Source organism: Arachis stenosperma, chromosome 9, assembly GCF_014773155.1.
Source record: "Arachis stenosperma cultivar V10309 chromosome 9, arast.V10309.gnm1.PFL2, whole genome shotgun sequence".
NCBI classification, from domain to species: Eukaryota; Viridiplantae; Streptophyta; class Magnoliopsida; order Fabales; family Fabaceae; genus Arachis; species Arachis stenosperma.
Window position 1 is genome coordinate 4,070,069 of NC_080385.1, and position 144,179 is coordinate 4,214,247.

Consider the following 144,179-nt stretch of genomic DNA (forward strand, 5'->3'; position numbering starts at 1 on the left):
TGCTCCTCTACTATTGAGGCTCGCTCTGGGCCGAGCTTGCGTCTTCTTTGCTGTATAGGTCGGGACCCTGGGTAAACCGAGAGCCTATGGGACATGAGCTCAGGATCAATCCCGGGCATGTCGGAAGCCTTCCAGGCGAAGAGGTCGGAATTAGCTCTTAGGAGTTCGCCCAATCTTTGTTTCAGGGTTTCCCCTAGGTTGGCTCCTATGTGAGTGTTTTTTCCTTCCTCTTCTCCGACTTGTATCTCCTCGGTTTTTCCTCTCGGCTGGGGTCGTAGCTCTTCTCTGGTTCTTGCGCCACCTAACTCTATGGTATTTAGGCTTTCGTTATAGCACTTCCTTGCCAATTTTTGATCTCCCCTTACCGTTGCTATTCCTCCTGGGGTCGGGAATTTCATGCAAAGGTGGGGAGTTGATACCACTGCTCCAAGACGATTAAGGGTAGTTCTGCCGATTAAGGCATTGTAGGCTGACCCTTCATCGATGACTATGAAGTCTATGCTTAGAGTCCTTGATTTTTCCCCTTTTCCAAAGGTGGTGTGAAGGGGTAAAAATCCTAGTGGTTTTATTGGCGTATCCCCTAGTCCGTAGAGGGTGTCGGGGTAGGCTCTCAACTCTTTTTCATCTAACCCTAGCTTGTCGAAGGCGGGCTTGAAAAGGATGTCCGCCGAGCTTCCTTGGTCTACTAGGGTTCTGTGGAGATGGGCGTTGGCTAGGATCATAGTTATCACCACGGGATCGTCATGCCCGGGGATTATCCCTTGCCCATCTTCCTTCGTGAATGATATAGTGGGGAGGTCGGGTGCCTCATCCCCGACCTGATAGACTCTTTGATGTCTTTTGCGAGAAGATTGGTGATTCCACCTCCCGCAAATCCTCCTGAGATCATGTGATGTGTCTCTCAGGGGTCTGTGGTGGAGGATCTCTCCTGTCCATATCATCTCGCTTTCTCTTTCCATGGGTGTCCGACCTCTCTATGAGATATCTGTCAAGCCGACCTTTTCTAGCCAGCTTTTCTATCACTTTTTGAGGTCGTAACAGTCGTTGGTGGAGTGACCATATATTTATGGTACTCGCAATACTCGCTGCAAGTTCCCCTTTTTATTTTTAATAGGTCTTGGGGGTGGCAGCCTTTCAGTGTTGCATCTCTCTGTATACGTCCACTATAGAAGTCTTTAGAGAGTATAGAGTGATACTTCCTGGGCCTCTCGACCGCTCTTCTTCTTTTTGACTTCCCTTTCTCTCCCTAGAGGAGGAAGTGGGTCTAAGTCTCGAACTCAGATCTCTTAGTTTGGCATTCTCTTCCATGTTGATGTACTTTTCGGCCCTTTTTGTACATCGCTTAGAGAAACGGGGGTCTTTTAGATATGGATGTGAGAAGGGACCTTCTCTAAGTCCATTGACTACCCATTATTACTGCCTCCGTGGGCAGGTCTTGGACCTCTAAACATGCCTTATTGAACCTTTCCATATAGGCTCGTAAAGACTCTCCGACCTCCTGTTTTATTCCCAGGAGGCTCGGTGCATGTTTTACTTTATCTTTTGGATTAGAACCTCATCAAAATTTCCTTGAGAGGTCTTCAAAACTAGTGATGGATCTTGGGGGAGGCTATCGAACCACTTCATCGCTGCTTTCGATAAAGTGGTCGGGAATGCCTTGCATCTCGTAGCGTCGGAGGCATCGGCTAGATACATCCGACTTTAAAATTGCTTAGATGATGCTTTGGATCCGTGGTTCCATCATAGAGGTCCATATCAGGGCTTTTGAAGTTCCTTGGAACTTTTGCCCTCATTATGTCCTCGCTGAAGGGATCTTCTCCGCCCGGGAGTTGATCTTCGCCTTCGTCGCGGAGTTCTTGAGGGAGGATTCTAGCTGTAAGAGTTTTCTTTCTAACTCTTTTCGCCGTTCCATCTCCTCTTTAAGGTACCTTTCGGTTTTTTGTTTCTCCCGCTCTTGCTCCAATTGCTCCAGGCGGCTATGGACCAATCCTATTAGTTCAGCTACGTGGGATGGTCCGTCCTTTTCTGATTCACGCCCATCTGAGGAATTTACCTTCGGATTCTTTACTCCGGAGGTACCCTCTCTGTGCTGGTCGTTGTCTTCATTGCCATTTCCCATGTCTAGATTCTCTTGTTCAGAATCTGTTTCGACATGGCCTTCTTCATGGGATCTATCTGCCATCGTGGGATGATCTCGCGGGTCCCCGGCAACGGCGCCAATGTTACGGTAGGTAACCGGAGATTAATACGACAGATGGCATTTGGCGGCCCAAGTGTGTGATAGAGGAGAACTCCGGGTAGGTCCGCAACTCGGGAGGCTCCGTCCGACTTGTGCTCGCGTATGAATGGGGGGTGGTACCTGCAAAGACACTCCGATGCCTAAGTTAGCAAGAGTGTAAGCAGGTCTTAGAGAGTATTGGACTTAGAGATACCTGAGGGGTGTCAGTGTATTTATAATGGTGAGCCAATAACCACCGTTGGTGTAGTGCCGTATCTTTAGGGTGGTAACCGTCCCTATTATCTTGGGGAGGTTAAGATATGGCTTTATGAGGTGGTTAGAGAGATTTTAGGGGCGGTTACTCATTTGAATGAGTGTTTATCTGCCAGCTAATCTCACATCCGACCTCTTCAGACCAAGTCGTGGTTGGCACCGACTTCGTATATGGAGGCCGGCGTTTAGTAAGGCTTAATCTATTGGATTAGGCCTTTAAATTGGACCTGGGCCCTTATCATTGGGCCAGGGTATGAACAATACCAAAATTTTTAAAAGACTATAGGTCAAGAATATTAAAATTCAACTAACAAAATTAGTATAATATAAAAATTTTGGTATATAACATAATTTTTTTTAAGGACTACCTATTTAAAATATTAAAATCCAACTAACAAAAGATCACATCTTTATAACACTAATTCACACAACCAAAAGATATATTTGCAACAAATTTTTTTGTATTATATGCAAAAAAAATTTGTTGAAATAGGATAAAGAAAAAGAAAAGCGTGATGCATACATGCATTAGTTTTTTGTAAGATTTATATCAATTTGATTAGACTTAATTATAAAAATATTTGTATATGTAGTATTATTGTTAAAAATATTACAAATAATATTTTAGTTTTAATAATAAAATAATAATTATACTAAGTGAATGAAAATATAAAATTGAATTGAGAAATAGATTCAAAATGAAAATAAATCTTTTTTTAATTTTTTTAATAATTAAAAGAATAAAATGTAATCTCCAATTTTTTAATTTTTTCATATTTTTTGTTAATCTCACTTATAAAATTAATAATAAGATACTATATTTTACTTTTTAATTATTAAAAAAATTGAGAAAATTCATTCCCGATTCAAAATTGAATCCAATCAATAAAATTTACCAAAAATAAAATTCAGTCTAATTGGTTAGCACAATTTTGGCTGATTTCCAAATTTAGATTTAATCCAATTAGATGAGGTTTTATTTGGATTAATTCGAATTTAAATATCACCGTGGGTTGGGAGTTCATTTTTTTGATATGCTAGGATTGTGTGTGTTATCTCTTTATAAAAAATAAGGATGCTAGACATGGATATAGGACAACCTTTTCTAAAATATGGAAAAAGAAATCGGACCGTCTAATTTTTTTGTTAAAAAATTTGGCCCAACCAATAGGACGGTCCAATTTGTTTTGGAGGGAGAATTTAAATTTTGACAAGCTAATTAGACTATCCGATTTTTATATAGGTTTATTTTTTTTATTTTGCAAAAATCAAATCGAACCGTGCAATTTAATTATTATATATTTTATTTAAATTCGTCAATAGTAATCGATGGGTCCGATTTGTTATATATATATATATAAAAGTGTGTAAAACTCGTATTTGAGTTATGAGATCTCTCGTTGTTGTTGTTGTTCTTCTTCCTCTCTCAACTCCTCTATCTCTATTCTTTCGTATCAAATAAAAAAAATATGATAATAAAGTTCTTATTCCAATGTAAGTGAAAAAGATGGATGATAAAGTCCTACTAAAAGTATATTACTTCGGTCAGATTTTATTACAAATATTTGAAGGAGTAAAATTTATTTGTGAAAATTCCTTAGATATTCTTATTCTATTCACAATCTCATTCGAAGAACTAAAATGTGTGATTTGTGAGAAGATAGATTATGGGTTGTCAAGAAAAATATCATATATTTTATACAGATATTCCATACCGGTATTTGGTGGATTCGTTCAATTTCAAACAACTAATGAAGCGAGCATGCAAGAGATGTTTTCAATGTACATTGAAAGTCCCGCTCAGATATCGTTCATTGAGTTGTATATTGAATTCGAACAATTTGAAGTCGACCGAAATATTGAACGGGAAGATTACAACAGTGACAGTGAGGAAGAGTTTGAAAGCAATTACGAAATTGTTGGTCCAGACGAAGACGAAGATCAAAGTGACGGCACTATGGCACCAAATGTGACGGTCATGGCAAATGCACTCGCAAACGAACATCTGTTTGAGGAGCCATCTTTCATGCGAGTTTTGGATTTGAAAATCATGCATGCTCCGAATTTTTCGGAATATATGAATGCAAGTACGTAATTGCCTATATTTATACGAAGGATTAGAATTTTGTAATAATTTATGTTGATCGATGGACCAAATAGTTACGTGACGTGTGATAATATATCTAATTAGTATTTGTTTATGTATTTATTTAGTTAATAATATTTATATTTTTAGTTAGTCGTTGAATTAGTTAAATATTAATTAGTATTTATTTATGTGTTTATGTTTTGATTTTGTTAAAATTGAGATAATAATATCTTGATGTAAAGTTTATTTATATTAATATTGATGTAGTGAATATTGATTTACTTTTAGTTTCAGTTATTAAATATTTGTGTATTAAATATTTACAGTATGGCTGTCGTCGTGGTAAAAATTTTTATTGTCGCAGATAGTGAATTTGCCGTGGGAATGGAATTTAGTTCTAGGGAAGCTGTTATTATGGCGATGAAAGATTACTATCCTATTTGCCGTGGTGAATTTGCCATGGGAATGAAACCAAACTGTCGCCTAAACCTATCGGTTGTATCCCACTCAATGCATTCAAAATATATCAACAGCATCATAGCGCTCTACACAACTGAGTGCATGTAGACATCTGCAGGAATTATGTCTGGATCAACACGATCAACACCATAAACAACCCACACAAACTGCTATACACATTAAAAGAAACAAATGATTACAATCTAAATAATAATAAAATTAAACCCGAAACAAATACTTCTTTAATAAAAGCACATCTGGCCTTCCTGAAGATTATCCAAGGCCTTTCTAAAATGAGCAAGAGTAAGATATCTATAGCGTCGGTCTCCACGCTCCCAGTTACGCCACCTAATAAGATTTATTTCATTAACACAATTGGATTCTAAATATGAAGATACGATGCAAGTCTATAATGTTACCTATTTGCAAGCGAAAAACTACGGAATTCCCTAGGAACCGGCACAAGATATGGTAGACGGATCCAAGCCCGAGCTAGCAAAAGTGTTAGTGGACCATCGATTTTCTTACAGTCAAAACGAAATGCACTGCATAATGTCCTGTACAGGTGTGCTAGGCAAGCCGATCCCCAACTATACTGTCCGGTACTGCCAAAATCACGAAGCAAAGGCAAAAATTTTCAGTGCACAGATACCCCAGACTTATCTTCAAACAAGATTGTACCAAATAACAACATAGTGTGACACTTCACGTACCTCTACATGTTGTTTTCGCCAATCAACTGTAAATGTTCTTTTAAATCCTGAAGCCATGTCAGTTTTATGCAGCCTCCTCTACAGTCCGACTTTCTCGGTGCAACCCCAAATTGGTGCAAACACTCCACCTCTAAAAGTTTTAAAACTACTCATAGTCATCCCTGTGACTGGAAGACCGTTCGTCGAAAGACTAAGAATAACAGACACATCTTCTAGTATCACAGCACACTCACCAACCGGAAGGTGAAAGGTATGTGTGTTTGGGTGCCACCTTTCGACTAGAGCATTTATCAGTCTTTTCTGACATTAAACTATTCCAATCTGAAAAACATGATAAAAACTAGTAAACCGTAACTACTCTTCCACACTATGATTGTACCAATTTGGAGACAGTGGGTGATTACATATCAAATTCTGTGAACTCTACAAAAACATAACAAAGTATTAGTAAAATCATTAATAATTACTAATTTACTACTAAAAGTTAATAATATTTTAATTAGAATAACTAATTTATTAAACTCATGCTAAACTTTCTATTAATTAGCTAATTTAGTAATTACCATGTATGCATAAATACAATTAACCTACCAAATTAATTAACTATTATTATTAAAAAATTTTCACAATTAACTACTCAAGACATATTAATTAAAACCACACAACTATCATACATAATTTTATTAAATCCAATTTAAACAAATAATTTTACTAAATCCAATTTACTAAACTCCCAAGTAATAATAATTTAACTGCTAAATTTAATTAATAATCCTAAAAATTATTTCGAATACTTTTTAATTTTTAAAAATTACGATATTATTATCATATATATTTTACTCATTCATACTGTTTTAAATTGAGTTCTTACATAATTATTTATTTATTTAATCATAGATAACTCCTATATCACTAACAAAATTGAGTTCTCACATAATTATTTATTTATTTAATCATAAATAACTCCTATATCACTAACAACGAATACTAACCTACTATTAATAATAACTAATAAATAAATCTAATTCTTATTTAACTAATAATGTTCCACTTTATTAAAACCTCAACTACAATAATATATTTTTATCAATTAAAAATCTAACAATAAACAAATAATTATTACTAAAACAAAAATATATTATATTTTACAAAACCTAATAATTAATCAAAATTCCCAAAACTATTACCAAAAGTTATACAACAATTTAACGTAATAATTAATTATAATTTAAAAAATTATTACAAAAAATTCTAAACATATATTTTTACTAATCTATCACATTACTCTATTTTTAATATTATCATTAATTAAAATATTCATTAACTAACTACATTCAAATATATATATATATATATATATATATATATATATATATATATATATATATATATATATATATATATATATTTATTTCTAACTATTATTTAAACATATATTCCTAAATTTTTAACAATAATAATAATTTTGTAATATATATATTCCTAAATTCAATTTCTAACAATAATAATAAAAATTCGGACAATTTTACCTATATAAAATAAATAAAAGAAAAGTTTACTCAATTGCAACAATTGAAAATTGGTTACTTACATGTCCTAAAACATCTTTATATAATCCGTGATAACCTACCACGTTTTATAATTTATAGAGAATTTTGTGCATAATAGCATACCACGGTTTATGAGAGCCTATATATCTATAACAATTTATAAAGAGAATAGAGAAGTTTGTTATCCAATTTTTACTTCCCGTTTTAATCCTATTACTAAAGAGTAACTGATATATCCTTTTATTTTGAAAAAGGTCAAAAAAGTAAATTATTAATTAACTTTTTTTTCATTTATATTGCGGTTATTTTTTTATTCCACGCATAACTTCCAATCACTTCATCTTCTTTCTTATTTCATTCTCTTCTTTCAGCTATTTGTCTACTTTTATTAATTTTTTTTTATCTCTTTGCATCTTTTTCTATTTATTAAATTAATTATGTATTATTTTATTTTTTTTCTCTAAAAAATTGCAAGAAAAAAAACTCATAATTAACCATGCCAAAAATTCCTCCATTTTTATGATAACTATAAGAAAAGTGGTTATTGTTGTAAAATAACTAAATAAATAAGGAATATATAAATATAAAATAAAGAAATATAAATTTGCTCTTATCTCACTATAATATAAATAGTTATCTATTTACCAATATTATAAATATTATAGTTTGAAATCACAGAGAGATAAAAGAGAGAGAGAGTTTATTAACAGTGTATAAAGACAAGAATATTATAGTAAATGAGAGAGAAAAATGTTTTTAATTGTTATTGTATATTCCTTCTGCACCAGGTCATGCCTATTTATAGGCGTACAAAAGCATTGATATTTGGTTTCATTAATTTTATTTTATATTAAGAAACTGAGTTCTCATCCTGGGAAAAATGCACCGCCCATTAAATGGGCATCCACATCACAAGGCTTATCTTAACACTCCTCTTGGATGACCATTTAGGAATATGCCTGTTAAAACCTTACTAAAGAAAAATCTAATGAAAAAAAATCTTAGTGAAGGAAAAAGAGTACAATATCTTTTGTGATGGAGACTGCCTCATTAAAAACCTTGTCAAGAAAAACCTAATGGAAAAAAATCTAACCAAGAAAAAAAGAGTACAGTCTCTCCCTCTTACCGACATCATTTAATGTCTCGAAATCGGCGCATCCCAATCTCATGTATCAATCTTTCAAAGGAGGATTTTGGGAGTGACTTTGTGAATAAATCTACCAGATTGTTAATCGAATGGATCTGTTGGACATCAATTGTCCATTGATTTTGAAGATCGTAAGTGAAGAAGAATTTGGTAGAAATATGCTTTGTTCTATCACCTTTGATGTATCCACCCTTAAGTTGAGCAATGCATGCTATATTATCTTCAAGCAGGACAGTTGGAGCTATCTTATAATCAATCAGTCCACATGATGACAGAATATATTGGATCGAACTCCTGAGCCAAAAATACTCGCGACTTGCTTCATGAATCGCTAGTATTTCGGCATGATTAGAAGATGTTGCAGCAATCGTCTGTTTCGTGGACCTCCAAGATATAGCTGTTCCACCATATGTGAACATGTATCTTGTTTGAGATCTCCCTTTATGTGGATCAGACAAGTATCCGGCATCTGCATAGCCAACTAGTAGTGACTTGGATCCATAGGGATAAAACAATCCCATATCAACCGTTCCATGAAGGTATCGAAAAATTTGTTTGATTCAACTCAAATGTCTTCTGGTTGGAGAGGAACTATATCTTGCTAGTAAATTCACCACGAATGATATGTCAGGTCGCGTATTATTAGCAAGATACATTAGCGCTTCAATGGCACTAAGATATAGTACTTCAGGACCAAGGATATCTTCATTCTCTTCTTTAGGACGGAATTGATCATTTTCCATATCTAAAGATCTTACAATAATTGGGGTACTTAATGGATGTGACTTATCCATATAAATCTCTTTAAGATATTTTCTGTGTACGTTATTTGATGAATAAAGATCATATCTTTTGTATGCTCGATCTACAGGCCGAGACAAAATTTAGTCTTTCCAAGATCTTTCATCTCAAACTCTTCTTTTAGAGTTTTTATAATTGTTGGAATCTCTTCAGGAGTCCTAATGATATTTAAATCATCAACATACACAGCAATTATAATGAATCCAGATGCAGATTTCTTTATGAAAACACATTGACAGATATCATCATTCTTGAATCCATTTTTGGCCAGATACTCAGTAAGACGATTATACCACATTCGTCCAAATTGCTTCAGACCATATAAAGATCTTTGCAATTTGACTGAGTATAACCCTTGTGAATATTCATTGGATGGTTTAGATATCTTTAATCTTTCAGGGACTTTCATATAGATATCCCGATCTAATGAGCCGTATAAATAGGCTGTTACCACATCCATTAAATGCATATGTAGTTTATGATATGCAGATAAACAAACCAAATAACGCAATGTTATCGCATCCACTATAGGGGAATACGTTTTTTCATAATCTATACCGGGCCTTTGTGAAAAATCTTGTGCCAAAAGTCGGGTTTTGTAGCGCACAACTTCATTTTTCTCATTTCGTTTTCTCACAAATACCCATCGGTATCCAACAGGTTTTACATCTGTAGATATACGGACTACAGGTTCAAAGACTTCACGTTTTGCAAGTGAGTCTAATTCAGCCTTCATGGCTTTTTCCCATTTTGGCCAATCATTTCTTTGTCGACATTCTTCGACTCATCTTGGCTCAAGATCCTTATTTTCATGCATGATATTTAATACCACATTATATGCAAATATTTCATTGACAATTGTCTTATTTCGGTCCTATTTCTTTCCTGTAAAGACATAATTTATCGAGATCTTGTCATTTTCACAATTTTCAAGTACCTGAACATCTTCTAGCATTAAAATCATATCAGAATTTTGGACAACTACAGCTGTCTCTATTATGGCTTTTTCAACCAGAATCGTATTTACTTCTTTTCTCTTTCGAGGATTTTTTACTTTGAAACCAATAAGCCTGCCACACTTCTGGTATGTATTTGCTTCGGTGGCAATTTGTCCAACTGGAACATCAATTCGAATTTGGGTATTTTCTGCAGGTATATACAACTTGGTTATCCTCTTTGTATTAGAAAATGCATCAGGCAATTCATTTGCTATTCTTTGCAAATGTATAATCTTTTGAACTTCTAGTTCATATTGCCCTGATCGAGGATCTAAATGGATCAAGGATGATGCATTCCAATTAAGTTCCATTTTAGGAAGCTTCTTCTCTCCCCCTAATGTTAAAAATTTTGATTCATCAAAATGACAATCCGCAAATCGGGCTTTAAATACATCTCCAGTTTGTATCTCAAGATACCTCACTATAGATCAGAGGGAGAATCATATGCAACATATATCCCCAATTTTCTTTGGGGTCCCATTTTGGTGTGATTAGGTGGTGCAACGGGAACATATATCGCACATCCAAATATTCTTAAATGGGAGACATTTGGCTGCTGGTCAAATGCTAATTGGATAGGAGAGAACTGATGGTAACTCGTTGGCCTCAAACGAATAAGTGTTATGGCATGTAAAACAGCATTTCCCAAATTGAGGTTGGGAGATTTGTTCTCATAAGTAAGGGTCTAGCAATTAATTGGAGGCGTTTAATAAGTGATTCTGCTAACCCATTTTGTGTGTGAACATGAGCTACTGGATGTTCAACATTTATTCCATTAGCCATACAATAAACATCAAAAGCTTGAGAAATAAATTCACCAGCATTATCAAGATGAATTGTTTTAATTGGATTTTCTGGAAATTGTGCTTTTAATCAAATAATTTAAGCCAGTAATCTCGCAAATGCCAGGTTGCAAGAAGATAATAAGCACACATGTGACCATCTCGAAGATGCGTCTATTAGAACCATAAAATATCTAAAAGATCCACATGGTGGATGAATAGGTCTACATATATCACCTTGAATCCTTTATAAGAATTCAGGGGACTCAAATCCAATCTTTACTGGTGATGGCCTTAAAATTAACTTTCCCTGAGAACATGCAGCACAACAAAATTCACTAGATTTAAGAATCTTCTGGTTCTTTAGTGAATGTCCATGAGAGTTTTTAATAATTCTCCTCATCATGGTTGTTTCTGGATGACCCAATCGGTCGTGCCAAGTTATGAATTTATTTGGGCTAGTAAACTTCTGGTTTGTAGTGACATGTGATTCAATTGCACTAATCTTGGTATAATATAACCCAGATGAAAGTGAGGGCAACTTTTCTAATATAACCTTTTTATTTAAATCATGAATTATGATACATAAGTACTCATGACTTTCCTCATTCATAGTCTCAATATGATATCCATTTCGGCGAATATCTTTAAAGCTCAACAAGTTTCTCAGACTTGGTAGACAACAGTGCATTATTTATTATGAATTTTGTTCCTCCGGAAAAAAAATTTATAGCTCTTCCGGAGCCTTCAATCACATTGCCTGAGCCAATAATAGTATTAACACATTCTTCTTTTGGCACTAGATGGGTAAAATATATATCACTTTTGAGAATAGTGTGCGAAGTTGCACTATCCGCAAGGCATACATCTTCATTATATATCCTTGCCATTTTTTTCAAAGACAAATAATAATAAAATGAGTAGTATGCACAGTTAAATTGAATACTTGATCGGAATTATTTTTCTAAGAAACACTGTACATAAAAATAATGTCATATACTAAAATTTTATTTTAAAACATGACATATTTAATGATTTCAAAATTTATAAACATTAATATTTCATTATTTATATACATCATATTTGAAATTTAAATACATAGAAAATAAAACTTAACAATAAGTTCTTTACATTATTTATTTACATGAATACTTAACAATCTCACACATTAAACTATTCCATCATTGATCAAATGACCAATATTCCTTCAGAATCCTCAAAGAAATTAGATACATCATAATGAGTGGTGGAATTTTCAGCATCATTTGAAACAAAATTCAAATCTTTTCCCTTGTCGTCATTTTTCAAAGATGTCTGGTAAAGATCGACTAGGTGCCTTGGGGTACGGCAAGTACGTGACCAATGGCCCTTTCCACCACAACGGAAATACTTATCCTCTGTTGATTTATTCTTCCCGATATTTCTTTCTTTATCCCACTTCTGGTGAGATCCTCTCTTTTAAATATAATTCTTTTTCCTTCCATAATTTTTCTTGTTATTAAAACTTTGCCATTTACCTCTTCTGGGGTAATTTGCCACATTTACTTCAACAAATAGGGCGGCGCCAGCTGGGCGCGCTTTATGATTTTTCAAGAGTAACTCATTTTTGCGTTCAGCAACAAGAAGACAAGAAATTAATTCAGAATATTTTTTAAACTATTTTCTCGATACTGTTGCTGCAGGAGCACATTCGAGGCATAGAAGGTTGAGAAAATTTTCTCCACTATATCATGGTCAGTTATCTTTTCCCCACATAATTTCATTCGTGAGGTGATTCGAAACATTGCAAAATTATATTCATTTATGGATTTAAAATCTTGTAAACGCAAGTGCGTCCATTCATATCGGGCTTGAGGAAGTATCACTGTTTTCTAGTAATTATACCTTTCTTCAAGGTCTTTCCAAAGATCTGCAGGATCTTTTAATGTGAGATATTCATTTTCCAATCCTTCCTCAAGATGACGACGAAAAACTTCATGGCTTTGGCTTTATCCTTCTAGGATGCATTATTTTCAACCTTAGTGGTATCTTCAAGATCCATTGAATCAAGATGAATTTTAGCATCTAGTATCCATGATAAATAATTGTTTCCAGATATATCAAGAGCATTGAATTCAAGATGAGAGAGTTTCGATATAATGAAAATTTGTTAACTGAGTCTTCCTTAAAAATTTGATCAAAGTATTGTACTGATAACGTGTTGTAAAACAACTCAATAAACAAGAAAGATGTAAATATAAAATAGAAAAATATAAATTTGCTCTTATCTCACTATAATATAAGTAGTTTATCTATTTACTAATATTAAAATTATTGTAGTTTAAAATTAAAGAGAGATAAGAGAGAGAGTTTTTATTAATAGCGTATAAAGAGAAGAATATTATAGTAAGAGAAAGAGAAAAATGTTTTTTATTATTATTGTATATTCTTTCTGCACGCCATGCCTATTTATAGGAAAATAGGCATACAAAAGTATTGATATTTGGTTTCATTAAATTCATTTTATATTGAGAAACTAAGTTCTCATCCTGGGAATAGTGAACCGCCCATTAAATGGGCATTCACATCACAAGGCTTATCTTAATAGTTATAACCTTTTTTTAACAATTTGTGGTAATATAAAAAATGTTTATTTACACTGGATTAAGGTACAGTAAAAGAAAGATTGAGAGTAAATGGAGTATATATTTTTTTACATTCATATGGTTTACATAAAAAAATTAAGAAGGAAGCGATTTTTAAGAAAAAAAAAGGTATACTTTAGAAGGGATGAAGAGGAAAAAATAGTCTTAACTTATATGTTTTAGTACTCACTACGTATTCTGTGATATACTGTACTGTACTTTGACTTGCAATTCGGTCTCAACTTTTAACAAACATAAATAGAGAACATTATACGCATACATGCATTTTTTTAAAAATGATATTATAAAATAATAAATTAAATTTTTTATTTATAATATTATTTAATTGATATATATTTAATTTTTTCTTCCTTATTCTTTTTACTATTTCAACTCTTAGAATTTACAATTATTTTTTACTCTTTTTATTCTTCGGTAATTACTTATTGACTATCCTGATATTTATATTTATCTTCACATAATATTTTATGTACATGTTGATTCACATAAGATTTTTGAAGTATTATTCATTTTTAAATGTAACTAAAACTAATAATTTAATATAAAATTAATAATTTAATATAAAGTATTATTCATTTACATAAGATTTTTACGGTGTATATATAATTTTCTTCCTCATAAATCGTGGTAAGTTACCAAAGTTTATGTTCATTAAATTCTCTTCATAAATTGTTGTATGTTACCAAAATTTATGTTCATTACGTATTTTTCATAAACCGTGGTAGGTTACCACGGTTTATGTGTATTTTACTAAAACGTGATAGATTACCACAGATTATATAAAACAGTAACAGAACATAAAATAAACGATTATCAATTGTTGTATTTGTATAAATATTTTTTTCATCCATTTTATTTAGATAAATTGCACTAAAAATTCTATAACATATATCATTTACTTCATTTAAATATATATTCTTAAATTTCTAATAATAATAATAATTTTAAAATATAAAAAATTTAAAAAATAAACTTACATAATCAAAATAAAAAAATAATTTATAATATAAAATTTAAGACCATTAATATTTTTACATTTTTGTTATTTTTGGTATTGTAATTTTTTTTATAGAAATAGAAGAAGGAGTTGTTAAGCTGGCCGAAGAAAACGAAGAGAGAAAAGTGCTACTAGAGTACTAGGTGGGTTCAAAGTGAAAGTAATTTCGTAGGGAAGGAATAGGTACAGAAAAAGGCATATTGGTATAAGTGCACCGCTGTGAGGAGAAAGGCATGTACGACACGTGGTAGAAATCACACAACGGTTCAATTTATACCCCCTTCTCCTCTCCGTCTCTCACACAGACACACACAAACAACGGTTCAATTTATACCCCCTTCTCCTCTCAGTCTCTCACACAGACAAACACACAAGTGGCCAGTCCCCTAACCATCTCCGCGACCGGCCTCGACTCCCAAGCAACCACCATGCCACCGCCCAAGATTCCACAGTAAACGGTTAACAGATCCACTCACAACTCAGAAATCATCGTCAGCTCCGAAACCGTTGGTATGCTTAACTACTCATTTTTGTTTGATTTTTGTTTGACGATGATTGACTAGCATTCATTCATTTAAGAATATACAGTTATTTAACCGAATCGTGTTACTCTCATGCTCTGCATGTAAAAGGTTTTTAATAAAAAACAAATCCAGAAGTCATGGTCAGCTCCGAGATCGTTGGTATGCCTAACCACTCATTTTTGTTTGACGATGATCGACTAACATTCATTCATTTGAGAATATACAGTTATTTAACCGAGTCGTGTTACTCTCATGCTCTGCATGTAAAAGGTTTTTAATAAAAAACAAATCTAGAAGTCATCGTCAGCTCCGAAACCGTTAGTATGCTTAACCACTCATTTTTGTTTGACGATGATTGACTAGCATTCATTCATTTGAGAATGAACATTTATTTAACCGAGTCGTGTTACTCTCATGCTCTGCATGTAAAAGGTTTTTAATAAAAAAAGTTCCAGCAGAATCAACACATTCATTCGTTAGTTTTCATTTTGATTTTTCAGTGGTGTCGACAATGGGGAAACGGAAGCCAAAGAAATCAACAAAGACGGCAACCCCAAAAATAGACCTAATCAGTAACTTACCGAATTTCTTGCTTTTCCATATTCTCTCGTTCCTCCCAACAAGATGTGCAATGGCCACCAGCATCCTGGCTCGCCGGTGGCGCCACCTCTGGAAGGATCTTCTAGTCTTGCATTTAGACAATAGTGAAGAGAGTCCTTATTATCTGCCCGGAGGGAGAGATCGATTTGTTGATTTCGTCGACTCTGTTTTCGCTCAGCGCACGGCTCCCCATGTCGAGAAGCTTCGCCTCACTTGTGAAATACCTATAGATAAAAGGAAAAGCTCCAAAACATGGTTTCGTAGTGTTGTTGGTCCCCACCTCAAAGAGCTGTATCTCGATTTAACTCTCCATAACCACAAAGGATATGGAAGAGTCAAATTGCCGGAAAAGGTATTAACCAGTACATCACTCGAGTCCCTTGTTTTGAAAGGTCGTATGTATTTGGTTGTTTACGAAGGATTTGGATGGGTTCGATTGCCATCTGTCAAGAACCTAGAGTTGGATCTGGACTGTGTGGACCCGAACTCTGTTATATGCAGTTGCCGGGCTCTTGAAAATCTCAAGCTCACTTTACGTGAAGCATTCCCAACTAAGTCATGGGAAACTCCTGAACTCCACATGCCTCGTACGTTGAAGCGTTTAACCGTAATACAGGCTGATGAAACTGAAGAAGATCTTAATGATATTGAGGAACTTGTGATAAATACCCCGTTACTCGAATACCTAAGTATCACATTATGGGCAAGATGCTTACAGGTTTCAATTAGCGATTATCCCAACATGGTGGAAGCTCATCTTGATATTGATCAAGACAAAGAGCAGGTTGGTTGGGTGGTTGAGCTTTTCAAGGCACTCCACCAAACAAAACTGTTGGACTTGAAACTTTCCACTATGGAGGTAATATTCTTATCGAAATTACATTGTCCATTCAACGGCTTACTCCATGTCACTTATTCCAATTTTTGGTGAAGTTTAATTGTAGTTATGTGTTGTGTTTATTATATTCTTGTCTTCTACACACAGTGCTTGCTTGTTGCTTCCCGTTTTGAGTTGCCAGAATTTTCCCGTTTAGTTAATCTAGAGCTTGAAATTCCATATTTCGACTCTGGATTTATGATAGAATTGCTTCATAACTGCAATATGCTTCAAGTTCTCACTCTTCATAACCGGGAGGTATGATCTCTTTTCTAGTTTAGCTGTGTGTCTATTTCAATTCATTACTTGCTTTCATATTTTGAAAAGTTTTGTTTATTGTTGCCAGAAAGTTTCCACAATGGAACTTGAGGAACCTAATTGTTGGAAACTGCCAACCAAGGATCCTGATTGTGTTATATCACATCTCAAGATTTTTGAATTTAAAGGATATCAAGACTCTGCAGATGAACATGGATTTGTTGCATATCTTTTAGAGAGAGGACCTATTTTGGAGACAATGAAAATCCATGCTGATCCTAGTCTTGGCCTAAAGTATAAAAAGCGCATCCACAAGGAATTATCTAGGGTACCAAGGAGCTCCAAAACATGCCAATTAAAAGTTACCTGAAGAGCCAACAGTTACTTATGATGCAGTCTCTCACCGTCTCTATTCTCTCTTCTTGATTTGTTTTATTTTCATGCGTCAATGTCACTTGTGTTCTTGAAATATTTGTTTAAGCTTTTGATTTGTCTGATCGGATTATTTGAATGACTCTTCAAAACATTGCTGGGTTTGGTTTGGTAGTTCTGGAATTTGCTTGTACCTTCTCCCTCAATGTCAGTAGAATATCTTTGACTTCTTTGATATCTGTTTCGCCAAACATACAGAAGTTTTGCCCTTTAGAATATGCATAGTTTTCACAATACAACGTTTTTTACTCTTTTGGTGGTTGTTTCACAAAACATACAGGCCGTTTTTTACGAATATATTAGCATAATTTTCACAGAAGTGGTGCTGAAGATTCGTCTTCTTCAAGCTTCCCATCGACCACTATTTTAGCTACGTCAAGTCTCCTAACATCAAACTCAGGAGAAAACAGCATAACTTGACTGACGGCTAAGTCAAAACCAGCGACGAACATCTCCATTCCCTCCTCTTCAATTTCATTGATACAAGAAGTCATCTCACCCTTAGTCTTATCATTCTCTTTTATTTCATTCTGCAGCAACCGAATCTGATCTTGAAGGCGGTAAACCTCCTCCTTCCTCTCCTTCATATTGGAAGTTACATTGATAACTCCAATCCCCCCTCTTTTCACACACTCTCTGATCACTGTCGCAAGGAAGCAACTCAACACCCACATTCAAACCATCCTTAACTAACTTCAAAACCCTAAGCTCACGAAGTGATTCCTCGTCGCAGTAGGAAGAAGAACGAGTCTTCACATCAACGTGTACCCAATGATAAGGGTTTTCACTTTTCACTTCAACCACTTTTTTCTTTTCTTTTTCTTTCTCTCTCTCTTTCTCTCTGTGAAGGTAAAATGGCAAAGAGAAGGACAAAGTTGGATTTTCACTTTTCACTTCAACCACCTTTTTCTTATCTTTATCTTTTTCTCTCTCTTTTATCTTTCTCTTTCTCTTTTTCTTTTTCTTTTTATTTTTCTTTCTCTCCCTCTCCCTCTTTTTCTCTTTCCCTAACCATTGTGAAGGTAAAATGGCAAAGAGAAGGATAAGAAAAAAGGAAAGTTCTATGGTGCTTATCATGAAAATAAGCATGTGATGCTTACACTATGTGTTCATATATTAGTGTGACATGTGTATGGAGACGGTTAGTTCTTGGGACACTGTTTTTAAATTGGCTGTGAATTGCGTTAATATTTAGAAATTGCGTTAATATTTCCGTTATCCGTTTAGAAAAAGCATCATTAATTAACGTTAAATGTGTGGGCTGGTAAAAAAGACTAAATAGTGGAATTTAGGACTTAGGTCCAATACATTAGTTTCATTGTTGGTATGGTATGAATTTTAAGATTAAAAAAAAACAAAAAGAAGGACTTTGAAAAGAAAAAAATGGAATAGTAATATTATACTAATTGTAGTAAACTAGTAATAGTACAGTTAAGAAAATTTCTCAAAAAAAAATAGTACAGTTAGAAAAAAAAGAATAATATTAATTATTTTAATATAATTAGGCTCAAAATATTCATTAGTTAAGAAACTATATTTTTAAATTCTTAAATTCAAATTTATCTATTTGATGTAAATATAAAATCGAATTACATCACTATAAAAATTATTTGTTATACATCTATGTAAAAATTACATGAATATTAATATTAACATTTTTTTTATTTGATAATCATATTGAATATTATTTATTGACCATAAAGTGCGAACAATTTCCACCTCAACAATTGTATATAATAGACAATATAAATATTATAACATGTTTATAATATGATAAATTAAATACAAATTTTGCATATTTTCTTAAATACATTCATAATAAGTAATAAAAACAAAATATTCTCATTTTACTTAATATAAACTACATTAACTTGTATGTGTGTGATATTAAAAAAAAAAAGTATTGACATCAAATAAAATGTGAGTAAAATAAAAATAAATATATATTAATGACATAAAAAAGTGAAAACTATTAATTTTATAGGGTTATAAAGATAATTACCTTTATTATTTATTCTATTTAATTATTTTTTAAACTTAAAATTCTAATGTTTATTTTATTCAATTTTTCTAAAATAAGAATAATAGAACTCTAGAGTATATGTTACTATACTAACCTTAATATTTTATTGTTTCTTGTTAGTAGTTAGATAATTTAATGACTATTCATATTTTATAGTTACAAATATAATTATATAAAATTGGATTTAATTTTTATAAAGGGTTTTATTATTCTGTTAGTTTCTACATTTTTTATTCGATTTTTATATTATTTTTAATTTTATAATGACAATTTTATGTCAAAAATTTTAAAATTTAAAATTATATATCTATATTGACTATCTATATTAGATACAAATTTTTTATTAGGTTCTTCTTAAAATTTTTTTCCTTTTCAATTGTTAATTTTTACATCAAATAGATAAATTTGAATTTAAGAATTAAAAAATATAATTTCTTAACTAATGAATATTTTGAGCCTAATTATATTAAAATAATTAATATTATTCTTTTTTTCTAACTGTTCTATTTTTATTATTTTTTTTGGGAATTTTTCTTAACTGTACTATTATTAGTTTACTACAAGTAGTATAATACTACTATTCCGTTTTTTTTTCTTTTCAAAGTTCTTCTTTTATGTTTTTTTTTAATTTGAAAATTCATGCCATACCAACAATAAAAATTAATGTATTGGGCTTAAGTCCTAAATTCCACTATCTAGTCTCTTTTACCAGCCCACGCACTAAACGTTAATTAATGATGCTTTTTCCAAACGGATAACGGAAATATGAACGCAGTTCACAGCCAATTCAAAAACAGAGTTCCAAGAGCTAACCGTCTCCATACACATGTCACACTAATATGTGAACACATAATGTAAGCATCACATGCTTATTTTCATGATAAGCACCATAAAACTTTCCAAAAAAAAACTAATCTCTAGAAGTCATGTCTTTTTCACTTAAGCAGAAGAACTTTGGGTCAACCTTCGTGTCTTTTTCTAAGAGAAAAACGGTAATAAAGGTAGATTATAACCCACTAATTTAGTGGGTAATTTGAAGCATAACTGTTCAAATGCCCGGGAGGCTTCCAACGCCCAAAACCAATCAGAGAAGTTAAACCATGCATTTATTAGCTGACCCAAAAAAAAAAACCATGCATTTATTATAAACACGGTTCACAAAGTAAAATTTTTATTTTTATTTTGTTATTTTGTTATTATTCTTTCACTTACAACCCAAACTTGAAGAATGCCAACACACGTTGAGTTTGGAGCTAGTATATTTGTTGAGTTTGGGAGCTAGTATATTTACTCATGACAGAGGTATAATTATAACCACATTCTAAAGTTTAACTTACTAAATTGTAAGTTCAGCAAGTCAAGTTTGAGAGTTATGTATCGTATTTTTTATATGTCGGGAAAACCGGTTTATACCTCAATCAAATTAAATTAAACTAAAATCAAATTAAACCCGTCAACGTAACAAATCTCTTTTTAAATATCTTGTTCTGATGTCGACCACGAAGATTTTGACACCAACCGATAAATAATTCAGACTCAATTAAACTATAAATCAGTATGAGGGTCTACGATACGGACAGAACATTCAATATCACTTCATTGATTATACACTCATTTTCTTAAATGATTTCTTACTGATTTGAGCATCAGAGTCTTTTTTGCAAGTACCACACTTGGGTCTGAGTTCATGAAGGTACTCCAATTTTGGATTGAGTTGTCAAACACTTCGGAATAGTGAAAGACCAACATATAGCTCGAAAAGAGTATTCTTTCCAGAACAGAACCAAAACAAAATTGATTATTGTTTTGAATTCAATCAAGTAGCTAATATGTGGTTCGATTCTAATTAATTTTTTTGTTGGTCTTGTAGGTGAATAATATTTTATCGTTAATGGTTTGAATTGAATGTAATGTAATAAATTTGCAGCAAATTTGGGTGTAACACAAAGATATTTGGGTGTATTCTTTAAGGATTTTCACTTTATGCTGATAAATTCTGCATAATTCAAAACTCTTCTTCTCCCTCCTCCTCATCTTCTGCTGCCGCTTCTTCTTCTTTTTCATCATCATCAACATCATCTTCTTTTTTTTCTTATTAATTTTTTTTGTTTTATATTCTCAAGTTTTTTCTTATTTTACTCTTTTAACAAGAATAAAAACAAAAAAATCAAACAAAGAAGAATAAGAAGAAACACATAATGGTACAAAATTATTTGGAAAATAATGTACTTACATTCATTCAACTAAAAGAAAGAAATAAATAAATAAAGAAAAATGAGGAAGGAAATATTTTTTTGTATTTGCAGCAAATTTGGATGTAACACGAAAATATTTGTGTGTAACACGAAAATATTTGGGTGTATTATTTATGAATTTTCGGTGTAACTGTGCTGATAACTTATGTATAATTCAAAACTTTTCCTCTTCCTCTTCTTCATCTTTTACTTCTTCTTCTTCTTTTCATCATCATCACCATCTTCTTCTTCTTTTCTTATTCATCTTTTTCTTTTTCTTTTACCTTCTCAAGTTTTTTCTTATTTTACTCTCTCACCAATACCTCCTCCTCTTCCTCTTCTTCCTCCTTTTTTTTTTATTAGAATTTCTTCTCCTCTTTTCTTTTCCTCCTTCTCCTTCATCATTAATTATCTCGTTGTTGAAAATAATGAATAATTCAAATTCAGATTGTCAATTGAATCAAAACGAAATTGATTATTTTGAATCCAATCAAGTGGCTGAGGTGTGATTCGATTCTAGTTAATATTTTCGTTAGTAATTTATGATTTTGTAGGTGAATAATATTGTTTTTGTTTGTGAAAACTGTTGTTCATCGTTGATGATTTGAATTGAATATAATGTAAACGTTTTGCATTAAAAAAAATATTTTTCTATATTTGAGTGTATTATTTAAGAATTTTCGGTATATGTGTGTTGATAAATTTTGCATAATTCAAAACTCTTTTTCTCCCTTCTTCTCATCTTTTGCTTCTTCTTCTTCTTCTTTTTTTCATCATCATCATCATCATCTTTTTTTCCTACTTATTCAAATTTTGTTCTTATTTTATTTTCTCAAGTTTCTTCTTATTTTACTCTTTTAATAAGAATAAAAAAAAAATCAAACAAAGAAGAATAAGAAGAAACACATAATGGTACAAAATTACTTGAAAGATGATGAATTTACATTCATTCAACTAAAAAAAAGAAAGAAATAAACAAAAAACAAAAAAATGGAGCATTAAAAAAATTTTTTTTCAATATTTGCAGCAAATTTGAGTGTAACACGAAGATATTTTGGTATATTATTTAAGAATTTTTTGTGTATGTGTGCTGATAAGTTCTGCATAATTCAAAACTCTTCTTCTTCCTCCTCCTCATCTTCTACTGCTTCTTCTTCATCTTCTTATTTTATATTCTCATAATTCTTTTTGGGAGGAAAAAATCAAATAAAGAAAAAATTCATAATGTTGCAAAATCAATAGAAAGAGAAGGAGGAAAAAAATGCAACAACAACAACAGTAATAAAAAATGATGATGAAGATGAAACACGCGAAGAAAAAGGAGAAAAAACGCAAAGAAAAAGAAAAAAAAAAGAAGAGGAGGAGGAGAAGGAACGCGAAAAAAAAAAAGACAGTTGTGACTTTGTTCGAGTAAGAAGAAGAAACGTTTTTCATAATGGTGAGTGAGCGCGCTATGAAAACCGTTAAGTAGCGCGTTTGTTAATACACTCGTATAGGTGAGCGATCCTTTTTATTAGGTTTGACCCAACTTGTATGACTTGTAAGTCAAAAATATGTATAACAGATATGTTTTATAAAATATTTATAAATTAATATAATACCTAAATAAGATAAAAATAAAATATGTAATAAGTAAAAAATATAATTTATTATCATCATTGCTATACTCTTCTTCTTTTACTTCTTCTTTTTCTTTATATCATCATTGTGTTTTTTTTTCTTCTATGCGGTTCTTCTTAATAATGTCGACTTTTTTTTATTTTTCTTCTTTTGTTTTATTTTTTTTTTTCATCCTCTTTCATTATCATTATTATATATATATATATATATATATATAACAAAATTATTAAAAAAAATTTTAGTACATAACACAAAAAACCAAAATTTTTAAAAAATCACATGTCAAAAATATTAAAATTCAATTAATAAAATAAGTATAATACAAAAATTTTGATATATAATATAAAAATTTTTTAAGAACTATATTATTTAAAATATTGAAATTCAACTAACAAAAGGATTACACATCTATAACACCACCGAATCACACAACCAAAATATATATTCTTGTTACGGTGGGTAACCGGATATTAATAAGATGGATGACGTTTGACGGCCCAAGTGTATGAAGGAGGAGGACTCCGGATGTATCTGCAATTCGGGAGGCTCCGTCCGACTTGCGCGCATGAGTGAATGGGGGGTGGTACCTGCGAAGACACTCCGATGCCTAAGTTAGCAAGGGTGTGAGCAGGTCTAGAGAGTATTGGACTTAGAGATACCTGAGGCGTGTCAGTGTACTTATAGTGGTGAGCCAATAACCACCGTTGGAGTAGTGCCGTATCTTTAGGATACTAACCGTCCCATTATCTTAGGGAGGTTAAGATATGGCTATATGAAGTGGTTAGAGAGATTTTAGGAGCGGTTACTCATTTGAATGAGTGTTTATCTGCCAGCCAATCTCATAACCGACTTCTTCATACTAAGTCGTGGTTGACACCGACTTCTTAAGTGGAGGTCGGTGCTTTGCTAGGCTTAATCTGTTGGATCAGGCCTTTTGGTTGGACCTGGGCCCTTAACATTGGGCCAGGGTATGAACAGTGCCCCTACTTGAGCCCAAGATCCTTTGAAGGCTTGGGTTCAAGTATTTAACTCGGGTTCGTAGCCGACCTTCACGGGTTTAAAACCGACGTGATTTTCGCGACCTTTTGTTTTTGACAGTTACGTCAATTCAAGCGTCGTGTCCGTTGAGGGATCATTTAGGGATCGAGGGCTTTGGTAACGGTGCAGTCTCATTAATGACTGCCTCGTTTTTACCATTATGCCCCTTAGCCTATTTATAAATACTTTCCCTCTCTTTCGTTTTTCCGTTTCTGCAATCTTTCGAACTTCTTATTTTCTTGCTCGTGCTGTATTCTTGTGTTCGAAGATTTCCGCTCTCTCCAACCTTCATTTCTTGGATAAAGGTTAGTTTTATTTCTTTCATGTCATGCCTTATGTTTGCATGTTTTGCATTGTGAGTGGATAGGTTGGCCTGTAGATTCTAGCTTTGTATCTCTCCGCTTTAGGGGTCGTGTTTTTTGATTTTTCCTTTTCCTTTTCCCTTTTGTAGGTTTCTGCCACTTTTCTTTATATATAAAAAATGGCTTCCGTAGATGTTCTTTCTTTATGGGTTGATGACACTGTCCTTGGGGAGGAACCCCTGGTCGATGCTGAGTTTATCACTCATCTTCGTACTCAACACCGGCTCTGTACTTCAGAGGAGGACGAGCCAAAATATGAACTGATAATCCCGGGTCCTGAAGACCGGGTCTGTTTTGGGAGAGTTAATGAGGCGGCCCCTCATTTTTTCTTCATGTATGAATGTATGATCACCCGTTTGGGTGTTTTTCTTCCTTTCTCTGACTTCGAGATATCCGTTTTGCACCACTGTAGAGTTGCCCCTACTCAACTTCACCCCAATTCTTGGGGTTTTTTGAAGATCTATCAGTTTATTAGCCACGCTCTGGACTTTCCGACCTCTCTGAGGATTTTCTTCTTTCTCTTTCATATGACTAAGCCCTTCAGTGGGCTAAACAACAAACAGCAGTGGGTATCCTTCCGAGCCATACAAGGTCGGAGGATTTTCACCCTTTTCGACGAATCTTTTCATGATTTCAAAAACTATTTTTTCAAAGTACAAGCTGTAGAGGGTCACCATCCCTTCTTCCTTGATGAGCACTTTTCCCCTCGCTTTCCCCTTTATTGGCTGGCGGCCTCCCCTCGTGAAAAGTATGGTCCAGATGATCTGGACGAGGTGGAGGCGGCCATTGTGGGGTTTTTCCGAGAAGCGTGGGGGAGGGCCCCATACTTGGATACCAGAAAAATCCTTCAGGGCACGCCGACTTTTGTTCAATCTCAATTAGGTAGCGCATGCATTCCTAATTTCCGAGTTGTTTCTACCGACTTGAATGTTACCGACTTATAACTGTTGGTTGTTTTTCTTTGTAGATATGGCAAGGAAGAATGCTCAGGAGGCTTACCAAAGGGTCCAGGAGGCTAAAGCGAAGTCCCGAGCTAGGTCCGGTGGTGCCAGGGCGATCACCTCTCCTCCTCCTCCTCCTCCTCCTCCTAAAAATACTGGCACTCCTTCTCAACCCCTTGTCATTTCTTCCTCGAGTTTGTCTCGACCACCCCCTTCTGCCCAAATTCTCTCCGAGCCAGAAAAGAAGAAGCGTAAGGCTCCAGAGTCTGGCTCTTCTTCTTTTGATGGTGGGGTTAAGGCGGATGCTATGGCATTCGTCCGAAAGAACATCTATCCTTTTATCAGTATGGATGATGTTTCTATTCGAAACCACCTCACCACCATGGCTGAGGAGAGTTTTAGGGCAGCGGGTGTTTGTGGCAAACTTTTGGACATTTTTGAGAAGGCTCCCCTCAGCTCTTTGGGGGCATCCTCGAGGGTTGAGGAGTTGGAGGGGAGGCTTCTTATTTATGAAAAACATGAGAAGGAGTTGAAGGATGAGAGAGATAAATTGAGGAAGGAGAGGGATCACCTTAAGGAGGAAGAGGGTAAGCTGCAGGCTTAATGTACCTTGGAGGCGAATTTGAGGAAAACGGCACAAGACAGCTATCACAGTTTATTTCAGGATATTGTGGCCGTGAGGAAGGACTTGTTGAATTCTCGGAACGCATACGCCGAGTTGGAGGACTCTATTGTCGATGGCGCCGAGGAGTCTTGGAGAATCTTCCTGGAGCAAGTCAGAGTTATCGCTCCCGACTTGGATCTTTCTCCTTTGCATCCTGACAAGGTCGTCATCGATGGTGCTATCGTGGATCCTCCTGCTCCCGAGGTTGTTTCCGAGTCAGATTTGAAGACTCGGGGGCAGAGGATTATCGAGTCTCCTCCTCATTCTAAAGAATCTCCGAGTTTTTCCTCCATTCCTCCGACTGGTCCTGGCGGCGCCCCTCCTGAATCTGGCGGTGGTGATTCTACTCCCTTGAAAAGATAACTTTGTTTTTTATGGCTATATGGGGGCTCGGCCTGTGAGTCCCCCCTTTTTTAAACTTTATTTATTGTTGGTGTTTGTGTGAACAATTTCCTTTGGCCTTTTAAGGCCGTTAACAAAATACTTTGGCAAGCGCCCCTTTTTTGAATAAAGGGTTTTGTTTTAACGAAATACCCTTTTTTGGATAAGGGTTTTGAGTTTACCTTGTGCGTGTATGCTTTTTCTAAATTCCCCTTAGCTTTCCTTGAAAACCTTTCTTCTTGTTTTTCGTTTTAAGGATTTTCGGGACATCCTTTAAACTTCCTTCTAGGTTTTGCTATCTCTTTTTGTTATCCCTTAGACTCAACTTGTTTTAGTGAGTTCTTATGACTTAGGTTACTTTTGCGATGCGTTTTTCTTCTACTCGGTTTTATACTCCAATTTGTGAATCGAAGTATTTCCGAGCTTTGGTACTCGGGATTTCGTCTCGACTTGTGAGCCGGATTGGTTTCGAGTTTTTACGATCGACTCATATAACCTCTTTACGCCGACTTGTACCTCGTCGTTTTATCCTGACGACCATCTAGGTCGGTTCATGGGATTTTCACGTTTTGTCGAGTTTAAGTCGGCGCGTTTCGTAGAAGGACTTTGGAAAAATAAAGAAGGATATTTATAAGAGATATTATGAATGAAAAAGATCTTTATTAATCGGGGAGGTACCTTCTTTTGCTACTAAGGGTCCCGATAGCTTATTTTCCCTTAGTCTCTACTATGATGCCTCGTTAAAAACCCTTCTCCAGAAAAAACCCTTTTTTTGGGAAAAAATCATGAAGTTGGGAAAAGAGTACATCAGGGAGTAAAGTTCGCTTTTAACTGTAGTACCTTTTCATGTTACAAGCATGCCACGACCTCGGTAGCTCAGTTCCGCTTAGGTCGGTTACTTTATAATAACCTTTTCCTAAAACTTCTTTGATTTTGTACGGTCCCTTCCAATTTGCGGCGAGCTTTCCTTCTCCCGATTTGTTGACTCCAATGTCGTTTCTTATTAAGATCAAGTCATCGGGGGCGAATGTTCTTCGAATGACTTTTTTGTTGTACCTTGTAGTCATTCTTTGTTTCAGCGCCGCTTCTCTTATCTGGGCATTCTCACGGACTTCGGGGAGCAAGTCGAGCTCCTCTTTGTGTCCTCGTACATTACCGACCTCGTCGTGGAGAATTACCCTTGGGCTTTGCTCATTGATTTCTACTGGAATCATGGCTTCCACGCCATAGACTAGTCGGAAGGGTGTTTCTCCCGTGGCGGATTGGGGTGTTGTCCTATAAGCCCATAACACTTGAGGGAGCTCTTCAGCCCAAGCTCCCTTTGCTTCCTGTAGTCTCTTCTTTAATCCTGCCAGTATGACTTTGTTAGCTGCCTCGGCTTGCCCATTAGCTTGTGGGTGTTCTATCGAGGTGAACTGGTGCTTGATTTTCAAACTAGCCACTAGATTTCTGAAGGTGGCATCGGTGAATTGGGTTCCATTGTCTGTAGTGATGGAATAAGGTATTCCATACCTTGTGATAATATTTTTGTAGAGGAACCTGCGACTTCTTTGAGCGGTGATAGTGGCTAGCGGTTCTACTTCTATCCATTTTGTGAAGTAATCTATTCCCACGATCAAGTATTTAACTTGTCCCGGTGCTTGGGGAAAAGGACCTAACAAATCCATTCCCCATTTTGCAAAAGGCCAGGGAGGAGTGATACTGATGAGCTCTTCTGGTGGAGCTACGTGGAAATTTGCGTGCATCTGACATGGTTGGCATTTTTTCACAAATTCTGTGGCATCTTTCTGCAAGGTTGGCCAGTAGAATCCAGCTCGGATTACTTTTCTGGCTAATGACCATGCTCCGAGATGATTTCCGCAGATCCCGCTATGTACTTCCTCCAACATCTCGGCGGTTCTTGAGGTCGGTACGCATTTTAACAATGGTGTTGATATTCCTCTTCGGTAGAGGACATTTCTTACCAAAGTGTAATGCTGTGCTTCCCTTCGGATTCTTTTGGCCTCCTTTTCCTCCCTAGGGAGGATGTCGAATTTCAAGTATTCGACTAAGGGATCCATCCATCCGAGGTTTAAACCGACTACCTCGAGTGCCTCTTGTCTGTCTTCTGTTTTGGATACCGAGGGCTCTTGGAGGGTTTCTTGGATCAGGCTTCTGTTGTTCCCTCCTGGTTTGGTACTTGCTAACTTGGAGAGGGCATCTGCTCTACTATTTAGATCCCGAGGTATGTGTTTGACCTCGGTTTCCGCAAAGTGCCCGAGGTGCTCCAAGGTTTTTTCTAAGTACCTTTTCATATTTGGGTCCTTTGCCTGATACTCTCCACTTATTTGGGAGGTCACCACTTGCGAGTCGCTGTATATCATCACCTTTGTAGCACCAACTTCTTCTGCTAACTTTAATCCGGCTATCAGGGCTTCATATTCTGCCTGATTGTTTGAAGCCGGGAATTCAAATTTTAAGGAGACCTCTATTTGGGTTACTTTTTCATCTACCAATATTATGCCCGCGCCGCTTCCCGTTTTGTTGGAGGATCCGTCTACATAGAGTTCCCATGTAGTCGGCTTTTCCTCTTGATCTCCTGCGTATTCGGCAATGAAGTCGGCGAGGCATTGGGCTTTAATTGCTGTCCGAGTTTCATATCTCAGATCGAACTCGGAGAGTTCTATTGCCCATTGAACCATTCTCCCTGCAACATCCGTCTTTTGGAGGATTTGCTTCATGGGTTGGTTTGTGCGGACTCTTATTGTATGAGCCTGGAAGTAAGGTCGTAACCTTCGTGAGGCTATTACTAAGGAGTAGACAAACTTTTCTAGTTTGTGGTACCTTAGTTCAGGGCCTTGCAGGACCTTACTGATGAAATAGACCGGGTGTTGTCCGACCTCGTCTTCTCTGATAAGGGCTGACGAGACAGCCTTGTTTGCTACGGATAGGTATAGGACGAGGTCTTTTCCCGGTATTGGTTTGGTTAAGATAGGAGGTTGGCTTAAGAACCTTTTGAACTCTTGGAACGCCTCCTCGCATTCCGGAGTCCATTCGAATTGGCATCCCTTCCTTAATAAGGAAAATAGTGGGAGGGATTTTAGTGCCGATCCTGCCAAAAATCTTGAGAGGGCTGCAAGTCGGCCGTTGAGCTGTTGAACCTCTCTCAAACAAGTCGGGCTTTTCATTTCTAGGATGGCTCTGCATTTATCGGGATTGGCTTCAATCCCCCTCTGTGTTAGCATGAACCCTAGAAACTTTCCTGCCTCAACCGCGAAGGCGCATTTTGCGGGATTTAGTCTCATCCCATGCAACCTTATAGTGTCGAAGACTTGTGAGAGGTCGGTTAAGAGGTCGACTTCTTCCTTGGTCTTTACTAGCATGTCGTCGACGTATACTTCCATCAAGCTCCCTAGGTGGGGGGAAAACACTTTATTCATCAACCGTTGGTATGTGGCTCCTGCATTCTTTAATCCGAATGGCATGACCACATAGCAATAGTTTACCCTTGGTGTGATGAAAGATGTTTTCTCTTGGTCGGGCTCGTACATCGGGATTTGGTTATATCCCGAGTAGGCGTCCATGAATGATAAGTATTGATACCCCGAGCTGGAGTCCACCAGGGTATCAATACTCGGTAGGGGATAAGGGTCCTTAGGACATGCCTTATTCAGGTCGGTATAGTCGACACACATTCTCCATTTACCATTTTGTTTTTTGACTAGCACTACATTGGCTAGCCACGTTGGGTATTTGACCTCTCTAATAAAGCCGGCTTCTAGGAGCGCCTGTACTTGCTCTTCTACTATTAGGGCTCGTTCCGGGCCGAGCTTGCGTCTTCTTTGCTGTATAGGTCGGGACCCTGGATAAACCGAAAGCCTGTGGGACATGAGTTCGGGGTCAATCCCAGGCATGTCGGAGGCCTTCCAGGCGAAGAGGTCGGAATTTTCTCTTAGGAGCTTAGTCAACCCTTGTTTTAGGGTTTCCCCTAGGTTGGCTCCTATGTAAGTGTTTTTTCCTTCCTCTTTACCGACTTGTATCTCCTCGGTTTTTCCTCCCGGTTGTGGTCGCAGCTCTTCTCTGGCCCTTGTGCCGCCGAGCTCTATGGTGTGGACTTCTTTGCCCTTTCCTCTTAGATTTAGGCTTTCATTGTAGCATTTTCTTGCCAATTTTTGGTCTCCCTTCACCGTTGCTATTCCCGCTGGGGTCGGGAATTTCATGCAAAGGTGGGGAGTGGATACCACTGCCCCGAGGCGATTAAGGGTAGTTCTGCCGATTAAGGCATTATAGGCTGACCCTTCATCAATGACTATGAAGTATATGCTCAGAGTCCTTGATTTTTCCCCTTTTCCAAAAGTGGTGTGAAGGGGTAAGAATCCCAGTGGTTTTATTGGCGTATCCCCTAATCCATATAGGGTGTCGGGGTAGGCTCTCAACTCTTTTTCATCTAACCCTAGCTTGTCGAAGATGGGCTTGAAAAGGATGTCCGCCGAGCTTCCTTGGTCTACTAGGGTTCTGTGGAGATGGGCGTTGGCTAGGATCATAGTTATCACCACGGGATCATCATGCCCGGGAATTATCCCTTGCCCATCTTCTTTTGTGAATGAAATAGTGGGGAAGTCGGGTGTCTCTTCCTCGACTTGATAGACTCTTTTGAGATGTCTTTTGCGAGAGGATTTAGTGAGGCCCCCTCCCGCAAATCCTCCCGAGATCATATGAATATGTCTCTCTGGAGTCTGCGGTGGTGGATCTCTTCTATCCATATCATCTCGCTTTCTCTTTCCATGGATGTCCGACCTTTTCATGAGATATCTATCAAGCCGACCTTCTCTAGCCAGCTTTTCTATCACATTTTTGAGGTCGTAACAATCATTGGTGGAGTGACCATATATTTTATGGTACTCGCAGTAGTCGCCGCGGCTTCCCCCTTTTTTGTTTTTAATAGGTCTAGGGGGTGGCAGCTTTTCAGTGTGGCAAATCTCTCTGTATACATCCACTATAGAAGTTTTGAGAGGAGTATAAGAGTGATATTTTCTGGGCCTTTCGAGACCGAGTTCTTCCTTCTTCTTGACTTCCCTTTCCCTTTCCTTGGATGAGGGAGAGGGTCCAGGTCGCCAACTCAGGTCTCTTAATTTTGCATTCTCCTCCATGTTGATGTACTTTTCGGCCCTTTCTTGTACATCACTTAGGGAAACGGGGTGCCTTTTAGATATGGACTGTGAGAAAGGTCCTTCTCTAAGTCCATTGACTAACCCCATTATGACTGCCTCTGTGGGCAGGTCTTGGATCTCCAAACATGCCTTATTGAACCTTTCCATATAGGCTCGTAAAGACTCTCCGGCCTCCTGTTTTATTCCCAGGAGGCTCGGCGCATGTTTTACTTTATCTTTCTGAATTGAAAACCTCATCAAAAACTTCCTTGAGAGGTCTTCAAAGCTGGTGATTGATCTTGGTGGGAGGCTATCGAACCACTTCATTGCCGCTTTCGATAAAGTGGTCGGGAAAGCTTTGCATCTCGTAGCGTCGGAGGCATCGGCTAGATACATCCGACTTTTGAAGTTGCTTAGATGATGCTTTGGGTCTGTGGTCCCATCATAGAGGTCCATATCAGGGCTTTTAAAGTTTCTCGGAACTTTTGCCCTCATGATGTCCTCGCTGAAAGGGTCCTCTCCACCTGGGAATTGATCTTCTTGGTCGTCGCGGGAGTTATGACCCTTGAGGGAGGATTCTAGCTGTAAGAGTTTTCTTTCTAACTCTTTTCGCCGTTCCATCTCCTCTTTGAGGTACCTTTCAGTTTCTTTCTGCTTCTCCCGCTCTTGCTCCAGTTGTTCTAAGCGACTGTGGACTAACCCCATTAGTTCAGTTACGTGGGATGGTCCACCTTTTTCCGATTCTCGCTCGTCTGAGGGATTTGCCTTCGGATTTTTTACCCCGGAGGTACCCTCTCTGTGCTGATCATTAACCTCTTGGTGGAGGGTTACATCCACATTGTCGTTACCTGCGTTCAGATTCTCTTCTTCGGAATCCGTTTCCGCATGGACTTCTTCGTGGGATCTGTCCGCCATCGATGGATGATCTCTCGGGTCCCCGGCAACGGCGCCAATGTTACGGTGGGTAACCGGAGATTAATAAGATGGATGACGTTTGACGGCCCAAGTGTATGAAGGAGGAGGACTCCGGATGTATCTGCAACTCGGGAGGCTCCGTCCAACTTGCGCGCGTGAGTGAATGGGGGGTGGTACCTGCGAAGACACTCCGATGCCTAAGTTAGCAAGGGTGTGAGCAGGTCTATAGAGTATTGGACTTAGAGATACCTGAGGCGTGTCAGTGTACTTATAGTGGTGAGCCAATAACCACCGTTGGAGTAGTGCCGTATCTTTAGGATACTAACCGTCCCATTATCTTAGGGAGGTTAAGATATGGCTTTATGAAGTGGTTAGAGAGATTTTAGGAGCGGTTACTCATTTGAATGAGTGTTTATCTGCCAGCCAATCTCATAACCGACTTCTTCATACTAAGTCATGGTTGACACCGACTTCTTAAGTGGAGGTCGGTGCTTTGCTAGGCTTAATCTGTTGGATCAGGCCTTTTGGTTGGACCTGGGCCCTTAACATTGGGCCAGGGTATGAACAATTCTCAACAAATTTTTTTGTACTATATAGTATATACAAAATTTCTATGCTAAAAAAATAAAGAAACAGAGAAGCATGATGCATATATGTATTAATTTTTTATTAGGTTTATGTTAATTTGATTAGACTTAATTATAAAAATATTTCGAACCTATATCGAGATATTGATGGCGATTTTTAAATATCCAAAATTTCACTTCGAATTTCGAACCTCAACATCCAACTGCTCATGGTGTTTCACTTTCAGTATTGAAGAGATAATATAGTATTATTGTTAAAAATATTATAAATAATATGTTAAATTTAATAATAAAATAATACTTATATTAATTGAATGAAAATATGAAATTAAATTGAAAAATAGATAAAAAGTAGAAATGAAAATGAATTCTTTCACATTTTTTAATAATTAAAAGAGTACAGTGTAATTTCAAATATTTTAATACTTTTTTTTTATATTTTTTTGTCTTATTTCCAATCTAATTGAAATTAATGTAATAGTGGTTGATTTTCAAATTTAGATTTGATCCAATTAGATGAGGTTTTATTTGGATCGATTCAAATTTAAACATCACCGTCGATCACTCGGTTGGGATCATTTGTATTTTTTAGATTACCATCCCCACCCTGTTGAAACCCAGCTTTTAAATTTTAACCCAAGCCACCCCATTCCTTTTACGCACTAACACCGCGCCCTTTCTCCTCTAGTCTCTCACAGACAGGCACACAAGTCCCCAGTCCCCTAACCACCTCTGCGACCGGCCTTCTCGACAGCCAAGCAACCACCACACCACCACCGCTCAAGATTCTGCAGTAAACGGTCTAACTTTAACAGACCTACTCACAACTCAGAAGTCATCATCAGCTCCAAGACAGTTAGTATGCCTAACTACTCATTTTGATTTGATCATAATTGACTAGCATTCATTCATTTGAGAATGTACCGTTATTTAACCGAGTCGTGTTACTCTCATGCTCTGCATGAAAAAGGTTTTTAATAAAAAACAAATCCAGCAGAATTAATTCGTTCGTTCGTTTTCATTTTGATTTTTCAGTAGTGTCGACAATGCCGAAACGGAAGCAAATGAAATTAGGAGAGAAATCAACAAGAACAGGAACCCCAAAAATAGACCTAATCAGTAACTTACCGGATTCCTTGCTTTTCCATATTCTCTCGTTCCTCCCAACAAGATGTGCCATGGCCACCAGCATCCTGGCTCGCCGGTGGCGCCACCTCTGGAAGGATCTTCTGGTCTTGGATTTAGACAATAGTGAAGAGAGTCCTTATTATCTGCCCGGAGGGAGACATCGATTTGTTGCTTTCGTCGACTCTGTTTTCGCTCAGCGCCCGGCTCCCATGTCGAGAAGCTTCGCCTCACTTGCGAAATACCTGAAGATAAAAGGAAAACCCTCAAAAAATGGATTCGTAGTGTTGTTGGTCCCCACCTCAAAGAGCTGTATCTCAATTTATGTCTCCATCGCCACATTGAATGTGGAACGGTCAAATTGCCGGAACAGGTATTAACCAGTAAATCACTCGAGTCCCTTGTTTTGAGAGGTCGTATGTTTTTGATGGTTAAACTTGTTTATGGAGGAAATGGATGTCCTTATTTGCCATCTCTCAAGAACCTAGAGTTGGATCTGGACTATGTGGACCCGAGCTATGTTATATGCGGGTGCTGGGCTCTTGAAAATCTCAAGCTCACTTTACATGAATCATTCCCAATTAGGTCATGGGATACTGCTGAACTCCACATGCCTCGTACGTTGAAGCGTTTAACCCTAATACAGGCTGATGACATTGAAGAAGATCTTAATGATATTCATGAACTTGATATAATCACCCCGTTACTCGAATACCTAAGTATCACATTATGGGCAAGATGCTTACAGGTTTCAATTAGCGATTATCCCAACATGGTGGAAGCTCATCTTGATATTGATCAAGACCAAGAGCAGTTTGGTTGGGTGGTTGAGCTTTTCAAGGCACTCCGCCAAACAAAACTGTTGGACTTGAAACTTTCCACTATGGAGGTAATATTCTAATTGTTATTCCATTGTCCATTCAACGGCTTACTCCATGTCACTTATTCCAATTTTTGGTGAATTTTAATTGTAGTTATGTGTTGTGTTTATTATATTCTTGTCTTCTACACACAGTGCTTGCTTGGTGCTTCCGATTTTGAGTTGCCAGAATTTTCCCGTTTACTTAATCTAGAGCTTGAAATTCCATATTTCGACTCTGAATTTATGATAGAATTGCTTCATAACTGCAATATGCTTCAAGTTCTCACTCTTCATAACCGGGAGGTATGATCTCTTTTCTAGTTTAGCTGTGTGTCTATTTCCATTCATTACTTGCTTTCATATTTTGAAAAGTTTTGTTTATTGTTTCCAGAAAGTTTCCAGATTGGAACTTGAGGAACCTAATTGTTGGACACTGCCAATGAAGGATCCTGATTGTGTTATATCACATCTCAAGATTTTTGAATTTAAAGGATATCAAGACTCTGCAGATGAACATGCATTTGTTGCATATCTTTTAGAGAAAGGACCTATTTTGAAGACAATGAAAATCCATGCTGATCCTAGTCTTGGCCAAAGGTATAAACAGCGCATCCACCAGGAATTATCTACGGTACCAAGGAGCTCCAAAACATGCCAATTAAAAGTTACCTGAAGAGACAACAGTTACATATGAATATATGATAAATCTCTCACCATCTCTATTCTCTCTTCTTGATTTGCCTTAGATTCATGCGTCAATGTCACTTGTGTTGTTCAAATATTTGTTGAAGCTTTTGATTACTTTTTACTTGGATTAATTTGTCTGATCGGATTATTTGGATGACTCTTCAAATCGTTGCTGGGGTTTGGTTTGGTAGTTTTGGAATTTGCTTGTACCTTCTCCCTCGATGTCAGTAGAATATCTTTGACTTCTTTGATGTCTGTTTCGCGAAACATACAGAAGTTTTGCCCTTTAGAATATGCATAATTTTCACAATACAATGTTTTTTACTCTTTTGGTGGTTGTTTCTCAAAACATACCGTTCGTTTTTTTCGAATATATTAGCAATGCAGTAAAGAGTGATGTTAGGTAGCCAAAGATTAATTATAAAATTCTATGGAAAGTTTTGTTTGTTTTATTATTTTATTTACTTTGATTATATACTCTGCTGTTTAATTATTTTATTTACTTTTAGCATGTAGAGCTTTATATATTGTTTGGATGTAAATAGTTTCTTTTTGGTTGAAAGGATGTAAATAGTTATTCAAACTCTAATTGTCATGGTTTGTAATAAATGGTTTCTCTTAACTATGAATTGAATTTAGGTAATTCTTTACGGAAGTATTTTATAGCACAATATTGCAGCCTATGTAATCAACTTGGATTGGTCGAGTGGTCAGCTCACTCGTCCGCTTAAACAAGTGTTGGGAGTTTAAATTTCGCATTATGCATGTAGCAATCCATCGGCCAGCGACTGTCCTTTCTCTATTAATATATAATAAGTAATTAGTGCTAGGCTTTAGCACATGACACGTATATTTAATGTTAAAATGACTTAATTACACTACATATGAAAGCAAAAATAGTGAACAAGAGAGGGTATAATAGTCAAAACATTAGCAGAGAAATATTATTAACACAGTGCTTGTTCGATTTTTTATTTTGAGTTTCTGTAATTTGGAATAATGTTTATAATTATGAGTTTTTTTATTGTTTTATTGTATATTTAATTATTTTTGTATGAAACTGAAATAAATGTCTGTTGAGGAGATAGTCGCATAGTCGCTGAGGAAGAAGAAGGTGACAATAAATCGAGGAGACGCTGCTGTTGTTGCTGACGTTGTTGTCCAGAACCGTCGTGAGCTTCACGTTTCCACTGAATTAGTGTATTTTGTATCTATTCTGTCAGGAAGGACACGAGAACACTAATAAAAGACACAACTTATTTTTTATTATTTTTGTTAATTTTTTATAATTATATTTTTTATTATTATATTTTTTATCTCAAATTTTTTTAATGAAAAAAAATGAGAATAAATTAAATTTTTATAATTTGTTTTAGTTTATCACCAAACATAATACAAGGACACAAAATTTTGTATTTCTGTCTATCAGTGTCTTGTCCTATCCTATTCTCAGTGTCTTGTCATGTCATGTTCTCAAAAACAAATGCAGTATAAAAATTTGAAATTTGGGAAAGAAAAGATAGTGTAGTGGTAGAATAATTTAAAAAAATTATTAAAAAGTTAATAAAAAAAATTAGGGTGTGGATATTTCAGTCACAAGAAAGTCATCTTTCATGGGTGTATGTAATGGTTTTTTTTGTTCTTTTTCGACATTTGCAAGGTTCATAGGTACAAATGGTTATTTTTCATATATATATATATATTTAATTATTTTGTTAGTCCCTATAGTTTTACTAAATTTTCAATTAGGTTTCTATAATTTTTTTTAATTAGGTCTCTATACTATATCAGATTTAACAAAGTCTCTATCGTGATAAAAACGTTAGAATTAATATATAGGATATTCTGTCAAGTGTTAGGTAAGGGTGTTTGCGGTGCAGTTTAGATCGGATTTGAGTCAAAAACTCATTTGATCGAAAACACTAATTTTATTTGCGATGCGGTTTGGATTGGATAGTTTTTTTTAAAAAAAGTCTTATTCGATCTGATCCAATTTCAAGCGGTTTGGATTGGATTGGATTTGCGATTTTGTAAATTAAAAAAAATTAAATATATATAACAAGTCTCAACATCAAATTTTAAATAACTAACAATGACATAATAAGTTTCAACAATATCTTAAAAAATTAATGATAACATAACAATAGAAATATAGATTAATTAAAATAAATAAATTACATTTTAAACATAAAATATTTATTAAATAATAATAATACATGAATAATATAAAAATACAAAACAAATAGAACTTATATTATAAGTAAAATTATAAATATAACAACAATAAATAATGTTATAGCGCATTGTGTGGTTTGAATTGGATTGTATGAGCTGTTTAATTTGATTTAGTTCGAATTTGAATATTTCTAGTGTTAGGTGTATTCATCTTATTTAATAGAATATTTCGTTAATTTTAACATTTTTGTAGACTTAATTATAAAATTTGATATGATATAAGTACTCAATTAAAAAAAATATAAAAATCTAATTAAAAATCGGATAAAATTATAGAGACCGATATAATATATATATATATATATATATATATATATATATATATATATACTTTTGAACTGAAATGTTAAAAAGAATATATATATACTTTTGAACTGAAATGTTAAAAAGAATGATTTTTTTTCTGTTTTAGAATAAATAAATATTAATAATGTTCATTTATTTGAGAATTTTTAAAATTAAATTTTAAATAAAAATGAATTATTTTTTTAATAGAATAATTTTTTTTATGCTAAAAAATTTTCTAAAAACACTTAGAATGTTAAATGTCGCTATTAGGACTGACAACATATATTCTATACGTAAATATCTAACTGTTCGTAGATACAGTAGATTGCGAATTCATGGTATATATTATCCTATTCTACACGTATTTCCTAATTTATTATATTTTTAAAAATTATATATGTAGTAAAAAAAATGAATATTAAACTCACACTTTTTTTTTATAAAAAACTCAAAATAATTACTGAGTTGATATTTTAAATTTTTAATTTATTACGTTTGTTATTTAAAGAATAATGTTATAAAAATTTAAAATTAAAATAAATGATAAAATATTTATTTTTATTTGTGTTATTTTAATTTTATTAAAAATTTAATGATTCTATTATTTATATTTTTATTTTTTTAATTTTTATTTTTTATTTTTTTGATAAAATTTAATTTTTTATTTTATTAATATATATATATATATAATATAAAATAATTGAATTTTATCTTTGTTTCACAAAAATTAATTTTCCTCCATATAAAGTCAAATAGAATAAGGTCGAAAATTTTAGGATGTCAATCGAATTAAAATTGCGAGATTTTCAACCAAAGAATTAAAATAAAATTTAAAAGAAAATTCAATGTACATGGCAGTGGTAGGGATTGAGGAGAGTTCAAATCCTGTTCTACCCTCTTCGTTGCCATCGCCAGCCCTAACCGCTATTCCTTCTTTAGACTTATGCTGTGCATGAAAAGGTTTTCAATCCCAAACAAATCCAGCTCAATCGGTTCATTCATTCCTTCATTTACATTTTCAGTAGTGTCGTCAAAATTGACAATGCCGAAAGGGAAGCAAAGAAAAGTAGAAGAGGAGGAATCAACAAGAACAGGAACCCCCAAAATAGACCTAATCAGTAGCTTACCCGATTCCCTGCTTTGCCACATTCTCTCGTTCCTCCCAACAAGATGTGCCATGGCCACCAGCGTCCTCGCTCGCCGGTGGCGCCACCTCTGGAAGGATCTTCTAGCGTTGGACTTAGACAATAGTAAACATAGTCCTTATTATCTACCTGGAGGGACACACCGTTTCATTGCTTTCGTCAATGCAGTTTTCGCTCAACGCAAGGCTCTCCGTGTCGAGAAGCTTCGCCTCGCTTGTGATATACCTAGAGGTGAAAAGAAAACCATCAAAACATGGATTCGTACTGTTGTTGGACCCCACCTCCAAGAGATGTATCTCGATTTATCGTTTGCTTGCAATGAGTTTGGAGATCGACATATCAAATTGCCTGAAGAGGTATTAACCAGTGCATCACTCGAGTCTCTTGTTTTGAAAGGCCATGTGTTTTTGACTGTTTATGATGGATTTGTTGATTTGCCATCCCTCAAGAACCTAGAGTTGGATCTCAACTATGTGGACCCAGACTTTGTTTTACTTGGTTGCCCGGTTCTTGAAAATCTCAAGCTCACTTTACACGAATCGTTCCCACTTAATGCGAGCCAACCTCCTGAAATCTACATGCCTGATTCCTTGAAGCGTTTAACCTTAATACAGGATGATGACATTGAAGAAGATATTAATGATATTGAGGATCTTGTGATAGACACCCCGTTACTCGAATACCTAAGTATCACATTATGGGCAAGATGCCTGCAGGTTTCAATTAGCGATTATCCCAACATGGTGGAAGCTCATCTTGATATTGATCAAGACCAAGAGCTGGTTGGTTGGGTGCTTGAGCTTCTCAAGGCACTCCGCCAAACAAAACTGTTGGACTTGAAACTTTCCACTATGGAGGTAATATTATTATCCTTATTCCATTGTCCATTCAACGGATTACTCGATGTATTTATTCCAGTTTTTGGTGAATTTTAGTTGTAGTTATGTGTTGTGTTTATTATCTTCTTATCTTCTACACACAGTGCTTGCTTGGTGCTCCTGCTTTTGAGTTGCCAGAATTTCCCCGTTTACTTAATCTAGAGCTTCAAATTCCTTATTTCGACTCGGGATTTCTGATGAAATTGCTTCATAACTGCCATATGCTTCAAGTTCTAACTCTTCATAATCAGGAGGTATGATCATTTTTCTAGTTTTAGCTGTGTGGCTATTTCTATTCATTACTTGCTTGCATATTTTGAAAAGTTTTGTTTACTGTTGCCAGAATGTTTCCACAGTGGAACCTGAGGAACCTAGTTGTTGGACACTGCCAATGTAGGATCCTGATTGTGTTATATCACATCTCAAGATTTTTGAATTTAAAGGATATCAAGACTCTGCAGATGAACATGCATTTGTTGCATATCTTTTAGAGAGAGGACCTATTTTGAAGACAATGAAAATCCATGCTGATCCTAGTCTTGGCCTAACGTATAAACAGCGCATCCACCAGGAATTATCTATGGTACCAATGAGCTCCAAAACATGCCAATTAATAGTTACCTGAGTAGCCAACAGTTACATATGGTACAATCTCTCACCGTCTCTGTTCTCTCTTCTTGATTTGGCTTACAATTTGTATTAAATGAAAGACTGCATCTTTGGTCCAATTCATGCGTCAATGTCACTTGTTTTCTTCAAATATTTGTTGAAGCTTTTGATTACTTTTTACATGGATTAATTTGTCTGATCGGATTATTTGAATGACTCTTCAAATCATTGCTGGGGTTTGGTTTGGTAGTTCTGGAATTTGCTTGTACCTTCTCCCTTAATGTCAATAGAACATCTTTGACTTCTTTGATGTTTGTTTTGCAAAACATACAGAAGTTTTGCCCTTTAGAATATGCATAATTTTCACAATACAATGTTTTCTACTCTTTTGGTGGTTGTTTCACAAGACAAACAGGCCGTTTTTTACGAATATATTAGCAATGCAGTAAAATGGTTTATTGTTTATTAATTGTGAGTATTTTAGCTCCTAAGTTATGTTCCAATGCATAATATTTTTGCCCTTTGATAGATACTCTGCTGTTTATTTATTTTCTTTACTTTTAGCATGTAGAGCTTCATATATTGTTTGGATGTAAATAGTTATTCAAACTCTAAATGTCATGGTTTGTAATAAATGGTTTCTCTAATTGTGAATTGAATTTAGGTAATTTTTTACGGAAGTATTTTATAGCACAATATTGCAGCCTATATTATTATGCATTTGCCCGTTTTCTTTTTAGTCTTCCCTAATTGTTATATATATATATAGCCCGTGTTGCAGTCCTTTTAGCTTTAATAGAAATTTATCTCGGTGCCTGGTTTGCTATGCAACAATTCTATGGTCAAAAGATTGTTGTTTAATGTTTAGTTAATCATATGCTTTTAATCTCAATTGAAATGACATTCAAGAGGCATGAATGATTGTTTAATCTAATTATTTCGTGCTGAGAATATTGAAGATCGGGTACACAAGCTTCCTTCCTCTTGTGGTTCGGGAAGGGTAAATGCAACAACCTTGCCACTGCAATCCTCAAATCACTTTATGTATTTAACACTTTTGAGTAGATGACAGCTTCCTTGCCTTGTAGTAATGTATAACTAACTCTTGCTATGACGGACAATTTGAAATAGATGTAATGGGATTAGAGGAATTCCACCATATATTTTGCTGGACTTGATAGTTGATATATAAGAATGATATGATTTTGAGTGTTACAAATTCTCTTTTCCTTATTAATGCATGATTTTCAAAACTATGATTTCCGTTAACTTTGTGAACTTTGACAAAAATATCCATCAAATAAGGAAACAAACGATATCTATTATCTATTTTAATATATAATAAGTAACTAGTGCTAAATTCTTTGCTTGACAAATGGATTACTTCAGCATCTGAAAATGACATAATTACACGACATATGAAAGAAAAAATAGTGAACAAGAGAAGGTATAATAGTCAAAATATTTGCAGAAAAATATTATTAATACACCACTGTTAATAATATGAATAATTGAGCGGGATATTTCTCTTTTGTGATCAGAATTTGAAAGTGTAAATATGAGCATTTGAAATCGGGACCAGGTGAACAAATGTTACATGATACAAGTGGTCTATAGTAATTGCTATTTATGCTAGCTTGTTAAGTCTGTTACGTTTCCACTTGTCTTTCTTAGTTATCCATAATTAGTTGTGTCAAGTTGTATAGGAATTAGTTAGAATTGTCTAGCTATATATATCAGGCAGTTAGCATTGTAATGTGTGTGACTCATCATTATTGTAAGTTTCATTTTTCATTCTCCTCTCAGTTTTCTCTAGTTCAGTATGCCCCTCACCATGATCATCGCAACTTTTCGCATGGTGCGGTGAGCGTGGAGCGAGGAGCACAAGAATTCTGACTGAGGAGAAAGTAGCTTGTTCTTTGATTCCAATCGTTGTGATCGAAGTAGTGACGGGTCCAGCTTCGAAGTTGAAGCAGATTCATTCTCTAATTCATCAAGTTCTTCGCCGATATTTCTTGATTCTTTCTTTGTTCTTCTCAGAATTCATTTCTTTCTCATCTTGATTCTTCTTCTCCTCTCTTGAACTCACACAACAGAGTTTGATAAGAGCTCGGTCACTTTGCGATCTTAATCGTTTCTCTAGAGTGAAGTGACGAGTTTCCGATCAACGAGATCGACAGGAAGGCTCCGAATCTAATCATCAGGTTTGTCGATTATGGATGCAAATCCAAATTCAAGTCCCGGATCGGGAGGCTTCAACCCTACCATGGACATGCAGCAATTCATAGCGTTCTTCAATCAAGTTGCGCATATTCAAGGCCACATCAACAAGCAGTCACATCCAAGTCAAGATCCTGCTAGCCCTTATTAAATTTCTTCCTTCTGAAAATCCAGGTATACCTATCACTAATGTCACCCTCAATGGTGCAAATTATGGTACATGGAGTAGGGCTATGGAAAGGGCTCTAAAGTCTAAGAACAAACTCAAGTTTATTGATGATAGCATCAAGAAACCTGAGAGCACAGACTCAATTTTTGAGGCATGGGAGAGATGTAATACATATGTAGTGGCTTGGATAAATCTCTCACTTAGTTTGGGCATTTATCAAAGTGTTCTTTGGACCAACATAGCATATGAGTTGTGGAATTATTTAAACCATAGATATTACCAAGGTGATCGTTTTAGAGTTGCTGAACTAAATGAGGAATTGTATGCCCTTAAACAAGGTGACCTTAATGTTACTGCATATTTTGCCAAGCTCAAAACTATATGGGAAGAGCTTGATAATTTTAGACCGATTCCAATGTGTGCATGTGAGATGAAGTGTGATTGTGGACTGGGAATTATCAGAATGCAAAGGGAAGAAGATAGAGTTACAAAGTTTCTTCGGGGACTAGGTGAACAATACTCCAATGTCAAGTCACAAATCATGTTGATGGAAGAACTGCCAAGTATGAACAAGATATTATCCATGATTACTCAACAAGAGAGACAGCTCTTTGGCTTGAACACTACCTCAGACATCAAAATCTTGGCTAGTGTTATCTTTTTCCTCAAACACTGCAGGGCTTTCTCAAGGCAGAGGGAGAGGAAGAGGTAGAGGAGGCAGGTCTCAAGCTGGGAGAGGACAAGGAGGCCGAAGCAAGCTGCATTGTTCCTTTTGCAACAAAATTGGACACATAGCGGATAATTGTTACAAGAAGCATGGCTATCCACCTAATTACAAGCAAAGATTTGATAATCATAGCTACAACAATTCAGCTACATCTGTCCTAAATTGTATGACAGCAATTGATAACACTGAGGGTGAAAATGAGAATCTCAGTGAACAACATCAGATAGTTAGAAGTGACACCACAAGCACTGATTTCACACCAGAGCAGAAAGAAATAATTTTGGCACTACTTAGTAGGCAAGACGTGAATCATGTTCATAGCATTAGCCAGATTTCAATCAAAAATTCTCATTTACCTCATCAAGGTAAAATGGTACATGTTTTGAATTTTAAATCCAACATCAAGGCTCTAAATGTCTGCACTCAAAAACACAAGTCATGAGTTATAGATGCTGGTGCAACAGACCATGTATCATATAACTTGGCAGATTTTTAAAACTATTTTAAAATTGATCCTATAATTGTCAGATTACCAAATGGTACACTTACTACTAGCTGCATAATGGGGACCATTGTATTTTCTGACAATTTATACTTGACAAATGCATTGTTCATTCCATCCTTTAATTTTAAACTTCTCTCAGTCTCAAAACTGACTGCATCATTACATTGTAAAATGAGTTTTACTGATGAAAATTGTGAGATACAGGATCTGCACACTTTGAAGATGATTGGTGCAGCTAGCAATGTTAATGATTTATACATTCTGTTCAAAGAGATCAAACAAGCTAGCATAAATAGCAATTATTGTATCATGTAACAACAAATTTAAACTCATGGTTACTTTTAGAAATCAATTCTTTCTTTGATTTTCTCTTTCTCTCTTGTCTTTTTTTCTCGCACTCTCTCTAATTAAGGCAAATGTAAAGTAAACACAAACACAGTAGTAACGTAAAATACAGATAAATATCACCGTTGAGGACTAGTGATGGAAACTGACAAACAAGATAGAGAGATTAGTGGTAGTCGGGAGAGCGTCTGGTGATAATGAGTGGCGTTGCTGTCATCGGTGAAGAAGAATAGCTGGATCGGATCATATTCACAAAATTTTGGACACCCCAAAAAATGAGGAGTTGTTAACTAATTGTATATTTAGATTATTTTTTAATGAATAAAAGAGAGTGTGGGTTAATTGTTAATTATTAAGAAAATATTTTGGTAAAAATAATGTTTACTATAAACAATCTGAGTAACGGAATTGGGGTAAAAAATGTACGTGGTGCATCAAGATTCAAACTGATCTTACAATCAAACGTCACTCAAGCCCGAATCACTTTTTTTAAGCCAACTCCTTTTGTTTTTTACCATTCTCTCCCAGCTGAAGCCCAATTTTTAACCCAAGTCACGAGTAAATTCTCACAGTGGCTCTCGAGATTGATGCTGTGCACCAAAATCGTCCCTGAGATTCCAATTGCACCAATTATGTCTCTGAGATTGAAAAAATTGTACCATAGTAGTCTCTGATCCGTTTTCCGTTAACGACGTGCTGATGTGGCTTGATGACGCGGACCTTTGGTGACACGTGTCACCTCATGATGACGTGTCGATCAACGACACATGCAATGCTGACATGGATGGGTATGCCACGTGTCACAGTGCTATTTTGCCACGTGTCAAATTATGCCACGTGTCGCACTGCTATTTGTCCACGTGTCATCCACTATGTCATCGTTACATGTGCACTAAATTGGTCCCTTATTTTGCATCAACTGACTCATTTTAGTCTCTGAAATTCAATGCCATGCACCATATTAGTCCTTTCATTAGTTTTTTTCTCATTTTTTTTATAAATTTAAAATTCTCATTATATATTTGAATACACTAATTTTAATTTTATCTTTTCACAAGTTATTTAAATACAAGTGTTTTTATAAAATATTTTTAAAATATTAGTTTTAATTATACAATTTTTCTACAATATTTTATTAAAAGAATTATGTGACATATTGATATTGATTTAATAAAGAGTATAAGTTAAGAGTATAATAATATTCTTTAATACAATTTTTTAATATTTAACACTTTAATAAATATTTTAAGAATACTTGATAAGGCACTTATTAACTAATATAAATTCATTATTCCCATCAATTTTAAGAATGTCCGATTTCCCATATAATTAACTTCTCACTAAATTAATAAGATAGATTTATACTGTCGATTATAATAATTCATTTTATTTATAACTTAGTTAGGTGACTTTTTCATATATTACACTATTAATCAATATAAGTACTTATTGTAACCATGATTTGAACAATATTAAAACAGATACAAATAAACACAAGAGGCAATAATAAAATTTTAGTTTTATTTAACATTTACTCTAATGATACAAGTAAATATTATTAATTAAAAGATTTATTATAAAATATGTATAATAAAAAATATAATTAAAATTAGTGTATAAAAAATATTGAGAATTTTAAATTTATAAAAAAATGAGAAAAAACTGATGAAGGGACTAATTTGGTATACAACATTCAATTTCAAGAACTAAAATGAGTCATTTGATGCAAAATAAGGGACTAATTTAGTGCACATTGTGACAGGTGGCATACCCATCCATGTCAGTATGTCAACGACACGACATCATGAGGTGACACGTGTCACCAAAGGTCCACATCATCAAGCCACGTCAGCGTCGTTAACGAAAAACGGGTTAAAAACTATTATGGTGCAATTTTTCCAATCTCAAAAACGTAATTGGTGCAATTGAAGATGATTTTGGTGCATGGGTCAATCTCGAAACTACCATGGGTATTTACTCCCCAAGTCACCCTATAGTCACTGTCACTCTTTTTACGCACCAACACGGTGCCCCCCTCTGCTCTCTTACTCAAAATCCAAAAAGTCTAACCCTAACCAGTAACCACCGTCTTGGCCGGCCATCTACCACCCACAGCTCAAGATTTCACGGTAACGCACTCACAAGTCATCATCAGCTGCGACACCATTGGTACGCCTCTTCCACTAACTAACTCTTCATTTTATTTCACGTAGTTTGACTAGCATTCACACATTCACATGAGAATGTTTGTAGTTATTTAACTGAGCCATGTACTTATGCTGTGCATGAAATTGTTTTCGATCATCCAGCTCAATCGATTCATTCATTCCTTCATTTTCATTTTCAGTAGTGTCGTCAAAATTGACAATGCCGAAGCGGAAGCAAAGGAAAGTAGAAGAAGAGGACTCAACAAGAACAGGAACCCCCAAAATAGACCTAATCAGTACCTTACCGGATTCCCTGCTTTGCCACATTCTCTCGTTCCTCCCAACAAGATGTGCCATGGCCACCAGCGTCCTCGCTCGCCGGTGGCGCCACCTCTGGAAGGATGTTCTAGTCTTGGACTTGGACAATAGTAAACATAGTCCTTATTATCTGCCTGGTGGGACACATCGATTCATTGCTTTCGTCAATGCAGTTTTAGCTCAACGCAAGGCTCCCCATGTCAAGAAGCTTCGCCTCGCTTGTGATATACCTAGAGGTGAAAAGAAAACCATCAAAACATGGATTCATACTGTTGTTGGACCCCACCTCCAAGAGCTGTATCTCGATTTATCTCTCCCTTGCAATGAGTTTGGAAATCGGGATATCAAATTGCCTGAAGAGGTATTAACCAGTGCATCACTCGAATCCCTTGTTTTGAAAGGTCATATGATTTTGACTGTTTATGATGGATTTGTTGATTTGCCATCCCTCAAGAACCTGGAGTTAGATCTCAATTATGTGGACCCGGAGTTTGTTTTAGATGGTTGCTGGGCTCTTGAAAATCTCAAGCTCACTTTACATGAATCCTTCCCACTTAATGCGAGCGATCCTCCTGTAATCCAAATGCCTGGTTCGTTGAAGCGTTTAACCTTAATACAGGCTGATGACACCGAAGAAGATCTTAATGATATTGAGGATCTTGTGATAGACACCCCATTACTTGAATATCTAAGTATCACATTATGGGCAAGATGTTTACAGGTTTCAATTAGCAATTATCCAAACATGGTGGAAGCTCACCTTGATATTGATCAAGACAAAGAGCAGGTTGGTTGGATGCTTGAGCTTCTCAAGGCACTCCGCCAAACAAAACTGTTGGACTTGAAACTTTCCACTATGGAGGTGATATTCTTATCGTTATTCCATTGTCCATTCTATGGATTACTCGATGTAACTTATTCCAATTTTTGGTGAATTTTAATTGTAGTTATGTGTTGTGTTTATTATCTTCTTATCTTCTACACACAGTGCTTGCTTGTTGCGCCTGCTTTTGAATTGCCAGAATTTTCCCGTTTACTTAATCTAGAGCTTGAAATTCCATACTTCAACTCTGGATTTCTGATAAAGTTGCTTCATAACTGCCACATGCTTCAAGTTCTCACTCTTCATAATCGGGAGGTATGATCACTTTTCTAATTTAGCTGTGTGTCTATTTCTGTTCATTACTTGCTTGCATATTTTGAAAAGTTTTGTTTATTGTTGCCAGAAAGTTTCTACTGTGGAACCTGAGGAACCTAATTGTTGGACACTGCCAATGAAGGATCCTGATTGTGTTATATCACATCTCAAGATTTTTGAATTTAAAGGATATCAAGACTCTGCAGATGAACATGCATTTGTTGCATATCTTTTAGAGAGAGGACCTATTTTGAAGACAATGAAAATCCATGCTCATCGTAGTCTTGGCCTAAAGTATAAACATCGCATCCGCCAGGAATTATCTACCATACCCAGGAGCTCCAAAACATGCAAATTAAAAGTTACCTGAGTAGCCAACATTATGTATGGTACAATCTCTCACCATCTCTATTCTCTCTGTGTTTTTGCCTTAAAAATAGTTTTAAATGAAAGACTGCATCTTTGGTCCAATTTATGTGTCAATATCACTTATTCACTTGTGTTCCTCAAATATTTGTTGAAGCTTTTGATTGCTTTTTATAAGGATTAATTTGTCTGGTCTGATTCCTTGGGCATTGAAAAATGAGCTCTTCAAATGATTGCTGGGGTTTGGTTTGGTGGTTTTGGAATTGGCTTGTACTTTCTTCCTTTATGTCAATAAAAATCTCTGACTTGTTTGATGTTTGTTTCACAAAACATACAGGCCGTTTTATACGAATATATTAGCAATATAGTAAAATCGTTTATTGTTTATTAATTGTGAGTATTTTATCCCCAAAGTTATGTTATCCACTATTCCACTGTATTATATTTTTGCCCTTTGATATATACTCTGCTGTTTAATTAATTTATTTAGTTTTAACACGTAGAGCTTTATATATTGTTTCCATGTAAACAGTTATTCAAACTCTAAATGTCATGGTTAACGGTTTCTCTAACTCGGAATTGACTTTAGGTAACTCTTTATTGAAGAATTTCATAGCACAATATTGCAGCCTATATTATTATGCATTTGCCAGTTTTGTTTTAGTCTTGCCTATATCATCATGTCATCATGCCCATGGTGCAGTCCTTTTTAGCATTACTAGAAATTTATCTCGGTGCCTGGTTTGCAATGCAACAAGTCTATGGTCAAAAGATTATTGTTTAGTTAATCATAAGCTTTTAATTTCAATAGAAATGACATTCAAGAGGCAATATTATTGTTTAATCTAACTATTTCGGTGGTGAGAATATTGAAGATCAGGTACACAAGCTTCCCTCCTCTTTTGGTTCGGGAAGGGTGGATGCATCAACCTTTCCCCTATAATGCTCAAATCATCATATGTATTTAACACTTTTGAGTAGATGACAGCTTCCTTGCCTTGTAGTAATGTGTAACTAACTCTTGCTATAATGGACAATTGGAAATAGATGTAATGGGATTAGAGGAACTTCCACCATATGTTTTGATACATATGAATGATATGATGTATAGTATTAATGCATGCTTTTCAAAACTATGATTATCCATGTCATATAAATTAAAGTCTTAAATCAAAGTTTGTTGGAACTTCGTTTAAATAGTAGTCATATTCATCAATGATATTAGCTTGGTTAACATAAAATCAACTTTGTTTATTTTCTTGCGTGATCTGCACTATCTCTCTTTACTGAGTTTGCTCTCTTATTTTATTCCTTTTATTTTTTTCCCTCGGCGGGTGCTTAATTACATTTTATTTTGACCTCCCTTGTTTTTTTGGGATTAAGAATTTTCTGTTTCCTTTCATTATTTAGCTTTATCTATTCTAATTTATATGTGGATAACTTTGCAAAATTGTTTTGGCTTTTTTTTGCCGAATGAGATTTAACTCTAAGAATTTATACATATTAGTATATTACTCAATTTTTCACTATTAGACTATTTCAAGTGGACTTACAAAATCAAATTTACCACACTCAAATAACGTATCATTAATTACTAATGTTTGTAACGATCAATTGGAGTCAATATTTCACAAGTGGTGTGTGTATTCGGGAGGGAATTAAAAATTGATTTACATGGAATAATGGTTTAATTAATTTGAAGAACTTTGTAATTTTACTCAACTTTTATTCGCATTTCTGTAATATAAAAGTTTTTAATCAGTCTTTTATAGCGTCCAAATTTACTTAAAGTGCGTGCCATTTTTCTTCTGGCATCACAAAACGCCAAGTTAAATGGAAACCAACATACACAATAGTACAATACATATTTTTTGGTGATTATATGCCATACATATTTTAATCATGATACATGTATACTTAAAATTAGTCACTAATTAATTACTGTATATAAAAATATATATCTAACATTTCATAAAAAAAATTTATTATACTATTGTAAACATATTTAGTTATTTTATTATAATAAATTTGATTATTTTAATAGTTGATTATTTAATTAAAAAAATATGTAAATCAATATATATAATATATAAGTATATAATAACTGATTTCATGGTTAATTTATGATGTGTATATAATATTTTTATATATTTTATTTTTTATAGATATTACAAAATAATTATAAAATACAAGCATCATAGATTTATATATATTTATATGTTTTGTTTTAAATATTTTTAATATATATTTTATATTTTAATATTATTTTATATGAATAATTAATTTTTTATGTTAATAAAATATGATAATGCTAGTTTTTTAAGTCTCTTTCTATACATGCACAATAATTCAATATACAATAGATTCCTAAATTAATCAGCCGCAAAGAAGAAATTGAAATTAAAAAAAAAAATTATCTTATCATGAAACGATATGATGTACCCATTTTACCCTTGTTGTTTTCGGTCTTAGCTTGATAGCTTCCCTAGCCATTGCACATTCTCGGTGGAGTTGTCACTGTGGAATGTTGAAGCTACTCTTTGATCTTCACCGAGTCTGAAACACACTCATCAATCATCAAAGGTATACACATATACGAGCTTTGAGCTGAGATGATCCAATCCCAAATTCAGATCCATCACTTCTCCCTCTAAACTCAAACTACCAATTTCGCAAACAAAACCATGCCTCCTCAAAACACAGGTTCCAATTTATTCTCTTTTCCCCATTTTTCTTTCAGTAATTAGTCTATTTTTACTTTTGCACTTGATCGAACTAATAATAGTTATGTATGTAAATAACTCTCTGCTTTCTAAGATTTTTGAGAATTAACACATGATTTATATAAGTTTATGATGAGATTTTGTGGGAATGGAATGTTTTACATATTATAACTTGCTATGACATGTTTAACTTACATAATTAAGCGGATACTAAAGGATACGATGGTTTGATTTCTGCGTCAAACTTTGATTATTGTTATTAATAATAATTATTAAATGCTTTGAATAGTTATTTCTGTTGCTTTTGATATTTATTGCACTAATATTTTTATTATTGATCGGAATTGGCTACCAGAGTGTCGTGTCTAAGTTGCTGGTTATATTGTTTTGGTCATAGTGAAATTTATTCATATAGTTCATTTTTGTTGGAGGTGTAGGTGCTGAATTTGGGAAACCAACAAATGTGGATCAGCAAGACGCTGGGGAAGATGCTTCTAAGCAGAGTTCGAAGGCATCGGTCTTTGTGAACACGGAACCAATGCGGGAGGAGCAAGTTCAGAATGCAGTGAAGTTTCTTTCGCACCCAAAAGTTAGAGGCTCCCCCATCATATACCGTCGAAATTTCCTGGAGAAGAAGGGGCTCACAAAGGAGGAGATAGATGAGGCCTTTCGCCGTGTGCCTGTAAGCTTCTTGTTTGATTGGTTTTTCATTTACTAGATGCTCTATTGCTTGTTCATATTCAGTCAACCAGTTTGTTTGTTGTCACTTTCTTTTGTGTTAATCTGCTTTGATCCTCACCTGCATTTAAAAAACAGGATTCACAGCCGAGCGAGCAGACAGCTGGTGCAAATCAAGGTAAAATATCTAATGTTGAAGTTGCAGTTGTAGTTTGGTGTTATTATATTTCTTTTCACATTTCCACTGAGTTATGGTTGAGTAATTCTCCATTTTTTGTTAGTCTGTTAAAAAAGAACCCAATTTCTTCTTTCAATTTCGTGTATACTTTGGTTACTGTAATAGTATTACTCACCAATATGCAATTGAAGCAAACACACCAGATGTTCAGCGTCCAGCACAATCACAAGCTTTGCAGCCAGGTGTATCTGGTTCCGCTGGTGTTACTACTTTGTCGAGAACTTCCTCACGCTACTCTTTTCACTGGTCCCATGCCCTTGTTGCAGTTGGGTTTCTGGTTGTTTCAGGCGCTGGAACAGCTATCTTAATTAAGGTGTTTTCACTAACCTCTCTGCATGGTCTTATCATAACAAGCATTGTAATGGATGGAAGCGTATTTTCTCTTCTAGTATCTAAATTCATGCTCTTTGCATTTGGTTTGACCTGCACTGAACTCTGAATGCATACCCCATGTTTTAGAAGTCCATCCTTCCGCGTTTAAAATCTTGGATACGGAAGATCGTTTTAGAGGAAGAATACGACCAATTAGAGAGCACAGATTCAAAACCGACCGTGGTGGAAGAAGTTTCACAAGCTGCAAAAGCAGCTGCAGCTGCAGCCGCGGAGTCAGCAAAAGCAAACCAAGAAATTCTGGCTTGTAGAAGTGAAGGTGGCTTAATATAACAAAATTTGATGCCATAAAAATATTGTCTACTTCCACTTTCCTTGGCATCTTACTGTTGCCAAATAATGAATGTATTTGCTTGATCTTCATTGCAGAGAGGAGATACTTTTTGGATGTTGTTAGCCTTTTGGATAAGCAAGTGCAGGAGATGAAGTTTATGAATAATGAAATAAGAAGATTGGAAGGTAATTTGGAAATTTTATATAGTAGGCTTGGAAAAAGAATTTCCAATTCTATGAATTCTGAAGGCATTTGCATATTTTTGTTCAGAATACATGTGGTTGGGTCATTGGTGAAATTGTGTGAATATATTCCCTGCTAGAGTGCAACTTTTCATTTATGATACTGATGATTTGGCTTATGGATGATAAACAAGAGAATTAATGAATCATATGGTACTAGGACATTAGTATTTAAACTGGACTTCGAGCTTCATGGCTGTATCAGGAAGTTCATTTTTTCGCTTCTTGAAAATGATGGTGGCTTTGCATGTCAGAAATTCTATCACAGCTAGAGAAAAGATTTATACTAGTACTCAATTTCTTTCCAAAAGATTTTTGCTAGTACAGTATTTCTAATTGGATACCTTGTGTTTATGCCAAATTGGTGGACTTAAAATAGCATCCAGTGGAGCCTCTTACTCAAGGCAAGAAGATTACCAAGTCAATCAAGCTAGCTCAAAGGTCAGATATAAATATACATGTTAGGGAATCTTCAACTTCTTTAAAGAATTCTGGCATACCTTTTTATCTGATCCCATTTGATTTTTTAGAATATTTTTTTTTTTGACAACTGTAATTTCTGTATTGTGTGCAGCCGGTCATTGTAAATGGGAAGCGGGATTATGGCCTACATTCAGGTTGTTATACATCAATTATGTCTTAAGTAAATCAATGTGGTTTTATAAATGCTTACCTATGACTAGAATGTCAATGTGCAGTGACATCTTCATCCCAACCTGCTTCTGTTGAACCATCTAGTGCTCCCCATCCAAAGTCATATATGGAGGTAAGTCACTGTCTTGTTTTCTTATTATCTCTTTCCTTCTCTTTTCCTTTTGTTGTTTGGAACTTGGAAGTGCTATGGTTGATACTGGATTGGCAAAAATACAGGCTTTGACTGAGGGACCATTATTCTTATGGAGTGATTGTCAATCCACTGTTCTTTAGTATATATTTATTATTATTATTATTATTATTATTATTATTATTATTATTATTATTATTATTATTATTATTATATTTGAAAACATTATTAGAACATGAAAGTTATTATAAAGAGAGGCAAATAGTAAACAAAAACTGATTGGGATGTTATAGGAATATAAGATTTGACACCAAAAAAAGCAGTTACATGTTGAGCCCTTTTTACTAATTGTTAGATTATCATTTGAAATTATAGTTTATTTATGGCCAATTTCTCTGAGTTGTGCTTCTGAAAGTGCCAGAGACAACACATGTGAATTGGTGTTCATGATTGGATTTCCAACTAGTAATGTGAAAATGTGTGCATAGGGATTTTCAACTCGCAAAGCGAAATAGTGATTTTAGTCTGTTATTTCGTTTTTTCCTTAGTTGGTTGTTGGTACTGATAATAACATGCTTGAGTGCCAGATGCAGTGTTCATGCCGCTTATTCATGCCATCCCCTTTCAATATTGAACAAATTGTCTTCTAAAATATGCAATGTGAGATCCTGGAGTATTGTTTATTTTGTTTGGTTCATTCAAACACAGGACATGGATCTCAAGTGAGACTTGTAGAAGACTACTGTTAGGCTATGGGCTCAACCACTAATTCTTTCATTCAGTTACTTTTAGAGTTTTAGTATTCTTATTAATCCTATTAAATGGGTTTTAACTATAAATGGGCTGACACATACGATCTATTGATAGAGCAATATGGTATCATTTGATCCATATATCTGACCCCATCTAGCTGAATAGGCTTTGTTGTAATTTATAATTATAATTATGACGATGATGATGACTATGATTATAATGATTTTTCTTTTCTTTTTTTTTTGGCAGATAATGGCTATGATCCAGAGAGGGGAGAAGCCTTCTAACATCAGGGTAAACCTTTGTTCTTTTTCTTCTTAATAATTGCATTTGCACATCTAACCATAGACTTTTTGTGGACCAATTAGTTTCATAGGATAGACTATTGGTTGAAGTGAAAGGAGTAGTCATTGTTGAGTAAAATATTGTGATGTGCAAATGATATTACTATTTTATATTTTATTTACCAATTTTGTGTGGTTGGTGTTAGTTATATGATACGAGGTTTTGATGCAGGATATCGATGATTCACCCCCCAACCCAAATCAGCAACCTTCAAATCCTCGCTTAGCACCAAGAGCAAAGGTTTTTTAAAATGCCTCTTTTTCTCTGTATTTCCCACTTTATATTATATTGCTCAAGTCTTGTATTTTCTATTAGATTCATTATTGAAGAGTTTTTGTTAGAGTCATCTCCCAAATTATTCCTTCTAGGTTTTTTAAACTCTGATTGTGACCATCTATGTGAGCTTAACATGACATCACTTGACAATTATTGTCTGCTGTGTTTATTTATTTATTTTTTGAGTTAATCATTTGTATGTTAAATTACATGTTAGGACCCAGGTAAATAGGAGTTTATTTTTTTTTAAATGTGAGAGGTATATTGAGCTGATTTTTTACTGAGTTGGCTTCTAAGTAACCAATACAAGTGATACAATACTCACTTTGAACATTTTTGGTAAAAGTGCAATTTATGTAGAAAATGCAATTTTTGGTATTATTGCATATGAATCTGATAATTTTCTTTAACTTCTCCTTGCTAGCCTTGGGAAGTTGGTCAGGTTCAACACAACTCTACCCCAGTATTTCAGTCTCACGTAAATGGCAAGGACTTGAATTCCGGTGTCCTAGATAATAGTGACAATGCTGTACCTCCGTGGCAAGCGAAAAATGCCAGAATCAGAGAGATTGATAATGGAGTTGAGAATAATGGATATAACGCTGCATCCAGTCAGCAGCCAATCAAACGTACGTGGGTTCCCCCTCAGCCACCTCCAGTGGTTATGTCAGAGGCTGCGGAAGCAATCAAACGCCCAAAGCCACTAGTACAGAAGGAACAAATACTGGATGATCAGTCAGTACACCATTCTTCAGATATCTCTGATAAGGTGATGGAATCTTCAGAACTATCCAAATCCGAAAGACAAATGGAAGGTAGTAGTACCAATGCAGTTCTTGGCTCTGCTGAGATATTGGAAGAGTCATGAAGTGGATTAGGTATAAAAAATGAAGGCAAAATTCATAGTTATCTTGGTCCATCTCAACCATTATATGTAGTTGGGAATACAATTTGAACTAAGGTTTAGTCTTGTATGATAGCTACGTAGTCTGTTATTACTCTTGATTTTCAATGAACAGATTCCGAAGCATTTTAGTCATCCAGTGGTATTAATTAGTAATGGGTGATTTTTATATGAAGTTGCTAGTTGAGAATAGTTAGATATTTCGACAGTTCTCCATTAGTTACATGAAGGCAACTAACTGCATATAAGTTTTCACTTTAGTAATTACTAATTAGATAGTGCCTACTGGTTAAAGCCATCACGTTGGATGTTTCCCACATTTCAACATGTACTATAACTCTATTTTAGCAAAATTCTTGGGAGGACTTTCTTAATTTAGGCATGCAAACAAGTTTAATAAGCATATTTTAAAAATGGGGAGTGCTAGGTAAACAATGACTATTTTGAACAACATGAACAATCATCAATCAATAAAAATATACTACATTCTAATTTAATACTACTAATTAAATTTAAGATTAATTTACTCTTTTAATCCTATTAATTTACATTGTTCACATATTATTCAAAAATGTTGTTGGTTACCTATACTCCTTTAAAAGGATTCCATTTTAAAAGTATAATAATAGAAATTTTTTAAACTTTTATATATTCAATTCATTAGAAACTTAAAAACATGATTTTTGCATTAATTTTTAGTAAAAAAAAAAATTATTAGGGTGCTTCTAAAATGTAATCTTTAGGATAGATTAAAATGTATTTTTAAGACATTAATAAGATTTTTATATAAATTATATCGATAGAAAATTGAAGAATGTAAAAATGTCACTAAAAATACAAAGTTAAAGTTAAAGTTTCAAAATTTTAGATGATTTTATGGCAAATTTTAATTTTAATTTTAATTTTAATTTTAATTTTCTTTTAAGTTTTTGTAGTGAAGTTATAAATTGTATTCTAAAATTAAATGGGAAAATATCATTAAAGTTGTCTGATGAAATTATACATATAATTTGACACTAATTTTCAAATCACAACCCCAATTGAATCCTATCCTCCACACTCCACAGTCCACACCTTTTTTTTCCGTTCCGCTATAAATTAAGAAATTTTCATTCAAATAAGAAGTTTTTAATCACTAAGTTAAGACTTTAAATTAAAAATTTAACACTTTTATTTATAAGTCAAATCGATATATACATATTAAATTATAATCCTAAATCTCATCAGAATATCAAATTGTTGAATATTGTTTTTTTTATAAACCGCAGGTAAAATTAAATACGGGCGGGTTAAAAATGAATAGGATTAGAGTTAACATTTTATAAACTCAGGTAAAATATGATTGAATTTTATTAAAAGCTACAGACTAGGCTGGTTCGACCCAAAACCCAGTCGTTAAGCCGAGCCGAGCCACTAATTGGACCATCCAAGTATCCGACCCGGTGAAAAGCGGGTCGAGTGGCGGCTTTTCGCCAAAACCGCCGCCCTTCCCCCCCCCCCCCCCCCCCCCCCCCCCCCCCCCCCGCGGGGCTTCTGGTTGCCATAAACCCTAATCCATCCCACAGGCCTCAAAGTCTCTCTTCTCTGTCAGACTCGCAGTCTCTCGTCACTGTCTCCCTCACCTTCAAGCTCTCTCAGTCTCACCCGTCTTCGCGGCCTGTGTCGTCACCGTCTCGCACTCAGTCGCTGCCTTCGGTGCGCTCGCTTCGCCGGCGGCAGAAGCAGACCGAACCAGCATCTGATCCCTCGGGTGGTGGTGGTCGTCGTCTTTTTATTCGGCCGTCAGTTCAGTTGGTCAGCTTCCTTTACCGTCAATTGGTCCCTGGGCAGGTGAGCTTCCTTCGGCCCTGTTCTTTGTTTTTGAATTTTATCATAGTTGAATTTGTTGAAAATTATGAATGTGCTGAATTTGTTGCTGTAAGTTGAATTTGTTGCTGAATATAATCAATATATCTCTGAACATTGCATTTTGTTGCTGGAAAACATGTTGAATTGATGAAGCATTTTATTGCTTTTAAATTGTTGCTGTAAGTTGAATTGTTGCTGAATATCACTTATCTAAATCTTTTATTGATGTAATTTTGTTTTTCTTTTGTTAGAATTTTAAAAATGTCTTCCTCGCAAACACCATTATCAGAAAATCCACCATCTCAAGAACAATATCATCAACTCCTGATGTTCAACTAAAAGAGAGTTTATAGTAATAGATGAAAGATTGATCCTGCTTAGGGTATCGTAAACAAATTGTTAAAAAATAAGAGAAAATCACTATGATATGCATATACTCTGACAAATCTGTTAGGGAAGGTGGAATTAATTGATTTAAGATAATAATTGACCGAGTAACAATGTTATGGAAGATATAGATCCAAATCAAAATGACGAAAATGTTGTTCAAGCTTTAAATTTGTCTTAAGAAGATATAGAAGAAGATATAGATGCTGACTTTGAGATCACTTCTTGGATTTGATTTACCAATTGTGTTATCTTTCACTCGCTCTTGTTCATTTAAATTGAGAAAGTATTTTGTACCAGTGATTAGTTTATTATCACTTTTTGCATCATTAGTTGTGTCTAGAAATTGATATTTGATTATTATTATGTTTGTGAAAACATGTATTTTAATTTTTGTTTTTAATTTTATTTTTATAATTGTATATTTTTATTTTTATTTAATTATAACCGGATCAACTCGTGACCCACCAGTTAAATCAATGACTCGGTGATCTGGTCGTATGAGACCGGGTTGATTACCAGTTCGTTTTGATAACTATGGGTTTAAGGTTGGGTATAAACCCTAACCTACCCTATCTATTGTCACCCCTACATCAAGGGGAGATTCCTGGTACTACTTACCTTCCCCAATGCCTTGCACTTTTGTTTTCCTTTAACCCTAATAATGTTAGCTTATTACATATTCTCGTTGTTCTTATATATTCCCTAAATTTTATTATTGCGTTGAAGGCTCAATTATTATTACTTTAGGTGGGAACGGTAACATATGAAAATGCTAACAATGCAGTGAATGCACACACAGTATGATCTGTGATGACAAAATTCAGATACCAGTGATTCACTCAGAATAAAAAAATGATAGCAATGCTATCTTTTTCATATTGGTAAACTAAAAACTTGAGGGTAAAGAATCCCTTTCACACCTAAGTATTAACCAGTGGTAGAAAAAGGCAAATTGGGAATAACGCGACACATTGAAAGTTTGAAACACACACTCACTGGCACACTGACCATTTCAGCATGCCTGCAACCAAATTCGGTGTTATAATGTTGTTACTTTCTGCCCCTTGGCTTATTTCCCGGGCTTCTCATTCATAATAATGTTACACATATATAGCTCTTTTTACTTCCATTTGGACAATAATCCTTTTCATATTCCCATTATATATATTATAGATTATAAAAGTACAGAACATGTTAGCTTATTATATACCGTCATTGTTCTTAATTTTTACTCTTGGTATTCTTCACTCATTCTTGTTCTTTGCATATCATTCACCCTCAAGTTGGGAGAAATGGCTGAAACATCAACAGCATCAAAAAGAAGCATGGGCACAGACATTATCAGCAGCCTACCAAACTCGTTGTTGTGCCACATCCTCTCATTCCTCCCAACCTTATATGCGGTGCGCACCAGCATCTTGTCTCGACAATGGCGCCATCTCTGGAAGGATCTCCAAGTCTTTGATTTTGATGATACCGACCACAATTGGAGCAATGAGAGATTCGCGTCGTTTATCGATGCAGTTCTATCCCAGCTCAGGTTTCCCCACATCCGAAATCTCAGCCTCTCATGTCAGAGAGGCTTAGATGACAAGAGAGGCTTAGATGACAACAAAGTGATTGACGATGCCATTGACAATGCCATTGGAAGGTGGATACGTGCTGCTGCGGGGCCCTGCCTTCAAGAAATGATTCTCTATTTTAATTACGAGGAATTCTATCCGGACTATGTTGATGGAATATTCACATGTGCTTCGCTTGTGTCCCTCACCCTGGGGGGTGATCTTTATCTCAATGATATACCTTGGGTTTATTTGCCTCTACTCAAGGATTTAACACTCTTGCTAGGAGTCTCTGTTGAACACGACTTCATATCTGGCTGCCCTGCTCTTGAAAATCTTTACATCGATTATTATGGAAGCCTTTACCCTAAGATACACTTTCTCTCCCCCTCTTTGAAGAGGCTAAGCTTATTCGAGGTAAGAGAGTTTGATGATCCCATAATCAGTGAGATTCAAATGGACACCCCGAATCTTGAATACCTCCGTATATTCCTTACGGGATCATGTGTAACGACTTTGGTTATCAGTGATTTTCCCAAGATAAGGGAAGCTTGTTTGGAGATTGCTCCCTTGGATGAGCATGTTGCTTGGCTACCCAAACTTCTCCAGGCACTCTCCAAGACAAAGATTTTGGATTTTGGATGGTGGACCACCGAGGTAATATGCTTATCAGTGTCACAATCCATTGCTCATATTCCAAGTTTCAAATGGTTTTGTATTATCTTTCATACAGTGCTTGGTTGAAGCTCCGAATTTACACTTACCAGAATTTAGCTGCTTACATGAACTGAGCCTTTGTTATTCAAATTTCAATTCTGGAGTCCTAATAAAACTGCTTTGCTGCTGCCCTAAGCTTCAACTACTCGAAATTGATATCAATGGGGTATAAACATTTACATAGTTCCACCATTTTCTATTTGTTATTAATTGCCTGCATCCTTTGACAATTTTTTCCCGTGTTGTCAGGTACAATATTTTCGTGACCAAACTCCCCAGAGCAGTTGGACACAGCCAGCCAGTGTACCTAGTTGTGTTATGTCACACTTGAACATTTTTGAATTTACAAGCTACTCAGACTCATCAGAGGAGCGCGAATTTTTGGCATATATCTTGCAAAATGCACTTGTTTTAAAGAGACTCAAAATTTACGCTAAAATTGGTTCATTTGAAAAGGAGGAGCATATCCTTAGCGAAATATCTGTCTTACCGAGGGGCTCTAGCATATGCCAAGTTGAAGCACGTATCTTAACTAGGTATGAATTCTCATCTGCTCTGTGGTTGACCATATCAATGCTATGTCGAGTAATATAAATTTGAGTTTTTCTTATGAGGCATGTTTGAAAAATTAGTATGAAAATTGTGAAACGTGAACCAGGGTCAATTTTATTTGCAAAAATTTAGTTAATGTTTTTGGTGAAATTAGAGAAAAGGAACATCTTGTGGAGAGAATCATCTGTTATACTGCTGTTTTATATAAGGTGTACTAGCATATATTTTATTACTGCTTCCTCATTTTGTGTTTGGTGTCTTGTTGAATCACTCATGTTTTCAATTGTGTCTGCACTTTTATCTAATGCGGTAGAATTTTCTTGAATTAGTTATTTTCTGGTATTATATAAAATTGGGATAAGGCCTTATTGTTTTGGAATTTTTTTTTTAATATTGGGTTCAGAATTCAGATGGGTGTTATCTTCCAAAATAACTCATTATGTGTGTTGTACCCAACTGTGAGGGTGCTGCAGCTTTAATTTTTTAAATTCGTTAAAATATCACAATTTTAAAAAAATTTAAAAACAAAAACAGCAATGTCGTTTTCTATTTTAATATTTTTAAAATTTTAAAAAATATATTTTTTAATGAAAACGTCAATGATGTTTTCTTTTAAATTAATTTATAAAATTTTTTAGATTTGTGTCTTCTGAAAAGTGGAAAAAAAAAATTATAGCAGAGGAAAACTTACCTGAAACCAAATAACTTAGTGTAATACTCATCTTTGACCAATATTAAAAAAATTAGTCTAATTATGTACATAAAATCCTAAAAAATACAGTTCTATCTTTTTTAATTAAGTTACCTTTAAAATACCAATAATGCTTTTCCATGTGCTGCTTTTAATCTAAAATCCTAACAAAAAAAATTGATTTAAAATGTTATATTATTATATTGGCACAACACTTTATTTTTGTATGATAAACATACTCAAAATCCAATTTTAACAGAGCTGTACTTGTTAAGATTTTATGGACATAATTACACATTTTTTATATATATATATATATATATATATATATATATATGTGTGTGTGTGTGTTTTTGTGTGATTGTGATAGTGCTGATATTACGTGAGATATATGCAATTCTTGCTTCACATGAATTAAGACATGAATATTTGGTAAAATTTTATTGATAATGCAAATATGTATGAATGGAGAATGGATAATGTAAATTGGAATTATACATGTTGATGACAAAAGTGCTTAACGGAACCTATTTCTTGCTATAGGACTGTTCAACTTGTACCATTTGCATTATGAATCACAAAGATGATATAAATATTATTTTGTAATCGTTTTTCTTTAATCTGTCTTTTTACATTTAAGTTGTTGTTTTGTTCTCTGGCTATAAAGGAGATGATTCCTATTCCTACAGCATGGAAGTGTGAACTTGGAAGGGTGGATTATGTGAAGTACAAAAGACTCGGCATTGTGCTTTTGTCCTATGCAACTTTTAATTTTAATAACATAAATGTTTGTTGATGTTATTTTTAAACCCTTTTCTCCTTCTTCAAAGCATTTTTCGTTTTGAAAGTAGCAGTTTAAACACTCTTTTATGTTCAGATCCATCTTAAATTTGGGATTTGATTTTGTTGTGTTTCTTAGTAACTGTTATTCTAGTCTCTTCTGGTTTGATATTTGCATTGTTGGAGCACTTCTTAAATACGGAAAAAATTATGGGTAGAGAAACTCAGAAATCACAGGGATGAATCACACCCTTATTTGATAGTGGTGGAGTGTCGGTCTCAAGTAAACAAAAAGGATGGATTCAATCGATATGGATATTTGTATAAATTGACCAAGTTAACATTTAATTAGTTACTAATCTAATCGTTTTAAAATAAAGGCATGAAGAAGGGTAAATTGATTAACCTGGACAGAAAGAGATTTAGGCTCTTGATGTTGTCTTTTCTATCTTTGCAATGCCCTTATATACACAACATATCCTTCCACCATCATGCCCATGATGAACCAAATCCCTATCATCAACTGCAATTTTTCTAGGAATCTTTTCCAGTACCACCGGTAAAATTTTCTCGGTCACAGTTTCAGATGCATAGCAATATAGCAAGTTTTTACTTTTTCCAATTTGTTGCTGGTTTAAAAACATATCGAGTAAATATCTAAAATAGTCTCTGAAATTCAAATTGCATTCAATTTAGTCTTCAACTTTTAAATGATCAATTAAATTTCTGAAATTCGAAAAAGTGTATCTCCGTTAATCCCTCGTAGAAGTGTCGTCTAAACAATGATGTGGAGCGTGAACTGCCATGTGGACATTCCAGCTGTATGCTGATGTGTACCAAGCTTGAATTTAATTTAAATTAGTACCTGAAATTGCTTAATAATACTCAAATTAGTCCATTTTCAATTATAAAACCCTAATTCGTAAATTATTCTCTTCTTTTCTTCGATCTCTTTGTTGTCTTATCTTCTTCGACCTCTCCGCTATCTTTCAGTTCATCTTATTTTCTCGTCTGTATGAGTGATGATGGGTGGTGAGAGAGAAGCCAAAGAAGCTCAAGTAGGAACAATTCTACAGGTAAACCTTATGGTAGCAAAGGAATATGCAATAGGGGAGGTAAGAATGCCATTTTCTGTAATTGCGGGTTTCGGATGGTAATGAAGTACTCAACGACGACAGAGAATCTTAGTAGACTATTTTATGGTTGTCTAAATTATGAGGTAAGGTTATGACTCTAAAGAAAATGTTAACATGGTTTCACTTTGAGTTTGAATTCACTTGCGTTCTTGGATTGATGGAAGTGAAGAACCAGTTTGTGCAACACCCATTTCACAAAAAATTTTGCACGAGTTCAATTGAAAGATGACAAACTTAAAAAGTGATGTTAAAACCTTGAAGATAATAATAATGATTACCTTCTTAAAAGTGAAAATATATTTTAGCTTAATAAACGAACATACAAGGATATATATAATTTAAATACATGTTGAACTTAAAATTAATCCAACCACATTAATCATACTATCATGCCCTCTTCCAAATATGCTGACATAGTGGTCCTAGCTTCACCAAATTAATCACATTTGACTCGTAAGCAACTAAAACCAAGTACTTTTTTTTGTCTATTCAATAACATTCCTAGTACCTACACCAAGATACAAGTATGAGAAGCAACAAATTAGATTTGCATCAACTTCAACTCATCCTATTTTCGCAATTTCTCTCCATAATGCCACACTTCTTCCATCCAGTTACGCAGCAACTAAACCAAAAGATTGTGACATCAAAGCATAGCTTTTTCTAAGTATCAAACTTGCAATTAAAATAGTTTTTAGATAGGTGTATTAAGATTGTAGTTCAGAATGAATATGAACAAGAAGATAAAACGAAAAAGTCAAAAAAGAGAAGAAGACAGCAGAGATATAGAAGAAGATAAGACAATAACTTGGAGATTAGAGTTTTATAATTGAAAATTGACTAATTTGGATATTATTAAGTAATTTCATGTATCAATTTGAATCAAATTCAAGTTTGGTACACATTAGCATATAGTTGTAGGCATTCCACGTCCCACATCATCAACGTTTAGACGGCACTTCTGCTAATGGATATACACTTTTTCGAATTTCAGATATTTAATTGGTCATTTTTAAAAGTCGAAGACTAAATTGAATAGCGATTTGAAATTTAGGGACCATTTTAGGTATTTACTCAAAATATATTAGTGAGACGTCTTGATATTTGTAATTGTTAAATGATTCAGTCAAATATATTAAGTCATCTAATGATTTATAATATTATTTTCGCACAAAAATATCTTTATAGAAGTAGCTACCTAAAAACATTAGCAACATTCATAAATAAGTATTGTCATGAAAAATTTTGGAATTGACAATAAGAAATTAAGAATATAAGAGCAAGTGCATTTATTTTTTTGTTAGTAATTAACTAATAATATTTAAAAATGTTGATTAAAAATATAGTGTTTGGCTACTAAATAAAATGCATTAAATTACTAGCTAAAAGTATTAGCCATTATAAATTAAAATTACTATTCTTAAAATGTTTCTTTTTTAGGATATTATAAATTAAAATTTGATGATTTTTTTTAGATGTAAAATTAATTAAACTAGTATAAAGATTTGAACCAATTATTTTATAAATTAATATTTTATACATAAAAATAACTAATTATACATTATTATATTCAAAAAATAATTAATTTTTAAATTTATTAATTAAAAATTTATTTAAAATTTCTGATTAAATAACTACTTAAAACCTTTTATATACTTACAAATTAGATATTAAAAAGAGTAAATGACCATTTTTAACTATAAAAAATATGAACATTGATAAAACTGACTACGAAAGAACTAAATAAATTTTATTCTCATAAGAGATGAATTATGTTTGATAAAAATATTTAATTATTAAATTTTTATTAATTTTATTTAAAAACATATTAAATTCTAAAATTGTTCCTACCACCGATCATCTTTAACTTCCTGCTATGCCGGGTTCTAAGCCAACAAAAATTTATAGAGTAAAGTATCGTTTTTGTCCTCAACGTTTGACGTAAATCCTATTTGTGTCCCTAACGTTTGTAAAAGTGATTCAATGTTATTCTGCCATTAATTACACATCATGAATGCTTTAGTTTGTGTTTTAAAAATTTCTTCTTAAAATTAGAATACAAATGTCTGGGACATAATCGATGATCCACTCAAAAAAATAGCTCATCAAAAGTTGAAACTAATTCCTACAACATTTATATAATTCACTTTTCTAGGGACATAATTGAATCTAAACACAAATAGTGGGTATAATATTAAAATCGAACACATCCAAGTGAGACCTAATTGAGAATAAATACATTCAAGTGAGAATAATTGAAAAATATAATCTGATTTGTTAGTATAATTGATAGTAGGATAACATTGAATCACTTTTATAAACGTTAGGGATACAAATATGACGATTTAAACGTTAGGGACACAAATATGACTTACCCCAAACGTTGAAGACAAAAACGATATTTTATTCCAAATTTATATATGCCATGCTCCAAAACATAAACAAGCTCATCCCAATCATGGTTGGTCATCAAGCCTTCAACAAGAACACTCATATCAACACCAACGGCAAGCTCCGTGTGATCGTACCGACTCAAGCAATCCCCCACCATGAAAATCCAAAAACAAACTGTCATATCTTAAAAACCTCACCTTTCTCACTTCATACGTGTAATCCTAAAGCTCCTTATATCCCAAACCTTAATGCTCTTATTAATCAAAGCAGTTATAATCAGGCACGGATCTAAGGAGGCCAAGTAGTGACTTGACTCCCCAAGATTTAAAAGAAGTATATATATATATATATATATATATATATATATATATATTTGATAAAATAAAAAATATTTGATAATTTTATTTATAATTATTTTTAGTAATGTGGTAGGTTTAAGTTTTAATTATTTTTTTAAATGATATTTTACTTAATCAATTTTATGTTATACACTCAAATCTTTATATTTTTTTAAATTAATTTTTATTTATTTATTTTTATAGATATAATAACTTACATCATTATATTTTAATAATCATATTATCTAATGTAAATATTTTTTTATAAAAATATTAAGTTTTCTTTTAAACTTATATGGTTGAAAAAGAAAACTTTTACCTTACTTTTTCATGATAACTTATTTCGACTAATATTTTATTTTAAAAGTTGTATTTTATATTTTATAAGAATTTCAGTACCTTTAAGATAATTAATTATTTTTAAATTTTTGAAACTCATTATATTTCTTTTATATAATTGTCATGTCAAAAATAAATTATTGAAAAAAATCTATATTATATATATATATTAATAAATAGATATGCCATACATTTAAATTTTATTAGGTGCCTACTACTGTAAAGATGCATCTTTACAGATTTTTGTCTTTTATGGCAAAAAAGCGTGTCACTAAAAAGCGTTGCTTTAAAGAGAAAAGTGTTATCCTTAATCGTTAACTTGGCTCTGATACCAATTTTTATCAATGCAGGTTTTTGAAATATTTTTCTTGGGTTGGATTTGCATTATTAAAATTTTCTATTTCTTTTAACAAATTTTCTATTTCTCTTGATATGCTTTCTATACAATTTTTACAGAATTGTTCCACTTCTTCTCTATTTCTTGTGTAAATGTTACTATTCTGTAATCTTACTTCATAATATCTTTTTTGACTTTTCTGAAAATCTAAATCATTTTTAATTCTTGTATCGTTTGATTTGCTAAACCAGGCATTTTATACTTGTAATTCTTGTTCAGATTCAATTTGTACTTGTTCTAGGGGTTCAACCTGTAGAGGTTGTATTACTTGAATATTTTGAACATGTATTCTTGATTCAAAAGCTTGTAATGCAATCATATTTTGTATGTGAAGATAATGCAATCTTCGAGCACGATAAATTTGTTTATTCTTAATATTTTCTTTTAAATTTTTGATTGATTTTTTAGTTTTAAAACGTTGTATTAATTTTCTTGTTCTAAATATCTTTTTGTTTACCTTCTTGATTTCTGTTTCTAAATCTGAAGATTCAGTTGTCAAATTTCTTATTTTATAGATATAGCCATTATTCTTGTTTTCATATTCCTTTTAATTGTTTTTAAAGAAATAAGACTTTTTTGAAAATCTTTCATATTAGAATTTCTGCATCTTCTGCCATAGCTTCATTGTTATTTTCTAAAGATTCTATTATTTTTTCTAATTCTTCGACTTCTTTTTTCAGATTGTTATAAGATAATACTAAAGTTTTGAAAGCTCTTTGGTTTGTTTCAGAAAACTTTAAATATTTCAAATGATTTTCTCTTTCAAAGAGTTCTTGTTTCTTATCTTGATAAGACACGTATATTTCTTCTTTATTTATCGTCATAATTTATTATTTAAAGTTTCATTCAACTTTTCAATTCTTTTTGTTAATTCCTTTATTTCAGAATCTTTTTCTTCAATTTTTAAATGAGATAGACTTAGAGGGCTGTTAATTTTAGATTCTCTTATTCTAAAACTAGATGATGAAAATGAATTTCTTGACGGTTGTTTTAATAACAAAACTGGGCTTTCAATAGCCTTATTTCTTGGAATTTCTGTTTTTACAAACTTTTGAAATAGTTCATCAACATAAATTCTTTCTTTATCTTTGAAGTCTATACTATGATGACTATTTGTCAGGGCATAATTAATTGCATATGTGATAGAAAATGGTTCATCATTTTGTTCCATTAAATCTATCTTATGGAATTTATAAGCCAGACTTAAGGATCTGCCGAGATTTTCGGTTGATAGAGGAATAGCATATCCAATATGAGCATTGAATTTAACATTTACATTTGCCAAGTTACCATGGATTATTCCAATTATTTGATCTCTAGGATTAGTGATTCTTTTATCACAGATTGCCAGACTTATTGGAGAATTAATTCCTTTCATGTATGTGGATTTAACTAAAACTTGAATGGTACTAATATGAATCCATCCAATTTTAGATCTTTTTTGTTGATCTTTAATTTTTCCAATTTGTTTATTTACATCTTGTTCATTTATCAGAGCTATTTCAAGTTCTCCATTTGCGGATTGTATTTTTATTGGAGTTTCAATCTGAATTTTTCCATAATATATTATATTTTTTCTATTAAAGATTTCTTTTAGAGGATTTTGTTTATTAAAATTATCGTTAGGTTTAAGATCTAATTCCGTTTTTAAAATAGCTTGTTTTTCATTATCAAGTAAAGCAGTTAGCTTATAGTAATCAGATTCTTCAGTTATTTCTATATCTTCTAAATAATTCATAACTTAAAAAGATTGGGATAAAGATGTACCTTTCTGGAGAATAAACTTCTTTATTTATTGCTATTTTACAATATGTGTTTTGTTCTCCAGAGGGGAGATTTTACAAATTAATTCCAGAGGGGAATTTCTTAGATTTATTTTTCTAATGGATCAGACTCCAGAATCGCCTCAGCTACTTCCTCTTCGCCCTCCTGGCCTGTGAGTACTCTAAGCTTCCTGCTTTCTGATTTCTGATGCTCTATCAAATAACTTAGCACTCTATTTATAATGGTTGGGTTTGATGGACAAATCCCATCCTTACCCTTCTTATGACGTCATTGCTTACGTCATTGAGCAATAATTCGCACCAGCTACATTATTGGTGCCTTGTGACGAAAGCTCTTACATCATTCAACAATAATGTTGATGGATGACTCATATGTTTCATCCACTTCTTTTTCCACGTGGGTGAGGTCTTCAGCATTGTTGCTTTCTTCAGACATCTCTGAGGTGCACAGCTGGCACCTATGGTCTTCTTTGTCTTTTAGTAAATGGCATAGATTCCTCCTTATCCCTTCAGGAAGCTTTTCTAGTAATCCAGAAAAATTGTAAAATGCTGATTCAAAATCTACTAGGAGTCTCATTTCTCTTGATTCAATTTGGTTTTTCTTACTAGAAACAATTAGAGTGTTTCTGCTTTTGTAGTTTATTCTTGTTCTGGATTCTTTGTTTATTTTTTGGGCTCTCTCGAAGACCCTTGCTAATGTGCTGGCCAATCTCCCTTCGTTACTATAAATTGATAGATCTTGAACTTGTTCTATTGGTTGAAAATCTCCTGGGAAGACTGACATGAAAACTACTTGAAATGCTGGAATCAAACATTCTCCTTCTTCATTGAAGATTGGCTGACTACTTGTAAATTTTAGAGATATATCCCTTGGTTCTCTTGCATCAATCATATTTTTAAATTTTTTCACTGCATCTATAAAACCTGCAGGAAATTCTTTAATGATATTTAAATTGTCAAAAATTAGGATTGTATCAATTAATCCGTATTGGAAAAACTGATATGTATCAGAGGGTGAAGCCTCTGGGAAGATTACCAGCTTTGTTAGCTGTTCTTTGTTAATGGGATAATATCCCAATATTGCTCTTTTTTCTAGAGTCCAATTTAGAATCAGATTAAGGGTTTCTCTACAGTTTGATCTGCATACCCTTTTCTTGTCATTTATTTCGGCCTTTGTGGGAATATTTTTTAGCATTCCTGTTCGAACTTGGACTGGAGTCCTTTGGGTTTGGACTGGAGCTTTGTCAGCTCTTTTTAGAATTTGCTCTGGGTGGAGCACTTCATATTCTCTGAGGGATTCTTTTGCTTCATCTATTGTCAAGAATCCTCCTTTGTGAATAGTTTTGGGCTGATGGGTGAATGGGGCTGCTTTTGCCCAATCATCATAAACTCCTTTCATTGGGCCATTGTAAATGACATAATATTTTTTGTCCTGAGTCGATTTTTTAATTATTTCTGCCAAAGTTTTATTTTCAGAAATTTTTTCAATTTTTGGTTGGTCCACCACGCTTAGCTGGCTGAACTCTGATGGTGTTGTCAGCATTGGTATTGGAGCAGGTAATGTTGCCTGCTGGGTTACCTTCATGGCTTCCATGGCCTTCTTAATGGATTGAATTTGAGCTCTTAGCTGCTGACAGTGATTACACCTTTCAAGCTCTTGTTCAAGCTTCTGGATTTCTTGATTCATTGTGTTGACAATGAACTCCATTCTCTTGTTAATGTATCTGCAATAATATTTTTATTTCCTTTAATGTACTCGATTTTTATCGGATATTGTAATAAAAACATTTGCCATCTTACCAGACGACCCTGATTATAATCAGATTGTAAATTATATCTAATAAAACCTGTTAAATAACTTGAGTCTGTTCGTAATGTAAATTCCTTTGGAAGTAGATCAATCCTCCATTTCTTAATAGTTTTTATTGCTGCTAGAGTTTCTTTTTCATGGGTAGTATACCTCTGTTCTGTTGGTGTAAATGTTCCAGAAATATATCTGCATAGTAATTCCTTTGAGGAATGTTTAGAATCTAGTGATTCTTTTTCTTTGTTCAAGCTTTTTTCAGCTTTTTTAGCTTTTAGACAGCCTGACCAGGTCTTGTCTGAAGCATCTGTTTCTACTATTAAATAGTCATCTTCTTCCGGAATATAAAGTTCTGGAAGATTTTTACAAAGTTCTTTAATTTTTTGAATCTGCAGGCTATCCTTTTCTTCCCATTTCCAATTCTTTTTTATACTTATTTTTGAAAATAAGTTTTTAGTATAATCTGTTATATTCTTTAAAAATCCTTTATCAGAAATATAATTTATGCATCCTAAAAATCTTTGTAATTGTTTTCTATCTTCCATTTTATCAGGAAATAAATCTACTTTTTCTAATACATTTGGTTGAAGTTTTAACTTCCCTTCAGTAGATAGAATTAATCCAAGAAATTCTATTTCTTGTTTTGCTATCTTAGCTTTCTTTTTACTAAGGACTAAACCTTTTTCCTTACATCTTTCTAAGACAATTAGTAATTTTTGAAGATGATCTTCTTTATCTTGTTTTGTAAAGATTAGTATATCATCAATGTAAACTAGAACAAAATCATTTAAATCTTTTAAATTTTCTTCCATAAATCTCTGATAAATACCTGGAGCTTGTTTTAGTCCAAATGGTAGGACATTCCATTCGTAGAGTAATACTCCTGTTGATTCTTTTGTTGGACAAGTAAAGGCAGTTAATTTCTTTGTTTCTTCGTCTAAACGAAGTTGCCAATATCCTGATTTTGCATCGAGCGATGAAAACCAAGTTGCTCCTTTGATTTTTTCTAGAATGGAATCCTTTCTTGGGAGCTTATGAGCATCTCCTATGGTTGCTTCATTCATTTTTTTATAATTAATAACCATTCTTCGTTTTCCTCTTTTAATTTCGTTATTGTTTTCAACATAGAAAGCTGGGGCCGCATGAGGGCTTTTACTTAGTCTTATAATTCCTTTATCCAAAAGATCCTTACATTCAGATGAAAATTCTTCCTTGTCTCTAGCTGAATAGGGAATTCTATTTGGAACATTTATTTCTCTTGTAGGATCCTTTAATTTAATACTTATTAATTCTTTGTTTGTATTTTTAATATCTAAAGGATTTTCAGCACATACTTCATTTAAAAGTTCTTCTATTTTACTTTCAAGGTCATTTTTTGGAATTTTTATCTGGAAGTATAAGTTCAAATAGCATTCTTCTAAAATTGAAAATATTTAAATTTTAAAATTTCATTTATAGTAGTAGTCGGGATTTTTATTAGTTTTGCCTTTTGATTTAGAGAAGAATCATATGGGGCTTTTAGAACTATATATGTTAATTCTTGGATAAAAGGGTGATATAGTTTTAGGAAATTATTCCCTATAATAAAATCTATTCCAGATTCTAATTTATATATAGATGGAATAATGAATCTGTAATTCTGAATGAAGATTTCAACCATTTCTGCTTTTAAATTGACTTTGTGTATGGATTTATCGGCTATTCTAATTCTTAGTGGATTTTCTAACTTTTTCCAGTTAAGTTTTATATTTGAACTTGCAAAACATTTTGTTGCCCCTGTATCTATGAAGGCATTAATAAACTTTTCTGTAATTTTTACAGTAATAAATGTAGCGCTATTACTCTCTTCCTGAGTTTGTTTCTGAGTCTGTTTCTGAGACATATTCAAAAATATATTTTAGTTCATTATCAGATTCTTCTAAAGGTTCCATAAAACAAGTTTTTGCAACTTCCAGTTGTTTAGTTAGGTCTTTTTTATCCTTCTTTTTTGGACATTCATTTGCATAATGTCCTTCTTCTTGACAATACCAACATTTGCAGTTTTCTTTTTTATTTGGGCAATAGTTCTTTTGTTTTTTATTGATACTTCTTTCCCTAAAATATCTCTTTTTTCTCCAATTTGGATAATATTTTCTTTTTCTAAAGTAATATTTTCTTTTTCTTTGAATATTTTTGTAAGGATGGTATTTTCGGATATTTTTATTAGAACCATATTTTTGAGAAATTTCCTCATTGTCTTGACAACAAATTCTAATTATATTATTAAATCTTTTCTGAGTAGCTTCTTGCATACAGCGTTCTTTTATTTCCTCTCTTATAGCAAAAGTTGCTCCACCGAAATTATTTTCAATTGTTTTATTATTTATTTCTCTTATAAATCTTCCCATAATAATTTCATTAACAGGATATGGAAGTTTTGTAATATACATGCTAAGATAATGTTTTTTATCTTCTTCTTTTAGTTTATAATAATATATTCTGTATTCACAAATATAGGATTCTATATAACAAAGATCGAATATCTGAATATTGGCCAAATGATTTTTTGCTTCTAAATACTCTTTTTCAGAAATTTCATTTCTATGATCTATGACATTTTTTCCAAAGAATTCTCTATATAAAATTCTCATTATGTGTGCTATTTTATCATAAGCTGTTGTCTTTTCATCTAATTCTTCCATTATTTTATTATCTACTGATAACATATAATTTCTTATAGTTTCTTTTGTGTGGAAACCTATGAAATTCCAGATATCTAATCCAGATAATTCATTTAATTTTGGGTTTGTATAAGCTTCTAATAAAAAGGAGTTCATCCAATCTTCGAAAATTTCTTTTTCGTTCCTTTTGCAATCTAGATCAAGCATTCTTTCCCCTTCTAGTTCTTGAATTTTTGGAATATATTTAGATGGTATTTTAGTATATTTTGAATTTTTTCTTATAAACCCTTTTTTGAAAGCATAATTTTCAAAACCTGTTTCCCATTTAAATTGGGTTTGATTATTATTCCCAGATGTTCCAGCTTCATCCTTTACTTGTACTGGATGTACTGGTTCATCATCACTTGAATAGTCTAAAACATATTCTTCTCTTTCAGAGATTTCTGGTTCTTCTTTAATCTGAAAACCTTGTTCCAAAAAGTTGTCTTCTTGAGCCATTTTTAATTGTTTAAAAAGCATTGTAACTTCTTCTAATTTTTCATCAATATTCATAATTTTAGAGGCGGTCTAATCATTAGATTTGTTGTATCGATTTTATTTTGGATTTCTTCTTTCTTAGGAATTTCTTTTTGGAAATGTTTGTCAAGAATTTGTTCAATTTTATTTATTATATTAGGCTCTTCTTTTTCTTTATTTTTCTGAAACTTTAGAGAGACTAATATTTCTTCAAGCATATCTATTATCGAATTTAATTGTGGATTAAAAGTATGATGAAGATGGGGATAATTATCTCCATGATAACATTTTTTAGAAACTCCGTGTGAAATATAAGTTTTTTCTGGTTTTTGAATACCTTCAATAAAACTTAAAGTAAAATTAAGATTTTGGGAAAACTCGTTTTGTATTGATTTTAAAAATTCAGTGTCATTACTATTGACATTAGTTAAGATCATTAGTTTTTGATCTATTAATTTTGATAGATTAATTATTTCTTCTCTTAAATCTTCTAATTTACTAGTTTTTTCCATTAGGTGACGCTTTTCTTTGTAAAGGGCTACGGTTTTAAGTTAAAAGTGTGGTTTTAGAATGTGTGGTTCAAATTTTGCCACATAGCACATCTTTAAAACAACATCTTTACCATATATTTCACCATTTTATTATCATCTAAGTTTAATCAAGCAGATTCAACACCACTGAAAATCATTCTCGTTAAAAAAGCGTGTACATACATTCAAATTTTTTTTTTATTATCTTTTTCTTTTGTTATCATCACCAAATACGAATAACGCCAATGTTTTACTAACACCTTTATTGGTTCTAATTTTTTTGGTGACATCATTAAATAATTTCAATTTATTTCTTAGGTTATTTGAAGTTCATTTGGATCCAGAAATGAATTCGATGTATTTTTGTTAATGATTAAGTCTTTTTGACTGCTTATTTAAATCTGAACTAATTTTGGTTCATTTGTGTGTTAATTTTGATTCACTTGATGCTGATAATAAGTATTAACCAAATTTTTTATTTCTTAAATAATTTCGGTTCATGTTTTAATTTAATTGAGATTCATTTGGATCTAAAAATAAATTTGATATATTTTTTATTGATGATTAAATTTTTTTTTACTGTTTATTCATTATCACTTTATCCTTCCTTCTTCGCTATCTTTTGTTCTCCCTCAATGAACCCATTTTTTAATTGACAGCCCCGGTTGACACCTCTCCTCCACACAGTACGACGAAGCCCTAGCCATCAAGGTGAAAATCCTGGTACCATTTACCTTCCCCAATGCCTTGCATTTTTTGTTTTCCTTTAACCCTAATATTGTTGGCTTATTAGTTATTACACATTCACGTTGTTCTTACATTTTCCCTAATGTTTTCTCGTTACTCTTCACTCATACACTAATATAGACAAGTTTGAACGTTTAAAATAGGCTGTAACATCCTCTGTAAAATTTGATTTTACTTTTAGGGTTATTTATCTCCTTTCTTGATTCTCCGTCTTTCTTGCATTTCTGTTCATCTCCTGATTTTACCTTCAAACAATGTGTTTTTCTTTCTCCCCGCATTTCGATTTGCTGTAATATCATTAACTAACATGAAAAAAAAATGTTATTCATACCGAAATTAGTGTCTGTCTCTATATGCCTATATAAACCTCACTCACTCTGGTATAATTATAAACCCTAAAAAAGTGACAACAAAAGAAAATCATTTTTTTTTTTTCATTTCATAGCTAGGGTCTGAAGCAGAAGTTTTTGTTTTTGTTCTCTTATGGACATAGCCATTGACTTATCTGACTCTTTGCATATGATTCACATTTTGTTTAACCCACTCAAATGGCTGAAACATGTACAGCATAAAAAAGAAGCATGGACACAGACATCATCAGCAGCCTACCAAACTCGTTGTTGTGCCACATCCTCTCATTCCTCCCAACCATAGATGCCGTGGGCACCAGCTTCTTGTCTTGCCGGTGGCGCCACCTCTGGAAGGATCTCCAAGCCTTTGATTTTGATACCCAACGCATTGGGAACAATGAGAGATTCGTGTCTTTTGTGGACACAGTTCTATCCCAGCGCAGGTTTTCCGACATCCGAAAGCTCCGCCTCATATGTGGGGCACACTTAGATAGCGGCAATGCCGTCGGAAGGTGGGTGCGAGCTGCTCTGGGGCCTTGCCTTCAAGAAATGGATCTCCTTTTGTACGGTGATGTTAGTAGCAACTATGTTGATGAAATATTCACATGTGCTTCGCTTGTTTCTCTCACCCTGGTGGCTAATCTTGTTTTGAATAATATATCTTCGGTTCATTTGCCTCTACTCAAGAATTTATCACTGGGCCCAGACGTACCTGTTGACCTCAACCTCATATCTGCCTGCCCTGCTCTTGAATATCTTTACTTCATTTTTGATGCATCGTTTTATCCTAACATTCACTTGCTCTCCCCCTCTTTGAAGAGGCTAAGATTAATAGAGGCAAGAGAAAGAGACTTTGATGATCCCATAATCACTGAGATTCAAATAGACGCCCCGAATCTTGAGTACCTCCGTATATACCTTGAAGAATCGTGTGTAAGGACTTTAGTCATCAGTGATTTTCCCAACATGATGGAAGCTTCTATTGATATTGCTCCCAAGGCTGAGCATGTTGATTGGGTACCCAAACTTCTCCAGGCACTCTCCAAGACAAAGAAGCTGGCTTTGGGGGGATTTACCACCCAGGTAATATGCTTGTCGGTGTCTCATAATCCGTTACTCATTCTAACTTGCTTATTGGAATCTCTAAACGGTTGTGTTATCTTTCACACAGTGCTTGGTCAAAGCTCCAAATTTACACTTCCCAGAATTTCGCTACTTACGTCAACTGAGGATTTGTTTTAGAAGTTTCAACTCTGGAGTCCTAATAAAACTGCTTTGCTGCTGCCCTAAGCTTCAAGTACTCAAAATTGATAACAATGGGGTATAAACATTTGCATAATTCCACCATTTTCTATTTGTTATTAATTGCCTGCATCCTTTGACAATTTTTTTCCCATGTTGTCAGGTACAGTATTTTGGTGACCAAACTCCCCGTACTGAACCTAGCAGTTGGACACAGCCAGCCAGTGTACCTAATTGTGTTAGGTCACACTTGAACATTCTTGAATTTAGAAGATACCCAGACTCATTAGAGGAACGTGAATTTTTGGCTTATATCTTGCAAAATGCACTTGTTTTAAAGACATTTATAATTTACACTAACATTGGTTCATTTGAAAAGGAGAAAGAGCATATCCTTAATGAAATATCTGTCTTACCGAGGGGCTCTAGCATATGCCAAGTTGAAGAATTCACGTATGGAAAATGGTATGAACTCTCCTCCGCTCTGTGGTTTGCCATATCAATACTATCTCGAGTAATATAAATCTGAGTTTTCCTTATGAGGCATGTTTAAAAAATTAGTATGAAAATTGTGAAGAGTGAACCAGGGTCCATTCTATATGTGAAAAATTAGTTATCTTATGGAAAGAATCATCTGTTATACTGCCATTTTGTATAGGGTGTACTGGCATATATTTCATTGCTTCCTCATGTTTGCTGTCTGCACTTTTAACTAATGCTGTAGAATTTTCTTGAATTAGTTCTTTTATGATATTACATGAAATTGAGAAAAGGCTTTGTTGTTTGTCGTTGACTTGTGTATGAAATTGGATTTCATGTATTTATATTATACAAAAATAAAGTGTTGGGTCAATACAATAAGATTATAACATTTTAAATCGATCTTTTCTAGGATTTTAGATTAAAAGCAACACATGGAAAAGCATTATTGGTATTCTAAAGGTAATTTAATTAAAGAAGACATAATTGTATTTGTTAGGATTTTATGTACATGATTACACATTTTTTATTTTATATATATATGATTGTGATATTACGTGAGATATATGTAATCCTTCCTTCACATGAATTATGACATGAATATTTGGTAAAAGTTTATTGATAATGCAAATATGTATGAATCGCGAATCGATAATGTAAACTGTAATTATACATATTGATGATATGCAAAATTAAATTTTAAATCATGGTCAAAAGTGCTTAAAGCCTTAAACAGAGCCTTAATTCTTGCGATAGAACTGTTCAACCTGTCCCATTTGCATTATGAATCACACAGGTGATATAAATATTGTTTTCTAATAGTTTTTTCTTAATCTGTCTTCTTACATTCAAGTGGTTTTTTTCTTTCCTCAGGCGGCTATAAAGGAGATGATTCCTATTGCTTCAGCATGGAACTGTGAACTTGGAAGGGTGGATTATGTGAAGTATAAGAAGACTCGACATCATGCTTTTATTCTATACAACTTTTAATTTAAGCAACATAAACATAAGTTGTTGATGTTATTTTTAAACCTTTTTTTCCTTTTTTTTTTTTCCAACCATCTCTAGCTACCTAGTTGACAGTATTTTCCTTTTTGAAAGTTGCAGTTTAAACACTCTTTTATGTACGGATCTATCTTATATTTGGGATTTGATGTGGCATTTTGGACTTAAAATGAAATGCAAATGAATGCGAGCATTGGACTTGTTCTTAATATTGGCCTTCCAAAAACGCGCTTGTAAATCCCATCAATGTCTGTTGGGAGAACAAAGATAGACTGCTCTAGTTGCTTTAAAAAATTAACTGAAAAAGAAAAAAAAAAACAAAAGAGGTTTATATATGTATATTAGTTGTATTGTATACTCAATTCACAAAGAAAATATACTAAAGAAAAAACTATGAATAAGTACACAAAATTAACACACATTCTTTGTGTTTTGTAGCTGGTATGTCTTAAGACTGGCTAATTTTCATTTTCACTGTGAGAGGAGGAAATGCAGTTTTCCTTTTCATAGTATTTCACTTCAAAATGAAAAGACTATTTTACCCTTAATATATTAAAGAAAAATTTACATAGGACTCTAATCCCTTCTCATGTTGTACCAAGTGCAAATTGAACAACATAAGTAGATTGCTATATTACTAATAATAACACAAGGATCAAGAGAGGTGTACACTCAATTGTTCTCTTATAGAATTAGTTATTAATCTAATCGTTTTAAATTGATTAGAGGAAATTAAATAAAGAAAAATGAAGAGGCATGCAGAAGTGTACATGAATTAACCCAAGTTTCATGACCACCATGATTATAATGGCACCTTTTTCTAGACAGAAAGAGAGACAATTTGTTGTGAAGTATAGGAAGATGTGAAGTATAGGAAGACTTGACGTTGTGTTGTATAAGCTCTATGCAACCTTTAAGCAACATATATATAAGTTGTTGATGTTATTTTGAAACCCTTTTCTCCTTTTTCTCCCAACTATCTCTAGGTACCTAGTTGAGTATTTGACAGTATTTTACTTTCTGAAAGTTGCAGTTTAAACACTTTATGTTCTGATCCATAGGGATTTGATTTTGTTGTGTTTCTTTAGTAACTGTTATTCTAGTCTCTTCTGGTTTGATATTTGTTAGAGCACTTCTTAAATACGAAAATAATGATGGGTGTAGAAATTCAGAAATCACAGGGCATGAACCATGAATCAAACATCCTCTTGTATAAATTGACAAAGTCACATTTAACTAGTTCAAAAATTTGGTTACAAAAATCAGAATATGATACATAATGGTCAAAATTATAGCCAAAATGGCTTGCTGAGCAGGTGAAATAGTTCTTCCACTATTGGTTTGAATATCGTTTTTGACATCGGTAGGATGATAGAGGAAGGCCATTGAAATGCTGTCTTCATTCTTGCCTCTAAATATTGGCCTCCCAATAACGTGCTTGTAATGCCCATCACTCATTCTCTGTTGGGAGAACAGATATAGATTGCTTTAGTTGCTTACAAAATTTAATTATAATAAAAAATAATAAGAAAAAGTCAAGTTAATATATAAGAATATTAGTTTTATTGTACATTCAATTCACAAAAAGAAGAAACAATGAATAATTACACAAAATTAGCACACATTCCTGTGTTTTGTAGCTGGTATGTCTTAGGATTTTTGGCTGATTTTCATTTCCAGTGTTAGCTAAGGAAATGCAGTATTCCTATTCAAAAGAATATTTCACTTCAAAATGAAAAGACTATTTTGCTCCTAGTAGATTAAAGCAAAATTTACATAGAACTTTCCCCTCTAATCCCTTCTCATCTTGTACCAAGTGCAAATTGAACAACACAAGGAGATTGCTATATTACTAATAATAACACAAAAGGGTCAACAAAGGTGTATACTCAATTGTTCTCTTATAAAATTAGTTACTAATATAATCGTTTTAAATCGATGATTAAAAAAATTAAACAAAAGAAAAATGGGGAGGCATAAAATGGAGGCATGCAGAAGTGTAAATTAAATTACCTGAGTTTCATCACCACCGGTGATTATAATGGCACCTTCTTCTGGACAGAAAGAGAGCCAACTTTTCTTAGAGTAAACATGGAACTCTGTAGATCCATCGCATACATGAAAACCCAATGAGTGTGAGTAATCCGTTCCCCTAATCAGCATTCTAATCACATCATATTTTAAGGAGTTAGGCCATTGATCTTCTCTATTATCTCTGCAATGCTTATATATACAACATACTGTTCCAACATCATGCCCATGATGAACCAAATCCATATCATCAACTTCAATTTTTCTTGGAATCTTTTCCAGTATCACCGGTAAAATTTTCTCGGCCACAGTCTCGATGCGTAGCATGAGTTTTTCCATTTTCTTGCTGCAAAAAAGATTTAAAAACGTTGAGCAACAATTCGTGAATAGTTGTCATGGAATATCTTGATATTGACTGTAAGAATATACTTAGAATATTTTCAGATTTTATATTTATTTAGTTTGATATAAAATTAATTTTGTCATTATGTTTAAATAATATTCTTGACCTATAAATAAGTACTTTTTATTATACATTTTCTAAGCACCTGAATGTCAATTTATCTTTAGTTATTCTCATGAATTCATTGATAAGTGACATTACATGCGTGCAATGCATTACTCCTAATTTTGAGACAAATGGTTAATGGATGTGTAAAGTATAGTGCTCACTACTGCATGTGCAGTTTTTTTTTAACAATAAATGATGAAGTGTAAAGATGTTTTGCTCCTAACTCGTGCAATTTCAGTTGATTATAGCCAGCTAGCTTAATTATTATGTTGGATCATAACTAAGCAAGAATAAACCAGTTACCTTTCCTCCACTAGCTTTGCGTGTGACAGAATAATTAGTGTGCTTCTTTTTCTCTTCTTTCTTTTAAACTACAGTGATTGAATGAATTTTATGATCATACTTTCTCACTTACAATAGCTGCTTGGTTATATATAATCCAGTGTTGTTCACATGTGTTCAGTTAAATAGTTATGATTAATATAGGGGTTTAAAGTCTAAAATTAAAAGGTTAGTAACAAAATTTAAAGATGATAAAATCAATAAAATTTAAATTTAAAAATTTAAATTTAAAAATTAAAATAAAAGTTGGCTAAAATTTAATTAGGTGTCATTAAATTTAACATATATGTCACTTTTTAAATAGTGTCAAGTAAAAAGAATATTTATGCCCATTTAAATGTAAGGATATGTGAGCAACCACCATAAAGTAATCCAAATTCATGCTTGAGAATTATTCTCCCTTTCTCTAATTTTTTGTTCTGTCAATATATTCTAAAATCAAAATATTTAAATAAATTCTGTTCATCATTGTTATATTTTATAGAACAACAATAATTATCATCCTTCCATGACCACTAGTAACGTTTCTAAAACATATATATGATATAATTATAAAGAAAAGAAAAAAAAACATGATTTGTTTTTCTTATACTTATGTAAACTCATCATATATTACTAAAAAATAATGCACGACCTTATCTTAAGTGAAAACTACATCAAGATTATGCAAATTTTAGTTCATATCAGAGATTTTGAACATATAAATATTTATCTTATTTACATTTTTTGTTATTGAACATATGAATGTTTATCTATAGCATATATACCATAGAATTCACTTTATAGTTAATAGCAAACAATAATATTCATCTTATCTAGTGTAGTGCCAATGATGCTTTATATCTAGTGGGGAACCAATAGTTGAGAAATCCTATATTTTAGAATAGAATATGATTACTACATGCAAGATTGAAATATTTAATTAATCACAAATCACAATTCTCTCTTGGCATGCAGATATATAATCACAATCTATATACATAATAAGTTCTAGTAGTAGCTAGCTATGTACTAATGATTTGTTAATAAAATGGATGCATTATATTACGTACATAGGGTTATTTATTATCTAATTATCAATTATTAATATTTAATTAACATAACGTTAATTACCTGAAATTTGGATATGCAATAGGCGAAATTCCCTCCATATTCAACTTCAACTCGTCTTCTCTGCACCACACGAACTCTTCACACATCTCACTCACTTCTTCTTCTTCTTCTCCGCCATGATACTCTTCATAACCCCAAGGCTTCTCCGGTGACCTCATCAAAGCCTCTCTCTTCACCGGCGGCACACCGAACACTCCGGCGGCGGCCTCCGCAGCAGACACCACGAGCTCCCTCGGAATCCCGTGGTTCATGAGCTGGAAGCACCCGATTTTCGCCATGGCGTCCAAAACGGCATCGCATTCCGCCTCGTCACGGTGAAAACAGAGAGAAACGAAGTCGACCTTTGGCGGAGTTTCTAGAAGCTTCTGTTTCGGGAAGAACTTATCGGGCAACACGAGATCAGGGACGCGGAGCGAGGATTCTAGAAACTCCGTTAAAACTTCGTCATTAGTTACCGACGATCGCCGTCCTGAGGCAACCGGAGACGGCGGCGGAGCTCGGAAATCGACGACGGCTTCCGGCATCGGTAACGGCGTTATTTAACTCTTAACTGTTAACGGTTTTAGTTATGATATGTGTGTGTGTGGAAACTGGTGTGTGAGCGGTTATTTATTTAAAACGGTTTTTTGTTTTGGAAGCGAGTAAGAGAGAGAGAAAAAGCGCGTGGAACAACGAGGGATTGATGGCGTGTCGCGCGCATTGGAGACATGAGGGGTTTCCGGCGAATAATTACGACGTCGTTTTACTTTTGCTTTCTTTTTCTTATTCTACTTTGTTTTTTTGGTTTCTTCGTTTTGCTTTACAGCAGTGGTACCAGTGGGTGGCTCATCATTTCAAAGGAAAAGGAATATCTGAAGCATCATTTCCGGTCATTTTTGCAATTTCAGGTGGGGGCTGCCCATCTTGTGTTGTACTAGTACTATATTTAAACAAAAACTTATTTTACATCAAAATTAAATTGATATTATTTTATTTTTATATATGTATCTCAATATATATATTTTTAATATATAAAACTAAAAAAAGTTTATATAACCAAGAGACATGATATAACATACATACAGTTCAAAATATTTAAAACTAAAATACACACTAGGATTATGTATTTAACTCGTGATATTTTTTTTGTCCCTATCTCAGTCGTATCAAATATATTTATATTCTACCATATTTGTGTATGTTTTGTCCCATGACACTCTTAATAACTGATCTTAGGAGTTCAACATATCAGGGGGTTTGTTAAAAATGAATTAGTGAATTAAGGATGAGAAATCAAACTTGTTCAATTGGTTATAATCTAGGTTACTGTGATGCGTGAAAAAGAATACGTGTATGACTGCTCCTCTTTTAATGTAGTTTCAACGATAGAAAATGATGCAGTACAAAAAGCCAAAAGCTAGAAGCTCCCCAATGCTAAAAGTAAATACAGTGATATTTAAATTAATTAAATAATAATAAATTTTTAAAAAGACTGAAAGTTAAAAGACAACTAACATTTTTCAAGTAAATATTAGACCAACTTTTTAAATCTAACAAAGATAACATGATGCCCCATTGATCCTGTTCGTACAAGAACCATGACAACCTTTATCAGCCAGAATCGAACCTATATTAGATTTAATGATCCCAATACTTTTCATATCCCTAACCTTAAATTTGGGAAGTCGCTAATATTCACAAGTATTTTGACTAATTCAATCCGATTTAGCTATTTATTTATCGATATTCAAATCCAAGACCAATGATTAAATGATCGAGATGTTTATCACTATGATCAATTCTATATTGGTAAAAGTAGAAAACATATGCCCCAAAAAAAGGCAAACAGAATAACAAATTTGGACTATATAACAATAAATAATTAGGATTAAAAAGATGAGAACTCACTACAGGAGTATATGACCGTTTAGAAACTTGTATAACTTTCTAGCTTTAATTTTGGCCATTCATACAAAACTTAACGGTCTAAATTTTCCTTATATACTAAATTTCTCATGTCAATATATAGACGTGAAATGTTAAGAGTGCCAACACTTTTAGTGTAAAAAAGTAATGAGTTGAGTAATATTAGCTCAAATACAAGGCAAAACAAAAAAGAAGAAAATATATTGGTCACCGAGCAAGTAACAAGAGAAATATGCTAATTTGACAATCCACTTCTTATAACTTCCCTGTAATTCTCCCATAGCTCTCTTAATACAAATTTCTGCATAAAGCGTATAAATTTGCACGGAGAAACATGTTACATGACATCGAAAGAAAACATAGGAGAAAACCCTATTTGCAAATATTTAGTCTCCGAAGTCCACCACTACACAAACTGCCCTATTCTTTGTCAATAATAATAACAACCAACAGCTACATTACAGCAACATTCATAACTTTAAGGGTACATGACCGTGGCAATCTGATTAATTCACATATTTACTACAGCAGGCATTATCTTAGGCGTCTGTCTTGTATAAAATGTCTTGTATAATTGACAATTTGACACAATGACGAGTTCCAATCATTACAGAGCCCAAGGCAAAACAAGGGATAAAAGGGGTACCGTGTCAATGCCACGATCATGCACTGGTCAAGCAATCCTCCCAAGTGCCATACTTAGAACTGAAGCTTCCTCCACCACTCTGTTGAGCATGCTCAGAAATAACTGTGCGAGCGCAGATATCCCAGGTCCTTGCAATCTCCCCAAGAGACATTGGTTGTGATAAACTTCTCAGGGATATGCTAAACCTCGCCTTTGCCTTCAGTGAAAGATCTTCGTTCTCCTTACTGTCAACATCAATTTATTGTTTTCATTATCATTAAAGCCAGAAGACTTGCCAGCAAATATAAGGAAAACTAAGGAAATGGGAATATAGTAGTTGCAATGCTCATTCTCACCTGGATTCAACTGGAAACTTGTCAAGAAGTAAAGGAGAACAATTAGGATAATTTGTAGGAACAAGCAAGCGCAGGGGTTGAATCGGAGACTGCATACAATAAATAAAGAAAAGTTCTTATATATATATATATATGAACAATTACTGAATGTGCAAATGGCTTAAGCATTCTAAAAGCCCACCATCTGTGCAGAAGCATATTGGGATTTTAAGCTCGGACTGAGAGCCACAGCAACAAAGGAACATTTGACAACGGTCCCTTCTGCCCCATCAGCAGCTGCAGCAGCTGAAGTTGGATCAACTTCTTCTTCACTTATATCTACTACTGTGTCAATAAGTCGCTGATTAATCTCCCTGATTTCTTCCAAAAGTGCATGATTAGCCTACCATGTACAAATAAAGTTCTCATCAGCCATCGAACACCAAAACAGCAAATGTTCCCACACATTAAATTTTTCAAGAGATCTCACTAAGCCAACAACATTGAAACAAAGCCCTTTCCCACTAGTTGGAGATGGCTAAAACCCTCAAGTGAGAACAAAAACAATAGATACCAGGTGCCAAGCTCATGTCATCCAAAGGGGCATATAACAGTCATTTGCAAAATATGTTTCTTTCGAAGTCTAGATCTCTAGAATTTGCAATAAAGAAAAACCATGATTAACAAACTTTAAATTTAGAAATAGAGTTTAAATAAATAGAAGGTATATGAGTTATAATCCACGTAGTTAAGTCCATTAGTAGTAACAGGAAGCCCAAAAATGAAGGCAGTAAAAGAAAGCATAAGTACCTCAATCCTTGGCTTCTTGATGCTAGACGTTGCAGTTGACTCCAAATCAGATGCCTCCAAAGTTAATTGCTTAATGCTATCGTTCATGCTACCAGCAGATGATGCAACATTCAAAGGGGTAGCATTAGTATAGCGCTTCATCCTCCTGGTTCCATTGGCACCATCTTGGGTGATGAAATTTCTGGCCTGAAGACGACAGTTAGTCATGGCAACCAAGTCTTCCCCGACAGCAGCTCTGGATCCATTACCTGGAGCCGATCCTGCTATTCTATCATTCATGCTGACAACTGAACCAATATCACTGACTGCGGCAGTTAATGCTTTGGATGACATGGATTTCATCTGAATCACGATTAAGGCATAAATTTGTCATTTATAAATCCAAAATTAAAACAGTAGATAACTGCAGAAACTCTTATCAACAAATCTAAAATACTTGAAGGTCACACACACCCATCAGGCCAGCTTAAGATTAACTGGACTAACCACTTTAATTAGGCGCTCAAGAGGCTGATCAGTTACAGATGACTTTCCAGAAGTGGGTGCCAAGGCATTACCATGAGGACCATCTGGGCCACTAAACTCCGCTAGTAATGGGGAGGCTGATATCCCAGGAGTTCCAATGGCAAGGGATTGAGCAGGTGCTACTGTGCTACTTGTTTGTTGGTGTCCAACATTACCAGCGTTTGACATTGTAGAGAGCCCAGGAATGGGCTTCTCAGAATCTCCTGGCATAGGAGATGGAGCCAAAGGAGGTGAAGGAGTAGGGCCTACAAAAGGTGAGTTGGCAGATTGCAGAGGGGTACCAGCTTTTGTGAGAGACGGAGGATGATTTTGTTGGTCAACCTGAGGAGATGAATGCTGTGGAATCTGAGGAGACGCAGCCTGAAGGAGTTGGGGTGAAGAAGCTGGAAAAGAATTCCCTTGTTTCAGCTGTTGATGAGAAAAAGCTGAACGTTGGTTGGAGTTAAGATTTTGCTGAAAGACACCCGGCTTAACACCAATTGCTTGCCTCACCTTTATATCGGTTACTTCATTCATTTGGTGAAGTTGTTGCATTTGATGTGTCTGCAATTGTGCCGGCAACTGTTGCTTTGCTGACTGGTGTAACTGCTGCTGCTGCTGTTGCTGTTGCTGTTGTTGCTGCTGCTGCTGCTGCTGTTGTAGCATCTGCTGCCTCTGTATCAATTGCCGCTGTTGATATTGCTGTTTGAGCTGTTGACTCTGCAATATCTGCTGTTCGTGCTGTTTTAGTTGCTGCTGTTGAAGCATATTTGAACCTGGCTGGAGGGAATTAAGATTTGATTGGATGATATTTACCCCACCTTGTGAAGACAATGAGTTAACGTTACTTTGCTGAGGAGCACTAACAGGGTTCTGTTGAAGGGAACTCACTGGAACCTGCTGCAGAGAGTTAATAGCATTGCCTTGTCCTGAATCTAAATTGGTACCGGATTGCATTGAATTGATCATATTTTGTTGTGCTGGTGATACACCAGACATCTGCATACTTGTCATACTATTCTGCTGTGTCATCGGTACAGAACCTTGTATATTTGTTGTTTGCAACTGAGAGTTCATTTGATTTTCATGAGACTGGACCTGAGTGACTTGGGATTGTGACTGTGACATTGAGTGTATATGAGTTGGGGGAAGTTGTCCTGGGGCTTTCCTAGGTCTATTTGTATTTATGAAGTTTATAATCTGCTTCTCATATGAACTCATTTTATCCTTGTAATTAGGTAAAATGCTTCCCTTGGACACCTGGAGGAATGCTATAATACGCTCCAACATCAATTTAAATACCTTCAGCTTTTCAAGTTGATCTGACTTTGGTTGGTTGGGTAAATCATGCTGATAGGGAAAAGATACAAGGTTAAACAAATTTATGTTATTCTTAAAGTAAATAAATAAATGAAGGGCTTCATTCAAGATCAGTGAAGAACACTTGAAAGTGCTTAACACACTGCAAACTCCACGGAAAAGAATTCTTTACCCATAGCAGCAATAAAAGAACACAGAACATACCTGCTGAAGTTTAGAGGCAATTTTCTGGTACATTTCAGTCAACTCTGGCAAGTAATTTTCTTTCATGATTTTGATCTGTATGTTCAAATAATCAAGAATCAAATAACTGGCATTAGAAACCTTGAAATATCTCATGCAAGCAATATGCATCATAACAGAATAAATATGTTGGAAAAGCAGCCGCCGCCAGTCTTTTCCTACTTTTAGAAAGGGGGGGGGGGGTGTTGAACATAATGTTTGCACTGAAGCTATACAAATCCAAAACACAATATCAGATTAAACATTATGATGAATCTGCCTTGATAGCTGATGCTACTAAGTGAGGATGAGTAAGGTACTAATAAAAGAGATTCACAGAAGAGGATATTCCTGCTCAGGGTAGAAACCAATAGTTTTCATTAATATAGTCCACACTATTTTAGAAATAATATGAAGAAAAGTTTCACTGTTGCACTAACAGAGAGATCTTAATGATATCACTAAAAAAAACCCTCAAAATAAGTTCCATCAACTTCCATTATTTAACTTAGGGTTCATTTGACTAATTTCTGTTGTTCAATCCAAGAAAAGCAATGAGGAAGTTGCCTATTACCTTCTGATACACTTCTTCTTGCCAATCACCAGCACTTGGCTGTCCAGTTTGTGCAGTTGAATCAACAGAAGCTACAACAGATTGTGACATACAAACATAAGCAGCATACATCAAATGTAGACATTTGAATTTAGAGAGAAAGAAGAAGGAGGGGGGGGGGGGGGGGGGGTATTGAAAATGAACTAAAAAAGACCCTGCAAATTACAACATACATCATTATATAGTAATATACTATGCTCTCACAAAGATGCTTTCAGCAATAGGGGATTCTCCTATGGGCTATTGACCTGTAGACTAATAAGTAAAGGTGTTTTGCAATAGGAATCATAAACTTGAATTGACAAATGTACAATAATGCATCACCACAGTTTCTGAAGCAAGGAAATAAAATTTATCAAGACTAAATATTACAAAATGAAAATTAGAAGGCAATTGTCCCAAATTTAAGAGAGGATTGCACTGGTGGTGTGGGAGAGATCATTATAATAATTTAACGAAAAAAGATAAGCACACAAATCACAAAACCATACAAAAATATGGTAAACTATACTTGTCAATTTTTTTTTTCATTTTCATCCTCTTTCTTTGACATTTTTTGTTAGTGACAGTAGCATAAGAGGCTTATCAAGGATGTCGAAACCACACTCCTAAACGTATAATTATATGCCTGTAGATGTTTGAAAGGCTGAAGTATTCGCAGCAGAAAACAACTCTAATCAAGCAGGAACTTTGATTGTGCAATCTCCACATTCCCAGCAATCGAGGGTTTGGATTTATCTGGTGCAAAAACCTAGCCTAAACCAGGAAACTACCCCAAACGCTAATCCCTCATTCAGTAAAAGCTCACATCTGCTGCAACAATTGTACTGCTTCAGAACTAAAATTGAAGTGTATTGATCTGAAATCCAAAAATTGGTGCAAGTTTTGCTGTTCTTTTCTACTTCGCTACTGTTTTGGCCTGCCCTTGTGATTCTGATCTGAGTGGACGTGCTGCTCTTCCCAAGCTGTTGACATTGTAACCATTGTTCTGCGTCTTCATTTCTTCCGTTCTCCTTACCCCCATTTTAGCTATATTGCAATGCTTTGCAATTCAGTTAAAAGCTATTCGTTTTCAATTAAATGTTAGGATATGTAACTTGTGACCTTTAGTTTATTATAGGGCTTAGACCTACTTACAGTTTTACATCTATTATGTATTTTGAATGAGTTTATTCATATTTTTGTTGCAATTTCATGGTTAGTATGGCCAAAAACAGGATATCACAGTGTACGAGTCCAATCCCTATATGATCCACAGGGTAGGATCAACAAATTTGACAACCGCGGAGACATCAATATATAGAAGATTAAAGACTGAAAAATGCATAGTTGAGCATCTACATACTCGATGAAGTCTCTGGAATGGGTCTCTGCGATTGATATAATTGCTTTTGTTGATCAAGAACACTTTGCTGTTGAAGTAAGGAGCTTGATGCCTGAAGTCTTTGCATATCTCGTTGCAACGGATTTGTCTGCTGCTGCAAGCCCAATTGCTGTTGCAACTGTGCAGGCTGAGATTGAACCTGAGCCATCATTTGCTGCTGTGGAGCCTGTGGTTGTGGCTGCTGTGTTTGGGATGATAACAAATTTGATGCATTTTGTTGTGACTGTTGTTGCAATGGAACCTTCGATTGTTGTAGCATGTGTGCAGAGTGCTGGCTTGTTTGCATGCCTGAGTTGACATTATTTGCCAACTGTTGTTGCATATTTGATAAGTTATTTTGTTGATTTAATAATTGTTGTTGTTGCAGGTTCGAGAGATTATTCTGCTGAGGAACCAACCGCTGTGGTTGTTGCATATCACCAACATTATTTTGTTGTCCAAGCATTGATGCATGTTGCATGTTTGTTGTATTTGCCTGAGATCCCAAAAGCTGCTGTTGTTGCTGCTGCTGCTGCTGCTGCTGCTGTTGTTGTGGAGCCAATATTGACTGTTGAGACATTTGTGTCTGCTGCGGATGAATAATAGATGCCTGTTGTTGCTGCCTCATAACTTGGGGGTGTTGTTGAAGCATGGACTGTGTTGACTGTTGGACATTATTAGATTGTTGATTGTGTTGCATGCTAGGTATAGAGGATGTCTGCATTGTTTGCATCATGGACTGCTGAGAGGATTGCAACTGATTTGGTTGTATAAGGTTCTGCTGTTGCTGCTGCTGCTGCTGTTGTTGCTGCTGCATTTGGATCTTATGCTTCATAATTTGCTGCTGAAGCTGTTGCTGTTGCTGTTGATACATATATTGCTGTGAATTCTGTGACTGCTGCTGTTGCTGGGGAACAACCTGCTGCCTTCCAGGTATTTGTCTCTGGGAACCAGGAAATACATTTTGCATATTGGAGTTCTGCCCAAGAGTGCTCCCGACTGAATTTTGTCCAGGTATAGTCTGCACGCTGGAATTCTGGCCAACATTTTGGATGGGAGTCGGTGCTAGACTAGAAACTGGTGGCAAGTTTGGTTGTGATGCAATGGTATTTTGAATGTTCTGAGATAGAAGCTGCTGGCGTGGCTGGGGTTGGTTAGGCAATGGCATAGGATGTTGCTGCCCTGCATTGTGAACTTGAGGCTGCATAACGAGTCCTAATTGAAACAAATAAATAAAAAATTGCCCAAGTCACTGTGTGAAATCAAAGCCAATATGAATTGCTAACATAAGAATGATTTCAACGTAAAAACATCTGACAAGGATCAACTGCAAGACAAATCAGAGAAAATGCCATTTCAAAGCAATAGGACAGTATGTAGCCCCAGCAGCTCAAGCTGACAAACAAGAAACAACTCAAGAAGTCAGATATTATCAGCATGCTATCACCACACGAACACCCTTAAATGCTAACCTGGATCAGGAGGTTTGTTGCTAGTCCCACCTTGATTTGATGGTAAATTACCAGCCATATTGCCTGGGTTTTTAGTCTCCATAGTAAGCATCTTCAAAGAGATCTTCCTCAGATAGTCAGGCTGAAATAAGGGCCACATCAAATCATCAGTCTTCCTTATCATATATGTTTGCAAAGGTGAACCATAAATGAAAATGGTAATTGTGAAAACCCTAATTAGGGATATACCTGGCTTGTTGCAGCAGTAAAAATCTTCTCCTCAAATCTTTGAGCAATCTTCCGAAGTTCATGCAAGCCCTCTTGACCAGAAACAGGAAGGTGCCTTTTTAATGTGTCCATTCTGCGGAAAAATAAAATAACAATTAAATAATACAAGTGATCAAGATCTTAGACTCAGTATTATATAATCTAACGATGGAACATTATTATCATGTAAAAGTCCTTATTGAAATCATCAATTTACATTATTATTCCCCTACCTACAGAAAAGGAAGGGGAAAGATGTCGTACTACAACTCCGGCAACAAGAACATAAATGTAGAACATCACAGTGAAAGCCAAATACACATACAAAACCGGCATGAGGAGATTTCTACTTGAAGAAACTGGCATCACACTCCATAGATAAGAACCAATGTTTGCAAATATAGTGACCAAAAACAAAACTTTCTTCCTCCTCTCTCAACGTACTGAATTTTCAAAAGACAAACCAATTCTCACTCATCATGCCAAAAGCTTATTCCAGCATACAATGCAATGCAACACCCTGTGATTGAATTATGTTTGGGGTTTATCCACAAGTGTGATTATGCCTGTTTGCCAATCTAAGAAATATGTGTGACACTTGCATGCTAAAATTCATTCACGGAACATGAATATGAAATTGAAAAATCACTATTCAGCCCCGGATAAAAAAAAAAAAAAAAAAAGTAACATTTGGTTGGCAGCAGAATTCAATAAATTAGGACGGATTCTTTACTGATAATCACATAGAAATTTGAGCACCTATTTAATAAAATATACGCACTAGACAATTACACAGTATGCTACTATGCTCATGTTCTTTAACCACACTTTCTTTCTTTTTCTTTTTCTTTTTCTTTTCTAATGGACCATAAATAGGAAGTAAATTTTGTCAACGTATTTAACAAATGTGTTCTTTTGACATGCAACAGTTAAAAAGATATAAATCACATCTGTGGTACAGGCACAACATTAAAACTGAATCTTACATTTTATTAACAATTCTTTGGCGGGACTCAGGCTGCAGTTGACTTCTCCAATCATTATTATCCATAATAGGTTCAGCGCCTTGATTAGGTCTCCAATTATTGGTATCCATCAAATCGACATTAACTGGAACACCAAAAAAGAACATTCTTATCAAATCAGCCTCTGAAAAGAACACATAAAGGGAATTTTTGTATTTACAAGGCATTAAAAAGATCATCAATAGAAATTGTTGATATACCACGTAGTCCTACACTGGACATCCTCAAAATCTCTTTAAATAAGTTTTGTGTGTAATAAGATAGAATGCAACCAAATGAGAGCGTAATCATCTGAATCGTGACCCACTACACAACAAGCTACTATCTTGATTCCCCTCGACAATAATGTAAACTTGATGTAAATGGACAACAGAGTATTAAGGATGACTCAGTTTATACAGGCTTTGTAAAGATACTTCAAGCAATATTAACAGCTGCTTATCTTTAATAAACAAAAGATGTCAAAGACACGTCAACCCACCAATAACTTCAGAATAATCCAAACATGGAAATCAAATCAAGAGCATTATTCGACAAATGATTATCATAAATTAACATTAAATGTTCAACAGACATGCTATATAAAATCAATTAAGGATTTCCAAAAGAATAAACTTAAGATTCCATAAATTGCAGTCAATGCAGTAGGTGAAAACCAAATCTGTTTTTTTTTTCCAGTTAACACGGCATTCAAAGGTTGTATGGGACTAAGAATGATAATTTACTAACTTGAGTCTACTACCGATAAAGACGAAGCAAAGCAAGGTAACTGAATTCACAGACCCAAGGATGCCTCAAGCCTGACAAGCCAGGATCATTCAAGCCAATGTCCCAAGCCAAGGAAGTTAGGAAAAAAAAAAGACCATGATATCCATTATCCAACCTAAATTATTCTGAACCACGAGTTATCATGGTAGGATTATAAAAGGCATGCACTGAAAATATGCCCAACATCTTGACCCATTTAAAAACACACCCATTTAACTCTCCACTGGAGCGACTAGGAAGGGGCATAAGTCAGAACAAAAACAGCATAAGACCTAGGCAACAACCTCAACCCAAAACGTTCATCTATACCAAAAAACCAGCAATATACTAGTTACTAATTCTTTCTTGATTGTAAATGCTTTTGCATACAGTCCACTTGACAGTGCTTGGTGAGTGGTGCATAATCTTTACAGACAACCTCAGAAACAGGCACCAAAACAACTTTATACCCAAGACACAAAAAAAAGTAATAATCCTCTTACAAAGAGAGGAATGATAATTGATGTCTCTCCATGTAGCAAAAATGTTGCACAGCATATAACTTTTTTCTTATGCTAAAAGAATTCCATTTATTTTTCCCCCTACCTGTTCATTTCAATAGATTCTCTTCTTAACCATGTTATGTTTGATTTTCCAGTAACAGAGGGTAAAATTCCCACTGCCGGAGGCATACTTTATGCTCCTTTCCATAAGCTTGTCAAGTTATTAACAATTCTGTGGCATCTCCGGCGCGAATACAGATAAGTTTGAAGGGGTAATCACTAAGCAATTCCCATATTCCAGTTCTGAGTTGTTTAATTTTGGCCAACAATAAGGTAAAGATTTTCTGCCCTAACATGTATCCCTCTACAACTTACTACCATAATTTTCAATCACATAAGATTTTTAAGCTAAATCAAACACAGCTTAAACTATCAAATTCGTTAAACGGATGATATTTCCCCCAATTAGAGATCTCTGAGCTTCTTCCTATCCCCCCCCCCCCCTCTTTTAAAATCCCGATCACTGGAAAACCCGCAATTTCCACTCAGCCTTTCAATGGAACATTACCAATCGTACACCAAAAACAAAGATAACTCATCAATTAAAGTTAATCCAATCATAATACTGGGAAATCAGCGACGAAAATTAAAAACCAAACCACGGGAATAAACGACGAACGGGAATGTTAGAGAGAGAAAGATAAAAAGAAACCTGGAGGAGCTGCGGCGGTTGTTAAATAGAGATTCGGAACGGTGGCGTGTGGAGTGTGAGGGAATCGGAGAATTGAGGGAAATGAAGAAATTGTCAGCTAAACTTTGGGGTTGTTCCTTCTTCACCCACTCATTACATCGCCGACTTTAAATTTAGCTGCTTTTGTCAAACTCTTTTCTTTTTCAACACTAATTTCAGCAGTTACAGTTGTGCAATAAAACCAAATAAAAGTAAGTAATAATAGTATTTTATCATTTTTTTTAAACTTAAAATAATTATAATAAATATAATATAAATGTAATAAAGAGTATAGCTAAATTTAAATATTTATTCAGATATAAATTTACAAAAATATTATATTTATAGTATACTAACACTCAATCATCAAATGAATCATCATATATTTGTTATATTTATATATGCTAATTCACATTTTTTTCTAACTAAATATTCGGCTATTAGAATAATTAAATATGTAATATGCTAATAGTTAAGTTTGTTTAAAGTAATAATAATAGACAATTTTTATGAGATGTCAAATAAATATTTATATATAATAACTGATTTTTTGTGTATATAATTGATAAATTTATATAAAAATTTTTAATTTTAAAAAATATAGGATAATTTTAAAAAAAATAATGCTAGGTAATTAATTTTTCAGCCAAAATTAGTAATTTTTTAAAATTATTTTACTTATCTTAAATTTTAGATTTTAAATTATAAGTTAGTAACTCTACCTTCTAAATTATAAATATAACCTAAATTCTAAATTCAATTAGTTAATATTCACTAACAAAAAAATTAACTCGTTATATTTTAAAAAATAATATATAAGTAATTGTAAAAGAACTTTTAACTTTTAAAAGTCAGATGTAAAAGTATATAAACTTATTTTATGAAACACAAAATATTAACTTATCAATCATATTATTTGCTATTAAAAATCAACCAAATATATAAAATACATATATAATTATATAAATATATAAAACCCCATACAAATATATGTAGCGTTTATTTTTTATAGCGTATATGAACTATGTACTCTTAAAAATTTTAAGTACTCCTCCAATGAGCTCTACAAAACTCACTTTTAAATGTAAAAATAAATAAATTAATTTGACTGAACTTTAGAGAATATGCAGAACTCTCAACTTTTAAATAATGTCAATTAACACTGAATGGTGTTAAAAAATGACGGTCAATATTAATATTTTTTATTTTTCATCTTTCGAACATATTAACACAAGAATAATATTATGATCAGTAAATATTATTATTTTTTACTAACACTTAATCAATAATAATTTATATTCATATATATAAAAAATATATAATTTACACTTATATTTATTAAAATTTTATACACAAATTCATGAATTAATATGATTTGTACTCATATTTTTAAAAATTTGTTTCCATAAATTAATAAAATAATAATTTAATATTTATACTAATTAAATAATAATCAAAATAATAACTAAAATACTAAAAAATTGTTAAAATCCAAGAGTTTTTCTTAACGTAATACTACAATACTACGTTTTTAAATAGATATCTTCTACAGTAATTAGAGTGGCAGCATTTATGATAGATCAAAATCAATCTGTTGTGACGAAGACACAAAATCTAACTTATATTTGGAGTTCTTTTAAGCTTTTCATTGTTATAGAGAACAAAATCTACAAATTGTAATTCGTTACCATAAGTAGCAACCTTTCTGCTAGACCAAAACTTGGTAATTTGATATATTAGTTTACATTTCAGATAAATTGTTTATCCAACTTGATTATTCGGTGAAAGATATGTAACTTTGACCATATAATGTTAAAATAAATTTTTATTAATTCAAATCATCCAAATCACCAAAAATATATATGCTATATTTTTAATTAATTTGGGTTGGTAGAGTGGTCAATTCACTCGAGCTCAGATGCGCGACGGATTAGTCCTTAACCTATCGGGTTTGGAGATACCGTTTGGGTAACAAAAAAAAAATATATGCTATATTTTTAGGATAGTTGAATTATAATTCTTTTGATAAAAAAAGTTGTTGAAATCATATGATAAAAAGTTATTGAAGGGTTTAGGGAGTTTAATAAAGACCAAGCATTAAGGCTGCGTTTGTTTGTGAGAACAGTATATACAAGACACTGAGAATAGGATAGGACAAGACACTAAACGGACAGAGACACAAAATTTTGTGTTCTTATATTCTGTTTAGTGATAAATTAGAACAAACTATGAAAATTTAATTTATTCTCATTTTTTTCATTTAAAAATTTGAGATGATAAACATAATAATAAAAAAATATAATTATGAAAAATTAACAAAAATAATAAAAAAAAGAATGAAAAATAAGTTGTGTCCCTTGTTAGTGTCCATGTATTCTCCCTATCAGGATAGACACAAAATACACTAATTCAGTGTTTCTGAATACACTATCTCTATCCATATCTCCTTTACCAGTCCATATCTCAATGTCAGAAAGTCGGAAACATAAAATTATAGATAAGGATTTTTCTACTAGACTAGACAAATATGTTTTTAGCAACCTAAGCCACCGGAAGAGATTCCTACTAAACTTTTAAAGAACCTGTCATTGAGAATCTAGACCAAAGTGATGAAAATAGAAAGAAACTGGCATATTATCTTAGAGTTGGATCCTTTAATCTTCTTCAACAAGCAAAACAAATCACTCACCTCACTTAATCATACTAAAAAGGAACATGCATAAAACAGTTGAAAATTTTATTCATTCAAGTTGTGTAAATTATCTCAGTGTTTAATTAGACTCCTAACAAACTAGATGAAAGATAAAATAATTAATTTAAATCAGATTTGATCTTATTGGAATAGATCAAATTTGATTTAAATTTTAAAATCCTAAAGATATGATAATTAATTTAAATCAGATTTGATCTCATTAAATTAGATCAGATTTTCTTTAAATTTAAAATTTATAAAAATACTACTAAGCAATTTACAAAGCAAACTAAAATATTGGCTAATAATTTCGAAAATTAAATTAAATTTGTGTCTTCCACTGAACTTGTAAAATACTGTTGGACCTCTTGCTGTCCCGACTTAGCCCAATGGACTTGGGCCTTGTGAGTTGTCTAAAGCTTTTACTTTTTGAAAGTAGCTTATGAAAGCTGTTTTTCGGCACTTGCGTCTAGTAAAATCAAATTAAAAATGAATTTTTAATGAGCACAAACACTACAATTGTATTTGGTAAAACAGCATTTAAAACTAAAAAAATTATAATAAACATATTTATAACGAAGAATAATTTCTTTTTTCAAATTTTTTAAAATTTTATATAATATTTTAAAATAAATCATTTTAAAATAAAAAATTCATAATAAACATAAATATAATAAATAAACTCTTTTATTTGTTAACTTTAAAATTTTATATAAGTATCATAAAAAAAAATTTATCCTAAACATCATCATTAAAAATACTAAATTACCTAAATGAGGTGCTTGTGCTTTTAAAAAGACAAGCACCTCATTTTGCGTTTGGTAAATTAAAAAGTCCAAGTACTTGTACTTGCGGCTTTTAAAAGTTAGGGGTGTTTCAGAAAGCACCTAAACGGGAGCTTTTTAAAGTTGGCTTGTGCTTATCAAATTTTGTTTATTTTTTCGCATATATTTTTCGCTATTATATTGTCATTGAAATCCTCATATATTTCTAACTTCTCATCCTAATCTTTACAAATTCTAACACAGTCTTCATATATTTTTTATTTTTCAACCTAATCTTCACAAATTTCAACACAAATACATCTCTATTACATATTTGGTATGAACTTCTATCAATTTATATTATTTTTTTGTGCATTGTTTTTGTATTTTTTCGGTAGATCTATGATATTTATTTGTTTTTTATCTGTTTTTTGAAATGTGAAGAGGTTGACTTGATTTATGAAAACCAATCATAAAATTTTTCTCGCATGAACATTAATCAAAATTATAATAACAACATGTATATACATATGTAAATATAGATATATAATCATAAGAGTAATTTATTTGAGATATGTGTCCCATTTTTTGTTATTTGTAAAGGTGAGCTAATATATAAAATAATTTTTATTTTAAAATAATATATAAAATTTTAAAGAATTTGAAAAAAGAAATTATTCTTCGTTATAGTCATGTTTATTATAATTTTTTTAAGTTTTAAAAGTTATTTTACCAAACACAATTGTGGTGCTTATACTTATTAAAAGTCATTTTTAATTTGATTTTACCAAACACAAGTGCTGCAGTTTTTAAAAAGCCGTCTTTTAAAATACAGCTTTCATAAGCTACTTTCAAAAAGTAAAAGTTTTACTAAACCAAACCTTAACTTTTAAAAGCCGCAAGCACAAGCACTTAAACTTTTTAATTTACCAAACATAAAAAGCACAAGCACCTCTTAAAAAAATTTTACCAAACCAAGCCGTCGTCATTTCAACACCACTGTTTCTGAGACAGGCTTCTTATGTCCAAGGCTGCTTTGGTATATTAGGAACCAAAACCATAAAATCACTCTTTATATTTAAACATGGCACCTATTAAATCCTAAAGTCTAAATAAAAATAGTATCTAAAACCCAAAAAATAATATCTTATTTTATTCTCATGTAATTCAAAATAAAAAATAATTATGACTTATTCAATTTATCATTTATAACAATAAATAAAATCACGGTTACATAAAAGGAAAAATATTGTTAGAAGTAGGGGTGCTCAACCGATCCAAATTAAACCGCTCGTCCAATCCAATCCAAACCGAAAACCAATTAAAACCGCACTAATTCGGATTTGATTGGATTCTATTTTTTGCAAACTGTTGGATTGGATCGGATTTCAGATCTATTTTTTATAATCGATCCAATCTAATCCAAACTGCACAATGTGCTATAATAATATTATTTTATTATTATATGAGGTAATGACCAAATCAGTACCCGAATCATTGAAATGCTGACATTGCAGTACCTGAATATTGTAATCGATAAAATGGTACCTGGTTAATTTTAAAAAGTGACAAACGTATCCATTAACTTGCCGGACCAAAGCTCCGGTGAGAACAATGCTTACCTGGACACCGGATTTTGCTGACAAAACATGTTTTATTTGAGTTATAATTTTTAATTAATTAATTTGGGTTAATACTCAAATTAGTCCCTGAAAGATCACCCGATCTTCATTTTCGTTCCCAAATATTTTTTTTAATCAAATTAGTCCCCGAAAAATTTAATTTAAACCAACGTTCGTCCTTCCGTTAGGTCAGTGACGTCGCCGTTAGAAACTGCTGACGTGGAATGTGACTTGGCTGCCCACCCTAACACCTGGCATGGTGTGTGTATTGCTGACCAGATATGTTTAGTGTGTTGCATCAATTTGGTCCCCAAGTGTGAGATTAAAAAACCCTAATTTCCAACCTTCGAAGAACACGGTTCGCTTGGTTGAGCGTTGTCGCAGACCCAGGTGTTGTGCTTGCAGGAGGAAGTTGGTCTCGGCGCTATGATGGGAAGCGGAAGTGGAGGGGCCGGTCGTGGGTTTCCATCGCCCTCACAGTGTAGTTATACATCGAGCTCGTCCATGCGAAGAAGAAGACAAAACCATGAGGAAACCTGTTTCTGCGGTTTAAAAACCTTGATTAAGAAATCAGGGACATCAAAGAACCCAGATCGGTTGTTTCATACCTGTGCAAGATATCGGGTGAGTTTAATTTTGTATGAATCATAGCATGATGTTGGCTTTTACTCTTATTCTGGGCTCTACACTGTTGTTCAATTTTTTCAGAAAGGGAACCATTGCAATTTTTTTAAATGGGTAGAAGAAAATGAAGATGTAGCTGTTGCAGAGGGTTCCAGGGGTGTCCCAGAAATGGAAGGAGAACAGGACATTGACTATGAAGATTGGAAGGTTAAGTTAGCATGGAGAATAGGTAGTTTAGAAGCAGAAGTTAGAGCACACAGAATGTTATTGTGCTTCATGTTCACTATTGTGATGCTAGTCATCTTAGTAGGAGTGTTACTTTGCATCTCATATATGTACAAGTAGGGCTGGTTTTGTTGTTTCCAGTACCCTAGCTAAAGTATTGTAATATGAAACTAGTGTTTATCAATGGCAGTTTGGTTTTTGGATAACCTGTGGTGTAAAGATAAAATGTAAAGAAGCAAATGGCAAACCAGACACATAACAAGATAAAAAAGTTCCTTAAATTTCATAATATAAAGTGTCATAACAAAAGGCAGTATAATTCCTAAAAGTGATTCAACAGAAACACTTCCTAAAAGTTTTTAGAATTTGACTTCTTTTGGAGGTTGGTGCCTACTTCCTGGCTTAACAGCAGTGCTAGGATTTGCAGGTTGGGAGAAGCTTCTTGGTTGGAACTTGGGCTGGGGTTTGGGCTTTGGAGTGGGCTGAGAACTACACTTTCTGGTGGGGGCAGAAATGGGCTTCTTAGTGGGCTTTTCCTTGGGCTTTTCTGCTTGCTGGGAAGACCTTGTCTTGGGCTTAGCATAGTCCATGTTCTTATGGTGAGGATTGGGAGTAGCTTTGGCTTTATTTTTGGGAGTGGGATGCAGATGCTTTGTTGACTCCCTCTGTGAGTGGCTCATTGTGGGCTAGGATGCAATTTTTCTTGCTTGCATTGCAGGCTGTGTGATGGGCAGTTTCAACAAGGGTGCATTGGTTGGCAGAATGACATCATCTTCCTCACTCATGCATTCCACCACGTGTGGCTCTGAAACTCTATGTTCAAAGTATATGTTCATCACATTGTGATTCCTCCTACAGGTCTTACACAGTTTCAGCAAGTCTTTATCAGTCTCCAACTTCCTCAGCCCTTTCTCAAGCGACAGCCAAGGAACCTTCCACCAACATAAACCCCCCCAGCATATCCCAGTTCCTTATAGTATCCTTTAACAAAAAACACATCCAACGTATCCCCATCCACCCCCACCAACACTTCTGTATTATCTGGTTCGTAGATTCTACTTCCTTTCTCATCATTTTTAAAGCTTCCACCATGATGAAAAATGAACGTCATCGGAGGACCCTCTATCTTAGAAGTGCAAGGCCTCCAAACCCTATACAAAAATTAAAAAGGAACATGAAAAACACTAAATCATCACCAACACAAACCCTAAACCACTAACCATTACTCCATTAACACAAGCCATACTTAACACTTTTCCTAAGCCAAAAATACAGAGTCTTTCCTAATTTACGCATTCACCCGTTCATAAACCCAACCCTGGAATGAAACCCTAGACCCCATTCACTAACAGATTGTTAACGATCACTCAATCAAATAATGGCACGCAGTTTTACACAGTTTTACCAGAGGGTTTTGGCAACATAAAAAAATGTTTACCTCTTACTTCCAACGCAGAAACAACGCTCTGTTCTTGCCTTCAGGTTTCCCACCAGGCTCCAGAGCAGTCACACCAACAATGCTCCACGCCTACTCCAACGGTTGCGTTCAATGGGGCAGTCTTCTTTGTCTTCCTGTTGCTTGCTTAGGGGGCAGAGAAACAGAGACTCAAGCTTAGTATGAAGAAGAACAACTGAGGTTAGAGACCAAAGACACAGTGAAAAACGTTTCACTGTCCCCTCAAAACGCAAGCGTTTCATTGTGACACGCTGGAGTGACCAAACGGCGTCGTTTGGTTGGGGTGGGCAGCCAAGTCACATTCCACGTCAGCAGTTTCTAACGGCGACGTCACTAACCTAACGGAAGGACGAACGTTGGTTTAAATTAAATCTTTCGGGGACTAATTTGATTAAAAAAAATATTCGGGGACGAAAATGAAGATTGGGTGATCTTTCAGGGACTAATTTGAGTATTAACCCTAATTAATTTGTTAGCCTAGGTGAAAATTAGTTCAATTGAATTTGATTTTTCCCTAATCCCAAATCAGAGGTCTTTGCCCCCTAATCCCCAATACTGCTCTCTCTTCATTTATTCGCAGGAGGAGATCTAAAATTGGAAGATGCATACAGCAAGGGCTCGTGGAAAAGCTGCAACGCTGAGAAGGCAGTCATCGATGCAAGCCTTAGACGTGGATGGTGCTTCGGGTATTGTGAGCAAAACTTACGATGGCTGTTGCTTTTGTCCCCTTCCAGTGGTTTCGTTGAAGTCGAAGACAAGTAGCAACCCTGATAGATGGTTTCTACGCTGCCCTATGTGGAAGGTAAGCTTGGAACTGTGATGAATATCTGAGGAAGTAGAATAATATCTCTTATTGGTTTGTCGTCTGTGCTTATTCGATTGTTTTATGATCTTTGAACTTTTCGTGTTGTGCTAGAACACACAAATGCATTGCGGGTATTTCCAATGGTTGGATGAAATACAAGCGGAATGTGTGGAAGGAAAAGTTTCTTCAGAGAATAGTAATATGATGGGCAAATCAGAACCAAAAAAGAAAGGCAGAATTAATGTCGACTGTGGGGATGGCCAGGAAATTCAAAGGATGATGATGGTACTATCTGTGGTGAATGACATGAAGGAGCATCTGAAGAGGGTTGAGTTGTGCCTAATTTTTATGTGTATTTTGATTGGGTTAAATGTGACTTTGATTATGTTTAGTTTGGCTAAGTAGGTAGACATTGCACAGTATAATAGTATAATAGTGAGACTTTGGAATTTTGTAATCTTGTCATCATTGTAATTGAGATGAATTTATGTATGCTGTGTTCTTCTTGTGCTTTGACTGAGTTAGCTTGTTGTTGTGATGTGAGTAAGATATATAGAGTATATGTAAGCCATGTAAAAAAGTTTTGTGAACAGAATCTGAATAAAACACCAAGAGCATAACATCAAGTTATAACCATTAACTATTCAGAGTAACCAAGTTAAGACCCCAAATAAGACTAGCAAAATGACACATGTTCATAGTAACTGCTATAGACCCAAAATGAAACTAACAAAACACAGAAAGACTAGGTTAGCACTTACATGCCATAATGGCAGTTGGTGCATGTTAACTAAATCATGTCCAAAATGGAAATAACAACAAACTAAAAAATTCAAGAATCTCAGCTCAGTTCTTGTCATTTGTTGATGGCTTTGATGGTGGTGGTCCGGATGGCTTTTTCTTCTTCAAGGATGGGGTGGGCATGAAGCCTGTGAACCTGCTCTGTGTGGCTGGACTTGCTGCTGTCATGGTCTCCCTAGTCACAATTGGTGGCCTAGATGGTGCTGTAGGTTAGGCCTGAATAGTGGGCCTAAATAATGGACCTTAAGGCAATGGCCCAACATCAGTCCTGACAACCCTAGGTTGAGCAGGGGGTGGTGGTACAGCTGCTGCATGTTGTGATGGAGTTGGAGGTGTTGTAGTGGTCGCCAGTCCTCTTCGAGTGGTGCTGCCTCTTCCTCTTGGTGAAACTGGGTTGTCCCTTACAAAAGATGGTTTGCCTCTCCTCTTTGGTGCTGGTGTTGGTTCTGAAGTAGCTGTTGGACCAATCAAGTTGGTTGCTGCTGGTATAGTGGCTGCATTAGGGGGTGAAGCATTGGTTGTAGTGTTGCCATCATTGATGTTATTCTGCATCAAGTTGTCCATTCATGAAAACAAATCTTTAATAGAAACAGATCCAACAGTTTGGAACAACAAGGTAATATAAATCACATTCTTTACCTGATCAGGCTGACTTTGTGGATGGTTTTGAGTGAGGTCTTCCTCATCTGCAACATGTGCAGCGTGTGCAACCTCCATGGTCTCCTCCCAGTTAGCTTCTTGCTCCCTAGCATCTTCCTCATCAAGATCTGGGACTTCAGCTGCTGTTCCAGTTCCTTTCTCAGGACAAGTTCTGCTATTATGTCCAGCCTTACAAAAAGCACATGAGTAAGGAAAATCAGCATTACTCAATGATACATGATTGAAAATAAAATGTAATGTAAATAGTTCTTAATAATGGTTTTTGTTTTACTCACCCTTTTGCAGGTTTGGCATGTTATCTGTCCATATCTTCTCTTGGCATTGTATTGGCTGCCAGAACTTTGCTCAGTGCTATCCTTCCTCCTCTTCTTGGTAGGTCTGCCAATAGGCCTCTTGTATGGAGGGGGAAGACATGGCAGCCCTTCGTGATGCTCCCAGTACTCCTGACTCGGTATGTTGCTAATGTGAAACATGTAAGTCCTATTATATGCCTCAATATAAGTCCTAGAAACATACAAAAAATAAAAAAACATGACCATAGTGCACATCACCTTTTGCTGGTCCGACATAAAAACCCAGCCATTCTCCTTGTAGTCCCCTATATCAGTGTGTAACTCCTCCAGAAAGAATCTCCAAGTTTCCCTTGTTTCTGCATCAACAACCCCATACGCTATTGGAAACAGTTGATTGTTGGCGTCCTGACCAACGGCTGTTAGTAATTGCCCTCTAAAGTAGCCTTTCAAAAACGTCCCATCCAAAACTATAAAGGGTCTACACCCTACTTTAAAGCCATTTTTGCAAGCAGTCAAACAGACATACAAGTTCCTAAACCTAGGCAATCCCTCTGGCTGTGGAGTAGTCCCCATGTTGGCCCTTGAACCAGGGTTAGCCTTCATGATTTCGTTCAGGTGGTCTCTAAGCCTTAGGTATTGATCTTTCTCTCTTCCCTCGATAACTTCTTTGGCCTTGTTCATAGCCCTATACATCATCCTCTCATTGATTGAAATGTCATACTCCACTTTAAACCACTCCTGTGCCTTCCTCTGCAACATGTTGGGATGGATCCTGAGCTTTGGGACCAGTTCCTCAGCAACCCAAGCACATGAAACTGACTTACTCTTGTTGCTTCTGGGGCACGTATGTTCGTCCACAAATGTCTTTATCTAAAAGGATGTTGGGTAGTTGGTCCTGGCACAGTAGCACAACCAAGGGCAGTCTGGGTCATAGCAAATCACCCTACACCTCTTCTTCTCATTCCTAAGATAGAATATCTGTCTCCCAATCTGTATGTTGTACTTCTGCACTGCTGCTTTAAACTGGTCCATGGTCTCAAACTCCATATTCAACTCTAGAGTTATTTTTCCATATGGCGTGTTGGGATTATGTTGAGGAAATACAGGTTCCTCTTCATCGTCAGATGCAAGAGGGCTACAGAGTTCTTCAGATTCATATTGGTACATCTCAAGTTCACTCTCGCCATCTTCTCTATTTGGGTTAGCACCTCTACCCTTGGTGCTTCATCCTCCTTTCCAGGTACAATTCTTTGCCCAGAGGGTTGAGGCCATGGATGATTTTTCCTTGCATTGGTCCTCTCACTTGTTTGTGTTATATTATCTGTTGCAGAGTCATTTGAGATACATGAGAATTGATGCAATTTTTATTCACATATCCTCTAACAAAAAAAAAACAACAAATTTACCTGTTGGATTTTCTTTTACAGGTTCCTCTGGCCCTTGCTCATCCACAAAAGGTTCTCCAAAATCAAAATCTTCATTCAGATCATTAACATCATCAGCATAGGTTTCCTCTATGGGTTCATTCACAGCTTCAGCTTCTCGAGAATTACTCTCAGGAACCTCATTCTCGGCAGCCCTTCTTTCTTGGGTCAAACCACTGGGAGGTGGTCTTGGATGTCTCTTTCTAACCTTCTTAACTCTTTTCTCCGGAGCTGATGCAACTTCAGTGTCTTTCTCCTCATTCCCGTCATTCGCAGCTTCTTCCCCTGCACCACTCTCACATTTGTTCGACTCGTTAACATCAACAATGGCGTCATTTACAACCTCATTCACATTCTCTTTCACAACAACACTCAATGCCATATTCAATTCATTAACCTCACCATTGCTCTCATTCACACCTTCATTTTTCTTCTCATTAGCCTGACCGTCTACCTTACTAGTAACTTCAACCTCATTCACATTATCACCACCTGGATTGACTTCAACCACACTATCACTGCTACCATCAGACACGACTTCTTCATCAATGATTTCAGGGTTGACATCAATGGGGTGATCAAAATATAGGTGGACAGTGTTGTCATTCTTCATCGCACTCTCACACATTCTCATGACTTCAGCATCTGTCCTAAGCACTCTAAGACCCTTACCTAGGTCTAACCCAGGTTTTAGCCAGTACACCTCATTGAATCCAGGGTAACCCAAGTCTAGAAATAACCCCTCAACAAAAAATAAATTACATGTCTCCACATTCACCCTGTGTATCTCAGTTACCAAACCCCCATCGTATATCACATTACTGTCAACACCCTTTTTCAATTCACCCATGTGATGATAAACAAACATAACTAGACGATCCATCTAAAAAATCGTAGAGGAAAGAAACAATGAATAAAACAATCAAAATGATCATAATGCTGTCGACAAAAGCCACTTAAATGAGAGGATGGAATGAAGGCGAACTTACCTCTTCGTAGGTTTCTTCCTAGCGAAGAATGGGGTTGCGATGATGCCAATAGCAAACCCTCAGTCTTGACGCTACGACTTCGACAATGTCTCTCACCTCGTCTTCGTTCTTCTTCGCGCCAAGAGTCCAGAGCAACGTCTCTCCCTCTTTACGTGACCTTTCAGTTTTACTCCTAGTCAAACTCTAATTCACAGTAAGTCACCAAGTAGTAACAGCACTTGTTAATTTGGGATTAGGGCAAAATCAAATTCAATTGAACTAATTTTCACCTAGGCTAACAAATTAATTAATTAAAAATTACAACTCAAATAAAACATGTTTTGTCAGCAAAATCCGGTGTCCAGGTAAGCATTGTCCTCACCGGAGCTTTGGTCCGGCAAGCTAATGGATACGTTTGTCACTTTTTAAAATTAACCAGGTACCATTTTGTCGATTACAATATTTAGGTACCGCAATGTCAGCGTTTCAATCATTCGGGTACTGATTTGGTCATTACCTCTTATTATATTTGGGGATAAGTACTTTTTTCGTCCCCAAGGTCTGGGGTCGAAATCAAAATCGTCCCCGACCTTTTTTTTATTAAAATCATCATCAACGTTTAAAAACACTTTAAAATCATCCTTTCCCAAATTTTTGGACCAAAATACTCACATCATCATCATTCTCCTCTTCACCTTCCTTAACACCACCACCACCACCACCAATACCAACACCACCAAACAGCAACAACACCCTCACCCCACCCCCTCACCGTAACCCCACCCCACCCCACCCCTCACCCCCTCACCCCCTCATGTAACCCCCAACCCCCTCACCCCACTCCCTCACTGTAACCCCCAACCCCCTTCTTCATGCCCCTCTTTTCATGGTCATCATCATCATCATCAATAGATTTCATCAACAACAACAAATTTTATCAAAAAATCAGAAATTCAAATTTCAGCAACAACAAATTTCATCAAAAATTCAGTTCACAGGAGAAGAATAAAAAGAATAAGAAGCAGAAAGCAGAAAGCAAAAGCAGAAAAGTAGGGGCGCGGCGGGCTGGACGCGGGGCGACGGCGGGGCGGCGGCGGTCTGGACGCTGAGCGGCTGCGGGTTGGGGGTGATGGAGTGATGGAGTGAGGGTTTGGGGGTGGGTGTAGGAGGAAGGGAAATTGGGGGGGGGGGGGAGAGACGAAGAAATGCTGATGGGTGTGGGGGTGGGGTTTTTTTTTAATATTATTTTTAATTTTTATTAATAGTTAAGGGTAATTTGGTCCAAAAAAAATAGAAAATGACGATTTTATAACGTTTTGTAACGTTGAGGATGATTTTAATAAAAAAAAAGGTCGGGGACGATTTTGATTTTGACCACAGACCTTGGGGATGAAAAAAGTACTTATCCCTTATATTTATAATTATACTTATAACACGTTCAATGTGTTATACATTTTTCTATTATTCATGTATTGTTATTATTTAATAAATATTTTATTTTCAAAATATTATTTATTTATTTATTTTAACTAACCTATAATTTTATTTCTATTGTTATGTTATCGTTGGCTTTTTAAGATATTGTTAAGACTTGTTATATCATTATTGGTTATTTAAAATTTGATGTTGAGACTTCTTATATGTATGTATTTTTTTTTATTTAAAAAACCGCAAATCCAAACCGCTTGTAATCGGATCAAATCAGATTTCCAAAAAAAATTCATCCAATCCAAATCTCACCGCACATAAATTAAGCGTTCAAATCGGATGACTTTTTCCCTTAAAACCGAACCAAACCGCACCGCATACACCCTAGTTAGAAGCTCTGCTTCAATTTGAATGAGTGAAAAATAATTTTTCATCGTTCCTTTCTTCCATCTTCGATAACCCAATATTCATGACTATGTTCAGATTATCTATTACGGTATTGAAATTCAATACACTTAATTCGATTAGTGACTTTTATGCATTAATTTATGTTCTTTTCTTCCATTTAGATGTTGGTTGCATTTCACTTTTGTTGGAAATCCACGTGTTTTTGGATACTAGACGCTGCTGCATCCCAAACCTTATTCATGATCTAAAATCAGAAACACTTCAGAAAAAGGACCAACTATTTGGTATCATGAACTGGAAGTCTAAACACAACAGTCAACGGCTCTTTACAAAAGTTAGTATGACCAAACTACCAATCTAACAGAAGGTGTCAAAAACAGTTCCGCAATTTTAGTTGAACCAGTTACAACACTAAAAGTTTTAACCATTATAACAGACAATTGCTTCAACCGCTGGCGCTTTGGATAGTCATCTACTGGAATCTTCTACCTCTGCTTCTATGCTACGTCGGGTTTGTATGAACTAGTGATGGAAAAACATGAAATATTAATGTTTTTTCAAGCAATAAGAATGTTTGTCTTCTGACGAGCTTAGACAAGAAAACTGGAAACAAATGAGAGTCTCAGAATATACCAAGTTAATTACAAAAAGAGCAAGATTGGGAGATTTAAGCAAGTTGCTATTACAGGCCAAGGAACTTAATTACCTGGATTGACAAGTTCATTGTAAAGATCAAGCTGATTTCATGGTTGTCAATGGCTTCTCCGGGGTGTATTCTCCATTTTATGCATTTTTATAGTTATTTTCCTAAGATAATCAGTCTGAAATAAAGGGATATCACATCCAATCAATCCTTCCATCATCCATATCCGTCTTTGCAATTTTACATAGATAATCCACATATGAAAACTGGCAACTCAGGCCATCATTATAAGTAAATATACCTCGGTGTCTGCTTTAGAAAAGATCTTCTCCTCAAACCTTTCAGCAATCCTCCAAAGTTCTTGTGATCCCTCTGGATCAGTCACATCAAGATGTCTTTTTAACAGTTTCATTCTACAAAATAATCATAGTAGCCTAATAGTTAGAACATCCAAGTGACTGATATTTTAATATCCACAAATGAGAGAATATGATCATCAAAAATCAAGAAACATGCTTCTCCGCTATAGACTATGAGCAACACTAGCTTGCTAAAGCTCACACAGATAATGAATAAATTGTTTAAATTATTACCCTCTAGAATTTGTAAATGGTTACTAAACATAGAATGTTGGTATGTCAAAACTCAAAAAGAGAATAAAGAGGTAATTATATTTTATGATCTATCAGAATAGAATTTTATATAGGTTATTATTGATACAGTTTTTGCTATAAGACATCTATTCAGGCAAAGAGAAGAAAAATCAAAGGGAATGCAAAGTAATAATGTCATGAAATTGAAACCATTAAACCCAAAAACTTAAGCTGATAAAAAAAGGTAACATTAATGGTTATATCTCTAACACTTCCCCTCAAACAAGAGCCTCTTTCGGGTTTGTTTGATTTTTGCATAGGCCTTCTTTTCTCCTTTATTTGCCTTATGCTATTTTTTACTTTTGGGGTTCACCAAGGATTGGACTCTTAACCTTTCAGACATCGAGCTCTAATACCATGTCATGAAACCACTCATCCCAAAAGCTTAAGCTGATGGGAAAACGAAACATTAATGGTTATATCTCTAACAAATAAATCCTCCTAACAATCAGAAGAAAAGAAGAAGCACACAACGAAGAGAATAAATTTATGTAGCAAGCTACCCAAACTGTAAACATTAAAATAATAATGGACAAATCATTTGAACAATGGAGTGCTTTAAGACCTAACAGAAGCCAAATGCCTAATCTTATCCTAAAGTACAGCTTATTTGAAGCAACATGACCTGCATCCACAGGATTGCGGAAGTAAGCCTCCACCCAAATGATCAAAAATGAAGGAAATATCGTATTGTTGCAAATATTAGCTTTTTTAATTCTTATCAGTTGGTTGTTAATACCACAGCGCTTTTGTATCTTCTCTAGTTCCTCTATTAAAAGCATGCTCTGTGATCAAATTAGTTACACATGACAAATCTCATGGAAATATAGTTTATGACTAATTTTTCTTTTTGATGTGCAAATGCAGCCAAAAAAATATATATTCAGGATCTCAGATCACCAAGTACAACAAAGGAAGAAAATTACATTTTGTAGACAATTCTTTGTCGGGAATCAGGGCAAAAGTAATCTCTCCATTCTCTTTCTCTTGCTTCTGAAAAGGGATGACCAACATGAGCAGGCTCCAATTATTGGTATTAGTAAATTTATATTATGAGGTATAAATGATACAACATGTAATTCATTCCAGACGGAAATAAACAAAACAGAAAACAAAAACATTGTTAATGCACCAGAAACATGTGCATAGAACAACAGTATTCAGATAATCAACAGAATCATGCATTTGCCATGGACATGAAGGTAGCAATTCACTGCTTAGTAAATTAATCTATGCACAATTGAACAATATTTAAAATACCCATCAAAATCTGTGAAAAATATAGTTGATGGTCAACACGGGTACACCACATGTGCAACATGGATTATATAATAGCAATACAGCTAGAAAATTCAACTATAAAAGAACTCCAAAACCTAAAATGGGCTAGTGATACAAGAAGTTGACAGCAGTGTTCAGAAACTTACTCTCCATCAAAACCATCTTGCAAGCTATTTGCATAACATACTCAGTCTGAAAATAAAGATAAGAATTCATAAAGAAATTAGCACAAAAGCAAAAAATGGGAATAAAAAACGGCAACCACATTACATGTTCGGTCATTATTCTATAATGGCAGGTGATCATAGGTAGTCATTATAAGAATGAATCTCCAGATTTTGGGCCTACCTGGCTTGTAGCACCAGCATAACTTTTCTGCTCAATACTATGAGCAATTTTGTGAAATTCAAGGATTTCATCAAAACTCTCAGGAGGATGACCTAACTGTAAGTTATGCAATCTGTGAAATGAAAAAGAAAAAGGCTAAAAGAAGTCACCCAGCAGTTGAGGAACGAGAACAATAGACATTACCCAAGATGCCTAAGACCCTCCATCTTTCTCAATATACGCAAGCTGCACATTATTATTTGGTAGAAAGGCTAAATTTACCTTCCTGATAGACAGAGCACAAAGAAGTAAAGCCAAGTAACAATGGCATTCAGAGCATGGTTTTAAATCATGGTAATGATTTCAATTCTATTGTGAAATGCTATTAGAAAAAATTGAAAACAATGCCATGAAAATGCATCTGACTAAATTGTGTTCAACAATGCAATTGCGGATCCCGCAAAACAGTGACAATGTTGTGCTCAACCATAATCCGAAACCATGATCAGCAGCACGATTGCAGCTCTGATCTTGCAGAGGCCAAGATAGTTGGGAGAGTTGAAGAGAAGAAACAGAACATTGTAACATTGAAAATGAAAACAAACCCCGAGACTTACATATTGTTGAAAAAGCGTTGGCGGAAAGCAGGCTGCACTTCATCCCTCCAGTTACTTGTTGTGTCCATCACTGCGGTGATGATTGAAGGGTTGCTTCTCAAACTGAAATAAGGCACCAAAACTACAATACGTAAATCAAAACAGACTACAGACAAACCATATAGGAGTGCCATGCATTATAAGAATTCAAGGTTAAATGAAGAGATTGCTACAAACACCCGCAAAGTTCCGATCATAAGAAAGAAACAGGTATGATTCCAACGGGAAAGTAAACTAATGGGCAGTAGCAGTAACTAAAAGGGAATATATGAATTGAACCTCAAATGGTAAGTTTTGCAGGAGGATAAGGTTAAGGATGATGCTGATGATGATGGATGGTGCGAGATGAGAAGAGAATTCTTTAAATCCAAAACCAAGCCTAATTTCTACATTGCATGCTAACACATCTTTGCATGCACCCTTTGATTATGCCACTGGGCAATCTTCGATTAGTGTCTCAAACAAATACAAAGACACGGGAGTAAACAGAGATGTTTTGTAGCACTGAGATGGTACAGTAGGAGAGTAATACATTGTCTCAATGTGCATCTCAAAATAAAGCACACTAGTACCTATATATTCGGTACCTCTATCACAGTGTCTTGTCCCACCCTCCCTCGTTAAACAAATGCAGCCATATTGTAATGCCTGCTACACAAGTATTTTGTATGTGTTGATCAACATTGAGCTTCTTCTTCTTGATGAATGACAAGCTTTGTTCCCAACTCTTTCCTAGGCTTAGGGGAAAGCCCTTTAGCCAACATCTCCTCATCATACTTCCTTGCCATATCAATTAATCCCTTCTCGACAAGAGCGTCAATCAAAGCATTGTAAGCAGATGCATCAGGGCTGCACCCAAGCTGCTCCATCTTGTCCCACACCATGAACACCAGCCTTAGAAACCCCCATCTCGCAAACTTCCTCATCAGCATCACATACGTGTCCATGTTGGGCCTCACCCCACTCCCAACCATTCTATCAAACAACCCAATCATCTCTTTAGGCTTCTCAAGTGTCGCAAAGAAACAATGATATGAAACTGTGTTGGGATAGCAGTCATCCCTACGCATTACATTGAGCAATGCAAGTGCTTCCTTATGCCTATAGCTATCACACAAGAGCCTCATTATAGTGTTGTATGTTACCACAGTCGGCTTAATCCCCAACTCCTTCATCTCATTGAAGACCCTGATTGAGAAATCAACACCTTGGGAGAGACCAATTGCACGAATCACTATGTTGTAAACAACCACATCTAATTTGATCCTCTGGCTCTTCAGGTTCTTGTAGAGCTTCACAGCCTTCCATGACTTCCCACTCTTGCAGAGTATGTCCATGAATATGGAGTAAGAGTGAAGATCCTTGTGGACCCCTTTAGCGTCCATCTCCTCCCAAAACTCGCGGCACTTGCTCCACCAACCCATCTTGTACCACCCGCGAAGAACCATGTTGGAGATCTTGGTTTTCCCAACGCTATCGATGAAGCCAGCATCAATGAGAAGGTCCTTGTTGTTGCCGAGGACGATGTCTTGGGCTTCGAGGACGTGCTTGTGGTCGCAAAGGGCATCGATGAGGTTGGAGAAGGAGGTGTGATCCTTGAGGTTAAACTGGGAGAGGCGATGAAAGGTGGAAATGGCATCGTTTACGGCATGGGCAGAGGCATAGCGGTGGAACATGAGGCGGAAGGTGGTGTGATCGGGTTGGGAATGAGGGTTCCACCGCATGCGGTGGATGAGGTCCCAACAGAGGTCGAACTCGAAGTACTTGGCGAGAATGTCAAGGATGTTGTTATAGGTGGTGGTGGAGTGACGGAAGTGGTGGTGGGACTCCACCCAGTTGAAGAAGTCAAAGGCCTTCTTCCAATCGTTACTGAAGGACACAAGGGTTTCCCGAACCGTAGCTTCATCCAATTGAATGGAATCATCGGAATGAAACTTAAGGAAGAAGTAGCTACTGATACGATGAAATGAAGAGTGTTGAAGTCGAATGGCGCTTTTGCTTGAGAAGAGTGAATGCATTGCTTCTCTTCTTCGGTGCTAGCTAAATCAAACACAGCTTAATCTATGAGATTCATTAAACGGATGGTGTTCCTCCTTTACACTCAGCTAAATCAAACCCCCTATTTACACTCAGCTTTTCAATGAAACATTACCAATCATACACCAAAAACAGAGAGAACTTACAAATGACGGTTAATGCAATTGTAATTACTAGGAAATCGACAACGAAAATTAAACATCAGAATCATAGGAATAATCGACAAACCGGGATGTGTGTGAGAGAGAAAGAGAGAGAAAACCTGGAGAAGCGGCGGCGGCTGTTAAAGGCGCGGAGCTTGTTGGTTAGAAGAGAGACTCACGAGAGCTCAAGCAGAAAAGGAGAGAGGACCCAGAGAAAAATCGGTCACTGAAGCCTGGTCGAAACCCTAATCCAATGTCCTCACATTCGCGAATTGGGTGTTTCAAACGGGTCGGGTCAGAACAATTGGTCCGAAACCACAACAATCGGGCCGCCCCCGTTGGACGCGGCAGAATCGCGACGGAGGAATCGGAGCAGCTCAGCAGCGTGCAGAATCGTAGGATCGAATGCAGCTTTTTATTTTTCTCATTTATTTGTTTTGGACTAATTAAATGAACTTTGTTTATTTTAAATTGTAGTGTGCATTTTATTTTATAATAGGGCGGAACTAGATGAAATATTTTAGGGGTCAAAAATATTTGTATAATAAAATTTTAAAGAGGTTAAACTGAAATTTACATATAATTTATATGTAAAAAATTAAAATTATAGGGAGCATTGTCTCTTTTCTCTCCATGTAATTTCATCCCTGTTTTATAATAAATTAAATTATGTGGGTATTATTTATTTTAATCTTATTAGTCTCTGTGTGTCTTTTGTAATAGGAAATAATTTAGCAAATAATATTTTAAAAATTATTATAAAATCCATTTTAATAGATCAGTTATTTGTAGATTATGTTAATTTATAATTTTTTTATGACTACATAATATTATAATTGTGTCAGTAGATTAAGTGATTAACACATTTTATTTTGAAATAATCCAATCTTAAATGCTTAAAATAAATTAAAAAGTAAACTCAATTAGTTAAGGATTTTAATATGAAGAACTAGCATTGACAAAAGATAACCATGTTTTAGATATGTAAATTCACCGGAAAACAAAGGAATATTTGGCTATCTCAAACAAGTTATTTGCAAAACGTATTCTAGGGCTATTAAGGAAAAAAAAAAACTTTTAGAGTGTCATTAATAAAATCTTATGATACATCAAAGTAATATCTGACAATGCATTATGTTTTGGAGGTTTTAGATTTATTATCAATGTTATATTTTATTTGAAATTTACAAAAGATTTTGGCTACAGAAGTCTACTACTAATTATATGTTTATATTTGTAGGAGGAACAATAAGCTAATTTTGTAAGTTTAATCTATTATTGCACTATTTATTATATAAATTTATTAAGCAAATATGATAAATAAGTAAATAACTAAATATATATTTTTATATCATGGGCTTAGTCTTACAAGCCTAACCCATCTGCCTAGACTACCCGACTGAAACCTCATCCCAACCCAACTGAAACGAAGGTCCTCTGCGCCACTTTGATGCTTGGCAAGATGAGTTTTGTGGCCACCAAACGCTACTCTATCGTTGTAGCCTTACTCTTTCCATATTTTGTCTAAGGCCAAAATGACAAGCGAAATGCTGGTAACATGCTGTCGTTGTTGCTTATCGATGCCTTGTCTACTCTTTTTGTCATGGTTGCGACGACACTTGGTTGGACTTACTCGTGCATGGACTTCATCACTACCACCGGAATAGACGCCTGACTCCACTTTTAGACGCGCTTCACTTCTCCAAATCGGTTCTGGTCCTCAATGGTTGCCTCTGCATTCCTAAGTTTCGAACTCAGTATCCGTCACCACCACCCCGGCAGAGACGGTTACTAAGATACCTGATCAGGCCAGGTGTTGCTGATGCTGCTGTTTGGCTGAGGTGTCCTCCGATCTTGTTGATACCAATCTATTTTTTTATTAGAATTCAGTTGCATAGTTCTTGACCAGAAACAATGATTAGCACTAAAATTTGAAAAAATTAGTGAGGTTAAACACTATTTAAGACTGCTTGGACAGAAGTCACTTGTCAATTTTTTATTAAGTGGTCAATGCTTAGTCACCTTTAGTCACCAATAGCGTGGCCACCAGAGACGTCGCCTAAATTTAATGGACGATATCTGCACAATCTTGTAAGAAAGTTATTTGGCTGCAAAAATTTGCAAAGGAATTTAGACACAAACAAAAAAAATTAATAATTTGCGACAATTAAAATATCTTACATATTACAAAAAATCTATCTTTTCATTCAATAATAGAACACAAGATTTTAGTATCATTTTGTACTTGAAATGGTAGAAAAAAAACTTAAATGTAAAAAATCTAGACTTTTTTATTTAAATAAGTATAAGAAAATGATTAATTTTTATAATGCGCATGAATGAAAATTTGAAACAAAATGCACATAATCATCTCAAGAGTAGCACACACAAAATAAAATTACACTCCATTCCAAAAAAAACACTAACAAAATGAAGCCTCTAATTCACCTGCATCACCCACGAAATGAAATTTTCAATTCAGGCTGGGTGAACGCAAAGTGGAACTTGTCAGGTCTCCTTCCAAGTTGGGTATGCTAAGGACTTGTTTGGGTGAGCTTCTAAGAAAAGATCTTTTTTTAAAAGATCTTATTGAAAAGCAAAAGTAATTTTATGTTTGGATATCTCATGTAAAAAGGTCTTTTTATCTATCAATTATGTTTGGGTATAATAATATAAAAGTACTTTTTTGTTTATTTATTACATGAAAAACATCTTTTTTGTAAGGAAAAAAGATCTTTTAAAAAGAGATGTAAATTACAGCTTTTCAAAAAAGATCTTTTTTTATTTTACTAATGCTTTTACTTTTACTACTAGAAGTTTGTCAAACACGTTAAAAAATAAAAAAAGATCTTTTTTCATTGAAAAAAGATCTTTTTTTAACAAAATAATGGCGCCCAAACAAGCACTAAATACGAAATAAAAATTTTAAGTGGGACACACACAAAATTATCATTATAAATCATCTATGCAATTTCTTTACACTTATCTTTGACAAAGTTCTTTTTCTTATACAACTGAGGGCAATACCCATTAGCTAATATCCATTAGGTAGAAACAACATAATCTTTTACTTGGCTTCACTTTGAAGTTCGGTACAGTGCATTGAATAGTCTTGTTCCAATAGATTTTACTGACCATACCTGGAAAAATGCTCTAACAAATACAATAGGCCAATAGCTGCAACACAAAAGAACTTGGCTAAAAATGATTTTTTAATACAACTTAAGTACAAAATTAGAAGTCATAAAACTTTAATTAATTCATAATCATCATCGTTATTATTATGATTATTTTGTTAAAACCAATGTAAAACAGTAAAGTACAAAACACAAAACAAAATACTAATGAATCATGAGTCATGCTTCAACTAAAGTACCCTAATTGTTTGCATATATAATAAACAGTGCATGTCAGATTACAAAATTTCATCACCTGCTATATTATTAGCTAGGGATAACTGTAAAATTATATTTCTCATCATCACAGCACAATACCGATAAATCCATTATTAAAATGTTGTTCAACATAAACCAAAAATTTCAGTTGAAAAGAAGGACATTAGAATTATAAACCTAAGGTTGTGAATCAATTTTTGTAGCCTCAGACCGTCCTAGTTCAAAAAATGTTTCAACACATTAAATGCAATAACATTGCACTTCTGAATTATACAATTGCATCATAGGATATAGATATAACAATCCTTAGCTAGTTTAATTCAATGAAAATTAAATTCGCTTTTGCCTCTCGTGAAGTCGTCCAATTCGCATTTGCCTCTTCTGAGATCGTCTAATTCGTGTCTGCCTCACCTGGAATACCATGTTAGCTGCGCAGTCAATCCTGCCAGCTCTATTTCGCTAGCGCCTTCCCTGGAATGGAGTGCAACTCTATTTCGTATATGCTGTCGCTGAAGTGGCCATGCGTATTTTGTTCCAACTTTCTATCTATGTGTATTCTGAAAATTAATATTTTTTAAAATTTATTTAAAAAAAAAGCCAAAAATCTATAATAATAATAATAATAATAATAATAATATAATAATAATAATAATTTTATAGATCTTTATCTTTATCTTTATAGTATACAAATGGGAAGCTCATATGCTGACGTGGCGCTCATACGTTGAATCTGGGAGTTCATTTGCTTAGATGTCGTCATTAGAAATTTTTAGAATTATATTTATTAATTATAAATTATTATTTGCTTAGGTTGTTATTTTCAAATTTTAAGTTTGGGTTGTTTTACTTAAGTTGTTATTTTTTAAATTTTAAATTATTTTATTTAAGTTGTTATTTTTTAAATTTTAGATTGTTGTACTTAGATTATTATTTTTTAAATTTTAAATTATTTTACTTAGGTTGTTATTTTTTAAAAATTTATTAATTCTTTTTACTATTATTTTTTAAAATTTTGTTGATTTTTTTAAAATTTGCAGCTACATACGTTCTTTTAAAGAAATTTAGAGTTTTAAAAAAATTTACGTTAATTATATTTCGGCTGTTACATACTAATATTACTATAACGATTTACGTTAGTTTAGATTTTTTAAATTATTATTTGTTTAGGTTGTTATTTTTAAATTTTAAGTTTGGGTTGTTTTACTTGGTTTGTTATTTTTTAAATTTTAAATTAAAGTCAACCAAATTTAAAAAAATTTAGTTGTGATGCAACTATAAAAGTATAAGTGATGAGAGATGTAAAGCACCACAATTTAAAGTACATCAATCCCTTTCTTTACATATATTCAAAATCTCTCTACTTATTCCAATGGCTGGTATTCACAAAATTGCTGACATCACTCCTACAATTGACAATTTGTGTGTACGTATACGAGTATTACGGTTATGGACACTACCAAGTTACGGAAAATTCTCCATTGTCATACTCAATTGAGATGGTTTGGCTCGATGAAGACGTGAGTTTTCTACTAATATTTTTCTATTTTATTTTAAATTTATATTATTTATTTGTTTATTTAGGGAATTTAATCATTAATTTTTTTTTTCAAAATGCTATTTGTGTTGTCTTGACTACTATAACTCATATTATGGATACTCCAGATTAGTGGTATGACCAATGTGAATGCAACACGTCCACATATGCTTTTACAAAAACTTTCAAATGTTCAAGTTGTGGCCGTCTTCCTTTTTCCATAACTCCAAGGTTATTTATTTATTTTTTAAATTAAAGTCTATGCACATTGGATTAGATATTGAATAGTCTATATTTAACTTTTTTTATGTTATTTTCTTTTTTAAGCAGGTACCGAATAAAGCTTGGTATCATTGATGATTCTGACTGTGCATGTTTTGTAGTCTTTGACAAGTAGGTAAAAAAAGTTTTGAAAAAGAGCTGTGTGGAGATACTTGATCCGCTCCTATTGATAAGATCTAACCAATATTTATTTCTAAAAACATAGTGAAGATATTTTTATTGGTAATTTTTATATTATTTATTATTAATATATTATGCAATACCCTTCAGAAAGGAGATTTATCGGATACACCTACACTTTTGCTCAACCTAATTGATAAGACCTTTCTCTTCATCGTTGAAGTTCAAATATCTGATAATCCACATTTTTCACCTTCTTATAAAGTTAAGAAGATGACTGATAATGTGGACCTTATAAATAAATGCAAAGAGACTCACCCTATTCAAATTGTGAGTATAATTATAAGTGTACTTTCTATTAAAAATTAATATATTTTTTGCTTCCTTAGTCATTAGTAGTATCTAATTTATAAATAATAATTAATAATTAATTATAATTTTAAGATGTTGACTACATCGGTGGTTTGCTTTCAATTTCAAAGACATCCTCAATCATTGAAGGGGAGAAAGTAGAAGGTGCTAAGGTATTTGTTCAAAAAATAATTTTTTTGTTTGTTTGTTCTCTCAAAATTAGATCTTAATTTTATTTAAAAAATATTAGTGAGATAAAATCAAAGGTTAGAAAGAAGTCTTTAATTTAACGTGGTATTTTGTACAGAATTTATTGTTTGAATTCTCCAATGAAGTTGCGGCCAGTGATGAATCCGAATTGTTGAAAAATGCTATTACACCAACTAAGCGATTATCCTCAGAGTCGGAAGAATTGAAGGTGGAAGGAGATACCTCAACTTGCAAGAAGATTAAGATTGAGAAAGAAACTTGAGAATTTGGATGCACATGTTTTGGAATTCCTTTTAGAGTCTACCTAATAGAATAATGCCAATCATATATTTGTTTTGGTGGAAACATTGTCTTTTCTTGAGTTGTTATTTTTCTTTTGGTTCTCTTCGATTTTTATGTTTGGAATTTAGAATTTTTTTTAAATGTAAATTGAAGTTATTTGGTTATTACTTGTGGTTTTATTTTTAATTTAATTTTCACCGTTGATATTCTGATAATATCTAATTTAATATTTAATGTCATAAAGTTATAAATTTTTTCTTTGAATTATTGTTGATACAATTAAGTTAGTTATTAATTTTTAATGTGTATTTATTTAAAAAAAATCTAATTATAATTTTAATTAAAGTATTATGGTTAGAATTTTAAATTTAAATTCAAATATACTTTTTTTTGAATTTTTACTTAAGCAATTGGGTTTGAGAATATTTTTTAAGAATTTATATAATTTATAAGCTACTATGCTAATTACAAAGAATTATAATAAAGTAAATATAATTACCAGTCTTATTAAGATGTGAGATTATTTATACTATTTAAAAAAAATATAATACTGTTTAAATTTTAGAAAAGGTATAATAAAGTTAATACTGTTTATGATGAAACTAAAAAAAGTTATTTTTAAATTAACAAATTTCTATATTCCTAATAGACAACGAACATTTTATTAGAAAAATTTATTTCAAAATTTAAAATTTATACTAGCTAATTAGAAAATTCTATTTAAAAATTTGAAAATTGAATTTCTAATACTAATTTCTAATTAACTAAGTTCTTAACCATTTCGATTTTTAAATTTAAATTTTTTTACTTGCCATATTTATAAATTTTTATTATTATTTTTTAGATTATCTCTCCACAAGAGAAGTATTTTCATCTTTTTCTCTCTTTTTAAATATTTTTTCTAAATTTACCTAATTTATAAGGTTATTAATTTTTAGATTATATTTAATTTTATTTATTTTTATAGATAAATAATAGGATTGATACTATTTATGACGAAACTAATAAAAATTATTTTTAACTTAACAAATTCATATATTCTTAATGAACAACAAACGTTTAATTAAAAAGTTTATTTAAAAATTTTAAATTTGCACTAGCTAATTAGGAAATTCTATTTAAAAATTTGAAATTTAAAATTCTAATACTAATTCCTAATTAAGTGGCTTCTTAACCGTTTTGATTTTTAAATTTAAATTTTTTTATTTGTCACATTTATAATTTTTTTCTATTTACTTCGTTTACATTGTTATTTTTTAGATTATCTCGGCACAACAATAGATGTACTTTCATCTTTTTCTCTCTTTTTACTTATAAGTTATTCATTTTCAATCTCTTTATTTAAGGAAATGAAAAAAAGATTTTAACTATAACTTGAATTTATTGATCGTGAGATTAAACTTATATTTATTTGAAAAAAATACTTTCATAAAAAAATATATTATTTTTCGTAAAATATGTTTATGTAACTAAATAAATGAGAATAAAAAGGAAATTAAAGCAACCAATGAAAATAAAAGCTGTGTGATTTCACATAGACATAAGAAGACACTAATTTCATATTCTATATGGTAAGTTAGACATGAGAAAAAATTGTAAAAAAATTAGTGTCTCAGTATTTTAAAGAGACACAAAATACATATTTTTAATAGGTGTTTGTGTATGACTATGTCTTTCATTATTTTTGTCTAAGTAAACAAACACCATACATGTACTCTGTGTACTCCCGTGTCTATGTTTTGATAGACATGTATACCAAAAATAAACGCTGCCATATGTGTACTCCTGTGTACTTTATTTTTTTTAATAATATAAAAAAATTAATAATAAAAATGTATTATGTATAATGTATATATATTTTTAATTAGTTAAAAAATTTATTTATTTAGTATTTTCAAGTATATATTGAAAGATGCAAGAAGTCCAAAGAGAAGCAAGATTGAAGAGAAAATTGATATTAAAAGACAAAGAAAATATAAAACGGAGCACAATTCAAGGTAGATTTTATACAAAAAAATAACTAACATGTCATGAATATTTTGGCCGAATGAAAGCCCATAAAATACAATATTCTCTATATATTATTTAGCTATTGACAAGTATTTGTTTGCATGTGAGATTGTGTGAAGAACCTTAGCGTATGATATTCATCAAAGGTGGCCTTTAATGATGAGATTAACCTTTTATTTGCCTGGAGAGCAAAATATTATCTTTAAAGATGATGACGATCTTGAAGAAATCGTGGAAGAAGAGGAAGAAAAATGTACGATATTCTTAACATGGATGGAGGCCAATAAAAAACTTGAAGCAGGTCAAACTTTGACGTATGGTGAGTTTCCAAATCAATTTGTTTATGATAGAGAATCAAGGGAATGGCATCCATGCAAAAGAGTGTATTGTATCGGGAGGTTAAATTATGTTCCACCGGGTACAGGTGATATTTATTATATGAGAATTTTGTTAGCTGTTCATAGAGGTTGCACAACATATGAGTATATTAGGACAGTTAATGGAATTACATATTCTAGCTTCCAAGATGTTTGCTATTCCATGGGACTACTGTGCGATGATAGGGAATTCATTGTAGCTATTAATGAGGTAGCTGAACTCGCATCTGGTCATCAATTGAGAAAACTATTTGCGATGCTACTGATATCTAATAGCAATAGCAATCCAGAGCGTGTTTGGAATGCAACTTGGACATTATTAGCTAATGGAATACTATATGAGAGGAGAAACGCTTTGAAAAACCAAAGTATTTTACTATGTCTTTTTTTATATCAAGATTGTATTCTCTTATTATCTTTATTTTTATTAATAATATTAATAGTTTTATTTTGGAATTACTTATTAAATATTTCATAAAATAACCATGTGCTTTTACTAGGACTAAACATGACTCATGACGAATTGAAAAATCTCTGCCTTATTGAGATTGATGAGAAGATATTCAACAGCAATGCGAGATCTTTAAGAGACTATCAATTAATGCCATATCCTGAGATGTCTGATATTCGCCTTTTTCAGAATAAGCTAATAGAGGAGGATTTAGCATATGACACAAATGAGTTGACTCATACAAACTTATATACGAAACAAAAGATGACTCATGAGCAAAGGTTAGTATTTGATGAGATACTCAATGTTGTTATTACATACTCTGGTGATTTTTACTTCTTTATGGGCATGGTGGGTGTGGTAAGATATTTATTTGGAATGGACTTTCTTCTACTATTCGGTCTAGAAGAAAGATTATTTTAAATGTCGCATCCAGTGGAATTGCTTCTTTACTCCTACTTGGTGGCAGAAGGACTCATTCTAGATTTTCAATACCCATTACAATTACTGATGAATCTACTTGCAACATCAAGCATGGCAGTTTGAAGGCTGAGCTGCTCATCCAAAGTAGCTTAATAATTTGGGATGAAGCTCCAATGCTCAATAAATGTGCTTTGAAGTACTTGATCGGACGCTCAGGGATCTTATGTCAGTTACCGATCAACATAAAACACATAAACCATTTGGTGGTAAGGTTGTTATTCTAGGAAGTGATTTCATACAGATACTTCCGGTGATTCCGAAAGGAAGTAGACACGATATATTGGCATCCACTATTAACTCATCCCATCTCTGGTCATTTTGTAAGGTTCTGAAACTGCATACGAATATGAGGCTTCTAATGTCTTCTTCGGATCAAGATGAAGGTGAAATGAAGAGATTTTCTAATTGGATACTTGATGTTGGAAATAGAAATATTGGCTCTATTGTTGGTGATGAATCAGAAGTTGAAATTCCAGATGATCTATTGATTACAACTACTGATGACCATTTGGTAGACTTTGCATATCCAAATTTGTTGTAAAACATGTCAGATTACAGGTATTTTCAGAGTAGGGCAATTCTTGCACCCACGCTTGAGAGTGTCGAGAAGGTAAACGATTTTGTCTTGACAATCTTTCCAGGGATAAAAAAGGAGTATTTGAGCTCTAACACAATATGTCAAGCTGATGAGAATGAAGATGTACAACAAGAGTGGTTCACACCAGAGTTCCTAAATGACATCAATTGTTCGGGACTACCCAATCACAAGTTGACTTTGAAGCCAGGAGTCACTGTAATGCTACTCTGAAACATAGACCAGACTTCGGGTTTATGCAATGGGACAAGATTATAGTTAACGAACTTGGCAGCAACGTAATTGGAGGGACGATAGTGACCGGTAGAAATATTGGAGATAAAGTGTACATTCCAATAATGAACTTGATCCCTTCAGATTCAGGATTGCCATTTAAGTTCCAACAGAGACAATTTCCATTAACAATATGCTTTGCAATGACCATTAACAAGAGTCAGGGTCAATCATTATCACATGTAGGACTTTATTTGCCAAAATCAGTGTTCACCCATGGACAACTTTATGTTGCTTTGTCAAGAGTTAAGAGTCGCAGTGGCCTCAGGGTTTTAATTCTAGACGAAGACGGTAATCCAAAGTTATCAACAACAAATGTCGTGTTCAAAGAGGTTTTTAATAATATTTAGGTAAGAATAATATTATTTTCACTTTAATAGCATGTTATGATTTATACTTTTGTACAAATATTTACTATAGATATAACTAATTTATCTATAACTCCTTTTTCAGATTTGAAATGAAATGTGTAACAAGGAGCACAACATCCTATGCCAATTGCTTTTCTAATGAAGTTAGTAAGATACTAGATTGTCGATAAATTTTTATTAGCTTTTTGATAAAAAAAAATTTAGTGTAAAATTAACATGCTATTATTACAATTATATATGTTTTTATTTTTTTCATGTCTCCCTCCTTATGATTCAAGAATATTATAAACTTCAAACTCTTCTATTTATATTTTACTTTGAATAAAGATAAAACAACATATTTAACACGTTTATTATATAAGGACGATAATAGTGTTATACTAACTTTAAAAAATATATAGGTATAAAATATTATTTTTAATTTAATTTATCAAATTTAAATATAAGCCCGTGCATCGCACGGGTTTAACACTAGTACTATGATAAAGTCAATCAGTATAAATAAATTTAAGTGGTTCAAATCTTTTGTTAATCTATTAAAAATTGTGAGCATGGTAGATATATCAAAAGAATAAATTTGAGTAGAAAATTATAAAAATAATTAAAATAAATCCTTTTGATAAACATTAAAAAAGATAAAATAAAAAAGACGGAAGAGATGCAACATGCAAGCAGAGGCATAGCCTCATAGTAACCAAGGGAGACCATGATCCCCTAAATTTTAATTGTTTTATATAAATTTTAATTTAATCCCTTAAATTTTTTATTCTAATGTTATTTTATTGTCAAATTAATTATTTTTAGCCCCTTCTTATATGTGACCAAACTCCGCCCTTGGATGCAATATCATTTTTAGACCAAATGATGACTATATATTCATAAGGTGAATGCTAAGTCGGCAACATTATTAATTTGATAGAAGATACATTGTAGTGAAATTAATGTATGTTGATATTTTCATTTTCCCACACTACAAGCTATTTGAAGCATATGATATACTTTTAAATTATTTTGTGTGAAACCAATTTTAATTGGTTAGATAATTAACTCACTCATTTATTTAAATAAATATTAAAAATTTAAATTTAATTTCAGATAAATATCAAAAATTCAAATTCTACCGCACATAGCGGAGCTTCCGAGTTGAGAGAACACACAAGAGTGATGCTCAAAATTGTTGCATGAATCATCGAAGGGAAAAAATTAGCACTAGAGGTTGTTGACTTTGTTGTCATAATTTGTTTTTCAATATAGCATCGGAAATTGTAGCGATTTAAAAACAACGCAAACACATTTTTGAAGAAAAAAAATACTCCAAAATGTAGCGTTATGAGCCGACACCGTTTTTTTAAGGAAAAAAACAAATCACTCACATAAAGATATTTAAAACATCTTTTTTTAATGATATTTTTTAATAATTAAAATTTAACACATATAATCAATTAAATCGTGTTATTTTTGTCAAAATTAGACTAGACAAATTAATTTGAATAAAAAAATGATAAATCAAATTTTAAATTGGTCTAAATTAATATTATTTTTTTATAAAAAATTACCGCAATACCCTTATTATAGAAAATAATTAAAATACTTCTAATATATTTATTAATTCTGAAAATTTTAAATTTAAACTCTATGACAACAGAAAAATAAAAAATTAGAATTTAAGATTCTCAAAATTAATATATATATATATATATATATATATATATATATAATAGAAATATTTTAGTCATTTTTTATAATAGGGTATTATAGTCATTTTCTATAAAAAATAATATTAATTTAGACCAGTTTAAGATTTGATTCATTATTTTTTCGATCAAATCAATTTGTCTAACCTAATTTTGACAAAAATAATACGAATTAATTGATTATATATATTAAATTTTAATTACTAAAAAATATCTTTAAAAAAAAATTTTTAAGTATTTTTATTTGAGTGACTTTTAAAAAAAAACATATTGCTGCAAATAAAATTTGTGGCAATTATTCCGACAATTGCAAAGTCATCTCCACTAGATTTTTGCCACACCAACCATTGATGAGGTTTCAAAATTGCTAAATAAAATTTATATCTGACATCAATAATAATGTTACGTAAATATAAAAATAATTATTAAATTAGTTATTAATATAAATATATATGTATATTAAAAATAAATTAAATAATATATATAAATATATATAATAATTAATTTAATAATTAATTTTTATGTATACATAATATTTTTTATTTGACAAATTTTTATAGCATGTCACACTTATTTAAGGATAATAACATATATTTTATCCACACATTCTATCCACATATATCTAATTCAATCTAATTTGGTTGGATAGAGTAGGGTGCGAGTAAGATATGGTGCATGTTAAGTCTTAATTTTATCTGGCCAATATATCTTATATATATATATATATATATATATATATATATATATATATATATTATATATTTATATAAAAATATGTTTTAAATAGATGTTGAATAAAAAAATTTTCACTAAATATAAAAGATCCTTAATTACTAAGAGAATATCATTAATTGATAATTTAATATTTTTTTTTACATAAAAATCAATTCTATTTCAAATTATCATCAAACTATATAATAATATTATATTTTTTTTGGTAACTCACAAACTATTGAAATGAAAATGACAAAAACATCTTTTTATGAAGATATTTTATTAAAAAATATGACTTATTTATTTAGTCACACTTTAAACAAAGACAATACTTTTAAAACATATCAAAATCTAATTATACAATCTATCTTAAAAAAATAAAAAAAAAATTTATATGAAGACAATTATAAAATCTTTATAATAATATCCACCTATATAAAAATCTCAGTTCGTAAATAAAGTTAGAATTAAATTTAAATCATATCCTACTTTACCTATTGTGACCGCTACACCTACTCCTTAGATTATGTGTTACCCTAAAGTCTATTTTGTTCTTGGCGCCAAATATGCATGAGAATTGAGAAAGCGCCAGGGGATAGAAATAGAATATAGTTTTGCGTGTTAATTTATAGATATATGGATGTGCCAAAAAGTTCAGCATTAATACTTAATAATAATTAATAAACATTACCCACCATGAATAGGTAAACAAGTGCCACATCATCAAATTAAATAAACCATGGATCATTGCGTAAAATGGGCAAGAAGTTAGTTGATGCATGTTCAAACGTTACCCTAAATATATATATATACAAAGAATTATTTTGAAAGTCCATTATTATTTCTTGGTTATTTAGGTGGGGAAAGAGATTGACAGTGATGAATTAATTGTTTGTTCCTTAACAACTCATATGTTTTAATTTTCACTTTTGAAAACCGTATGTTTGAATATTTGAAACACAAGAAAAAGCTTAAACAATGTGGGTTTTTCTGAATTCTGATTAACCAACCACGCTTCTTGGTTCTTTTTTTTTTTTTCCCAAAATGTGGCAGTGAAGTTGAAAGAAATCGTTCTACCTATTCTCTAATTAGGTATAAATATAAAGTCTTTTGGTATATAAAATAAATAATAATGCGAGGGAACTAAGGTTTCAGCAAAAAATTACTCAAATATTTCAGGATAAATTTAAAATCTCTACGTGGATGGTGTTTATACTAGGCATTAGGATATTTTTTTCTTTGTAAATTGGATGATTCTGAATGTGTTTTCTAATTCATCATGTTTTAGACATTTGAAGAGAGAAAAAGGATGAAGAAACGAAAGCTAATTAAATCAGTTTTCATGATTCACGTTGCAATGATACTGAACGTATCTCTTCCTAATTTGAATGTGGTAAAATATTTAATAACTAATATTTTAAATCATAAATAAATAAAACTAATTACTATATTTATAATTAATTAAGTTATTCTATTTTTTTTAATTTGGAGTTGTTCATATACTTTTTTTATAAAATATTGGTTTTTCTATTTTGGTTTTTTAAAAGTTTTTTTTCTTTTACTGAGTTTTAATCTAATAAAATTTAAAAGATTTTGATTTCATTCTGTAATAATTTTAAAGCTAAGTTTTTAAAAAAATCACACATGAATCAATTTGTTCTCTAAAATTCAACGCGTCAATTTGTGAATTTATTTCTTCTAATTAATAATACTTCAGAAATAATAAAATCTAGAGTTACGTATAGACCTGGCATTACAGTTACTGTTGGATATAATGTGAGCGTTAGAATTATTTCTAGTTAAGGGCTTAACAATTTATTGTAATAATAATAAGTACGTTCTTTTTTTCCTGTGGAAGAAGTTCATTATTGTGCACCTCAGATTGGAAAGGTAGATTGTTGAAAATTCTACGGTGGCTAATTGATTTTTTATGTTTGCCGTAACATTCAAAATTTTTTTTTTAAAATTTTATTAACTTCCTCACTTTAAAAGAATTTGATATTTTGATTATGTTTTTGTTTACTTACATTATTGTTAGTTTAAAATCAACTTCGGTTAGTTGATCGTGATTAGGGGGGTTTATGGTCCGGTCTGATTCAAAAATTTAGTTCGGCTCAAAATTTTTTAAGGACTGATTTAGTGTGATTTTACCGAGTTTAGAGTTATCATTATTTCGGGTCGGGCTCGAACCATAACTCGAGTCACCCGAACTCGACCCAGTGACTCAGTCATCATACACAATTAATATTTTGTGTTATTAGTGATGGAGGATGGCTATTTTTATGTAGAATTTAAGTATTGTAAACCTTAATATTTTGTGTTATTAGTCATTATAAGACTATAAGTTAATGTTTTATATTTAAAATGCATAAGACTTTAGACTAATGCATAATATTGTGTTATTTGTATTGATTTAAATATTTGGTGTTATTAGACAATATTAGTATTGATTGTGGTTATACTTTAATTTTAGGGAAGGGTTGATTCTTGTTATATTTTTCTAAGTGAATTTTACCATGTCAAATAATGGTTGGAGTCTTGAAAATTTAGATATTTTCACATGCTAACCTACAAGAAAGTAATGTTAATGGTCCGGTTTTCACCTAGTATAATCGTGGTCCGAAAGTGTGTAGATTTTATCAGTTTAGGGTCGAGTTAGGGTCTAACAAATAAGCCCGGTATATATTTTGGGTCGGATTTGAGTCACATCAAATCCAATTTTATCCGGCCCATAAATATCCCTAATTGTGATATTCATTCGTTCGTTTAATTAAATATTAAAAATTTAAATTTTGTCTTCTATATAAAACAATTTATTAATGACTCGAATTAAGGAATACAATGAGAAACTAAAAAAAGAATTATTGTTAGTTTATTAGATTTTTTTTTTCTTTTTTACCAACTTTGGGCTTCTTTTAATGTCATGATTTTTTCCTAACAAATATAATTCCGTATTTCCATTGCTATATGGGTTTTGTTACGGTAGGTAACCGGAGATTAGCCCAAGGGATGGCGTTTGGCGGCCCAAGTGAGTGATGGAGGAAGACTCCAGGTAGGTTCGCAACTCGGGAGGCTCCGTCCGACTTGTGCTCGCGTGTGAATGGGGGGTGGTACCTGCAAAGACACTCCGATGCCTAAGTTAGCAAGGGTGTAAGCAGGTCTTATAGAGTATTGGACTTAGGGATACCTGAGGGGATGTCAGTGTATTTATAGAGGTGAGCCAATAACCACCGTTGGTGTAGTGCCGTATCTTTAGGGTGGTAACCGTCCCCATTATCTTGGGGAGGTTAAGATATGGCTTCACGAGGCGGTTAAAGAGATTTTAGGGGCGGTTACTCATTTGAATGAGTATTTATCTGCCAGCTGATCTCACATCCGACCTCTTCATACCAAGGTCGTGGTTGACACCGACTTCTTATGTGAAAGTCGGTATTTTGTAAGGCTTATCCTATTGGATTAGGCCTTTCGGTTGGACCTGGGCCCTTATCATTGGGCCAGGGTATGAACAGGTTTGTTGTGGGGAAACATATGAAATTTGCTGTGTCATTCATTGGATGACCTATGATGCATTGGTTGGGTCCTCAAAATTTATTGCCATAAGATTTAAATTAAGATACCAAGTGTATATATATATATATAGTCTAATCTTACAGATTCTAAATTAAGAGTATCTTTAGGTTTAGGTAGCTAACACGTTTTTGTCAATAGAGCAATATTTTTTCAAAAACGTGTGTTAAATATCAAATTAGGCTTTAATGTTCAGTACTTTATTAGTTCATCCTATTTATATTATTTCTACGTTTTATTTTCGTTCTTTGGTCAAAATTCAAATTTTCTTTAATTTCCAATTATATCTTTCCATTTTCAATCACTTCTTGATTAGTATGTATTACAATATTACTAAGATAAAGATAAATTAAATTTTTATAATTTATTTTAATTTATTACTAAATAAAATATAAAAATATTAATTTTTATTTTTTTGTTTTTAATATTTTATTTATTTTATTCTATTCTTAAAACCAAACACAATCTAATGTAACATTTTCTACATGACCACCACCATCATTTCCAATGACAACATCAATAACAATTAGAGGTGTTAAAACGAATCAAATTTATTGGATTAACCAACTAAATTCATCAAAAAGACGAATCAACTAAAATTTGGAACTTGCCAAGTTCGTACGACCAAATCATATATTTTGGTAGGATGGGACGAACCAGGCCAAGGTTTCTTTCTTTTTGAAAAAAAAAATTAATTGAATTAATTTTTAAAATGACCTATTAGAGAAGAAAAAGATGATGATAATAAAAAAAAAAAACACAAAGAAAGGAAGGATGAGAAAAGGGCTAAAAAGAAAAAAAATTAATTTTAATAAAAAATTATAAATAAGATAAAAATAAAAATAAAATGTTAAAGACAAAAATGAGATAGATTAAACATTAAGGACTAATTTTTTCCTTGTTAATGTATAATCAAGATTAATAAATTAAAGAGCATAAAATATAATAATTTTCTGTTAATTTCTCAATAAGTTTTAATTTATGTATTGTGTAATATAAATACAAATTATATTACATACATAAAAAATTAATAAAAAAATCCTACCTTAAGCTAAAAGTTATTCCAACGCCTGCTAGCTAGTCAAGAATATTTGGTATAATCGAAATAGGTTAATAATTTAACAAGTCACTTCACTGTTTTATTATCAAACCTTTTCAATTTCAATTTGGTATTTGTTATTCCATTTAACAAGCCATTAGCCATCGCTGATCAATCTAAGTAACTAGAGAAATTTTTACTGTGCCTATAATTTTTGTGTCTAAATTATCTAAATATAAGTGTCAATAGATAGAATTCATTATTTTTTATAAAAGTTAAAACATATGCATTTTGTAGGCTCCATAAACATACCAAATAATTATTACTAATTTATTTTTTCTTTCTTTTTTTTATTAAAAAAAGAATAATTGAAAATGCAGTGTCATAAAAATTGAAGTTAGACAATAAACATTGATCTCTCTCTTCTTTTTCCTCATAACTTCAGGGGTGAGTTGACTTTGACCGTATAAACCAAAAACACCCAAAGAAAGAAATAGTAGGCCCCAAGAAACCAAGAGATACTAAAAAACATAAAATGCGTTGATAACAAATTAATTAAGTCTCATCATAAATGCCAAAGTTGAATACTCATAATATTCACAAAAGTAGTCCTGAACTCGAAACAACCAAGTGTTCGATCCTTGACTTCATTCATTATATAAAACTATTTATAATTTCTACATTTTTTTCCTTTAATTTTTTTTTTCAAAAATTAGGAGTAAAATTCAAACTCAAAATTTGTAAGTTAAAAAAAAACTATATCATTTGAGTTATAATTTGTTGATTTTTTTCTCCTTTTTATTAATAAGCAAGCATTTTCTGTTTGTATAATCTATTATTATTATTATTATTAAATACTTTCATATTTATTGTTTTAGGTCTTAATGAAAACTTGAACAAAAGTTTTGTAAATGAAGAAGAGGCAAATATAGACCAATATATAACAATAGTTTAAGTTTAAGAAAGACTTTTGTACGAAAAGTACGTGATATATATATATATATATTTGATAACTTAAATTTTTAAGGAAAAAATAGCGAGACACACAAAGATATAATTAGAAGATTCAATGAGCAAAATTAAGTGATGACTTCATATGAAGTTGATATCTGAGAGTCGTTAGATGAAAATTTAGTCAAATTAATTAAATTATCTAATGACTTTCGAGTATCAACTTCACATAAATTCGGCTTCACCTAAATTTTCACTGCAAAATTATTATGTGTTTCATTAATTGTCTTTACCAAATCAAAGTTTGAAGTAGTCTCTTAAGTTTGTCATATAGTTTAGTTTCTTCAAATGTTCCCCTGCTTATTTAAAGTTGGTACCTATCTCTCTTAAACAAAATAGTATTATATAAAATCAATTTAGATGGTCAAATAATTTATTTATTTAATAAATAAATATTAAAAATAAGAATTCTATTATATATATAATAATTTATTATTAATTAATAACAAATTTTTAAATAAAATTTGATTAACAGTAAATTATTAATTTTATCTCTTATCAAATTGAAAAATATTGTGGATTGACTATATTTATTAAGGATATAGAGTTCTCATCTAGTGTTGCTTTCTCAAAAATTATGACTTTTTTGTTTCTATATTTTTGTTATCTAAGATTGCATTGTTTTTTAGAAAAGAATAAAATAAGATAATGAGAACAAGACACAAAAAATAGAGACATAAAATTTTGTGTTCTTGTATTTTATTTGGTGATAAATTAGAATAAATTATGAAAATCTAATTTATTCTCATTTTTTTCATTTAAAAAATTTGAGAAAAAATATAATAACAAAAAATATAATTATAAAAAATTAACAAGAATAATAATGAAAAAAATTGTGTTTTTTGTTAGTGTCTCTATGTCTTTTCTATCAAGATGGATACAAAATATACTAATTTAGTATTTCTGGACACATTATCGCTATCCATATCTCATCTATCAAACAGTCACAAAAGAAAATATCTCATCTATTAAACACAATTTTGTGTCTCCGTATTCCTATCTTAGTGTCCTGTTCATGAAAATAAACGTAGCCTAAGTTCTAAATCTTCTAGAAGGGTTCGTCTTGACAGTAGAAGCATGCAGTTCATCTTTTTTTTCCTTTGAGTAAAGTATTGTTTTTATTCTCAACGTTTGGGGTAAGTCCCAAAGTTGTCCCTAACGTTTTAATCGTCCTATTTAACTCCCTAACGTTTCAAAATTGGCTCAATGTTGTCTTGCCGTTAGAGATCCGTTAACAGAATTGACGGCGAGACAAAATTGAGACGATTTTGAAACGTTAGGAACTTAAATAGGACGAAAACGTTGGGGACAAAAATGATACATAGAAATAAATAATTTTAGTTTTATCCTTCAATAATATCAATTTTTTACGGTACATAATATTCAATTATTTTTTAATCACATATAAGTAAATTACACTTAATCACATTACTTTCATTCTAAATAATTTTTTTATATTTTTATATTAATTTTAAGTGTAAAATTATAAAAAAAATAAATTTATTTAGAATGAAAGTAATGTGATTAAGTATAATTTACTTAGATGTGATTAAAAAATAATTGAATATTATGTACAATAAAAAATTGGTATTATTGAAAGATAAAACTAAAATTTATTTCTATGTATCGTTTTTGTCCCCAACGTTTTCGTCATATTTAAGTCCCTAACGTTTCAAAATCGTCTCAATTTTGTCCTGCCATTAATTCTGTTAACGGATCCCTAACAGCAGGACAACATTGAGTCAATTTTAAAACGTTAGAGACTTAAATATGACGATTGAAACGTTAGAAATAACTTTGGGACTTACCTCAAACATTAAGGACAAAAACGATACTTTACTCTTTTTTCTTTATATATATAATATTAGAGTCCCGCTAGAGAGACAATGAAATATATATACAATGTTATGTTACTATATATATAATACAGTTTTATCTGTTAATCATTGATACTAATTGTTGTTAACGTGAAATATTAACTTGCATATATTTAAATAAATTACTCTTTAGAATAAAGTGTAAAATAATTTTTGAACAGTTTAACAAATTTTTAAATAATTTTTAAAAGATTTTAAAAATTCTAAAATAATCTTTTAAAATTATTTATATATAAGTGTTTCTAAATTAATAAATTTTAAAATTGTTGGTCTATTAATTTTAAATTTAATTATTTATATACAAATAATTTCTATGTATTTTTTAAACAAATTATAAATTAATTTTAAAACACTGTTTTTGAAAAAAAATTACAATTTAAAATAAATGAGTTTATATTTTTTTACCATACAAGATATTAATTTAATTTAATTCAATTTATAGGTGTCATATTCTATAACCTTCTTTAACTATAAAGAAGAGAATAAACTATTATTATTTGAAGAGATAAGAGAACTTCTAGTTAATATAAAATTTTTCATATAAATAATTGAGAATATTTGTGAAAACGTTTACGAAAGCAACACTTTAAAACTTATTAGGAATGACAATGGGTCTCCATGGAGACGAGGACATGCCCCCACCCCCGCCCCGTGGCCCCAAAAGACCCCTCGCCTCCACCCCGTATTCGTGACGGGTAACGGATACCCAATATCTGCCGAATATTCATTCCCCGTGGATATCCCCATGGATCTTCCTTTAAAAAAATATAAAGAACTCAGATTTCAGAAACAATGCACATTAACAATTCTTTCATAACAATGGAGATTAACAATTTTGATTTTAGAACAATTTTAAAGATCTCAGGTCTGTACAATGCAGATTTTGTAACAATGCATATTAACAATACAGGTTTTAGAATAACTTTAAAAATTCCAAATCTATATAATGCAGATTTCATAGCAATGCAGATTAACAATAGATTTCAAAAAATAAAAAATAAAACACACATATCTGTAGATGACGAGGCACGTGCAGTCAACAGAGACGAGGAGCAGACCTGGAGATGGAGTAGACGGCGACAGGAAATCGGCCATGTGCAGATGGCAACATGTAAATCTATGGTAGAGACGACGATGGGTAAATCTGTGGCAATCTGACGAGGAAGAGGAGGGATGGAGCGTGAGGAGGAGTTCTGACGACATTGTCTGCGAGATAGAGAGAATTTGACAACGATGAGCATGCTAGATGCTGCAATGATGATTAGGTGACACTGTGGCAAGCAATTCATTGACAAAGGGGCAGAACTTGATGAGAAAAGGGGAAAAAGAGAAGGGGGAATTTGAGGCGACCTCGCTGAAGGAGGAGGAGCTCGCCGGCGAGTCTAGGAAGTGAGTAATGGAGGTGGCAGCAGTGATGAGGAAAGAATTTGAGAGCAAGGCTCGTGTGAGTGAAATCAGAAATTGATATATATATATATATATATATATATATATATATATATATATATATATATATAGTGGAGATATTTTAGTAAATTCATATTTATAGGTTTTAAAGGGGTATTCACGGACGGATATCTCTACCTCTGCCCTGCCCCGTTTACTAAATGGATACCCATTTTCCACTCCACGAAGAAAAATCGGCCCTCAAACTTGTCCCTCGGTGGGTAAATTTTCGTAAATACCTGTCCCATCGAAAAAAATTATCATCCCTAAAACTTACATGCAATGCAAACTAATGTAGACAATTTAGAAAATTCCAACGTGAACCTTTTAATATATACTTTGCAACACTTGATGTGGAGGATATCATTAGCACTATGCCAATCATTGTTAAGGAAACATATTGATGCATAACTAACTACTATGCATTGAAAGTTAGTTATGCTGCTATTGTTTTCTATTACTAAGTGTTGAAATTAGTTAGTAGTTGTAACCAAATATTTAAGAGATTGTTACGTACCTGGAGAGAGAGAGAGAATGCTGAGTCAGCAGCAAAGGCAGCCAAAAAAAAAAAAGAAAATAATCCCTTTACCTTATCATTATTCTAGAAGAAGCAATAAAAAAGGAGGAATAATAGGACAGAAAAAATGTGTAATCGTAAGTGACAATAATTGATGATTGGATTAGTCAGAGGAGAGAATCAGGGAGGCGTAATCGTAGGAGTTGAATGCTAATTATGATAATTAATTTGAGGAAAGGCAATAAAAGGAGGAGTTGATTAGGTAAGAGGTAGGAAAAGACTTGGAAAGGCCTAGGTTAGGAGAGAAGAGGACTCTCGAAATTCCTCTGCTATCATTTTTCTATTCTATTGTAATTTCTGCATTTCCATTCAATAAATTCCAACTGAGAGTATTTTGCCTAAAGGGTAACCTGTTCAGTTTGTTTTTGTTTTATCGAGTGCTGTGGGAGCATTCTGTTGGTACCAGTTTTAACAATTGGTATCAGAGCGTGGTTGTCGGCGCCATGGAAAGGGCTACCTATAGGCTGGATTAAGGTGAATACCAAATACTGATAGACCGTAGCAAAGTGGCTACCGTTGGGTAAGTGTCGATAAAGTGAAGCCGCCATGGACGTCGGCTCTCCAGGGCCGTGGAGAGTGGTTCTTCACTTTATCGACACTTACCTAACGGTAGCCACTTTGCTACGGTCTATCAGTATTTGGTATTCACCTTAATCCAGCCTATAGGTAGCCCTTTCCATGGCGCCGACAACCACGCTCTGATACCAATTGTTAAAAAACTGGTACCAACAGAATGCTCCCACAGCACTCGATAAAACAAAGACAAACTGAACAGGTTACCCTTTAGGCAAAATACTCTTAGCTGGAATTTATTGAATGGAAATGAAAAAATTACAATAGAATAGAAAAATGATAGCAAAGGAATTTCGAGAGTCCTATTCTCTCCTAGCCTAGGCCTTTCCAAGTCTTTTCTTACATCTCACCTAATCAGCTCCTCCTTTTATTGCCTTTCCTCAAATTAATTTTCATAATTAGCATTCAACTCCTACGATTACGCTTCCCTGATTCTCTCCTCTGACTAATCCAATCAACAATTATTGTCACTTACAATTACACATTTTTTCTGCCCTATTATTCCTCATTTTTCTTTATTGCTTCTTCTAGAATAATGATAAGGTAAATGGATTATTTTCTTTCTTTTTTTTGGCTGCCTTTGCTGCTGACTCAGCATTCTCTCTCTCCAGGTACGTAACAGAGATGAACTTAACTAGAGGCACAAGTCAACTAGAATTAGTTTACTAAAGTTAGATGGTAGTTACTTAATCATATATATAAACTGAATTTTATAGCTTAGTTCAATGAGATTCATCATTTTTTCATAATTTCATTTTCTGATCTTTGCTATCTCCGCATATTTTCTCTCAACTTTTCTCACTCATTTCACATAACTCTGTATTTAGAGCATGAGTTTTTACATAGTGTAGTAAGTGTGGAGAGTGCAGAAATTGAGAATTTTAGACCGATTTAAATCGGTAAAGATTGTGAAAGTTGGCTCTCTAGTGTGAAGGCTCATCAAAGGAAGCCATGGTACTAGGAGAATCGATGAATCCAGATCAAAGTTTAAATCTGTGTTTTTATGCCATTGATTTTCAAGCTTTTGCTCAAATGATGAAGTAATTTTTAGCATTTTAAGCTCAGGTGAATAAATTTAACCTAAATCTTACTCACGATCCTTCAAGCTATTTTTCTTGCATGCGAGTGAAAATCCAGGTATCACACTCTCGCCTTCTCTTCTCCCTACTTTAAACTATCATCCCTGGGCCCAACTTGGATTTTTCCAAAATTGAAGAACAAATGCAAGTTTGTTGATGGTTCCTTACCAAGACCGGATGAGACTGATCCGATGTTTGAGGGTTGGGAGAGAAATAACACCATCGTTATCTCGCGGTTACATGCCTCAATCAGTCCTGAAGTTTTGCATAGTGTATTATGGTGTAATGACGCAAGCGAATTGTAGAGAAATTTCGACATCAATTCTAGAAAGGTGACTTGTTCAAAATTGGAGAATTAGAGGAGGAGCTGTTTGGTTTGAGACAAGGAGACCTCACCATTACAACTTACATCACAAGACTCAAAGTAATTTGGGAAGAATTGGATGAATTTAGGCAAATTTCAATTTGTCATTGTGCAACTTCATGTTCTTGGGGCCATGCAGTAATGAAACAGTACAGACTCGAGTCTTATGGTATTAGATTTTTTAGAGGACTCAATGACCAGTATTTGACTGCACGCTCTCAAATCATGCTAACAAAACCCCTCCTCGACACTAACAAAATCTATTGCTTACTCCCTCGGCAAGAAAGACAGCTAAATCATGGTGAATCCGAACCATGAGCATTGATTAATGCTGTGGAAAAAGACTGCAGAGAGAAAGATGATACAATAAGATCAGCCTCCAACTATAGAGGGAGAGGGCGCTCAGGTTGTGGCAGGGACAGGGGTGCTCCAAAACTGTGTTTTAATTGTGGCAAGCAAGGTCACACTGTGGATACTTGTTACACCAAGTATGGTTACCCTCCTCATCTGCAATCTCACCACAGGATTGCTAACAATATCAACATCAACAGCTCGGTTGCTGAAGGTAACAATGAACTCAGCAACACTTCTCCCACGGGTGATAATGGCATCAACATCAATGGCTTGTTCTCAGACAAACAAAAAGAGGCACTAAATGCTCTATTTCAACAGCATGATCAGTAACTTGCTCATAGTGAAAATTTGGCATCGCCAATACTTGTTCCTTTTGCAGGTATCTTTCAAATACTCTCAACTATAAATTATACATTGAAAAACAATTATTGGATCTTAGACTCAGGTGCTACTGCACATGTATCTTTTTCACTAAAACTATTTCATTCTTATCACCGTGTCAATTCCGTGATAATTAAGATGCCAAATGGTTCAAAGATTGTTGTAACTATTTGTAGAAAAGTTATTTTTTCAGCCAAATTGTGTTTGACAAATATGCATCAATATATTTCCTCAGCAGTGATTCGCTGAGTGCTATGCTATTCTCCACACTTGAAGAAGAAATGTTTTGATAAATCCAAGTGTTCTATTCATGTTTTTTAGAAAGATTTGGGATTCACTAATTTTAATATTGCACAAAATAAGTTTATAGTTAAAGTTGTTTGTGCTATCACAGTTAGCAATTATGTCAAGAAAAAAAATATTTTTTAATTAAAAATATTTTTTAAACTTATTTGGTGTCAATATCTTAGGAGTTTAGGTTAATGATGTCATAGATTTAATGATATTTTAGTATTAATATAATTATATTTTACAATATATTTTATTATTTTTTGTATTATTTATTTATTATATATTTTAATAATATTTTATTATTTAATTAATAAAAATATTTTAAGACGTTAGCTTTTGAAAAGATTAAAAATATTTGAAGGAACTATTTTAAAATTTTAAAAATTTTTCAGGGACTATTTTGATATTTTTTTAATTTTTTATGAACTATTTTATACTTCATCTTGTCGACTAATTTGTCCAGCTTGCATACGTAGATATTTAATAATCATATGTGAGAGTTAATATTTTACATCAGTAATTATCAGTAGTGATTAATAAAAAAATATTATTTAACAAAATTAAATATTGAGTCAAAATTATCTTATATCTTTTAAAATTTGATAGACTAAAATATCTAAATTTAAAAATTTTAAAAATTACTTTAAATAAATATTCATAAATATATTTATTATTTAATTTATTTTAAATATGTATTTTATATTTTAATATGTATTATATATTAATAATTGATTTAATACCTAAACTTTGGTATATAGGTAGCATGCATGATCGGTAATTATTTAACAATTATATATATAGAGAGAAATTAAACCATCCGAATCTTTAATCACTTCCATTTATTTTGCCAGACCGACCAGAAATTGATTCAGATAATGAATATATAATATATTAATCTCTAGAGTTTAAAAATAAAAATAGTTTTTCTTAGAAAGACTGTTTATGTTCGTTTATAAAGATTTCAGTTAAAATAAAATAAAATTTTAGTTGAATTATTATTGATAATAAGATTTGAATGGTATAGTCAAGTCAAAGAAAAGAAAAAAAATGTCAGAGATAATATTTTTTATTAATATTGATTAATATTTTTAGTTAATATATATTTTATTTTATATTATTAATATTTAATATTTAATATTTAGAATATAAAATATTAATTAAATATTAGTAAAAAAATATAAATTTTATTAATAGTGTAAAGTAAAATTTCAATTGAACATACATAAATAATTAAATATACAGTTTTACTATTGTGTTTTTTCGTTATTATTTCGTCATCATTTATGAAACGCAAATGTTAATTGCCGTGCAAAGAAGATATTGTATGGCTGAAACTACACAAAGAAAAGTTGATTTGAGATATTTTCTGTTTGCTTGGCATTATTATTTCTAGCTTGAAGTGAAATGCTAGACGTTAAGAGAAAAATCATGTTCAAATTAAAGCATCACTATAAACGCTTCTAGATGTTAGACGTGTAATTTTTAGATTTGAATTTTCAAATTTTTTAATTTTTAAATGCGTATGTTTTTTTGTATTAAATTTTTATGAAAAATAATATAATTTTTTTATTAACGGAGCTTAAAGTCTAGAAAAAAAAAAACTAAAAAAACAATTGATAGAGATATAAGAAAGTACATTAAAAAAATATATTATAATTAAAAGGTAAAGTATGATCATAATTAACTATTTTATTTACACAAGAGTTTGTTTTTTGGAATTGATATTATTTTTTCAGTTAATTTACTACACTTTTTTTTAATTGTTAAAATAAGGGTTCGAGAAAAATACAAATTAATTATCATTATGTAGAGTAAGTTTTGCTATAGCAACTGAGTCTATTTCTACAATCACATGATAATGATGTAGATTTAAAGCAAGGTTCAGATCCATTAAAATTTTCTAGAACTCTGCCAAAATAACCGAAATAAAAACTAAGTTTGCACTAAAATCAATTAGAAACTTTTCATCCATGTCTCTAATAATCTCTCTGTAAACTACTTTTTCATCATGTTGAACCGAACCGTTTATGTTTAGCTTAACAAAAAGAGGTTCTAGGAGTGCTATTTAATCTGCCTCTCAACATAATTGCCAACTACCTTTCTAACTCGATTCAGAGCATGCTGAAAGTCCTTTGCCAGATAGACAGCAAGAGGAGCAACCTTCTCCTCCTCAGTGATATCATCAACATCAAAAATAAATTTATTCCGTCGATACTATAAGGAATTCATCGTAGTCACAAAAAGAAGGGGTCAAGATTGTCTTTAGTAAGGAGATTTGGTAGATAAATTCTCTAACAACCAAGTCAAAAAAAAAAGAGTTAAAGAAATTACTCGAAACCAAACTATTATCAATGCAATCCATGTGCCTCTCGCCACCTTCAATCATGGAGCACATGGAGCAAAGATTTATGAGATACACTACAAACGGCATAACTGTTTTCCTTCGCCATATGTCTTTTGACGCGTTTTGCATTGGTCAAAAGGGCTTGATACGCTTCGAACTAGCAGAAAGACCGCAGCTGTTGCAGAACCTTTAGCCTCCATATTTTTGAAAATAAAAAAGCATTTAAGTCATTCACATGTCCCAAATAGATAACACAAGCCGACTTTATCGAGAAGACACCAGTTGATACCAGAAGTCAAGCCAAGTTATCGACTCCTAATTTAGTCTCAGAAAGTTTAATAAACAAAAATATAATATCAATCATCTCCCATGTAATACTAATTCATTCATAGTTTCAATAACTATTAATAATAAACTCGCAAATTCTCTCTTTTAATATCTCTTTAGTAATTTTTGATTAAACAAAGTTCACAAATTTACGAAAAATAATATAATAAAAACTACTCTATAAATACAAAAACTTAGTCATATTTCATATATACATGTGACTATGTTATTTAACTTATTTCATATTTTTTTTAATAAAGTGATCAATTATCAAACTAATTAAACACCACAATAAATTAATTGACTTTTTTGTACGGTAAAATAATAGAACCTTTTACAATAATGGATTATAATTAAACTTTTATATATGAACACAAAAAATATCTTTTCTACATTTATTATAAATTTGAATATATACCACACTAATTAAACACCACAACAAATTAATTGGCTTTTTTGTACGGTAAAATAATCGAACCTTTTACAATAATGAATCATAATTAAACTTTTTTATATGAACACAAAAAAATATCTTTTCTGCATTTATTATAAATTTAAATATATACCATGTATATTTCACATTTTTATAT

The 144,179-nt window shown here is 33.4% G+C and overlaps 11 protein-coding genes, 2 non-coding genes and 1 pseudogene across 28 annotated transcripts; 9 read left to right on the top strand and 5 right to left on the bottom strand.

Annotated features, from left to right (window-relative positions):
- The first annotated feature begins 14,993 nt into the window (after positions 1–14,993).
- LOC130951221 (F-box/FBD/LRR-repeat protein At4g26340-like) lies at positions 14,994–17,538 on the top strand. 2 transcript variants are annotated; one of them, XM_057879856.1, is made up of 4 exons: positions 14,994–15,182; positions 15,697–16,655; positions 16,782–16,931; positions 17,020–17,538. In XM_057879856.1, the coding sequence occupies exons 2-4, from the start codon at positions 15,708–15,710 to the stop codon at positions 17,299–17,301; spliced, it is 1,380 nt and encodes a 459-aa protein (XP_057735839.1). In that variant the 5' UTR covers positions 14,994–15,182; positions 15,697–15,707; the 3' UTR covers positions 17,302–17,538. The 2 variants fall into 2 exon arrangements, with proteins under 2 accessions (XP_057735839.1, XP_057735838.1); XM_057879855.1 differs by lacking the exon at positions 14,994–15,182 and having other exon boundaries at positions 15,687–16,655.
- Positions 17,539–34,809: 17,271 nt separating this feature from the next.
- Positions 34,810–36,222, top strand: LOC130948882 (F-box/FBD/LRR-repeat protein At4g26340-like). Its single transcript, XM_057877754.1, has 3 exons — positions 34,810–35,271; positions 35,398–35,547; positions 35,636–36,222. Exons 1-3 carry the CDS (start codon positions 34,810–34,812, stop codon positions 35,915–35,917), a joined length of 894 nt encoding a protein of 297 aa, XP_057733737.1. The 3' UTR covers positions 35,918–36,222.
- A 3,099-nt stretch (positions 36,223–39,321) lies between these two features.
- LOC130948336 (F-box/FBD/LRR-repeat protein At4g26340-like) lies at positions 39,322–42,252 on the top strand. Of its 3 annotated transcripts, none has more exons than XR_009073015.1 (4): positions 39,322–40,456; positions 40,582–40,731; positions 40,821–41,122; positions 42,046–42,251. XR_009073015.1 is itself a non-coding variant. In XM_057877059.1 (4 exons), exons 1-4 carry the CDS (start codon positions 39,398–39,400, stop codon positions 40,872–40,874), a joined length of 1,170 nt encoding a protein of 389 aa, XP_057733042.1. In that variant the 5' UTR covers positions 39,322–39,397; the 3' UTR covers positions 40,875–42,251. The 3 variants fall into 3 exon arrangements, 2 of the variants coding, with proteins under 2 accessions (XP_057733042.1, XP_057733041.1); XM_057877059.1 differs by having other exon boundaries at positions 39,322–39,955; positions 40,049–40,456; positions 40,821–42,251; XM_057877058.1 differs by having other exon boundaries at positions 40,821–42,252.
- Positions 42,253–43,301: 1,049 nt separating this feature from the next.
- LOC130948884 (uncharacterized) lies at positions 43,302–45,022 on the top strand. Its single transcript, XM_057877755.1, has 4 exons — positions 43,302–43,431; positions 43,481–44,038; positions 44,154–44,575; positions 44,912–45,022. Exons 1-4 carry the CDS (start codon positions 43,302–43,304, stop codon positions 45,020–45,022), a joined length of 1,221 nt encoding a protein of 406 aa, XP_057733738.1.
- Positions 45,023–47,067: 2,045 nt separating this feature from the next.
- LOC130947770 (F-box/FBD/LRR-repeat protein At4g26340-like) lies at positions 47,068–50,163 on the top strand. 3 transcript variants are annotated; one of them, XM_057876473.1, is made up of 5 exons: positions 47,068–47,221; positions 47,400–48,379; positions 48,506–48,655; positions 48,744–49,044; positions 49,897–50,163. In XM_057876473.1, exons 2-4 carry the CDS (start codon positions 47,420–47,422, stop codon positions 49,023–49,025), a joined length of 1,392 nt encoding a protein of 463 aa, XP_057732456.1. In that variant the 5' UTR covers positions 47,068–47,221; positions 47,400–47,419; the 3' UTR covers positions 49,026–49,044; positions 49,897–50,163. The 3 variants fall into 3 exon arrangements, with proteins under 3 accessions (XP_057732456.1, XP_057732457.1, XP_057732455.1); XM_057876474.1 differs by having other exon boundaries at positions 48,744–49,039; XM_057876472.1 differs by having other exon boundaries at positions 48,744–50,163.
- Positions 50,164–51,479: 1,316 nt separating this feature from the next.
- LOC130950686 (peroxisomal membrane protein PEX14-like) lies at positions 51,480–56,763 on the top strand. Of its 2 annotated transcripts, none has more exons than XM_057879245.1 (12): positions 51,480–51,724; positions 52,182–52,426; positions 52,561–52,600; positions 52,792–52,973; positions 53,120–53,309; positions 53,420–53,509; positions 53,946–54,007; positions 54,141–54,183; positions 54,265–54,332; positions 55,353–55,397; positions 55,620–55,688; positions 56,149–56,763. In XM_057879245.1, the coding sequence occupies exons 1-12, from the start codon at positions 51,706–51,708 to the stop codon at positions 56,590–56,592; spliced, it is 1,497 nt and encodes a 498-aa protein (XP_057735228.1). In that variant the 5' UTR covers positions 51,480–51,705; the 3' UTR covers positions 56,593–56,763. The 2 variants fall into 2 exon arrangements, with proteins under 2 accessions (XP_057735228.1, XP_057735229.1); XM_057879246.1 differs by having other exon boundaries at positions 52,804–52,973.
- Positions 56,764–58,175: 1,412 nt separating this feature from the next.
- Positions 58,176–63,339, top strand: LOC130950935 (FBD-associated F-box protein At5g38590-like). The gene is made up of 5 exons (XM_057879537.1): positions 58,176–58,458; positions 60,150–61,085; positions 61,162–61,311; positions 61,395–61,681; positions 63,056–63,339. The coding sequence occupies exons 2-5, from the start codon at positions 60,159–60,161 to the stop codon at positions 63,060–63,062; spliced, it is 1,371 nt and encodes a 456-aa protein (XP_057735520.1). The 5' UTR covers positions 58,176–58,458; positions 60,150–60,158; the 3' UTR covers positions 63,063–63,339.
- Positions 63,340–75,936: 12,597 nt separating this feature from the next.
- On the top strand, positions 75,937–79,076 carry LOC130950984 (putative F-box/FBD/LRR-repeat protein At1g78760). Its single transcript, XM_057879588.1, has 4 exons — positions 75,937–77,246; positions 77,335–77,484; positions 77,569–77,870; positions 78,759–79,076. The coding sequence occupies exons 1-4, from the start codon at positions 76,395–76,397 to the stop codon at positions 78,766–78,768; spliced, it is 1,314 nt and encodes a 437-aa protein (XP_057735571.1). The 5' UTR covers positions 75,937–76,394; the 3' UTR covers positions 78,769–79,076.
- A 1,018-nt stretch (positions 79,077–80,094) lies between these two features.
- On the bottom strand, positions 80,095–83,463 carry LOC130951569 (1-aminocyclopropane-1-carboxylate oxidase 1). The gene is made up of 3 exons (XM_057880257.1): positions 82,888–83,463; positions 80,904–81,267; positions 80,095–80,351 (listed from the first exon to the last, which is right to left on the bottom strand). The coding sequence occupies exons 1-3, from the start codon at positions 83,409–83,411 to the stop codon at positions 80,127–80,129; spliced, it is 1,113 nt and encodes a 370-aa protein (XP_057736240.1). The 5' UTR covers positions 83,412–83,463; the 3' UTR covers positions 80,095–80,126.
- A 1,560-nt stretch (positions 83,464–85,023) lies between these two features.
- Positions 85,024–95,464, bottom strand: LOC130951580 (mediator of RNA polymerase II transcription subunit 15a). Its single transcript, XM_057880272.1, has 12 exons — positions 95,290–95,464; positions 93,289–93,412; positions 92,285–92,396; positions 92,057–92,177; positions 90,567–91,799; positions 89,183–89,253; positions 88,591–88,665; positions 87,049–88,416; positions 86,563–86,904; positions 85,955–86,155; positions 85,774–85,862; positions 85,024–85,662 (listed from the first exon to the last, which is right to left on the bottom strand). Exons 2-12 carry the CDS (start codon positions 93,396–93,398, stop codon positions 85,455–85,457), a joined length of 3,930 nt encoding a protein of 1,309 aa, XP_057736255.1. The 5' UTR covers positions 93,399–93,412; positions 95,290–95,464; the 3' UTR covers positions 85,024–85,454.
- Positions 95,465–109,737: 14,273 nt separating this feature from the next.
- On the bottom strand, positions 109,738–115,662 carry LOC130947342 (pentatricopeptide repeat-containing protein At1g80550, mitochondrial). 10 transcript variants are annotated; one of them, XM_057876008.1, is made up of 9 exons: positions 115,337–115,662; positions 113,625–115,077; positions 112,999–113,100; positions 112,403–112,514; positions 112,201–112,246; positions 111,700–111,766; positions 110,422–110,533; positions 110,184–110,298; positions 109,738–109,999 (listed from the first exon to the last, which is right to left on the bottom strand). In XM_057876008.1, the coding sequence occupies exon 2, from the start codon at positions 115,053–115,055 to the stop codon at positions 113,715–113,717; it is 1,341 nt and encodes a 446-aa protein (XP_057731991.1). In that variant the 5' UTR covers positions 115,056–115,077; positions 115,337–115,662; the 3' UTR covers positions 109,738–109,999; positions 110,184–110,298; positions 110,422–110,533; positions 111,700–111,766; positions 112,201–112,246; positions 112,403–112,514; positions 112,999–113,100; positions 113,625–113,714. The 10 variants fall into 10 exon arrangements, 9 of the variants coding, with proteins under 9 accessions (XP_057731991.1, XP_057731994.1, XP_057731993.1 ...); XM_057876011.1 differs by having other exon boundaries at positions 109,738–110,080; XM_057876010.1 differs by having other exon boundaries at positions 112,403–112,627.
- Positions 115,663–118,620: 2,958 nt separating this feature from the next.
- LOC130953586 (small nucleolar RNA R38) lies at positions 118,621–118,706 on the bottom strand. The gene has a single exon (XR_009075755.1). It is a non-coding gene; the product is annotated as a small nucleolar RNA R38 (small nucleolar RNA).
- A 108-nt stretch (positions 118,707–118,814) lies between these two features.
- LOC130953590 (small nucleolar RNA snoR20a) lies at positions 118,815–118,901 on the bottom strand. Its single transcript, XR_009075760.1, has one exon. It is a non-coding gene; the product is annotated as a small nucleolar RNA snoR20a (small nucleolar RNA).
- A 4,659-nt stretch (positions 118,902–123,560) lies between these two features.
- LOC130948885 (uncharacterized) lies at positions 123,561–126,536 on the top strand (annotated as a pseudogene).
- Positions 126,537–144,179: the final 17,643 nt, after the last annotated feature.

Bases quoted from the DNA above. Each gene is read 5' to 3' on its own strand.
- LOC130950935 (XM_057879537.1), top strand. From the start codon at position 60,159: ATGGCTGAAACATCAACAGCATCAAAAAGAAGCATGGGCACAGACATT. The intron at 61,086-61,161 runs GTAATATGCTTA...TCTTTCATACAG, and splicing joins TTGGATGGTGGACCACCGAG to TGCTTGGTTGAAGCTCCGAA. The intron at 61,312-61,394 runs GTATAAACATTT...CCGTGTTGTCAG, and splicing joins TCGAAATTGATATCAATGGG to GTACAATATTTTCGTGACCA.
- LOC130947342 (XM_057876013.1), bottom strand. From the start codon at position 115,055: ATGCATTCACTCTTCTCAAGCAAAAGCGCCATTCGACTTCAACACTCT.
- LOC130951569 (XM_057880257.1), bottom strand. From the start codon at position 83,411: ATGCCGGAAGCCGTCGTCGATTTCCGAGCTCCGCCGCCGTCTCCGGTT. The intron at 81,268-82,887 runs GTAATTAACGTT...TCTTTTTTGCAG, and splicing joins ATTGCATATCCAAATTTCAG to CAAGAAAATGGAAAAACTCA. The intron at 80,352-80,903 runs GTAATTTAATTT...TTCTCCCAACAG, and splicing joins CCGGTGGTGATGAAACTCAG to AGAATGAGTGATGGGCATTA.
- LOC130951580 (XM_057880272.1), bottom strand. From the start codon at position 93,398: ATGGATACCAATAATTGGAGACCTAATCAAGGCGCTGAACCTATTATG. The intron at 88,666-89,182 runs GTAATAGGCAAC...TTGAACATACAG, and splicing joins AAGAAGAAGTGTATCAGAAG to ATCAAAATCATGAAAGAAAA. The intron at 86,156-86,562 runs GTACTTATGCTT...TGTACATGGTAG, and splicing joins TCAAGAAGCCAAGGATTGAG to GCTAATCATGCACTTTTGGA.
- LOC130950686 (XM_057879245.1), top strand. The intron at 52,974-53,119 runs GTGTTTTCACTA...CCCATGTTTTAG, and splicing joins GAACAGCTATCTTAATTAAG to AAGTCCATCCTTCCGCGTTT. The intron at 54,008-54,140 runs GTCAGATATAAA...TATTGTGTGCAG, and splicing joins TCAATCAAGCTAGCTCAAAG to CCGGTCATTGTAAATGGGAA.
- LOC130948336 (XM_057877058.1), top strand. From the start codon at position 39,398: ATGCTGTGCATGAAAAGGTTTTCAATCCCAAACAAATCCAGCTCAATC. The intron at 40,457-40,581 runs GTAATATTATTA...TTCTACACACAG, and splicing joins TGAAACTTTCCACTATGGAG to TGCTTGCTTGGTGCTCCTGC. The intron at 40,732-40,820 runs GTATGATCATTT...TACTGTTGCCAG, and splicing joins TAACTCTTCATAATCAGGAG to AATGTTTCCACAGTGGAACC.
- LOC130951221 (XM_057879856.1), top strand. From the start codon at position 15,708: ATGGGGAAACGGAAGCCAAAGAAATCAACAAAGACGGCAACCCCAAAA. The intron at 16,656-16,781 runs GTAATATTCTTA...TTCTACACACAG, and splicing joins TGAAACTTTCCACTATGGAG to TGCTTGCTTGTTGCTTCCCG. The intron at 16,932-17,019 runs GTATGATCTCTT...TATTGTTGCCAG, and splicing joins TCACTCTTCATAACCGGGAG to AAAGTTTCCACAATGGAACT.
- LOC130950984 (XM_057879588.1), top strand. From the start codon at position 76,395: ATGGACACAGACATCATCAGCAGCCTACCAAACTCGTTGTTGTGCCAC. The intron at 77,247-77,334 runs GTAATATGCTTG...TCTTTCACACAG, and splicing joins TGGGGGGATTTACCACCCAG to TGCTTGGTCAAAGCTCCAAA. The intron at 77,485-77,568 runs GTATAAACATTT...CCATGTTGTCAG, and splicing joins TCAAAATTGATAACAATGGG to GTACAGTATTTTGGTGACCA.
- LOC130947770 (XM_057876472.1), top strand. From the start codon at position 47,420: ATGCCGAAGCGGAAGCAAAGGAAAGTAGAAGAAGAGGACTCAACAAGA. The intron at 48,380-48,505 runs GTGATATTCTTA...TTCTACACACAG, and splicing joins TGAAACTTTCCACTATGGAG to TGCTTGCTTGTTGCGCCTGC. The intron at 48,656-48,743 runs GTATGATCACTT...TATTGTTGCCAG, and splicing joins TCACTCTTCATAATCGGGAG to AAAGTTTCTACTGTGGAACC.
- LOC130948884 (XM_057877755.1), top strand. From the start codon at position 43,302: ATGGATGCAAATCCAAATTCAAGTCCCGGATCGGGAGGCTTCAACCCT. The intron at 43,432-43,480 runs GTCAAGATCCTG...CTGAAAATCCAG, and splicing joins CAACAAGCAGTCACATCCAA to GTATACCTATCACTAATGTC. The intron at 44,576-44,911 runs GTACATGTTTTG...TGTGAGATACAG, and splicing joins TACCTCATCAAGGTAAAATG to GATCTGCACACTTTGAAGAT.
- LOC130948882 (XM_057877754.1), top strand. From the start codon at position 34,810: ATGGTTAAACTTGTTTATGGAGGAAATGGATGTCCTTATTTGCCATCT. The intron at 35,272-35,397 runs GTAATATTCTAA...TTCTACACACAG, and splicing joins TGAAACTTTCCACTATGGAG to TGCTTGCTTGGTGCTTCCGA. The intron at 35,548-35,635 runs GTATGATCTCTT...TATTGTTTCCAG, and splicing joins TCACTCTTCATAACCGGGAG to AAAGTTTCCAGATTGGAACT.